Raw genomic sequence first — 121896 nt, 5'->3', positions numbered from 1 at the left:
GTATCTCAAGTTTGGGCTCGCAAGTCAAAGCATAAAAAGAACACACAAAAACAATTTAAATAAAATAAAAAAATAAATTATATATATATCGTCCGATTGACAGTTTTGTAACTCGAAGGCCAGGCCACTTGTATCTCAAGGCAGCACTGTATTTATTTAGATCAGACCTGACCTTGGCCTGAGGACAAAAGCAGCCAATAGGAGGATTGGTTGGAAAAAAAATTAAAATAAAATAAAATAAAAAGAAATCAGTGACTCGGCGACTCCTCGAAAGCCGAACCGCGAATATGCGGAGGTTGATTGTATGCCCAACACTGCGAATTACAATTGAATCAATTGAAAAAAAGATGACAAGAGGACGAGGTTTTGAAAATATACATCACATTTATTGGTCACCAGGAGTCCCTACTGCTGCCGACTGCCCTTCCAACGAATTGGACCACCGAGCAGGTAAGCGCTGCTACCAACAGAAACAAAGCTGATACACGCCACTGTGTTCTTCTCTACAAGGTAACACAACGTACAAAAAAGCAAGTCTTGGAAAGCAGTCCGAGTCGTCTCGGTTCGGTTAGTAAAAAAAAGCACTTCTTCTTTCCTCGAGTGAGTTTTCTGCCGCCTGGCTCGTTGGGCAGCCGGAGGAAGGAGGAGGCGGTGCGGGTGCGGGAGGCGGACGACGATCCCGCTCGTGCTCACGCCGCATCCTTTCCGAGAAGCATTCACGCTTCGCAGACCCCGGGAGTCAATGAGACGAGTGCTTTAAAAAAAAAAAAATCTCTCCTCGCACGGCACACGACAGCACAACACTAGCGCGATGTTGGACACGAAACTAAACGGGTGATGAGATGACACAACCCCCACCCGGACCTTTCCTCCTCCTCCTCCTCGTCGGGAACGCCGACCCGGCCGGGCAAGCGGCGGCGGCAGAGGGAATAAAAAAAGGAGCCGGGCGTGTCCTATCCCCCCAAATGGAAAAACATGACTGTGAGGCGGCCTCACCAGGATGCCGAAGGCACCAGCAGGACCAACAGCAACGCGGGCCACGCCAGTTTATCCTTGCACTCGCCGCTCTTTGCCCGTACACCTGACGGGAGGAAGAGGAGAGGGACAATTATCATTAAGATGCACTCAACAAATCAAGTACAATGAACACCCACCTATACATGTTTCGCCATTCAAATATAAAAAAATATTTTTTTTATGAAATAATACAACTCATTTTTTGGACACATGACTTGTTTTTGGAATTATATGACATCTTTTAAATTACATTTTAGAAATATAATAAAAATAAACTTTTGTGGTAAATGTAAAAATTTTTCAGAAATATAAAACTATTTCAGAACATGAATACATATTCAGGAAGAGGTTTTAAGATACAGTAACAAAATAAATTCCAAGGTTTTTATTTAAATTTTTATTTATTTTTGTTACATCTTTAAAGACAGCACAATTTCAAAACGTGTCAATTGGACCTGCAACATAACAAGAGGGTTAAAACTAGAAACCACGCTATTTTATTATATACTTCCTTTGAATTACACATCAGTAGTACTGTTACATTATTTTATTAATAGAAATATGTAAATATTTTGAATTCTTTTTTTTTTTTTTTTACCCAAAAAAAAAAACATTTGAAAAGAGGCCATAAAAAGAATAAAAGAACAAAATAGGGCCAGATTTTATCTCAAATTGTAAAATATATTTTATTTATTTACATTTTTATGTATTCATATATATATATATATATTTAAAGACAGCACTCTCAAGATTCAATGAAAGCTGCACTATATTTGCAACTGTATTGTGTGGCGCATTGTCCAAGTAATTCAGGGTGCAAACAGAACACTGAGACCGAGCGAACCGGCCATGAGGATAAACCATCTGCCGGCCATTTTCATCTGGCCGTCGTTACACTAGCAGCTTAATTGGCCGAGCGCATCGGTGAAGCTTTGTGTGTGTGGACGAGGTAATTAAAAGAGTATTAGCCAATGAAAACTTTGCTCACGCAACAGCTTTGACTGCTTAATTAGACCAAATAAGGTCAAGCTATGCTAAAATAAACAGCAGACGGGAAAGTAATGAAGTACAAATACTTCATTACTGAACGGTACTCAAGTCGATTTTTTTAGTTAACTAACCTTACTTGTTATTCTGATGACTTTTGACTTGTATTCCCTAAATTTGAAAACAGATATGTTCTTTATACTCCTTACTGTCAAAACAGGCTTGTTACTTTATTTCTCTTTCCCAAACTACATGGATGACAACACGATGAAAAAAAAAAAAAGAAGCCATAAATAGAGAGGATTGTTCTTGAAGTTTTCGGCAACAACACTGATTTGTGGTGAAGGTGTTGTGTCTTGCGCCAAACTAAAAACCCAAAATGGGTATTGTACAGTACATATTGGACATGAAATTGTCACTTTCATCCTGAAGTACATATTCGTCTGGCAGCTTACCAGATGAGGTGACGAGTCGTATTTGCGAGCTGACCGCCCCTTCCCCGCCCTCGCTGAGGACCCGCACCTCGATGACGTAGGTGCCGCCCTCCGGGAGGGTTAGCATGGTGGACGGGTTGATGGTGCGGGTCACCTGGTTGTGCCCTCGGCCCTCCTGCTTGAGTAACACCTGCACAGCAACCACCATCCTCTGATACAATTGTGACATATTACATAAATCTCAAACCCCTGCATGACTAAAGTACAACTGAAAATACGGCTTTATTGTAATTTTTCACACATCAAGCCCGCTTTGAGTGATATGTGGAGAAGGGCTCGCAAATGCGGCAATGAAGTTTTTCGAAAGTGCCCAAAAATGACTGAAAACCTTTTTTTTTTTTAAAATTTCAAATAGCCGTTCTGCGTGAAGAGGTATTTTATGTAACGACAGTCAACTTATAATAAAATAAAGACTTGCGAGAACAGATGTTTATTTTTGTAGATTTTTTATTTTGCTGAATTACTGTAGTGTGCTTTGTCTTAACATGCTACTCGCAAAAATGCCATGTGACCATATTTCACATATTTGCTAATTGTATGCTAAAAACCGACTCCTGTTACTCTGTCCTGCTTCTCAAATGAGGAGTTTCAGTACAATAAAACAATGACAAAAAAAATAAAGTTACCTAAGCTGGGCCAAGAGACATTTTGAGAAGTTCAATATGTGTAGTATTGGATTTAGAGTAATAAAAAAACAAAAAAGAAGAGATTTAAATGAATTTTGAGAGCTTTACAACAAGCAAATGCCACTGATATGGTGGAATGGCCCAGGTAATACTCTTTTGGTGTCATTGTCTCCCATTACCCCAAGATGGGACCGGCTCATTGCCGCAACTACGAGCATAATGATGAATTGGAGTTGTTCCTATTTGCTTCAACGCAAGCAAGCGGTAAAATTCTGCTTTACGCGGCACATAAAATGTTGGGGTACGTGGCTTTAAAACATTTGGACTGGACAACATAAGGAAAGTGGTTCCCATCCCCCTGCTTGGCCCGACTTGTGTTCGTTGCCTCCCTTGCAACAGCTTGGAGGTCACGAGCCAGAAGGAGGTTCTCGTGGGCTCTGAGCTGCCAAGCTTTGAAAGCCAGCCAGCTCTTCTCCTCCTCCACAGCCTCACTTTCTCTGTGTTGTTGAAGCATCAGTGAAGCTCTGGCCTCTATTTTTAAACTCGGAGTTTTGTATTTATGAAGTAAAAGGTGTAATATCATGTTCAAACCTAGCTGTTGTGTGCATTCCAGGCCAGCAGTTGGCAGTATAACTTGTCAGCGTTACTAGTTAGGAGCACTAATGGTGATGCAATTCTCAATTTTCACAGGCAAATGGAACAGGAGTTAGGACTCAGTCAAACTTATTATTATTATTTCATCAAATATTCTTTGTAATAAAATCAACCGATTAATTAAAACAGAAAAATACATAAAATGTTCATCCTATCATTATAAGTAATGCCCGTGTTTACTTATGTTGTGTTTTTTTTTTTGCCTACAGGAAGGCCAACTCCAGATAGATGAATTAACTGGCGATAATGACGACAATGATCTCTTCTCATTGTTTGTCTTTGTTGTCCTGCAAACGTGCATCCGAGATGTGAAGAATGAAATTTCAAATCCTGTATGCCCTGTACATATCTTACTACCCATTTTACGAAAAACTGCATGATCACCATGTATCCGATGACATCGGACTCGTTTTCCTTGGCCTTCACTGGGTCCCAGCTCAGAGACACGTTGTTGCCCTCTTGAATCCACAGCAGGTTGCCCGGAGGCTGCACAGGAGCTGATGAAGCACAAAAGGAAAACAATCAGCCTTGTAAATCAGAGGTACACAATATTATCTACATCACAGTTGTGAAATTACGGGCTTTCCTGGTCTTGGCCACGACAGTGGTACTGGCGGGTCCCTGTCCGATGCTGTTGAAGCCTTTGACGGTGACGACATACTGGCTGTTACCGTCCAAACCCCCCAAGACCAAGGAAGTCTCGTTCTTTGTTGTTTTCTGTTTCCAGCCCGAGTCCTCCTTCTCCGTCGCTTTCCAGTAGCTCACCTGGTCACGCAGAGCCACAGTTGTGTCCAGAGGGAGGAGGAAGTAAGTCTCAAGTCTTAACCTTCAAGTTTCAAGTAAGTGTTCAGTAAGTGTGGCAAAAATCAAGTCAAGTCCAGTCCCTACTAAGTTTCAAGCAAGTCGAGTCAAGTTATTACTTAAGCAAGTCATACAATCTTGCTCGGTCACAACATAAAATCCTAATCTGCGATTGAAATCTGACTCGGGTCAAAGTCACGTGACTTGGGTCCCCCACCATCTGATTGTGTGGTGTGTAGCCAATGTAGTGTCTGGTGGAGCGCACCTCGTATCCTTTGGGTATTCCAGGACCAGGGTTGGGCTGTCTCCACGTGACTCTTATCTGCGAAGCTGAAATTGCGTACGCTTTCACGTCAGACGGCGCCTCTCTGGGCTCTGCACGTGCATGCACAAACACAATTATTATTATTTTTTTGTTTTTACCTGTTTTTCTCCTAAAAACATGTCCAAAGACGCCAAATATGACCTCACCGCCCTCGGCAGAGTGGATGATGACGACCGGGCTGAAGGGCCCGTCGCCCTTGTTGTTGTACACGCCCACTTTCACCTCGAAGGGCGTCAGTGGCGGGAAGGTCTCGTCACGGTACTTGTACGTGGTCGAGTCGGCCGACGTCACCATCTTCTCCTTCCAGCCTCGGCTGCCGTTGGCGCGGAAGGCTACGATGTAGCCGAAACCCTCACCGTTTTGGAACTCCTCCGAAACCGGCTGGAATGTACACAGACAAACGTTTAGGGAGACCAAATGCTTTCTGGGTAATTGTGCAGACACTGCATAACATCGGTTCTGATATGTCATTATTTGGCCCGTTGCCCTATTTAATAATTTTTGTTAGCTTGTTTAGCTTTCTTGCTTCCTTACTAGGTGACATTTTTGACAGAGGCACTGACAGATGCATCTGATTTTCAAAATAAAACTTACACCATCTCGTGATCAATAAAATAGTTTGTGTTCAGTCTTTTAAGTAATGATAGTCACCAAACTTCCTGGTCACGTAAACCCAACCAATGAAATATAAAAATCAACTTCAGTCCCATGGGTCGTTATCCAAGTTTTTGCTAGATTAAAAAACAAATAACGAAATTATCAGTCACTTTATCATTTTTTTTTTGACTTTTAATTGCCAATTGAAACAGGAATGAATGAACGACACACAGATTGTGCAGTTTCACTTTTGGAACTGCCACAAACGAAACAAACTTTTCTCATCTGGAGCAATTTCCTCCATTTACGGTAATTCGCTGCCAGTGTTCATAAAGAAGCAGTCTGTCGTGAGGACTGGAAGGCAAGCGTGCGCGGCTCAGTGGCGCTCGTTACGGACATGTTTGTCTCCCGGCATTCCTGACAGGAGGAGATTTTTTTTTTAACCCCCCCCCCTCCCTCAGGCTGATGTCTGGTGTGGCTTCCCCTGAGACGTCTTTCGGCAACTCCATCCAATCAAACCGCAATTCATTCGAACAAAATTCAATTAATTAATGTGAGCCGCGTGGATTAAGGGCCTTGCTAAGTGCAATATATGGAAAATAGACACTGCCTTTCGCATTTAATGTAATGTGTTTTTATGATACTGCGTGAAAGCCAATATTAATATTAATCAAGACTGACTTTTACTCCCACGGATTCACATTTGCACTTGCTTTACACAATTTAAACTCAGCATCTCAGAAGGAAATATAACATGAAAACACTCCAAGTGACAAGTCTCGCAATGCCAAATGGGGCAATTGAACCTGGAACGCTTCGTCATGTGGACAGAAACCAGGTAGAGTTGCAAATTTCAGGCTTGTTAGGATCAGGAGGAAATAATTTTGGTAGACGTTAAGGTCGCCTTGTAGAATATTACTTGATTAAAAGTCTTAAAGCAGCTGACATTTTATGTACTTAAGACTCAAAAGTAATTTTCTCATATTAAAGTACTTGAGGCGGCACGGTGGACGACTGTTTAGAGCGTCAGCCTCACAGTTCTGAGGACCCTGGTTCAATTCCCGGCCCCGCCTCTGTGGAGTTTGCATGTTCTCCCCGTGCCTGCGTGGGTTTTCTCCGGGCACTCCGGTTTCCTCCCACATCCCAAAAACATGCATGAATTGGAGACTCTAAATTGCCCGTAGGTGTGGTGAATGTGAGTGCGAATGGTTGTTTGTTTCTATGTGCCCTGCGATTGGCTGGCAACCAGTTCAGGGTGTACCCCGCCTCCTGCCCGATGACAGCTAGGATAGGCTCCAGCACGCCCGCGACCCTAGTGAGGAGAAGCGGCTCAGAAAATGGATGGATGGATAAAGTACTTGAAGCAGAGTTTGCAGTTTTGTTAAAACTGTCAGTATAAACCTGACAGTAATTAGTACTTTAAGATACCACCGTAGGGAAGATGGCTAGGGGAAACTTTCAGAGTAAAAGTATACATTTTAGTTTGTAAAAGTGGAGGAATAAGATTGAAAATTGCCATTAATGTAAATAACGAAGTAAAGTACAGATACATGAAAATTCTACTTAAGTACAGTAAGAAAGTATTTGTACGCCGAAAACAAGTAGTTCAAGTAGGAAATTAAAAAAAATATATATCAATGAAAACTTGAAAACTTCCTACATCAGCAAAGAAAAAAAATATGCTGTTGATTTCATGTGCTTTGGCTAGTGAAACGCCTGGCCAAAATGAGCCATCTCCTCCCCGGAGGCGACGGTGCTGGATGGAGACGCACTGACCAATCACCGTGACCGTGCTCATTACAGGCATGATCGGCGCAGCTAAATGAGGTGTCATCAAAGTGGATCATTACAGGCCGGCCGTGCTGCTCGTTCAATATTAGCCTTTTCGGAGCAGCGTGAACAAACAGAAGCCATTTAGGACCCCGCTGTTGGGACGTAGGAGGGGGCACATGTGGACAGAGCGTGATAACTCAGCTCATGACAACAGGAGAGGCAAAAGTACTCACTCTTTCCTGTACTTAAACAGAAGTAGTAGTGTTTGTAGCTTCATGGGCTCTATGTATGACTATGGGGACTTCTGGGTTTAGGGGTGAAAGGAGATATATGTAATTTAGTAAATAATCACCTCAGAGAGGACTGCAAGTATAAAATTGGGTTTGAACTGATGGAATTGGAATTGTTAGTGGAAGAGGCAAACAAATATAAAACGATATCGGATAAAAACGGACCGTCAGGACTGAACAATGCGTCCAAAAATAGTTTCCATGTGTCACTTAAACTGTTGTTGAAAAAATCTGTTAGTTCCAGAATTGGCTGTTGTAGTTTAGTGGAGCTGAGGCGCAATAGGGGCAGAGAATGGGGCATACATATTTCCAGGTCACAGATATACAATATGCCTAGATCCAACCATCATGGATCAGATTTGGCACAGGTTGGTCAGTTTTGGCTTCAGATGATATAAATAACAAAGGTGCTCCGTTTTGTTTTTGAGTTTCAGAGAGGGAAGTGATAGGCCACCACACTTACATGCACAGTCATAAAACCTGTGTGCTGCAAGACAAAACACAAATGTTGGATTTGTCTTGGTTTTTACCAGTCGTGGCATAAACCATATATAAAAACAGAGACAAAAAAAGCAGAAGTACAGGCGTTTGTGGAAAAAAGACTATGTCTTTTTCACGTCGTGGGGTCTTCCGTGGAAGTTGAACAAAACAACCAGTGCCTTTTGACAACGGAAGGAGTAGAAAGTACGGATATTGGTATTCAGGTAAAGTACAGACACTTGAAAACTGTAAAGTAATGAGTATTTGGGCCGGGGGTGCAGATGCGTGATAACTCAGCTCATGACCAAACCCTAATGGGCTTGGTGACTGCGAGGCCATCCCTAATGGACGCCCCCGTGGAAAAGCAGCGGACTGTTTAGTCATTCATCCTGCTTTAACGGCGTCCGGCCGCCCGCCGCCGACCCCTCGGCAGATGATTGCAGAAGCTTTCCCGAATGCGCCTCGCCGGCAAAAAGGGCCACGTCTCCTTTAATAAGGACCTCCATCGATCACCTCGCACCCGCTGCTGATTTATTCCCAAACGTGTTGAGCAGCCACCGGAGGAAATAGCGCACATGCTGAAAACCGGTTAGGTTGCAAGAGAGAGGAGCTTGTCATATTTATGGATGACAGTAAGGCGAAGAGGAGAGACATCATCACATTCATATTTCTTATCACTCGCTCACATGAGTGAATACCTCCCCAAGGCCAATGGAAAACACCAATTGCGTCCAGTGCAGTAAATCGAGTCCTGAAAGGTGCTTCCTCGAGTAAAGGGAAGCAAAATATTAGAAACGTCTCTCAGCGTGACGCAGTGCATTGGCACAACCGCAATAGTAAAGATCCATCCATCCTCTAGTGCTTGTCCTCTAAGCCTGTAGCCATACAGAACTGAAAGAGAACATCCCGATACTCTGAGAAATAACCCTGTGTCGCCTTTGGAATGGCAGATTATTATTATTATTATTTTAAGGCAATTGTAAAAATGTGAGCCAAGATTGATGATGCTGATGGTCATCTGATGGTCATGGTCATCTGACCGGAGTGAGCAATACTGCGGCTACTGCTAACGCTAGTTCAACTATGTGAGAAGAGCGGACCAGAAGAGAGGAGGAAACATGGCTACTACGACTAACCCTGAAATTGCGGACCCTCCACGCTCACTCAGTTCAGCGGGAAGGTAACGTTCCGGTTAGCCGGTTGGGAACAGAGTTGAAAATCGGTTAATCGACAAGACCCAGACTAATTGCCGTAAGTGCTTAAAAAACCTTCCCTAATGTTAGTGCCCCTTCAAAGTCACTATTCTGAAATGGAAACTAGATAGTGTCTTTGAAGGTTTAATATTTATTTATGAAAAACAAATTGAAACATGGGCCAGAAATTGAGTTCTGAATAGAATCTTAACTTTGGTGGATTTGTTGCAGCACTCTCATCCTCATTAGGGTCACGGGTGAGCTGGAGCCAGTCTAAGCAGAGTTTGGTTTGGATACCAGCCAATCGCAGTGCTCATATAGAAAATAACAACAACATTCAAATTCACACCTATGAACTGGATGTGTTAGTACAGCCAACTTACCCAGTCAGAGACTGAGTACAAAGTGCCTAATGTGCTAAAATGTGTTGTGCCAGAGCAAGATTATATGAGTGTGATAAAGCTAGTATTCCTTGAGTAAAGTAAGAAAAACATTTCAAGCAGCTCTCAGTATGATGCAGTGCAGTTGCACAATCACAAAAGTGAGCTTCCATCCATCCATCTGTCCATTTTCGATAGCACTTACCCTCATTAGGGTCACAAATGAGCTGGAGCCTATCCTAGCTGACTTTGGTGCAAGAGGTTGGGGTGCTTTTCTAATCGTAATCAACAGAAGAGCACATTCTTTGCTACTGTATGTCTTATACAGTACAATACTGTAGGGTGCTATTTTACTTGATAAAAAACTGAGTTTTTGGGGATGTTTTATTGAGTGTCTGGTACAGATTGATGGCATTTCCATTCATTTCAATAATGAAAGTTGATCTGAGATGCAAGCGAAGTCAATGTGCAACTGTATTAATATTCTAATTGGACTCAAGCCAACAATATGTTACTCCGACCACGCCATTGACACCAGCAGGCATCCATCCCATCTGGACGGAGCTCACCCCTCCGTAAGGCGCCCGCCGCCCGCGGCCCTCGGTTCCGTGGTTCCACTTCTTCTCCCAGTGGCAGTTGGGCTGCCAGGCCATACTTAATAACGACGAGTTGATTCCACATCTGTTCACCTCTCCCCCTATGCCAAAGTGTCCTTCAAACCATCTTAATTGCAATTTTTTGGCCTCGTTCTCAGTCGCATAACCCCCCCCCCCCCCAGCCCCCAAAGCCCGACCCGTCTGCGGGCAGAGCCTGCGAACGGTTCACGGCAATTTCCCCTTCGCTTGCCGTGAGATTTATTAGCTTTAGCGGGAGATTGCAAACACATTAATACACACCGACGGGTTCATCCGGAGCGGTTCTGACCCGCCGTCTTCTTCCCCTTCTTCTTCTTCTGGGACCCAATTGCATATTCACTACATCTTCATCACTGTGACACGGGTCCCAGGTGGCCTGTGGGGACCGGCCTCATCGCCACATTTGTCATGTGACCCAGGTGAGACCCCCCATCCTCCCCTCCCCCATGTCTGAGACCCTCAATACTATATACTCAATATCTTCATCCTTTATAGGGCAAGGAACCAAAGAGTAAACTGGAGACAAAATGGACACTACACTATACTGTGATTTCTCCCAGCCAATCAACAAACAGAGGCAATGGTAATATTGACAAACGCAGATATTATGAAAGAAAAGTATGTTAAAGCTGATATGATATAACTATACCTATAGCATATACCTTCAACAACAAGAAAACACACATGCACACAGATGCATACACATACAATATAGCAACATTTTTATGACCACGTGAGAGACTGTTAGGTGTCTTTGGATCCCCTTGTTAATAGTAAACAAAATCCATCCATCCATCCATTTTCTGAGCCGCTTGTCCTCACTTGGGTCGCGGGAGTGCTGGAGCCTATCCCAGCTATCTTCGGGCAGGAGGCGGGGTACACTCTGAACTGGTTGCCAGCCAATCACAGGGCACACATAAACAAACAACCATTCGCACTCACATTCTCACCTATGGGCAATTTAGAGTCTTCATTCAACCTAGCACGCATGTTTTTGGGATGTGGGAGGAAACCGGAGTGCCCGGAGAAAACCCTCGCAGGCACGGGGAGAACATGCAAAGTCCACACAGGCGGGGCCGGGGATTGAACCCCCCGGTCCTCAGAACTGTGAGGCAGACGCTCTAACCAGTCGGGCAACAAAATCATTATTATAAAAACAATACAAACATTATTAAAGAAAAAAATACGTATTATATTAATTTGATTGCATTACATGTTTTATAATTCTCATACTTAAATTAGGGCCCTATGAAAGTTTTTTTTAATAAATTAAAGAGATGCTAGTCCTTACATGAAATGAGCCTGAGCTTGCTTAAATGTTTTTTTTAAACCTATATCAGACTATGAATGCAAATGAAATTAATGCAAGTAGAAATGAAATAAAAATAAGTCCTAATTCCAATAATAATTAAAATAAAAAGATCTTTGAACAGAAATTGTCATTATGATATCAATTGTCTTTAATTATCCTTATTTCCAATTATAATTATATTCATTTGAGAAAGAAAAAGACAAATGTCTACATTCTTTTCCACACTTCACAATTTGACGCCTTTATTACATTCTGTGTTGAGCGCTATGGCTCAACGTCCCCTGGCTCCAATGAGATAATCCTCTTTATCATGGACGGGCGCGTCTTATTACAGTAATCACTTCTACCTCTGCTCTGGTGGAAAACAATCATGCTTTAGCTGGCTGTGCTGCTCCCAGGGTTTGTTGGCTAAAAAAACAAAACAAAAAAAACAAAACAAAAAAAAACAATAATAAAAAAATAACAGAACAAATCCAGTCTTGACCCCCTGTACAAGATGTATAAGTAAAACAATATCTTTTGTCATTGACATTCATTGAATGTAACACATGAATAAAGTCACAGCTTCGAAATCTTTGTGAGAGCCTGAGCATATATCGAGTGCTTGTCCGTACTAATACTATAGTTTTTATTCCAAGCTAATTCATTATTGATTTTGTCCTGTAGGGAAGCAGCAGCTCAGACTATATCACTAAATCAGCAAATAAAATCACGCGCACTTGATAAAGTGTTTGTTTCAAATAAAAACGCCGCTTTGCATTCTGCCTAAATCGATGTCACATAAAAGTTCTCTGTGCTCAACATTACTTTGTTGCCTCTGCTGAGGCAGTTTTACATTCATTATCAAAGGTTTTGCTTGTGTGGTACATTGGAATGGCTAAAGCAGGGATGAGCAAAATGCCTGCGCCTTAATAATTACATTATCAAGAGTCCTGTAATATTTGGTGCATTAATTTAGCAATTTCCCCCCCTTTAAAATTGGTTAGTTAAAATAAATGTATTATTTTTTTAAATAAATTGATCACAGTGAATTGGTTCAATATTTGTAAACTAAAAATATTTACACATTGAACACCGCTAGATTTATTTGAAAGATAATTGTTTCATTGATGATTAATTAATAAAAAAATAATTACATTAGAAATTAATTAATTAATTAGAATTATATATATTACTGTATTACTAAATACAACTATTACATATTGAATATGTATTTATACATTTTGTATTCAGTTTACTCATTTATTTCGCTGGAGTCTCACATTAAAAGCCAAATAAAAAGCAAAATACTGTATGTATCCTGTGATGCACTCTGAACTGAAGTACAGTGAAGAACACGGTTATCTGGCGCCATGTTTTGCACAAGGCCATATATGTTTTGTGCGTCTTTATTTGCCCACTTCAGATGACCCCACAGGTGTTTGATGGAATTGGAAACAATTCCCTCCACTGTGACTGGGACTCCCTTTTAAGTTTGAGTTTGAATGTGATTGGTTAATTAAGAACACAGCCACTGTTCCATTTATAAGAGGGTGTGCACACTTGTGCAACCACAGCTGTTTAGTTTTATTTTGCCTCTCAAAACGATTGGCTTTTTTGCTCCCCAATCTAGTTGTACAGGTTATAGGATTTTGGAAAAAAAGTTTTGAAATGATGTCTCATTTATTTATTTTTTTGTAAATTACAAACCCTGGAATCTGAACATGGGTGTGTAGACTTTTTACATCAGTGTTTAATCTGGGAACTTGGTACGCATATACTGAAACATCTGAAAATGTGATCAGAAACATGTACTGTTACACCCCTACTTTCCTTTCTAACTGGTGAATAATGCATGAATCTTAATGTAAAAATGATGACATGTGTTGAAGGTGTGTTTGCATCTACGATGGTGTGCAGTCTGCCCCAGATCCAGATGAGGATGGTGGGGCCTTGGTGGAGGTCTGTGCTCCACTGAGTGTCATTCTATTTTTATTCGGCTCCATTTTTAGGCATAACCCCCTCTACCCTTGTCAAGTTTTCATCCCACGCTGAAAAACTTTCCTCTGAGTTTTAATTAGAGACCACTCTCGACGGTTGCAAGACGGACGCGATGTCGCTAATCGACTCGCCGGGACAGCAGGCGCAACAGAGTGTAAACGCTTGTGATTATTTTGTAAAATGTTCACAATTGTTCAACCATTTCGTTTGAGGCTTTGGAGGCAGCGACATCCATCAACCACGCTTGATCCCCCCCTCCCCCCACCCTCATTCTAGTGACAGGTATTCCCAGGTAAGACAAAGTGACAAATGCTAATGAATAGCCCCGTGTAGCGGCAGCCTGCGCGTGCTCATTATGTCACAGTCTTGGCTCTGGAATTCATGAGCATCTCACAATCATGCAGGCGCAGATCTGGGGGGTGCCATGGAATGAAACCCGCCCACCCCTTTGGACACATTCGTCGTGTGTGCATTTTTGTCACATTTTTTTCCTGTGTAGAATTATCCATCTTTGAGAGGCGGAACATTTGCCACAAGACACCAAGAAAGAATTTCACCTGAGCACACCAACAAGCAGGGCACAGTTTTTTTGTCTTGCAGGGTGTTGTCCGTGTACGGATCAAACAGTGACAAGAAGGACTGTCCGTAAAACCCAAAGCAGTTTAAACCAGTGGATGATTACAAGTACGGTCTGGTACACACACAAAGATTTTTCCACTTTTCCAAGATTTTTTTTATCTGCTACAGACCCCAAACATAAAGATAAACAATCCGGCATTCAACAGTTTTGGTCGTCATGTGTGTGGTGTGCTCCGAGAATCTCAACACAGCACATCACACACACAAAGATTCTGTTCAGACGCCAAACTCGAAATCTCGCGTGATCACACGTGATCTCACAAAGACGACGAAACACTTCCAGCTTGGCGCCGATGTTTCCCGAACGTTCCCGAAGGTTGCCGGAGCTAGGAGCCTTCAAAAATCGGTAGCTTTGGAAAGTACTGTCTGGGGAACCCACTTTTATACAAAAAAACACATCATGTTAGACATGTTTATTTTTATTTACAGTCGTCTCCTTTTCTTGAGTCATGGTGCTTATTGATTGGCTATATTCCGTTCCTCGTCACAATTCTCGGTGTCATGACTCTGGAGAAGTCAGCTCTCCCACACACACGTGAAGACTTTTGGTCATAAATATCGAACACGTTCATTATTTAAGATTGTCGGGCCCGACCTGTTTCGGACCCTAAAATCGTGACGAATCCACTTTTAACGCACATCAGACCTCAGGACAATCTTATAAGACTGAATGAAGATTGTCTGCCTTTTGACCTGCTTGGTTGGGAGGGGCAAAATCGGCACAAAAACAAGCCAATTGTCTTTATGTGCGTTCCGGGCCAAATTTAAATGTAGCAGAGTGAAGGTTGATTTTTTTGCCATGTTTAACTATCATATGACTCTGAAGTACTTAGAGGACCACCTTCAGCAGGTTATTCCTGACCAATCTTTATGAAAAGATGTTACCCATAATCCTTTATGGCGACGACATTTAAAGCAACAGGCCACTGACAAATTTACTGTCTCAACGCTAAGACGCTTGACAGTACAGAAGCAAAATAAAATAAAATCCCTATGCAGAAGTTACTGTTATGCTAAAAAACAAAAAACTTACGATGTTAATATTAGACTACATCATTGTAGTTATGTTCAAAGCCCATCATTTACGCTTCTTTGAAGCTGTCTGTCTTAAAGCCCCATTGGTAATGGTGAAATTTAAGGATTCCCCCCACCCCCGTTCGTACTATTAAAAAAAAAAAAAAAGATCGGGCTGGTGCGCCGCTTACCTCCCAGGAAATGACCAGTTCGTGCCTGCGGCCATTCCCGCCACTCACATTCACCGGCGCCACTGAGGGCACTGAAGAACACGAAAGGAAAGTTATCACATTACACACCCTGAGGGTACACTCCCAAAAAACTATATTGTGTATTTTATAAATAGCATTGGCTCGGAGGTACCTGCTTCTTTAGTTCGGACTCCTCTGGAAGGAGCGCTGGGATCTCCCGTCCCGATGGCGTTGCTGGCGACCACTCGGAACTCATACTCCACCCAGGGGTTGAGCTCGACCGCCATGGCCGACTCCAGCTCCCCAGTCACGGGCTCTGGGTCTGCAACGAGCAAAACTATTTCATCAGATTGAGAATTTAAAATGAGAAATCACACATTTGACTCCAAATCTTTGAGTTGGCAAAGGTGGTCCTAAAGTAGAAGTACAGATACATGTGTAAAAAAAAAAAGTTGCTAATGCTCCCTGGTTCATGTTCCTCCATGTTGTTGCTGTCCCTGTGTTTTCCATTTTAAAAAGGCCCCCAAGAAATTATTTGTACTTTGGTACTTCTTGCAAATGTTGACGATACACAGTGTAGCCATTGTTTCATATTTAATTCTGCTCTGTTCTCAACCAGCAAGACAGGACAAAAGAGAGCATAAAATATTTAGCTATGCATATTTTTCTAAACTGGGTGGTCACAACCTGCTTTCTGTCATTTGTCTGAAAAAGGCTTCCAAAGAGCATTTCAGTCCATCGTCGCCGACGTTTTACACGGAGATGAGCTCTTGTAATCCGGAGGGTTGAGAAACGCCTTTGCGACCGTATTTGCTAATCCTCAGTGACGCTACATGCTAACGAAGGCGTCATCAGGCGAAAGCTCTCATTATCATCACAACAAAGTCGAGCGCAAGAGAGCATCCCGGCAATACACTCACAATACATCCAGAGTATTTTTCGCACAATAAAGCTAATTTGCATAACTTTTTAACACCCGTCTACACTTTAATGCTAATTGATGCCTTTGGTGCCAAAGAACAGAAAATCAGCACTGATGCCAAATAAGCACGAGTCTCCTAATTGTGGCCAAAAAGGTTACTTGCAGTTACAAAGCATGACGAATAATACAGACCCCAATTATTTTTTGCTCCATTTCAACTTGTTACATTGGCTTCTGATAAGATGGTTTGAGAGTTGGACAGTTTTCTAGTTCAATTGAAATAATCTTGCCGATTGGACTCTGCATTGATTACCTGTTTTAACCGTTTGCCAGCCTAATGAAAAGGGGCTGCGGGCCTGCAGGTGGTAGGTACTGATCGGACTGTGGTCGTCCAGGCCACGGGTCCACGACAGGGTGGCTGTGGTCTCGGTAATCTCCTCCACAATCACCACACCGGGAGGCCCGGGAGGACCTAAAAGGGTGCGAGGAAGAGAAGATGAAATGATTATCATTTTTCTAGGTTCCTCACCATCGTGGTAGAAAACAGCATGCAACATGGCGACCCAGACCCGACAAGCAAAAATATCACTGGGGCGTTGCACGTTGCTCCTACTGGGGTGGAGTCATATACTCAACAGAGCTACAATATGAGTTCCATCCATCCGTGGTCTGTACTGCTTTTCTTCAACATATAAGAGGAAGGCAGAGTACTGCGAGAACATGCAAACTCCTCACAAGATGGCCAGAGGTGAGATCTGAACCCAGAACCTCAGAACTACGAGCCAGGCATGCTAACCACTAGACCATTGTGTTGCCTGCGTTTTTCTAGACGAGAGGACATTCACAGGAACTGGGCAGTGTTATTTTGGAAATATCCAAACAGAAGGCATTCACAAACAACATTAAGCTCTCGTCGGAATCAATTCGCAGCTGCTCCATATGAGAATAATGTCTTCGTGGAGGCCATTAGACAAACAAATTAGCATGAATAGCAGTAATCTTGTAATCTCCCTCAACCAAACAAACAAGCGAACAAAGCCAACTAAACTGCAAACACAATCAGAGCGCTGATCTGAGAGGAATTCTCTATTGTCGCCTTTTTGGGGGCGAGGTTTTAGGTGTCAGGACTCGCCGTGTTCTAATAAAAGCGAACATATGTTTGCCTCCGTCTTGTTTAGTGAACGTCGTCATTGCGGCAAGCGTGCAGACGCAAGGAAGGTATGTGTGTGTGTGTGTGTTTGTGTGTGGGAACAGCTGGCGTTCTCGCCAATGAAAGGCAATGTGCTGTGTCCCCATCAAGGTGTCTCGTAAGAAGGTTACCGTCAAAGAGGCACAGTGACAAAATGAGAACACACTTACAATGCGCTACGCTGCGGTTTGCAAACTAAACTGGAGAACAGAACATCAGTGGCATCATCACGCGGTCACAAACAGAATCGAAAAGGACATATAATATGCTACATTTACATTCTAATTCCTCATATGAAACTATTGTGACACCTAGACTCAGGAGTGCCCCAACTTAGACGTTTCTGGAGTTATGAGGCGTTGCTTGCTCAAAAAATTAAGATGTGAACGAGCTTAAGATACGCCACCGCTCAAATGAAGTGCAAAAAATTGGTTTGCATTAGTTGTAGGTGCAGCTAGTTAGTGATAGTGGGGTCTTTTGTCTACTACTGGAACACACAGTGTTGAATTTAGTGACTGATGGCTATTTGCCAGCGAGGTGTAGCTAGCAATCCGAGGCGAGTACTTGTTGGCGGGGGATCCGTTCAAAGCCCACAGCGTTGGATGTGTCTTTGAACAAACGTACAGCGTCGGTCCACCGGGAGTTGGTGGTTTGGTGTCAGTTCAATCTTTTTTTTTTTTACAAACCGGGAACTAGCGACGAGTCTGTAAAACCGTACATAGCAATACAAGAAGGAGTGAATTCCTGACCGATACAGTAGTCAAGTGGAAAACATGTTAGAGTGAAAAATAACCAATATATTGCCAATTTAGGAAAAGAGCAGACAGTTTCAACAAGCATGAATGGTTTTAACATGCCCATGTACATATATAACACTGTTGGTTTCTTTACAACACAGTTTGTTTCTTTACAAAGTGTGCTGTAATTATTATCCTTGTGGTATTTTAATTAAAGCATGTCACAGACATGTTATGAAAACACCTAGCAACTGTTTTAAATAGTGGGGGGAAAAAACAGTAGGGTTCTTGCTATGATATAAAATAATCCAGAAAATTTGACGAATAGGAAGAAACATAAATACAAAGATACCTGAAAAATCTCCTTCAGTACAGCAAGAAAGCATGAGGACTTTCTTCCTGCCCATGTCTGAAAATAAGTCGGTTTGTGTACAAGTTAGAAGAAGCCGGACACAGACACCAATCCTAAACGGTCCCTTCTCTTTGCGGCCTCGACAATATGGGGCAAATCAAATTAAGAGTGGGTCCAGTCATCCAGCAAACGCAAACCCAATTTACTTTGCGCTGGATGACAGGTCCTGTCAGCTCCGCTTAAGACCAACTTTGTGCACATGGGGGAAGCCGGCCTCTCACACTACAATATTTATAGACACGCTTCAATTAAAAATAAGCTGGATACATTCTTAGACGAGCTGCAATGATCTCATGGCAATATGGTAGCAGGGTTTTAAGATTGCAATGTTGGTAGGGAAGGCGTCCGGGGGACACAATAAAGAAAAAGTGAAAGTACAGTTGTGAAAAACAAGCCGTAAAGTCACCAGAATGAACAAACAAACATGACCAAAGAAGCAATTATGAGTGCCATATTTTTTTCATTTTTATTTTTTTATTTTGTCGTGGTAATATTTTTTCCTTCCAATTTTACAATTTTTAAAATAAATACGAAAACTATATTCTTGAAACATTTTCATATTATTCTTTAGAATTATGATTTTCAAATAATAAAAAAAAAAATCTTGTGTTTTTTCAATGTCGTGTTCCGATGCCATTCTCAGGATTTTCTTACTTTTTCCCATTCTTCTAGTAGCAGTAACACGATTTAAGGCTCCAATACTACCAACACAAACAAGCTCACCTCGAACAAGAAGTTCCGACTCTGCGCTCACGGTGTCGGCGCTGGTCTGGGCCCTGCAGCCGTACTTCCCAGCATGCTTCAGCAAAATGCTCCTAATCATCAAATCCACTGTGGACAACTGCTGCAAAAGCATACAAGTCAGACATGAGAAGGATCCGGAATGCGCTTGGAAGGAAACCGGGCAATTCCTTCGCATCTAGGAGCTCAAGCGGCTGGAAAAAAAAAAGATTCCTGTTAAATTAACCCGCTCGTTCCTGGGATTTTGCATGGTTTATTTTATTTTATTTCTTTTTTTGCTCTGGAAAATGAGAAATGAGAAGCGCCGTAGGCTGCAAACTCATGCGGGGTCCTCACACGGTTGCTTAGAATCGATTCCAATTAAAATTTCAGAGCGTGCCTCCACCGCCAACAGGGAGCTGCTGCTCAATGCGGCGGTGAGACGACGACGACGGCGACTTGTCAGGACAAATGCGACTTAAAACGTGGCTCCTGCTTTTCATGCTTTGCACCAGAGGTGGGAGTACGTTACATACTGTATGCGCGAGTCATAAGTCTCAAGTCTTCACTTTCAAGTTTCAAACAAGCCCCAAGGTGCTGTAGCAAAAAATCAAGCAAGTCAAATTGAGTCTTCACTAAACTTCAAGCAAGTCAAGTCATTATTGAGGGTTAAGAAAGTTATAAGTCAAGTCATACAGTCTTGCTCAGTCACAACATATATTTAAGCAGTACCACACAAGAGGGAGAGATGTTCTTCTGTACATCATCACGGCAGTGATTCGGTCATAGGCATGAGGTGGCAAGGTAATTATGATAGCAGCAAAAAGTGTTGTTAGCCGTGGAGTTGGGTGTTAGTGTGACATGCTAACTAGCCATAGCATCAGCATCGAAATTGACAAAAGAAATGAAACAAGTGAAGCTTGCCTGACTGTTTCAGAGAGAGAGAGAGAAAGTTGGACAATTCGTCCACTTCACGTTAAAAGTGGCGCCAAGCTATTACGTCATTTAGTGAGCGAGCGACGACGAGCTTAAGTTGCACCAAGTAGTCCGGAAATGCAAAATGAAGCCAACTGAAGACTGCGCGCTCGTTAGCCACATTAGCATGTTGGCCGAGTGTTCGCTCCTGTTTGTACACTTAATGTGTCATTATTAATATGCCATTTAATCACGTCGCCAGCCAATCACAGGGCACATAGAAACAAACCATTCACACTCACATTCACACCTACGGGCAATTTAGAGTCCTCAATCAACCTACCATACATGTCTTTGGGATGTGGGAGGGCGCCCGAAGAAAACCCACCCTAGGCATGGGGAGAACACGCAAGCTCCACACAGGTGGGGCCGGGACCTGAACCCCGGTCCCCAGAACCGTGAGGCAGATGTGCTAACCAGTCGGCCACCGTGCTGGGACAAATGGTACACTGTTTTGAAATTTCAGATTTTTAAATGTAAACAAGCAAGACGTCATGTAGTTCAGGATTGTCTCGTCAGTCCCAAGTCAAGCGGAGTCTTTCATGAGTTTTAACCTAGCAAGTCTCAAGTCTCAAAATTGACGACATGAGTCTGACTTGAGTCAAATCATGTGACTCGTCAAATAATGTGACTCGAGTCTCCCACCGTTGAATCACAACTTGATGAGTCTTGGCTCTGCTCAATAAATAATGTAAATTTAAAAAAAGACATAATAAGCGTTATGTGCAAAAAATGCAAAATATGATTTGAAATAAAATAAGTAATGAAAAAAGTTACTATGTGAGATAAAAAAATACAATTTTAAAATTAAACATTTAATGAAAATAACACCAATAAAAGACAGAGTATAATATAACAGCGATGGCAAACAAAAACGAATACAAATAAACAAATAATCAGAAAAACAATTATATGGTGTTACAATTCAAATACAATATAAAGAAAAATAGAAGAAAAATACTATTAATAAAATAACACAAATCAATGAAAAATAAAAACAACATGAATGAAAAATGGGAAAAAAGTTCATTTACATAATTATTTTTTTCATAGCCAAAAAATGAACATAAGCTTCTGCTTACTTTGGCTCGGACAGTCTGAATGTACTCGAAGTGGCCGCCGCCCTGCTGGAAGTTGATTGCCTTGTGGTTGAACAGCCACTGGAAGGTGACGTCCAGCGAGGTGTCGTGCACCGCCTTGCAACTCAGCACCACGCTCTCACCCACGGTCACCTCCACGCGACTCGGGCTGAGCTCCACACGCATGGCCTCTGCAAGCACAAAACTGCTGCACTGTCACCTCAGACGGAGCGCCCATCGTCTTCAGGTTGCTCGGCAGAGTTCGTGGGGCTCAATCTTAACTGCCCCAATGAAAGAAATTGGGTGGAACTTCTGTATTGCAATGCTCCAAAAGTCATACGATTAAGAACAGAGTGGATTTAGCTCTTTTTACGTTTGACGGTACATAGTGACTTTTTCAAAATAATACAAACTAGATTTCACAATTGAATTCTTATAACATTCCTCATTCCACATAACCTTTTCTCTAAAATTAGGACTTTATTCAAGATAAATAACAACTTTTTAAATAAAAACAGAAAAAAAGACAAATTACAAACAAACACAATGACCACTTTATTCTCAGTTGGATTTTGGATGTTTTTTTCATGATAAATTACAACTTTGTAAATAAAAGGTTGGAACCTTTTAATAAAAAAGAATATTGAGAAAATTGTCCAATTTGATTTTCTTTTCAAGATGAATTACAACTTTTTAAACAAGTTGCATATTTTTAACAGCAAAAAATAATTATGAATACATTTAACTTCATCTTCAGAATATTACAACTTTCTTTTCAAAATAGTCTGACATTTTCTATAAAATTAAGTTTTTTTTCTCATGATACATTACAATTTTGCAGTTTTTTAATGAAAAATAATAATGAAAATTAAAACAATTTATTTGTAAAACTTTACTAAAAACACAACTTTTATAGTAAATTCAGGTGACAATTTGACCCTGCAACAGAGACATTTGTGCAAAGAATAGTTTCTGAATATATACACAACTCCGAAACACTAACATACAAGAAGGATTATGATATAAATGTATATCTCTATATTTATTGTGCAGTTGGATCACTCTTGTGGACAGTGTTTTCCAACCGTTATTAAGCCGAGGCACATATTTTACATTAGGGAAATCTCATAACTAATGAAGATATCATAATTCACTCATAATTTACTGAATATGAAATACGGGCCTGTTTAGTTGAACATGAAGGTATTATTCTGTTGTATGAAAGGCAACAGGTTAATCGTACCTTCTGCCATCTAGTGGAGGATCATTTCATTGTTTTGCCTGTCACTATATTTCACTGGCATAGAAAAATGAACAAAGATACAGTATTTGGTTAATTGGTTAATTTCCTGCGCCACACCTGATGAACACTGGTCTAGATTATAAAATACATACAATATAAGGGAACAAAATGTGCCGGGGCACTGTCCACCCTGCCCCTAATGTGGCGGACCGTGACGGGACCCTGGGCATCGCTTACCTTTGACCCATAGCGTGGCTGTCATCTCGGCCCAGCCCAGGTGATTCTCCGCCCGACACACGTAGTCGCCTTCGTCCGCTTGGCTGGCATTGACGATCCTCAGAGTGTTGTTTCTCAACAGCATCAACCTGCCGCATAGCAACAGTTGTCAGCATCATGGGTGGCTAACAGTTCTAAAGATTGAATTGAAGTGTATTCTGCATAAAATGTTATATACAAATGAACTGTATTTAAAAATTGTACTGTACTGAATTAAAAAAAAAAAAAAAAAAAAAAAAAAAAGTTGTACCTGCTGTAACATTGTGCACAATGATTATTTCGCATACCACTAGAGGAAGCCTACAGTATGTACCACAACTGACAATCCCCGTTGGATGATTGTTTGGAAGAAAAGCAAATTTGCTACCTATGTCATCCTATGTTTGCTGTAACCTAAAATTGTTAGGGTTCTTGATGGCTTGTTCCATATAGGGGACCCCTAAAATGCTACATTTGCACCAGGAAACATACACTTGCAAAATTGGTGAGTCTTGGGGCATGTTGAGGCCCTCCAAATGGCAATTAATTCATCATATACTCGGCGGTAGATATCATCCAAAACAAATAACACGTCGTAGTCACTTTTCAAGGACGGTCGCCTGTGTACTCTAGGATGCAAACACTACTACAATGTTTGTGTATTTTTAGCATGATCTCCAACGGCGGCATGTGGACATTAAAGCCTTTCGTTGCAGATCAATGATCAATTTAAATATGTTAATGAGGCTGACCTGCAGGTAGCGCTGTGAGTCTGCTCGCATCTCCGGAAGGTTTAAAGCGCAGATTCTCGTCGAGAAAGAGATGACGCTAAGAACATTTTAGTTAGTAAGAAACAACTAAACAGAAAAGAAAAGATAAACGACGCTTTGACTTCAACCACAATTTGCTTTTGAAGTGGTGAACAAAAGCGGCGCATCCGCCGCCTGACTATCAATTTGGAGGGGGGGGGGGGGGTGATTCTTTTTAAAGAACACAATTGCCTTAATTCACGGCAGTTCTTTTCCAACAAATGTTTGGAGGAGCGTTCCACACACAAATCCGCCAGAGAAAGGCTGTCAAAAGCGAGTGGTGCATTTCATCGTCACATCCTCTGGGGAGAAAAAAACAAACAGGTGAACATGCCGGGACTCGTAAGTAGCTGCTGAAGGACGCGAGAAACGCAACACTTGCTGGAGACTGAAGATCTCCAGTCACCGGAATTGACCCCAGTCAGACTTAAAATAAGGGAGTTTGCACTTTTCAAAGAATCCATTTTTCTGGTACTACTGTCAGTTTGACCTGACAGTAGTACACGAGCCAACTCTTCTTTTTTTCCTTTCAGCTTGCTTGCCCCGTTAGTCGCCACAGCGTGTCATTCTTGGCTGGGCATAGGACTAGCCAACAGAGGCAACAAAAGAAGGCATTAGACAGATCCCGAAACAAAACAAGTGTCACGAGCCCATTATCCTCTTCGTGTGCTGTTTTTTTTTTTTTTTTTTTACGTTCAGTTTTTCAGTTGTCTGATGGAGGGCTTGGGCGGCGTTTGCTGTGCACACTGGTTTTCCAAGACTATTCTAGGGGTTCTCTTAATTGCTGGCCACGTTTTTGTTCCGGGTTTTTCTTTTATCGTTCACATCCCTCTACATGACATCAAACTTTGTTTTGAGACTTGAGGGGGAAAGGGATAATTGAAGTGAGGCTACATTAAAATCTTGCTAGCAGTTTTAGCATCGCAAACTTGCCCTTTAAGCTTCATGGTGGTTATGTGTTTAGTTGAGATTGGTTTGCGCCCTGCGATTGGCTGTCGACCAGTTCAGGGGTATACCCCGCCTCGCGCCCGAACATAGCTGGGATAAGCTCCAGCACGCCCGCGAACCTTGCTTGTGAGGATAAAGCGAAACGGAAGATGATGGCGATGAAGGTTTGGAACCATTTGAAAAACGATATGCTTGTGTTAGTACCGCTTACTAACGCAAGTGACTGATGTGCAAATACTGTACATGTTGTGACTGAGCAAGATTGTATGACTTAACTTTATGACTTGCTTAACCCAAGTAAGGGTCAACTTGCTTGGCATTTAGCAAGGCTCCACTTGACTTGTTTGACTTTTTCCACAGCAATTTGGGACTCGCTTGAAATTTGAAGGTTGGGACTTGAGACGTATTATTTGCACATTAATCCCACCTCTGGAAGACAACATCCAGTACTGCTTCAAAGCAGGAACGAGAGGCCTTTTTTCCCCCATCCCCGTCATCTATTTCAGGCTCATAAGGCGGCGATGCCATTCAAATTAATTAATATTGTTTGGCATTTAAATCTACCCGGCTCCCCCCTTCATCATGCGCGAAGCTGATTGAAATTGGCAAAGAGGAAGCCGGGAAGGCGTGACCGAATCCTGCCAAGTCCAATTCACGAGGCAATCTGCAGCCAGGAGACATTTTTAAAACGAGGGAATTAGGAAATTTCCCCCACAAGGACGTTGACGCACAGAGGACAAGACGGGGACCGGCGCCTGATCGGGACATGCAAATCGAGCCGAGCGCAGGATATTTAAAGCAAAGAATCACAGCATAGGCGTGACCTATTTGAAGGTAATGATGCTGCTACGTGATGAAAGTCTTATGTACATATCAAATACGGCATATGTGTCATTTGATTCCATGTCTCATTAAAGCCTGTTATATCGGCGAAACCCTATAAACGTGTCTAATCTCGTCGTTGTCATTTAGTGTTAGGGACAGAGCCCTGCCCAAATAGCGAAAATCCACAAGAAAATTGACAGGAAATAGGTGAGTTTTTCAGGTTCCGCCCATAAAACCATGAATAAGCGCAGTTGCGAATGATGAACTGCATATATGTGGTGGTTCACTGTAATTACATCATTGCTTGTACATTTGAAACATTTACATTGGGGGTAAAAAAAAATATTTTTGCCAAACTATAGATTTAATGTGTGCACAAAATGATCATTTGTCACCTCACACACACAAAACAAAATGGCCACAAAGTAAGTACAATGCATATAATTGTGCATACACAGAATACAAAGGAATAATATTGTGGTCCCCAATTTGGTACCGGGTCGCACCCCCACCGCCGTCTGTGAGACAGCACACCCTCCACCCCATCGAAGATTAGCATCCGATCGAGACCATCGCTCTACCTCCTCCCCCCCACCCAAAGATTGATTAGTTTCCGACTCTAGTGCAATAGAAAATTGATAGATGGATGCTTTTAGCAATGGTGGTACATTATTGCATGTGTTTAACATGTCTGCCTCATAGTCAAAAGGGTCCGGTTTGAATCTCTGCTTCTTTCTGTGTGGAAAGTTTCCTCCCACATTCCAAAAAGATGCCTGTTAGGTTCATAAGACTGTGAAATTGCCCATCGGTGTGAATGTGTGTGCAAACCTGTTTTGTGCAAACGGACTATTTTTGCAGCTTTACAAAACACATACCCATCACTGTTCGCAAAAAAAGGGATTAATACTTTGTGCTTAAGCAACAAAAGGCTTGAACATTAGCGGAAATCCATGTTAATTACACACCTTCATTATGTCAGGACAGCTGTCAATGGCAGATAAACGCTGACGCCTTTTCGATTCACCCAAGAAAAAGAACGACGGCCCTGCCATCCATAAACCTCTCGGCTCTACAAAGGCCAACGTCACAAAATCTTTGCCACAGTGTGTTCAGGTGCCGGGTCGGCAGGGTCGGCACCTGAACACCGCCTTTGTTTCCAGATAGGAATCACCATTATCACACGCTGGATCAGCACTGACCTTTTTAACATGCAGCCTATTGATTTTGTCCCAGAAGAGTGACGGCAGCACGTCGGATTCGTCCTCGGTCCGCAACAGCCGGACAACTTTAATGTCAACGCTATTCTCTGAAGCAGTGTTTTGCAAACTTTAGACACCAAATACCACCATGCTGAGCAACATGAAAATACAGTAGCGCATTAGGCCCAGTTGTTAAACAAAAATGAGGTAGAGCTTTTATTCCTAAAAAGTATGTTAAATATATGTTTGAACATTACCATATGTTACGATTACCAATTATGGAATTTTGTTAAAGCAAACAAACAACAGAATGATGCCAAAATCAAACGGTTGCTCTCGGGTGACTACATTTTCAATATTTTAGAGAACAATTTCCCACTTCCAAAACTCTCCACTTTATCTCAGGTCAGATAAGAGCGCGATCGCAGGTACAACTTTTCCAGCGGCTGCCACAGAAAAATAGATTTGCAGCTTTGACGAATGCCTCTGAGGCTTTATCGGGTTCAGACGAGCCTGAGTCATTAATCATCATTTTATAGGCCCGCACACTCCGCAAAGCCAAAAGCCATCCTTCAGCAAGCGGTGTCGAGTTCAAAGAACAGCCCAATTCCCTCTTCTGTGTTTTTTAGAGATGAAATATTTCTATTAAAATGACCGCATCAAAGGAACTTGGGCACGTTAGAGGTGAAACTCCCGAGGATTATGATCATTAAGCGAGGCGGAATCTTGGCCGCTAAACATAAGGGTCCCGACGCTGATGGATACACGATTCCGCAACATCGTTCACTTAGATTGACGGAGCCCGACGGATGCTCGTGGTGATGATGACGCCTCAAAGTGCACGAGAGCTCTGAATGCAACAGTGGGCTTCGAGAGGGAATGACGAGGAGAAGGAGCGTCTCGGAAGAACTTGCAAATACGTTTTGTTTCGCACTGACGCTTCATTGCAGTCACGCTGATAAAACCGGCACCCCTCCTAAGGCCCTCGCCGTAGGGAGAACGCTTTAAAAACTAACGATGAGAAAATATTGCGAGAGGCAGACTTTTCACAACTTCAGGAATATTTTCAACGCAGGGAAATAAAAATAGACTTTTATGCTTTTAAACATGCAAGTTTGGAACCCTCGGATGTTGGCATTAAAACAGTTGGTAAACAATTAACAATTGGTATATCCGCGTATGTGCTGTACAGCAGTAATGGGAAGTCACCAAGTACAAACACAGTGGAATTGAATTCATTCCTTGAACAAATTTATCACTATCCCTCTTGGAAGTTAATTGAAATTTCATTAATCTGCGAGAGCCCCATAACCTTTTTGTCATATGTTTTTAATCAAGAACAATGGCACTGTTCTGTAAAATATACAGTAAATATAAAAACATAATCAATCAATAAAAGAGAATGTCAAGAAATAAAGAGGTTTTATAGTGTGTGTTAATCCAAAAACTGTAGATTTGTGTGTTGGTGAATATTAGTGTCTACTCCATGCTTCTAGCGAGTATTTTCATTTTGAGTTTATGTGTTTGACTGTTTGACACATTCAAAAGTGCATCGGCGACTGTGTGTCTCCCCTCCCCCCGCCCCCAACTTCATTTGAACAGCTGCATATTTTGAAGCTTGCTTGTAAATACAATTTTGGCTCCCAAGTCAAAGCAAATAAAAACTACAATGTCTACTTTTTATTTTATTTTTCTAAGCTTGACGAATAATACCAATACAAAATATGGTGCAGGTGTTATTTTTTCCACTTGGGGTCGTCATCCTCACATTCTACTCTGTAGTATCTGTGACTTTGAATGTGTGGCTTTAAAAGGCAAGCCCTGGACTGTTGAGCGATGTAGGAGTCAGCGAATGGCGAATGAGGTTATACAGTTGGTTATTGTTGGCTCAGGACAGCGACTGTCTCTAAAATGGCTACCCGTTAGCTAGTCTGCATGATGAGTGCTTCTGGGCCAGTGTCATTTGTGGCCATACAGCTTGTGTATGAATCGGCTTGTTACATGTTTATTTTGTTATTGTTTGTTCAATATAGCGAGTGGAGATATTACAATTCATTCTAACTAGAAGTGGCAAACTATAATAAATTAGCTAACAGTGTTCTTAACCGTAGATGTGCAGTTGTAAAAATCTGGGAAACAACAAGACCACAAAAAGTAAACCGTGATATGGCGAGTGCCGACTGCATATCATATATGCAAATAAAGTAAGTAAAAACTATAAAGTGAAAAGAAGAAAACAACAAAAATGAGGCCATAATAAAAAAAAGGATGTTTTTTTTTTAAACTTTTAAAATATAAAAGGACAGTATGAAAGTTGAATGGATTTTGAATTGTCTAACATTAAATATCTGATGTCCTAATCAGATTACGCTCATTCTTAATACGAATACCACGAATTATTACAGAACAGATTGTACCGCTGTGACACTATGATGCATGCTAAGTAGTTATACAATTTCGTTAAACCCATAAATCTTTGTCCCCCATTACGAATTCATGCTCCCTCCAAATGTTTCCCAGTCAATCTTGCAAGCTCACAATGAAACATGAACAATTATGCCTTCTACCTTTTACTTGGCTGTATCTTCTTGTCTACTCGTTTCCACGTGATCCGCGGCTTGGGCGACGCCCTGGGTTTGCACTCGATGGACGCCTCCTTGCCCAGCGTGGCGATGACTCGCACCGGATTGGGCACAAAGGCGGGCGCCGACGCTGTGGTGAGGAAAAAGAAGACATGAAGCAGCAGATTATTTGGTTATTTTCTTGTAACCATGTAAACAATGCAGCATTATAAATAAATATTGTTCTCTTTGTACGGTAATTGTTCCACTGCTGTATACAAATGGTAAAAATAATTGAAAACAGTCTAAAGTGGAATATCCCTGAAATGTAAACAAAACAAAACAAATCTGGAAAAATTAAGCTTTAACCTCCTAAATCGCAAATAAAATAAATTACAGAAAAACTAAAGTTTCACTCAACTTAAGTGTTGCAAGACCATATATCAGAAGTTACACAACGTTAAGTAAACAGAATTATTATGTGGTTGCATCTTGGTGCCAAGCAACTACGTAGAACTGAGGGGAGGCGCTTCATTTAGTCAGGCCATAGCTTCGTCTAATGGAAAAAGGTGCTTTGCCGCCATGTTGTGCCCTCTAAAGACAATTACGTAGTGGCCGGCCGGCTGTTCGCCAACAGGCCGCTATGGGAACAGCAGGTGGCCAACATAAGGACTGTTCGGTCTAAAGACACAAAGGAGGCGCTGCAGGAGTGTTTGGATGTCACCGCCTGGTTTTACCTTTTTAAAAAGGGAGATTTTGTTTTAATTAAAAACAAACTTATCTACAAGTATCTATCTATCTGTCTGTCTCCAGGTACATCATCATAATTAGAAACAAAAAGAAGATTTATGCACACGAGAACAAGTTAAGGCGTAATTGTAAAGTAAGGCAGCATCATCTATCTGTATTACACATCAAGGCCATCTCTAGGCTGCAAGGGTTTGTCAGCCAGCATTATTTAAATGCTGAGTGATGCTTTCCAAGTGACATTACACACAATGACAATCCAATCCCATCCGTAGCTCAAGGCTGACCCGGCTCCCCGCCACACTCCAGCTTTCCGGGCGGGAGCGCGCTCGCCTCCGCCTATGTTTTAATCAACGTAAGATCGTGGCCGGCTGCTGGTCGCATCATCCACCACTCTCCACCAATCGGCCTCCCAGCGCAGGCTGATGTGGGCCGCAGTGCCAGGCCACGGCTGGCCTGCAGTGATGGCTCATCTGTGGGTTGTTATTAGCCACGTAATGAGTTTGTACCAGGGGCTTCACTGGCTCAGAAATATCATCAGTCCTCGTCAGGTCTTGTTAAAGTTTCATTCAAGTTTTAGTCGTCTTCTGCACAGAGTGACGCAACTCATATAGTAATTATATTATATATAATAAAGTAATTAACCTGTAGCAATGCCCTGAACATTTTTGATCCTCTGGGGAGGGGTTCTCCAACATTTTGGGTCCAGGGACCCCTTACACGGGAGATATTTTTCCGAGAACCCCCTCATAATCGACATTGGAAAAACTAGGATTACAAAACAGGGTAAAAATGTAATGTCATGAGGAAGATATTACTTCATATAAGCATAATTATTTGTCAGTAGCGGAAACTTCTGACTTGGCAAGATCGGTATGTGTGTACCTGGGATCAAAGAGTCAACATTTGGATGAAAAAAACCCAACAAAAAGGGGCCGTTGATTCTTCCAAATGCCACAGATTCCCCTTCAAAAAAGGGCATGCCACGCTGACAGTAAATCAAAGCGTCCCTCGGGGGAACGCGAAAGGGGAATGGGTGTCACCAGCTGTGTTCCAGTATAGAAGATGACAAGGAGAAAATGGCGCATCAGCACACAGCGCAGAGGACAGCCTGAGCGAAGCCTCGTGGCCGCGGCGTGCCATCCTGCCTTAATATCGCACGAGAACGCGTGTTGTGCTCATGTGGACGCTACATGAAAGTCACACAAAGCATTCACGGTGACCGTGATGTAGTCCTTCGCCTTTATGGAAAACCCCCATTAGACTTTTGTCTTCTATCAATGCCAATCTGTACCGACAAGCCATTGTTTTTCGGCAGGGGTGGCCAAATGTGTAAAAAAAAAAAAAAAAATCTGGTAAAAGTACCGGTGCTGATTCAAATCCCGTATTGAAGGAAAAGTAAAAAAGTATAGACTTTGAAATTGTTGATGGATTGTATTTGAATTTTTATTATTATTTTTTTTTAATCAGAGCATGAACGTCAAATAGACGAAAATACAAAATAGAAATGTGCAAATCCAGTTATTGCCCAAAAAATTTCCCTTTAAGTAAAACAATAATAAATTCAGTCTTTTTTAAAATAACACACCCTTGTTTCTGCATGGCTTCGCATAAATGAGTCACTTAGAAAACTTTGCTTCTGTGTGGGGATGCAGACTTTTTTGTGTGGTCATGTGACTGTCTGCCTCCGTTTGATTGATAAAATGGAGTCATGTGACAGCGCCTGAGGCAGAATTCTCTCTGACGAAACAAAACAAAAAGATTGTGTAAGCAATAATAGATAATCAGAAAAAAGAGGGGTGAGAGAGGCCATATATACAAAGGCGGAAAAACCATCGCTTAACAGAGGAGCGGGCTTACGACATCACCTGTCTCCCACTTACAATGCTGTCCTTTCATCCATTCCAAAGAAACTCAAAAACTCAACCCTTGACCGTTGGGTAACTCCACGACCCTGTAGCGGATACGCCATGAAAAGATGACACCCAGCACCCCAGTCTCCGGCGAGACGACCATGGAGTGGTGAGACGTAACTTCACATACAGACGCTAAATGAGTCAACAGCTATAGTCAACAGAAGCATGACACAGCCATTTGCTTTGGCATGTCGACGCTAAGTGAATTATCAGCACCCGGAGCTTCAAAGCGGAGACCAAGGATACCGAGTTCGCCCTAGGACGCTAAGTTAATTAACTTCCACCGCCAGCCAGCCCGGAGGATTTCACCAATAAACCCTGTTGACTACCACGCCACTTGGTCAGTAAAGCTGGGTCTTTGAATAGGCAACAACGACACCCACAGGCGACGAAACAGCCACTAGTTCACTGTATTGCTGCAAACTTGAATGCCTGATGTCGAATCTGTTGTCAACTGAACCAGATGAAACGTTTCACTCCACGCCACACAAATGCCACATTGAAAATAGTAGTGTTCTCAACAACCACATAACATTTGAAACATTCGTTTCAGGTATTAAAGAGGATGAGCGTGGGACAATGCAAAGTGGGAAAATGGTCTCGTTATCTTAAATCCAATCATCAATATTTTATTCCACTGGTTTTAAACCACGAAATAATACCAAAATGGGAAATTAACACTCAGAGGCGGTCCAACTCCCCTTTTGGTCCCGAAGGTGGTGGTAAAGAAAGGCGGGAGGGGGTAAACCACCACCTTTTGGCTGGCTTCGGCCATAAAAAGGCCGGCGCTATGCTCTCTGAGGAGCTCTTGTCTCACCCGACCAACTTGCCGACGACTTGCCGAGGCAGGACGCCCACCTCCACGTCCACCGTGCCGCATATTGATTTATAATGCTGTAATTTAAAATTACGATAAACCGGAAGTGACGCAGGCGTCGCTTCCAGCTCATTTTCCCCCCCTAAATTACTTAAAGTTGTATTTAACCCATATATGCTATAACCCTTTACAAAGGAATGGAATATCACTGAGGGATTTTCCACCCAACGACGGACAATGCCCTCTTGGCCAGGCGGCTTAACGGCTCTCACCCTTTTTTTGCATTCCAAAAGAATGATTCCATACGTCGTGTGGGACATGCCTCTAAATTGGAGCATAAATAGTGGAGTTTTCCACACAAACACTGGCTAGTGCGTCCTCACTAAGCCTTGTTGCATGAACTGAAGAACCCTGCTTGAATGAGAAGCGAAACGTCTTCTAAGACAAATGGAACGGTCCGGTTGTGATCCATTCAATGCCCTGAGAATGAAATGACCTGGATAAATGAGAATATTCACAGGCATGTTACTTCTTTATGGTTTTAGAACAGATTATTTGTATTGATATAATTTCCTACAGTGAGCATTATTCATAACGTAATTAACTCATTGTTCATCTTCAAAAAATGTTCATCAAAAATCATAATGTTCATGGCAATTAAACATAACTATCATGAGTACCCCCAAATGCCACTGGAATTAAAACGTTACCTAAAGTCTTAATGTGACACAAACAATTCATATTTTTAGGGGGAAAAAGTTATATTGTTATGAGGATGGAGTTGCACTTTAAAAAAAAAAAGAAGTAATTTTTGTAATTTTTACAAGAACAAATACTTATTTTGTCAGGATAGAACGTTGAATTTTCCAAGATTATGTTGTAGCATTATGATGAAGGGAAGAAAGTCATATTTTAACAAATTCATTCACTTTATTCTTGTAATATTACACCTTTTTATTTGTGTAATAATAAAATTTCTGTTCTAAAAAATGACTTTTTTTCATGCAGTAATGTTAGCTTTATGTGATGATACAACAGCTTTTAATTGGGCCATGGGTATTTGGTTGATTATTTTTGTTTTACTGGCGCGCCCGTCCCCATATTTCCAGTAGGTTAGCGCTTCTTCAAACAATGTTTGATTGGGTGGTGTTTTATTAATTTAGCAAAACATTATGGCTTGCCTGCTAGCCAACATCAGATTTTTTTGCAAGCTATCCATTTCAGCATAAGAAGAGCACGTCCTTGCCATTAATCCGAGCACACATGTGCACGTCAAGCTGAAAAGGGCGTCATAAAGCAAAGGCGCTTACCTAAAATCTTGAGCTCGGCGTTGGAGTAAATGGCGCCGTACTTATTCTCTGCCACACATTGGTACATTCCTGAGTCCACAGGCTGTAGCTTGTGAATGGAGAGCTCACCGTTCACAATCTCCATTCGACCCTGGAATGCGAGGAAGAAGAAGAAGAAGAAGAGGAGGAGGTTGTTTGATGATGATGATTCATGATGACGTTCAGCAACCTGAGGTATTTTTTCATCAAAAAGAAGAAGAGGCAAAGTGCTTGTACCTGGGATGTCAAGGGCAAACCGTTACGCAGCCAGCGATAGGTAGGCCGGGGCCTCCCGGTGGCCTTGCATTCCCACTGGAGCCTCTCCCCACTATCCAGCTGAGTGTCATTAATCACTCTCACCCATTGCGGCAGCGCTAAAAGAGTGAGAGAGAGTAAGAAAGAGAAAGAGGAAAAAGTAGAATTTCTTCTTTCTACATCTTTTTAGGGTGTTGACTTCTTGAGCTGACATTTTGCCCTCGTGTCTGATGTGGCTTTAAGCTCAAGATATCCTCAATCAGATATTCAGAGTCAATGAGTTTATTGCTATGATAAAGTTGTTACCAGTTGAAAGAGAACATTTTAGGAAAATCCTGAAAATAACATCACAAAAACAAAAAAAAACCCTTTGGGCCTGATATACTCAAGGTTTGCACGTGCAAACGTCATTGGTCACACAAACAGATGTGAATGTGTATGTTGCGATGACTACGGGTTGACGCATTATGAGGGATCTCAGTCATGCTCTAAGCAGGACACGCCCAGTTGCAATATGGATACACCCTACTGCTTCCAGGCAGGAGAAGAAGTATGTGACTTCAGTGTGGCAGCATTATTAGGAATCACACTAACCTTAACCCAGCCTAACCCAAACCTAGCCCTTACCCTAATACCCTACAACAAACTTGTTTTTATTTTGTACTAATGTGAACATATTTAAAATGTCATCTCGTTCCATCTGTATAGCCTGCCTTTCCTGTGATTCATGAGCCAATCATATCGCAGCGGGGGCGTGTCCTGCCTAGAACACGAGTGGGATATGTAATAACGTGTTGATAACACGATGGTAGTAATTTTGTCTCCTAAACATCTAATATTGGCTGTCCCTCTGATGAGCTCGGTTTTAATCCTATCCAACCTGGTCACTACTAAAGATAACCTGCTTAACTGTTGTCTCTTCAGTGCCACTGTCTCTAATTCATACATCATGGCTGCCCTCACCACTGTCTTATAAACCTCCACTACTCTTTCCCTATAATTTAATTGTGTGGCTCATCAATTTCCCACAACTCGGCACATCACCCTTGTTCTTAAGCAGCCAATTTGAGCGAATAGCAGGGCTCGTACATAGACAAACTCCTACTACCCAAATGAGCCCCAACCAAAACCTGGTGTCTTGGTTGGATGGACAATGCTAAGTTGACAAACATTTTTGCTTCGGCCATAAAACGCGGGCGGAGCATGGCGTTTGATGATCATTTCAAGGATTCGCTATTAAAAAAGCTGCTTGCTCTTTCATTTTCTTTGAATTAATTTACATTTCTTTCATTACTGTAGATTAGCCTTCCTCGTTTGTGCATTATTAACATAGCTGAGGAAAAAGTTTAATCCCCAAAAAAAAAAAAGGCCTTGAAACATTAAACTAAAAGAAGGAATGGGCGGGGTGGCGGTGGTTGCTCGGCTCTTGGTGGCTGATTAATATTCTTGCTCCCACGCAAGACGAACGATCCGACTCCAGCGAAAGGTCCTTGTAAATTTTATAATCTCATAAATATACGTTCACGTATTGAAAAATGCATCGAGCGGATAGACAGACTCCCAGATGAAAAGGAAAGTGTATAAAGCATGCAGTTGCGCAGTGAAAGTTGTGGTGAAAAACTCTGTCACGGGTAAAAAAAAAAAAAGATAAAAAAAAAGAAAACACAACTTCTACAGGAAAATGTATGCGGTGAATAAGCATTAAAATATTCCTTCAAAACCATCTACATATCCTCCTATTGGATACAATGACTAATGTACTGGAGCTTTCACTTGGATATGAAAGCCTTTTGATTTTATATGATAAACGACTGAGGTAGCTGAGGTCAAACACAACCACAGTACCAAATTATTAGATTTTAACAGTGGCTGGGAGTAACAAAGTACAAACACTTCATTACTGTAAATAAGGGGATATTTTTTTCAGGTATCGGTACTTCACGTGATTAGTTATTTTCTGATTACCTTTTACTTCTAATACCTAAGGTGTACATTTGAAATAGGATGGCTGTGGAATGGAGGAAAAGTGTACTAGCTCATGCAGGGAACAAGTTTTGATTGGGGCTTAATCAGAGTTTACTCCCACCTACTGAGTTTGATGGGCGAGAAAGACAGATACAATTATTTCATGATTCACAGGGGGACGGGTGTCTATTGAAAAAAAAAAAATAACAAAAAAATAAATAAATATTGAAATATATAAATATATAAATATTTAAAATAAAATGGAAAAAAAGTAATCAAATAAAAAAAAATCAAATAAATATTGAAATTAAATAGAAATAGAAATAAAGGAATAAATATTGAATTAATTAAAGACATTTTGAAATAAATAAATATTGAAATAATTAAATATTGGATGACACATTGAGTTATTTAACTCATTTATGTATTTATTAAATTTTGCCACTCTTGGTCCTCCATAGCCATTTATAGTCACCAAGTGAAATCATGATCCAACCATTTACTGCCGCTGACGAATATAGGTTTGTCAGTGTGTAGGCCTGCGAAAGGGTCTTGCCAAGCTTGTCTGTAAAATTCAAGCTTCTACATAACTGTAATGACTCCCAAATCCCTCTAGATGGCGGCGTTGCATCGCTTTGGATTTGACAACGGCACTGCTTTTGAGTACTAGATTCCGCGGTGACTTCAGGCTTGTGACTTCAGAAATGCCAACATGTTGGAAGTCGGACAAGGTTCGGCACCTCACACTTTAACAGAGTATGTATATGTATGGCGTAAACAGAGTATGTGTCACGGTAGGTAGTTGAAACGTTGTGTCGCGATTGCGCGAAAACATGACAAGATGAAAAGATGTTCATGGAGTGAATGACGACCGCCATGTAAAACGTTCACTGACGTTTGACTTGAGCCATGCGGTCAGTCAGCGTCACTCACGGTGCCTTTCTTAGTTGGATATCTGGCAAAAAAAATTATTATTTGGCCATCAAAGGCCCTTTCTCAGTCTTGTTTTTTGTTGTTTATAGTTTTAAGTATTTTGAAAGCAAAAAATAGCCTCAAAGTCACTGTTTACTCGGCTTTACTTTCTACTGGTTTTTTTTCTCTCCACTTTTTGGTCAGAAACCAACCCGTGTTCTACTGCTGATTACGAAAGAACGGAAAAGGCCACAAACAAACTTTTTTTTTTCTGGTGAAAGAAGAGAGCCTACTCTTTCTCTTGGTAGGCTTGGTGCTTACATTGTCATACAACAATACTTGGTGGGTCTTCAAAGATCAGTCAAAACAGCTCTAAAACAGCTGGCAATATGGGGAACTAAAAAGAATTTTACATTTTCACCAGGATAGACATGTTTGCCACAAGTAGTATGTTTTTGGCCATATTGAGTCCCCCAAAAGGCAATTAATTTGTTGAGAATAATGATAAAAAGAAAGAAGATTTCAAAGGAGACTTTGCTTTTCCAGGTGCTCTCGACGTAATTAGTGGAGTTCAATATAGTTAGTCCAAAGGGCATGTTTTTATGAAGCCATTGCTATTAATGCACTAGATTTGTACCTTTTCATTTCCACTAATGCAATTACGTGTTGCCTGGATACACCAAGTTACTATTGTTGTCTCATTCCGTGCATATACTGCGACTTCACTAACACACAATGTTGCTGTTTGATTGCTCTTTTATGGCCAGGAATGTCCAATACACAATGAAAGCCCAAACTATAAGATGACCTCAAGGAAATTACTTTTAGCCGCAACAAGCCGGGGCGCCTTTTCTCCTTGTGTTGTCAACTGAATCAAAGCGGCAGTGCAGGACCTTGGAAGCACGTCCCGCCAAGGCTGCGGCACTCCATTAAGTTGGCCTTGTGCGTATGGCAAAGGTGGAATGGGGTGCCATTCCTTTATGATCACAGGCAAAATAAGTAATGCAACATGGCAATGGCAGCATTTTCCAAAAGAAAAGTCTTAAAGGACACATACTGTGCATGTTTGCAGAACCGAAAACAGTTCCCTCATTTTACCAAATAATAGATCTGTTACATTCGTTGGTCAAACTACATGAAGGATAAAATAATGAAGCATTTAATATTAGCGCTTAAATGGTTAAAGGCTCTCTGTCACGAAAATAAGCTTCTGCTCACTCAGCCCCATCTACTGCGGGGTAACAGCTTTTGTTACCATGGCAACCAGGGACAGCGCAAGGACGGTTGGAACAAGGTGAGGGGTGCTGCTACTTGACCGAAGTGGGAAGAAAAAAAAGAATTCTAGACATTTTCACTCATGGAGGCAGCACTTAATCACCGAGCTGCTAAATTACATTGGTCGACTACTGTATCGTATCAACGAAAACACAGATAACCCCCCTTCCACATGTTCACCGCACATTTGAGTATGTGATGCTGCTTATCAAAAGCGCCATCAAAATACACAACAGATAAACACTTATCCTCCACTTTTAACACCATGGTTGGGTTGGTGGTGGTTGTGTCTCATGCAATTGAGCCACCTGCTCACCAAGTCCTCCTCCGGAGCTGCCCCAGAGTGTGAAGGAAACATTGTATTGTAGTATTTTCACTGGTGGAATTCCACGTGTCGATTAGTGTAGCGGATCTGTGTATGTGGCGTCCAGCAGACAAATACCCCATCCAGAGACCCAACTATTTGTGTACAAGTGATTAGGGAGTACATTTTACTGAATGTGATTTTTTATAATATTAGCATGTATGATCCTGAAATAATGATTGACTCTGTAATAGCTGTCTGTTTCCAAAAATGGTGTTTGTTCTCACTGAGTATCCATCCATCCATTTTCTGAGCCGCTTATCCTCACTAGGGTCACAGGCGCGCTGGAGCCTATCCCAGCTGTCATCGGGCAGGAGGCAGGGTACACCCTGAACTGGTTGCCAGCCAATCACAGGGCACATACAAACAGACAACCATTCGCACTCACAGTCATGCCTACGGGCAATTTAGAGTCTCCAATTAATGCATGTTTTTGGGATGTGGGAGGAAACCGGAGTGCCCGGAGAAAACCCACGCAGGCGCGGGGAGAACATGCAAACTCCACACAGTCGGGACCGGGGATTAAACCCGGGTCCTCAGAACTGTGAGGCTGACGCTCTAACCAGTCGGCCACCGTGCCGCTTCTCACTGAGTAGTTTTTGATTATTTTTTTTCAATTCATTAATTGAGTCAAATACAGGCTTAATTGAATCACACTATAATAATAAATATTTATTTATGTATAGATTTATTTTACATATACATTAAAATATTTCACTGCATTAAATAATTGGTTAATTAATTATAATTAAACTGAGTGTGAATACAAATATTCACACTCAGTGAATGAGTGTGATGAATTATATACTTTTTTCAAAAGTATTTTGGAAAATAATTGATCTCCTGATTTATTGTAAATATATGTATAATACAGTATAAATATTACAATTTTATTATTTGTATTCATTTTATTAAATAATTGGTTGATAATAATAATAAATAATAATACAATGAATAAGACCATTTAAAAATGAAAATGAATGATTTTATTTTAAAATAATAAATACAAACATTTTCTACACACACTATATAACTTTTTTTTGGTCCTCATCTACAAATAACCAGGCCCATCTGTACATTTTAAAAATCAAATGTGCCCCTTGAGCACAAAATTATGCCCACCCATGTTCTACAATCAAAGCAATAGCTAATTTGCTACAGTAGTTAACAATGTTTCCTTATCTATAATTACAGTCTTGACACTGGTCTTCTCTTGGCTTGTAGCTAAAAATAAATCCCACCACCAGCCAAGAAAATATTGTCGGCAATTGCACAGCGTTTCCTGTAAGCGCTCATGAAAAAGTTAATAGGGATTTATAGGCGTGCTCAGCCCAATTTTCCCGGGAATACACGATAGCCTTTGGCACCGTGATGATAACCAGGGTTCGTGTCATGTCTGGATTGAATGAAAAGGGCCACAGTTTGACATATGTGTGTCTTAGTGATTATTATTGACAGAGACAAATTAGAGCAAGATTGGCACAAATGCCAGTCACGTTTTTTTGGGTCAAGGATTTGTTAGACTGCAAAAACTGGGCTAAAAAAACAAAACAAAAAAGTAATGAAATGAGGAATATATTACTTTATTTAAGCAAAATTCTCTGCCAACAGAAGAGGAAAATTTGAATCGGCAAGATTTCTTAAACATAGCCCAAAAATAGTAATTAATTTGCATATTTCAACAGTTTTATTTCTGATCAATTCTATGAGAAGTGATTGACCAAATATTTCAGAAAATGCTAACTCATTGGCTGCTGTCTACTTACTGTAGACCTGCAGATGTCCCTTGAAAGCTGTCCCTCCCCTCAGGTTCTCAGCTTTGCACTCGTACGTCCCTGAGTCCTCCAGCTGGATGTTGGGGATCTCCAGGACGGCCTGGGACTTGCGGAGTCTGGCCTTTTTCGGTATGTTGCCGTTGATCTTTCTCCATGTAATTGTGGGCACCGGACTGTGAGGAGAAATTACAATATCTGTGCTGAGAACACAATTTTGCCCCCTTCCTTATTTCTGATTTGAAAGGTTTTTGTGTATTTATCACCCTTAAATATTTCAGATCAACAAACCAGAAAGATAACACAATTGAAATATAAAATGCAGTTTCGAAATGATAATGATTTTATTTAAAAAAAGCCAAATCTATCGGGCCCTATGTGATAAAGTAATTGGCCCCTAAACCTAATCAGTGGTTGTGCCACCCTTGGTAACGAAAATCAAATGTTTGCTGTAACTGGTGATAAGTCTTTTGCATCGCTGTGGAGGAATTTTGATCCACTCTTCTTCCCAGAATTGTTTACTTGCTCAATCATATTGCACGGTTTTTAAGCACGAACTCCACAGCATCTCAATTGGATTTAAGTCCGGACTTTAACCCAAGAGTGTTTGAGGGCACGAACTGATGGCTGCACGTTTGCGTGCAGGATTTTCTGGTCGACAGCAGAATTCATTGGTCTTATTAATCACCGCATGTCGTCCCGTAACTGAATCACCAAGCCAGACCTGACCATCAAAATGCCACTACCATGTTTGACTGTCGGCCTAACCCAACCTGTTTTTCTTTTTTTAATGTGTTATTTGCATATACTGGCCACTCATGCCAGAGTAGCATCTGGTCCATTTGCACACTGATTGAGGAGTATCTGTAACATTTGCACAACCAACATTGTCCCAGATGATCGCACTACTCGTCACTTTAAACCGCATAGACTCCTTGAAGTCTCAGCGCCCTTTGCACAATGGTCATTGCGCCGGACTATTGCAATATTAGTCGTTCGAACTGCTCTAAGTGCTAGAGGACTCTGCATCTTTTTGCACAATTGTTTTTTGTCAATGTCTTTATGTCCCCAAAGTCTTCTGTAAATTGACTGTCTGTTGTACTAGAGCGGCTCCAACTACCGGAGACAAATTCCTTGTGTGTTTTGGACATACTTGGCAAATAAAGATGATTCTGATTCTGATATTTATGCCAGATGTAACAGCCTGCATACCATCCAAAATCTTCAAGTTTTGTCTCATCAGTCTACAGAATATTTCTCCAATATTTCTCCAAAATCTTCTGAGATTATCAAGTTTATCAAATTATCTCTACCTCTTGGCAAATGCGAGCCAAGCCTTTGTCTTCTTTTTTAATCACAAATGGTTTTTGCCTTGAAACTCTGCCATGCATCCAATTTTGGCCCAATGGCTTTCTTATGATTGAGTCACGAACACTGACCATGACAGAGGCCAGCGCACCCTGCACTTTTTTCGATGTCGTTCTGGAGTACGCTCTAACCATTGCTTGCTGGAGTCCCAAAGCCTTAGTAATGGCTTTGTAAACTTTTCCAGACTGAGAGATTTCAATCACTTGCTTTCACATTTGTTCTTGAATTTCTTTGGATTGTGACATGATATGTTTCTTTGAGAGCTCTTGTAACCCATTTCATTTTGTCTGACAGGTAATATTCATGTTATTTCTTGGTTCAACAAGTTTGGCCTTGGATAAGGAAAGAGAAATTGAACTCAAATTTTCCTAAAACTGGTTAATCACGGATAACTCAGGTATTAATAAAGAGGAGAAATTACTATTTTGCATGGTGCCAAATAGGTATGGATATTTGTTCTCTTTAATAAATAAAATAATCGACAAACTGCATTTTGTATTTACTTGGCTTGTTTTTGTGAGCTATTAAATTCTGATCTGAAAGAGTTGAGTGTGAAAAATATGCCCAGAAAAATCCCTTTTTCACGGCACTGTACACAAATATATGATGAGTGCATTTTACAAGCTGTCACATTCAGATGTGTGTAACAACAACTGCTCGCCAATAAGTATCCAAGTGTTGGGTTTGTCCACTGAGTACCCGATAGGAAGCGAGTGATGGATGAGTCGACTATCTCAACGCGCACGCTGTCACTCGTGCTCTTGTATGACAACTGGATGTGACGGCTTCTCGAGCGGCAGAAATGCGACGACGCAGCAACCTCCAGCGAGCACATCAATCACTGAGCCGAGACGGAAATGTATCACATCCGTCAGTCTCAGAGTCTTTGCGGAATCACAAGGACATCAAACGTTTTAACCAGATAGTTTGTAGTGCTTTAATTTTCTATTGTCAATCAGGTCATCGAATACTTACTGATTTGGTTCAAAAAGGAATTGAGCATCAACACTCACCCACCTCGACCTTATACAGTATAACGTGATCCAATACAAAGAAGGGTTAGGGTGAGGTTTTGCAGGTTTTGGTTAGGGGGCTAGGCTTAGTGGTAGGGAGATAGTGTTTGGCTAGGGGTTATGATTAGAGAATGGGTTAAAGCGTTGGGGTCAATGTTGGCTTAGGGGCTTACGGTAAGTGCTAATGAGAACTCTAACCCTGTTTATTGGTAGCTTGTTAGGGTTAAGAGTTCTAGGGTTGGATTTGGGCAAAGGGTTAGGTTTGGGGTTTAGGATTAGGGTTACCGTTTAAGGGTTGGGGTTAATGTTAGGTTTAAGAAACAAGAGTGTTTGAGGTTGCTTTTGACGGTTAGGGTTAGGTGGCTTGAGTTAGGTTAGGATTTAGGATTAGAGGAATGGTCAGGGAATTGTGGTTAAATGAGGGGGCTAGGATTGGGTTGGGGTTTAGAATAAGAGGTAAGGTTAGGGAGTTGTGGTGAGGGTTGGTTAAGGGGTAAAGGTTGGAAATCAGGTTGGACAAGGTGCTTGGCGTAAGTGTTAGCCATACTCCTGACAGTGTTTGTTGGTAACCCTTTAAGGTTAGGGGTAAAAGTTTTGGTTTAGGATTACAGTTATGTTGGGTTTATGATTCAGTGGTAGGGATTAGGGGGTAGGGTTAGGGTTGGGTTAGTGGTTCAGTGTTAGGGTTAACACTAGAGTTGAGTTGTAAGCAATGTATAACGTTGAAATCAACTAACCTAACAAGCGTCTGCTAAAAACTGGACAAGAGTCCAGGATGGCACTAACATTGTGTTACATGCTCGAGATGACGTCGACTCCATGCCAGGCCACCAGTGAAGGATGGCTTTGATTCATTTCATTAAGATCCATGTATTGTCTAGACGGTATTTATTTATTTATTTTTTCCAGAAACATCCGTCTCTAACCCTCGAGAGCGCAGCTCGCTTTTATAACAAGCCACTCCACTCCTGCCCACTGCTTAACGCGAAGACCCTCGCCATTCTGGTGGCCCCCCCCCAAGGCTGAACGAGTAGCTGCCAGGATTTGTAGAGTTTGATTCCCCCTGGGGTCAGTTAAACTAAAAAGTGAGTGGGCCGCTGTATGGCAATTTGGGTGGAAGTATCCAAAACGTTTCAGGGCGTGAGTGGAAGGAAGTAGGGAGACGAAACTCTCTGAACCAACGCTACTTTCTCATGGAATGAAAGAAAGTGGTCTTTCAACTTTGATCCATCCATCAGTGCTACTGCGTATCCTGTTCAGAAACTGAAGTCTATCCCAGTTGACTGCAGACTACACCCTGGATTGGTCGGCAGTCAATTGTAGCACACATATAGACAGACAGAAAAAAATATTCACACTCACATTTATACCTACACAAAAATGTGTGATCCACAGTGGTTACTGCAATAACTTGAAACAGATGAGACTGGAATTTGGAGCGAAATGTGTGGCGCAGTGTCAGAGGGCTTGAAACATGGAACACTGGGTATCTTCAATCTGTGGGGGGTACCACCAAACCTCAAGACTATCACGGCATTCTTGTGCGTAATTTCCTGCTCATTATTAGAAAGTTGGGTTGTGTTCTGGGGCTGCTTTGATTCATCAAGTACAGGGTGTTTTGAGTCTATGTAGTGTACAATGAAATCTCAAGACTTTCTGCTGCTCAGTGTCAGAAAACGTGGAGAATGCTCGGTTTTGTTCTGAGGTTACTTCGCTACATCTAGCGCAGAGTGTCTTGAATCTATGTGGGGTGTGATGAAAGTGAAATACTATTTAGACGCTCTGAAGCAAACATTTCTAAAGTGGCTGAAAACGTGAAACATGGAGAAGGCTGGATTGCGTTCTGGGCTGTTTTGGCGCATCCGGAACAGGGTGTATTGAATCTATATTGTGCACGATGACATTCTGAGTGAAATGTGGTGTCCAAGGGGAAACATAGAGGACGGTCGCTTATGTTCCGGGGTTCACAGTTTCTTTTCTTGAACACAACGCGATGTCTTCATTAATCACGCCAATCATGTCCACGATCTCTGTGCTCTGGTTGCCACCCTCCATTGGGACCAACAGGAAAACCAAAGGCCATCCCTGACTTAATTCCCGGCGCTATTCTTAGGACCGGCACATCCTAAAGAGTCCACATTGATATGTCATCTGTCTCAACTAACTAGAAATGGCTTTCTGACGGAAAGTTAGCAAGCAGAATTGAGTTTATTGAAGAGAGCGCCAGGCCGAGCAGCTGTTCATCTACTTCCGTCTGAATTTTCAGTCCCTAGCGCAGCGATGTTTTGAAAGTAACTTGATGTAATGAGCCACGCTGATTGAAATCTAGGTAAACTGCGATGAGGTTTTCAGTGATTTATTTTAGATGAGAGACACTGGATGACAGACAGCCATGAATAATTCATGGTGACTAATTATCAACATAATGGAGTGTGTGATGCAAGATAATTTTTTCACAAAAGCAAATCACTTTTCTCGGGAGAAGATTGAAAATGCGCCACACCGTGTTTTTGTTTTATTGTTTGTTTAAATGTTGTAAAATTGACAATAAATCTCAGTTTCAGTCTTCAGGTCAGATGTCCGCCAAGACTTAAACATTTGTCGCCTGTGAAATCAAACAAACATCTGTCTCCAACGATTAAAAGTACCAGTTCAGGGTGTACCCCGCCTCTCGCCCAATGATATCTGGGATAGGCTCCAGCACGCCCGTGACCCTTGTGAGGATAAAGCGGAACAGAAAATGGATGGATGGATATAGATAGAGTAATTATTCAACCAAATTTAGATTTGAGTAGACTGGCGATGTGTTTTTAATCCATATTCTAAAATTACAGTTTTCCCCTCAAATATTCCACATTGTTATTGTAATTGTTTCTGCCTTTATTCATTCTTGTAAATTTTCATAAAACAATACTTTTTCCTCCTAACGACATTTTCTTTTCAATCAGTCTTGTAACATTGCAAATAACAATTGTATCCCTGTAATATATTACCTCTTCTGAAATCTAAAAATCCCAGTGGCAGGTTTTCATGGTGTTGAGGCAAAACGTTGGAGGACCCAAATGCAGAATTTACATGTTCGAGAAGGAATATGAAGACGTGTATAAACTTATCTGTTTGTACCCACTTTTCTCTATTTCATTGTTAGTATATCGATATTACTTGTCTGTGTCGATTCTCAGTCATCCAGGTCATGGTAATCGGCAATATAATTATCAATATTATTCAGGAATATCCATGTCTAGTATTACTAGCTGTACATAAAAAAAATCTAATTTGGAATAAAATTTTCACAATACCATATTTAAATACCCATATGTAGTTAAAATACCAATACTATTTTTCTCATAGTATTATGACATTAGCCACATAAAATTACAACTTTATTGATTCTTATTATGACTTTTTTTTCCAACCATGAAATGGCAACTTTTTATAGACTTTATTCTTGTAATCAGTTGATTTCATTCTCGTAGTATGATAGGTCTGGCCCTAATAAGCGTTTATTGATTTTCAAATAAAACCAAACATTCCTTGGCCCACACCAACGGAGCCGCCCTGGAGGAGGTAATAATAACTTTTAAGCATTTCCGATAGCTACTGTGACGCTAACTTTAGAAAGTGTGCTAAGTGCTTTTGGGATGCACTCTCTATGGACGGTCCCTCCTGGCAGACGACTATTACAATGTCATTTATTTTCCGTGCCGATATAACCTTGTCCCGCTCCTTTTCATTCATTCAACACAGAGCCAGGAAACACACACACATATACATTACGCCTTATTCCTAAGGGTGGATACGCCGACCAACTAACACACACACTTCTCCTCACTCTCTTAACATCCTGCCTGAAGAAGTCATGTAATGGAAGAAAGATGTTGAAAGAGGACAGGAAAACACTGGGAATATTAACTGAGCTGTGAAACACTGGGAATATTAACTAAACTGTGCTTTATTTATTATTATTTTTTTTTTAAATCATCCGCTGCAACAAATATCATCCACCGTTTAGTCATGTGACAAATATCCTTGTTTACTTACTTGCCCAGAGCGAAGCACTCCAGTCTGACAGTGACGCCCCTGGCAGCCAGCACGGCGGTCGGGAAGTGCACCTCAATTTTGGGCTCGTATTCACCCATGACACCTGGAAGTGGTTAAGGAACAGAAAGAGCGGATATTAAAGATATTGGCTATGTTATGAATCACCTCCCTCTACCCACTATATAATGTCCTATGTAGTGAGTTTACCATTTTGTACAGCTGTTCATATGTGTGTGTGTGTGTGTGTGTGTGTATATATATATATATATATATATATATATATATATATATATATATATATATATATGTATGTATGTATGTATGTATGTATATATATATATATATATGTATGAGTATATACCATTTCATAAAAAAACCTCCATCATTAGGTTTGTGGAAATTTTTTTCTCACTGGTACATATTAGATGTTTGCGTGGGTTGTCTTTGAGTAAAAACGTAATGGCTCGCCTGCTAGCGCACGTCAGCTGTACATGTCTGAATTTCTGCTATGTCTATTTTTGAATCAACTTAACTGTGGAGATATAAATTACGGCGAGCCATTCCATTCTCTTTGAAGTCATTTACCGTAAGTAACATCTTCTTTTCAACTGACATTCAAACTACGGTGGCAGTGAAGCAGGCTAAAAGAGGGTTCCACAACCTTGTGCCCGCTGGCCAATTAGCAGTGAAGTACATCGAAAAATGTTTGCTGCTAGATTTCTTTTTTTAAATCACACTTGCATTGGTGTAGATTTGGAAATGACAATATTTCAATAAACAGAACTGTTACTTTGGGCTTCAGGGGCTTTGCTGAAACTATGGTGGAAAATCCACCTCTGGAAGATAAAAACTAAATTCCTCGTTTGCCAACAACTGGGCATAAGACTGGCAAAGAGCAGCAGAATGCAGGAACCTCAGCGCGGAATTAGCAATATTTCTCCTCGACAGCTAAGTTATTCACCTCGTTTTTATTTTTAATCAATTGTACATTCCCCAAAAATAAAAACTTCAAACCAATAACATTAAGGGTGCGTTCAGAAATTCAATCTGACGCCCTAACTGTACTCTGAGAGTGCGAGTGTTCCGAGAGGCAGAGCGTGCTCTTTTTCGTTGAATTTACAAAGGAGGTCGTTCAAATCCCCTGTCAGCCCACAACCCTCGCGTCCCGCTTGAAGATCTTCCACGCTCGCCTCCTGCCGCTCTGTCTATCGCACTCTCGCAGAGCGTGGCACTCTGAATAACCGAAAAGCACATTCCAACAACGCTCTGAGCTTCCGAACGGTCCGGGGTGTAGCAGATCGTGCTCGGAGCGCATTTCCGAACGCACCCTAAGTCAGTTGAGAGTATTCATAGGCGATGCGGAATTAGCAACATTCTGCTCGACAGGTAGTGATTTTTCATTGATTGATTGATTACATTACCAAAAAACAAGACTTCAAACCAATCAAATTTGGTGTTATAGTAACAGCCCATTACGAATAACACGTTCTGCCAACGTAGCAGCCGTGGCTAACGTCAACTTGTTTACATTGGTAATGCTAGCTTAGTATTGCTAGCGCTGGTATTTTCACAATTTATCACAACTACACACTTTCATAATCGCATGCCTTTATGAATGGCCGTGTTTGAGGATCGTGCTTATGCACATTAGTGAGGGGCGTGGTTTTGGTCAGAGACTCAACATGGTGGAATAAGTGAGGCCACATTCAGCTCTTGCAAGCAGTTTTATCACTGCAAACTCCTCTTGAAGACAACTGGGAGCTGTCTTAAAATGTGAAAAAAAAGCATGATATTGCTCTCTCTCGCTTTCTTTATAGAGGTTGAAATCAAACCATTAAAAGAAGAAAATGTTGATTCTTGACTTTATATTATATCAATAACTGAAAAGATGTGCTTCACATGTTCTCCTTAAGTGCACCATCTGCCTTATCGTTCAACAATCCACTTCTACTTTTCACACTTGATTAAACGTGGGTGGCGACACCGTTCACACAGAACATAAAAGTGAATAATTGCATTTCCTTTTTATCTCCACAACGTCCTTTTGTGCCTGGTGTTTATTTAAAGAAGGTTAATAGTCGTCAGCACATGCTCTCCCTTTTTTTTGCCGGGGTAGCACATTAAGGCTGGGCCGACCGAGTAAGCCATGTTAAATGGGATTGAAGGAACACGCCATTAAGATGATGTACTAACACAATGTGGGAATGTAGGCCGTGATAGCCAATCCGCTCGACGATCCGCATTGCGAGGCGATAAGGTGCTATCAGTCCAGCTAAGTGGCGACATGACTAACGGCGCGCCTCCTCCACACACACAAGAGGACCAAGCTTCCTTTTTGTTTATTTGTCTCGCGGTTAAGGCAGCCATTAATATCCATTCACGATCATGCCACAGCTCGCGGCTACCAGCTAATTTGTATTTTTTTTTTAAATATATATTTTGTTCGACAGTTTTTATATAGTAACACGGCCAATAACATCTATTCGCAAATTCATTTTGTTTTTTTTTCTGCGAAGACTATCAACTATTATGAAACATCTTTCTGGTCTTTATGTAATACCCTAAGGTCCCACAAGATGGCACCAAATCCCAAGCTAATAAAAAAGGAGTCATTGGAGTCATCAAGAAGTACAGTATGTTAAAGTGATGCAGCTCCACTGTTCTAAGATCTTCGTATGTTTGGGAGGAGCTAAGTTTAGTCCAAGTTGCTAGCAGAAATTCTGCTTTTTGGGGAAAAAAAATTCACTCACCTGCGTCAAACGTTTAACTTTAACCTTTGCCTTTCTCTTCAGCTTTTGAGGTTGGAGATCTCACTATTGGCAAACAATATTTTCAGGTAAAATGCAACGAACGTCGCCCTACACTTTTGAGTTTGTTTAACTTCTTTGGCTTGCTGCAAACAATTCACCAGACGTTGGCGCAGCAAATCGCAGGCTTTTTGTCCTAAACTTTGGAATTTCCAGAGATGTCAGCTGCACCACATGCACCAAATGTTTGGCTTTTTCTTTGTCTTTTCACAGCCACACAATTAAGAATTCAATCAACTTTTTCAGTAAAAATGCAAATCTAAAGTCAAAATTAATTTTGAAGTTTGTTTGGTTATGTCTTCAGCTTTCCAGGTAAAAAAAAATCTCAATTCGCAAATTATATTTTTTAGGCGAAAAGCAACTATAAAGGCGGACAACGCTTTTGAGTTTTTTTTTTTTAAACTTTTCCTGAACACCCTGAACCGGTCGCCAGCCAATCGCAGGGCACATATAAACAAATAACCATTCACACCTAAGGGAAATTTAGAGTTGTCAGTCAACCTACCATGCATGTTTTTGGGATGTGGGAGGAAACCCGGAGTGCCCGGAGAAAAGCCACGCAAGCACGGGGAGAACATGCAAACTCCACACAGGCGGGGCCGGGATTTGAACCCCGGCCCTCAGAACTGTGGGGCGGATGCGCTAACTCGTGGTCCACCGTGCCGCCATTCATGATGATGATGATGATGATGATGATGATGATGATGATGATGATGATGATGATGATGATGATGATGATGATGATGATGATGATGATGATGATGTGTGTGTGTGTGTGTGTGTGTGCGTTCAATAAAATGTATCATCATTTTGTATTCTAATAACAGTGCCATCAAAAGTTAATTAAACAAAAGTTAAATGGGGTTTTTCTATGGTGAAGAATGACATTCGCTAGCAATGAAAAAGATTTTTATGTGTTGGAATATAATCAAACACATTCAAACAAGTGCAGGTAGTGTGAATTTTCGAGGCAATTCAATAAAAAGACACAAACCGGAAAACAGTTCTTGACACGTTGCAGGCGGTGCGTATATTGAACCTTTCTGAACACACCTTGTATATACAGGTATTTTCTCCTCCACATTCATTCACTTGCTATGTGTTTCATATTTTTTTCAAAGTATTTTTTTTTCAAAGTAAAATAGCACTTTATAATATTGTACTTTATAAAAACATACATAATACAATTAAATGGAATGGAAACAATTTAACAGTTTGTGTGTCATGATTCATTCATCGCGGCTCCAGTTGTGAGTGACTTGGCCAACGGGATGCAGTATAATACGAACATGCAGAAGAGTTACACAACTACTCTACGTGACTCAGTACGCTGCAGTAACATTAGTCGTTTTTCGCAGAGGATAAAGAATCTATGCCTGTGTGTATTGTTACATTGTCTATATCGTCATGTCATATGCGTTGTTTTGATAGCATAAAAGTCAAGCCAATGATACCAAGCTGTTTTTTTCCCCGTTGTGCCGAGTTAGCAAAATGTTATTGTATAGAATTGATATTCAAATTTAGTTTTTACTTGTGCACTGGAGTACATTTAAAAATCTGTAATTCTTTGCTTTTACTTAAGTACATGAGTTTTTATTTATTTTTATTTTTTTGATCATACACAAGTTACTGTAAGTACATGCAGGTGGCTAGGAAGGGCGTGTTACAAAGATAAGGTCTGTCAACACAGCCTGCTGGAGGCGGGCTGTGAGCTGACGATCAATGGCGTCCAGTGTGCCGTAATGCAATCCTGATGCTTGTTTTGATTAAGAACCTTGGTTACGGATGACAACCGTGAACTGGACACACACACAGACACACACACCACACTCCACACAGCAGCGCCGGAGCGTTTACTGTGTAATCACTTTTAGCGAGACACAGATTGCGGCGTGTGATTGGTCGCCACCCGTGACCAACGCACCAACATTTGGGCCCGTCTGTCGTGAGGTGTGCCAATGCAATTTTCACTACTTTAAAAGTGGGACGCACAATATGGCACCAGGCTGCATGAGGCCACCAAGGGGAATTGGGGGGCGGGGGTGTGCGGGTGGCGGGAGTGTGTGTGTGTGTTGGGGGGGGGGGGGGGTGCTTTGGCATAATGGAACCTTGACTGTGTCATGTTTCCTGCAGAAAGAAGCAAGACGGCTGCTGCAAAATGATGAAATTCCCTTACTGGCCAAACCATTAGGTCAGTGCTTCTCAAACTAGGGATCTGCAAGCCGTAACTTAAGGTTCTGCAAATGAATTTGCAATAAAATAATATGTTGGATAATTTTAAAAAGTGCATACATACATACATATTGGGACCGACATGGCAATAAAACAAACATAATAAACCAAATACTAGGTGTCACGTCGTGTTGCTACTTTTTTCCTTAGTTTATAGCAGCCTTGCTTAGATTCTAAATTGTTACTTTTCTTGTATTGTTTTTCACAGCTTCGCTGTGATTTTTGTTACTCTGGCTATAGACTGTTCTCATTCCTGCGTTGCAGTGACTATTTTCAAGGATCCCTCTCGAAAACTCAAATCTACTCTACATTTCTGCTTAACTTCTCTTGACTCTTGGGTAAAGAAAAATATAAATGCACCAATAAATTACAATATTCCGATCCCCAATTCAATACTGATTTGGCGAATCCTCTGAATCGACTGACCTCCTGGCCAGTGAGAGGCGCTCTGTGATTCGCGTTGTAAGGATTGAAGCCGCACTTCACCAAACAACAACAAAATGGCGGCTAAAGCAAGCAGCAGTATGTAGTGAGCGCCTTCTACTTTTAAATCTGACGTTTGGGGTCGTTTAGGGGTTCCCTGTAAATCCGGAACACAGGAAATAGACAAAAATAAGGTATTTTGCATGTTGTGCCAGGCAGAATTTAAATAGTACAATAACACGACAAACCACTTACACCGACACTGCTGTGCAACAACCCGTGGCTAAACCTCTTGACTCAAAACAGATCCAACTTGACAAATCATTTGTCTGCAAACCGTCGCCAAGCTCTGTCCACACACAGACGATAACAGAGACTCTTTTCTCTTTTTATCCTGACAGAATGTCTTTGTTCATAAGGACTATGACTTTTTTTTCTTGGAAAAAAAAAAATTCATAAAATTCATATTTCATACAATTACAACCTTTTGTCTCTAACAATTATTGTAAGATTTTGACTCTCCGCCAAAGTCTCCACTCCTGAGCCAGCGCTGTCAATATAACACGTGCGCACTCACAAGTAGGTCTTCTACATGGAGGCAACCAATCAGACGAAAGGGGGCGGTCGTAGCCAAATATGGACAAAGCGGATACAAAACTGGGTCAAACAGAAGTAGTTGTCAGAGGGGCCTTTTCTGGACATTTGTATCAGCCAACCAACCAACCAGCAACTGACCAACCAACCAAATAAACAACTAACGAAACAGCGAACCAATAAACCAACCAACCAACAAACAATCAACTTAACTAACCAAAGTGATTGACACTGTCAGAAAGTCATTCATCTAACATCAAGATGCAATGAGCATCGAGTATGACAGAATGTTTGTTGATGCTTTAATTACCACTTGTTTGTTGTTTCTTGTCAAAATCACAACTAGAAAAAAAGATAGACAGGATTGTCATTTGTGGGCACAGCACATTGGCAACAGGCCGCCAATTTACACTTGTGGATTAAACGTGGTTTTGTTCGTTCAGTGAGTTTGTTGCTTGGTTGGTTGGCTGGCTGGCCAGCTGTTTGTTAGTTGCTTTATTTCTAGCCAGTTTGTTAACTGTTTTACTGCTGGTTGGTTGGTTGGTTGGTTGATTAGACTTATGTTTGGTTTGTTGACTGCTTACTTTTGTTAGTTGAGTTGATTGTCGGTTGGTTGGTTTATTGTTTGCCGGGAGGTTGGATGTTTGACTGGTTAGTTATTTATTTGGTTGGTGGGTCAACGTTTTTTTTTTTTATCGGTTGCTGGGTGGTTAGCTGTTTGACTGGGTGGCTGGCTTGTTGATTGTTGTGTTTGGTGAGTTGACTTAAAAGCTAAGAATCACCCAAGCTTCAGGGGATCATTTTGTAAAAGGTTAAAGGATTCGACTTTTTGCTGGAGGCCATGTAATAATGTCATCATTTAATAATGTCATTGTGTAATAAAGATGCAAGATGATATGGTAGTCTGCTTCCAAGGCATGAAGGCCCTTTACCTCAATCACCGGGGACCGCGTCAAAACCTTGGCGTTGACGGGCTCCCGTGCGGCGGCGTGATGGACGTTCACACGGACCCGAGGCTTTAAGAGCCTGCAGGCGGAATATAACACACGCACACCGCTCACCCCCTGGAGGGGGCCCTATAAAAGAGCCACGAGCCGAGCCACGGACACAGCAGTTTGCCAGATGATTTCCCCCGTGACCAGTTCCACCAAGGCACACTTCTGCTGAGGAAGGCTCCGTCGCGCGAGCTTTACAACTCACTATCTGTTTACAGCAGAGATGGAGCTCGCAACAATGCCACCAAATGGGAGCCGTGGTTTGGATGAACCAACTGCTTTATTACTTATAACGCCAAATGCTAAACAATGCAATACTGTACTGTACGTCCAACCAGTGGGACGTGAGTGTGACTCGTGTGCTACATAGGCTAATGGCCCTTAAAAACCAATCAGAGGAAAGGGGGCGGTCTTAGCCAAATATGGACAAAGCGGATACAAAACTGGGTCAAACAGAAGTAGCTGTCAGAGGGGCCTTTTCTGGACACTCGTATGACAAAACCAAGGTGTTTTTTTCATTGAAATTGTGCACGTTAAAGAGTCGCTGTATGGAGGTCTAACTAGCCAAAATACGGGACCATGTATGCCCATTATAAAGAGCACTAGTTCTTAAATTTACAATTAAATATTGAATTGATGTTTTCAAATTAGACATAAATTTTTAATTTATCATATATTTTATAATCATTAAATAAATAATCATAATAAATGAAAATAATTAAAGAAATAACTAAAAAGACATGCTAAATAAGATAAAGATTTCTCACCGTCCGTCCTGAGCGTGAGCGGCGTGGGCGGGCTGAGCACGCGGGCGTTGGTAGCCGTGCTCTTGAGCAGGCAGATGTAGCTGCCCACGTCCGAGGGCTGCACCTTGGACACGTACAGGTTGCCCGTCATCTGCGAGATGAAGCGGCGGCTGTCCTCGGCCACGAAGGACGGGAACTCGTTGAACACCCAGCTGTAGATGATCTCTGCAGGAAGGTGGACAAAATATTAGGAACACCTTATTCCATATCCTGCAGCTATTTTATTACACTTAGAAATATGTCGGACTCTGCTGCTCCTTGTACATATAGCATACAAATATTTCACAATATTTTTACTCTTATTTATCCACTACATATTAAGTCTTGTCCTAAAGGCTTCCTTTTCTATTCGATTATGTGTTCTACATCATATTGAATGTTCAACATCCTAATAACCCGGTTAAAGGTTTCCACACCCACACTTTTACCAACAATGGCCTGCAGCGCGCTCTTTTTAGCATAATATATCGACAATTACATCCCTAAGCTTTACAGAGCCTCTAAAATATTAATTGCTAATCATATCAAAATGGCACTAATCTTACACATATAATGAATTTATGTATTTTTTTAATGGAAATGGCAACATTTTGTTGTTTTTAAGTGACACTTAAAAATTGCCCTCGTCATGTATAAAGGTTGTAAGATGGCTGAACAAATTATTGTATTGTTGCTATGCATGTACGATATTAATAAACCACTAAAAAGACAGTAATTGATTGCTAGTAAATAGACTTAAAGCGCAAGAGAACAGAAGGTGACTGAGCTACTAATACTTATAGCAGGCCTTCAGTAATTTGCTATGTGGCAAAGGACGTCTTTAGTATTACATTTTACGGTCTGTATCAGCATTACGCTGTTAAGTAAATGACTAAAAGTAAATGTCCCGTCGCAGATAAAGCCACAGACGCTGGTGCTTTAAACAAAACAAAAAAACAGCATCAGCTCTAAACGAGCCTTTAAATGTTAAAATGTATTTTTTTAACACAGGGATGTGTCTGAGACAAGAGCAGAATATAGTAGAATAGTTAAAAATAACTAAGTCATTCAAGGTACTCATATAACATAACATTCAAAAATAAAATAAATGAAGAACCATTTTTCCTTAAATTTAATAAAAAAATGAAAGATAATTACATGTATATAAACTTTTAAATACAATTAAATACTTTAAAAATGAATAATAATAATAATAATAATTCGGCCATATCGTCCCTCATAATAATTCTGTAACATAATTTTATTCTTAAAATTTCAACATGTTAACGTGTGTGACACAAGGGAAGAAGTAGAGCAAAAAAAAACAGTAAAATAAAATCAGTAAAAAAATGAGATGTGTGAAAATGTCACATTATTACAATAGATTAAATATAGGACTAGTGTAACACAAACAGACTGCATGAAAAACAACACCTGAATAAGTGTTAATGGTGACTAATAAAATGGATGGATGACACACAAGTAGGAGCCACTCACTCCAGAGCTGCGTTGCCGACTGCTTCGTGTCTCCGCTGCGCCATTCTATATTAACACATCTGTCACCACATGTGGGCGAAAAAAGATGAACCCGCGACAAATTAATCTACTCAACGTGGCCTCACAGTATTTGCATGTTATCTGTCACTGCTAGAGAGCGAGAGCCGCGCGTTGTCACTTCAAAGTGAAAAATATTTGAAAATGAATAAAGTGCTGTGTCAGTGTCGATCGCATCAGGAAACACTTGAACTCAATTCAGTGCTTCTAGCTTAACTAGATGGCGTTGCGGCTTTAACCTACTAAGCGGACTATTTGATAAAGGGATGGAGCGAGGGATTAGGCCATCGCACACACACACATACACATACATATACACACACTTATTTTTGCTTGGTTAGTAAATCTTCCTGCTGAAAGTGCAAAAAAAGTCTTGTTGCCGCCATAATGCAAGGTCATCCTACCATCTTCTCTGATCAATATCGGCGTAAATCTGACTGAAGCACACTGATTGGACTTTTTTTTAACCGCAATATTCGGTACACCTGCTTGATCGATATAGGGTTCTTGTTTAGACATACTGTAACAGTTGAGCTTCAGTGTACTTGGGGAAAGCGGAATTCCTGAATCCACCTACAATATTAGTGGTTATTGTAGAACCTACCTCCAGCTACTTTTTGACAAACTCACCTATTTGCATTTTTAGGCATTTTGAAACCCCTTAAGCTGGACCCAAGATGCCGCCAAAAGCCCTCTCTCATCGGAAAGTAGCAAAGTACAGTCACTTTGTGTCAAAGAACCATATTGAATTGATACATCTTGACTGATAGACAAGCTTTGAAAGTCTGGGAGGAGCCATGTTTAACCTGGGTTGTTAGTGAAAGCTATTGAGAGTCTTTGCTGCATACGCACATACACGTGCACCTTTGTTTCATTATTTTCAAAATCAAATCATCTGTCAGTCATTTATTTTGACTGGATTCCAAAGCATAGACAGAGGAGACCCGATAGGCTCGTGTTGACTGATCTTCATTGACATTCTGAAGCATGATACTGGAATAGACGCATCAGAGCTCCAGGCAGCCATGGAACATCGGAAACTGTGGCGCTCCATCATGGTTCCGAGACAACATTCGACTTAGTGGTAGTAGAAATGCGAAGTAAAAATCATACTAAATTCAAGTGAGAAAGCAAAATAAAATCTGTATTGATCCATCTAATTTGATATGAGACATGTATGCGCCTTCTGTGTTCATGAAGTGTGACTGTAACCAACCTGGTTAGACAGAATATCAGTGAGGGCGTCCTGCTGCTGCATTGTCTCCTGTTGCTAAGGTCTGACTGCGCTCAAAAGAAACAGCTCTGTTCAAATAAAAGGCTTGAATGGCGCGTTGACTTGTGATTGCAACAGACCGGTAGCAGTCGGTGGGCCATTTGGTACGGGGCTGCACAGAGAGACTGTACAAAACAACATTTTATTGATCGTCAGATTGCAAAAGAAGTTATTTTGGAAAATCAGGTACCTCCGTCTGTGCCTTTTTATGTCAAAACCGCGCTTCTCTCTCACAAGAAAACAAAAACAGTCCTCAAGCTAGCAAAAATAATTAAAAAGCAAGCTTCTTCTAGAAGGACAAAAAGGCCATATGATGAGACTGAAGAAGAGCCTATAACAGCCAAGAAAAAGAAAGCTGCATTTAAGAGACAGCGGTTTTACTTAAAATACGGGTTAATCACGACAGGTAGTTGTCAGGCAACACGCCCGCTTTGTGTAAAATGTGGCGACCATTTTTACTGGATCATGCAGTAGCCTACCCGGGTCGTTGTGACCGATGGATAAACTTATTTTGATGTGTACTGATAGTGCTCTGTGTATTGTGGGTGTTGGATTTATCTCACCCAACACCAATAAAAATGCACAAAAGGAATGAAGACGCTCTTTCTCATGAGGACGACAGTGGGGAAATACAGAGGATTTGAGGATTCTATTTCGTGATCCTGACAACAGACCCATCCGCAATTTGTATTGCTTTCTACGTCAGGAGGTGCTTTGTGCTCAAATGTGTGAGGTGATGTCTCTGGTCATTCGGGTGGTCAACTTTATTGTTGCCCAAGCTTTAATTGAGCGGCACTTTAAAACACTGCTGAATGGGGTAAGGGAATTATTATCCTGGTCTGCTTTTGGTTGTCAAGAGGGAGGGTGCTCAGCCATTTTGCGACTTGCCTAAAAAGTGAAAACAGGACTTTTCTTCAAATTAAAAATATCGAGCATCCTTGAGCTAGCGAACAATGATTGGCTCCTGAAGTTTTATTATATCGTGGACATGACTGAACATCTGAGCCAGCTCAATGTGAAAATGCAAGGCACTGGAAATACAGTCATCCCTTTAACGAGCATTATTTGCATTTGAAAACAAAGCCGGAACTCTTTATCGCGGTTATTGAAACGGCTTTACGTATGCATGTGAGCAGTCGTTCTCAGAGCTGAAAAATATCAAGACCGACCTAAGATCACGTTTAACGGATGAAAGCCTCGAGGCCTGCATGAAGCTTAACCTCACCACGTATCAATCAGACTACAAAGCCATCAGCGAAACCATGCCGCAGCAGAAGTCGCAGTCATGGTAAGAAATATTTTATTCATTATTGGTAAGCTTGAGTGTCCCGTCATTGAAAAAAAAAAGTAGAAATTCAGAGACTTATTATATTTTAGAATTGTTGGTCTTAGCCAAAAAGGTTCCAGACTCCTACTATACATGAAACCGGTCAGTGGTGAAAAAGGTTGGGACCCTGTTTTAGAAAACGTCATTACTTGGCCGTTCACTACTTTTCCCGCTGGATGATGTCTAACAAAGAGTGCTTCCAGAAGTGGGAACGGAGGCTGAAGAGCACTCGGCAAACGCTCCCACCGGTGCAGCGCAGCGGCGCATCGCGGCCGACGTATCCGAGTGAGTCATACTCACTCACAAGAGCGTACATTAGAGGACGGCTAAGGCCAGATATGCTTTTATACACCGAGCAACATTGCCTTTCACTGCTAATGATCCTGCAAATTGCCTCTCTAGGACATCGTGTTCTGGTGCACGCTCGGCTTGGCGGCTGCGAGGGAATCTGAGCGGTGGGAAGGAGAATTTGCACACGCGGACCGACAATCCCTTGCGATCAAAGTCAGTAAAGGCCTGATTGGTTTAGATTTAAGAATTATGATAGCATCATTTCCAGAAAATTTCTGGTAATATTCCACCGGAAGTTAAACTGGGGAATTTTGGAAAATTTGATGGTTATTTAATTGAAAGGTATTTAACGTATGGTATGTATTTCGGTAATTTATTTTCATAAGCAGACATTAATGCAAAAATCCTACAATTGCCTCATTCATTTAAAGCAGTTCCTCACATTGCAAGCCATTTTAGACAATTTTGCACAGAATACACTGAATATTGTGCTCTGTGACAAAATAAGTACCAAAACAACAAGTAGACTCTCTCCATACGCGATAAAAAAGTTTGATTCTAGCTTTTTCTGTTCTTTTGTAATCATCGGTAGAACATGGCTTGGTATCACCAAAACACTGGTTTCTGACCAATCAGTGGAGAAAAATACATGTTGGTGAAAAGACACGTGTCAAGCAAAGAAATAACTTGTGACGTCTCCTAACTATAAAACAACAAAAACAAGAAAAGGCTTTTGATGGCAAAATAAGAATTTATTTACAGATATCCAACTATGAAACGTGCCGTGAGCGACGCTGACTCACAGCATGGCTCGAGTTGAATGTCAGCGGCTCTTTTTGTTTTTACATGGCGTTCGTCATTCTCTCCATGAACTTCATCATCATTTTTTTCACAATCGCGACACACATACGCTAATCCTCCCACGAGACATTCTTTGTTTATACATGCATATACATACTCTGTTCAAGTGTAAGGTGCATAAACTTGTCCGACTTCCAACGTGTCATTATTTTTGTCTCATAATCGACGTGACACCCCCTAATCTTTATCTTCTACTCAATAGCTTTGCTGAGCTCAAATCCAAAGGGATGCAACGCAGTGGCTTAGATGTCTGAATTTCACAGACAAGCTGGACAAGACCCTCTTCCACCCCCACCCGTTAAGAAAAGAAAAACGTACTTGATGAATATAGTGTATACAATGGTGGCAGTATATGGTGGAATTCCAGTTGAGAATAAATATACAGTAACTTGACTTGGCTTGCTTGATTTTTGCAACAGTAGTCTTTGGATTTGCGAGAAACCTAAATGTTAAGACTTCACTTATTACTGACCCATATGTGATTTAGGAGTTTGTCAGTTACCACCGTACTAACTGATTTTTATTTGATTGTTTTGATATTCATGGCCTTGACGTGTTATTCATATCATATTTACTGTAATGTAATGTATTGTAAATTTTACAACTGCGTTAGCCTCGCTAAGTGATAGACCACGCAGCGTTCCGACTCCGTCGTAAACCGAGGGCCCCCGGCAGTGCAAATAAGATCTCACCTGGAGAATGAGGCGGCGACGTACACATGAGCACAACACCTTGCCCTTCACGCACCGAGACGCCACCTCTGGGCTTTGCGCTGAACGCGCCGATGTCTGCAATACACGAAGAACATCGTTAACAACAAGAGTGCAAAACGTGCTGATGTTAAAACAACCATTCACTGACAATTGATAGTCTTCGATTAACCTAACACGCATGTTATGGGAATGCGGGAGGAAGCTGGAGTATTCGGAGAAAACCCACGTAAGCACCATGAGAACATGCAAACTCCACAAAGGAAGGCCAGAGCCGAGATTCGAAACCCGATGCTCAGAAGTGTGAGGCACATGTGCTAACCACCCAGGGACTGTGCTGCCCACCAAATGTGAATTCTGTTCAAATGTGTCTTGATGTTTTTGTTGCTGATCGTTAACGGGATATGTCCGGCATTTTACTTTGGTGCATGTTATAATTGCTTGGCTTGGTAAAGGTTTGGATTCGCGGCGGCCGTGTTAATTTGGCTGTTTAAGAAATTCACATTTACACAAATCCAAATATTTTTAAAACAAAACATGATTTCTGTTAGGCGGCACAGTGGTTTCAATCCCCGGCCCCACCTGTGTGGAGTTTGCATGTTCTCCCCGTGCCTGCGTGGGTTTTCTCCAGGTAATCCAGTTTTCTCCCACATCCCAGCAACATGCATGCTCGGTTAATTGAAGACTCTAAAGGTCATATATCAATATCTCAGTGTTTTGTGTTATTTTCACTTTCACTTTTTTGGGAAAACAGTTGGATCCACACTATAACTAGAATCTTTTGGGGTTCTCAATAAGCCTGAAAACTCACCAATTTTGGCGAGCCCATGCACACCGGTGAAAATCTTATGAGTCCTGCACACGACCCCCCCCCCAAAACTCACTCAGTCGTGCCCCCTGTAAAGTTAAAAAATCAGGTCCAAACACTAGTTTGAATAATCCTTTCCTTTTTCATTGTATTTTTCTCTCAGCTATTACGTGTTAGTATGTTCAATAAAAACAAATCAACCAAGCAATCAATTGACACGAAATTGGGTGGCCATGTCTATCATGGACGAACGCATGAAGACGGAACCATGCAAGAAATTGAATAAGAAGTCGGCAATGTTGACAAATTCCAGGATTCGTACTTTGACAACCTTCCACTTGGGAATTCTCCAAAATGATCCCCAATCGGAAGCCGGTATCCTGGACCAGTCATTTCCAACCAGAGTGCTGTGAGAGATGATCTATTTCACTTTAGTCCAAAAATGATCCGAATCTTTGTCCATCTATCTATGCTAGTGACGCAGAGTGAACAATTAAATGCTCTTCCATTAGATTGCAGGGGGTACATAATTGACCTGTGAAATATTTGTTTAGTGGTGTGCCGTGAGACTTGATACAAAAAGGTGCGGAACCACCTTTCCAGACAGATGGGTGATGTTAAATTGCCACGCTTTTTTTTGCCTGCATGTTCTAATACGGGCAGAGCATGGCATGTGTTTAATGATCCTTTCGCGTATTCACCTTGAAAAATATTGACTACATATTCAAAGGCAGCTGCCAGTTTCAGTTATTTGTTAAAATGTGAAAATATGACTGACACCACAATTGCAAAACAATACAGCACATGATGAGGACATCGGTGTCGTATCAATGCGCTTGTCCTTGTGGTCATCCAACGCGTCAATGTGTCTCGGAATCAACTCAATGAAGGTCTTCTCCTCTCTCACTGATGGAAAACTCTTTACCTCCCATTGATTTCTTCATATTGGACTAAATTCCATGTTTGGCTTCTTGGTGCTCATCGGGCAAGTCGCCATCTCTGTCCTAGAGACGCTTGATCCCCCGTAATCATGCCTCATTTGCTCCATGCGACGAGTATCGATCGGAGGCGCTAACGACCGCTGCCGACAGTCGCCGCGGTCACGGTTGATTGACGGGCGGCTGTCAACTTTCCCCGTCTTGTAAACCCATGCATAAATCCTGAATTATTGCTCATCACGGCTTTAATGGACTAACTAGATGGCGATAAGAACCGAATGGGGTCATCTTTCATTCATAAAGGTTAGCGTGCATGCGCGAGTAAATAAAAATAAGCTTTCACGGTGTGATCAACAGTATATTATGTTGTACAAGCACAGTAATTACAAGTCTACAACACAACTGCTGCACTTGCAAGACCAGATGGGATGCACGTTGCTATAAATAGCCCTGTTGTGGAGACGGTCCGGTCCTAATTTAATGAATATTGAATGGACCAGAATGGGACCAAGTCTCCCACTGCTGAAGCATGATAATAGGTCCTTCCAAAGTAGAACCATTGTAACTAGGAATATCCAATCACCGGAATGGGATTTCCTGGAAAACATCTGCGGGTAATGCATTTTTCTTATTCAGGCCTCGTTTGTGTTAGACGCATTGTTAGGAGAATTAAAGGCCATTGGGACATTTACATAACAAACATAACATCAGGACAGGAATCCATCATAAGTCCAGTATTATGCCCATTTTCCAATTCAAAATAGTACAGTGAAAAACTATGAAAAACACATTGCATCAGCCCCAAGACGCGATAACAATCATTTCAAGTCGCTGTCATCCTAGAGAAGACTCCGAGTGGAAACTGTGAAGTGTACATGATGTGCTTCTCAATGAATTAGAAGACGGTAAAAAAAAGTTCATGTATTCAGTAGTTCACGTCAAAAAGTGAAACTCACACAGATTCATGAAACTTTTTTCTGAAGGCCTATTCCCATCATAAAAAAATCATTTTGATAGAAACAATCATAAGAAACTTTCTTTGATTGATAGGCTGGTGACCAGTGCAAGAAAGAAAATCAATGGATGTGTTTATTATGTAATCGTCAAGATTCTTGAGATGGCGAATTTGGGGTTTCCGTTAAAGGGAAGCAATAACGATAATTGCTTTTTTCACATTATACAAAATAAAATCATGAAATACTTCACGTGTAATGAACCTACTTTCAACATCTGAAATAGTAATAACAACAACAACAACAATAACAATAATACATTACATTGATATTTATTCCTTTAATGCTAAAAATGCAAAGGAATATTATTAAATATTAAATAATTTGTGCTTTTAAAGTTATAGACATATAATGACATTATTAGAATGGAATTTAAAAAATATTATTATTATCGTTGGCGTTTTAATTGCTGTTGCTGTTGTCCATCCATCCATTTTCTGTACCGCTTTATCCTCACAAGGGTCGCAGGCGTGCTGCAGCCTATCTTCGGGCGAGAGGGGGGGCACACCCTGAACTGGTCGCCAGCCAATCGCAGGGCACACATAAACAAACAACCATTCGCGCACACAATCACACCTACGGGCAATTTAGAGTCTTCAATCAACCTACCATGCATGTTTTTGGGATGTGGGAGGAAACCGGAGTGCCCGGAGAAAACCCACGCAGGCACGGGGAGAACATGCAAACTCCACACAGGCGGGGCCGGATTGAACCCTGGTCCTCAGAACTGTGAGGCACATGTGCTAACCAGTCGCTCACCGTGCCGCCGTTGTTGTTGTTATTATTGTTATTATTTAGCAAAAGTCACAAATGCATTAAGACATTTAAGTGGTACTTTTTTTTAAATTTGAGTTTCTTTTTTAATATGGAAGAAAATGGATGGATGAATGTTAATGAAATAGAATTAATATGTGAGATCCAGTGTGTGACACGATGTACTATGTATGTGAATCAGGCAAAAAAACCAAATCCCATTTTGTGTAGAACTAGTTTGCAGAAGGCGTTTGGGGCAACTGCAAACTAGTTACAGGCCAATCAATATTCATGACTTATTTTTTAAAATAATGCAGCAACTATGGCTTGGTCATTAAGGCGTCATCCGACATTACGAGTCAACATATGTCTGCATGAATGTTTAAAAACGCAGTGACGCAACCTGCAGCAAACAGCAGCAGGTGCTTGATGCTAATTAGTTTTAGCGGGCTTCAATCAGGAAGGATTAACGTAAGTGTCATTTCTGACTGATGGAACATTACTGAGTGGATCGTGGCTCCCACGGCTTCGATCTAATTACCGCTCGTAATTCTTTTTCTTTCAAAAGAATATCTTGAGAAACCAAGCTACCGGTATATTTTTCAATAAACACATAATGCAATTCATGTGGGTGTATTTGGCTATACTATTTGAGTCACGCATTTTATTACTCTACCGTGATCACCCGTTCAACGTTCCATACGCACCTGTGACAGGTGAAAATTTGCAATATTGAGAAAGCATATAAAACGTGGCCGATCTGGAGGAAGCTTGGCCGGTTGGCTCAAGATGTGGCGAGTCTGCAAGTGAGTGTCTGGGCGTGAGCTGTGGCTGTCAGCAGCTACTGCGTGAGTGTGCTCATTGTGTTTATGTGTTTTACTGTTCTCCCCGGCGTTTAATAAATGGCTAAAAAAATGCAACGGCGGCTGCAACTCTCCTTTTCTACATATGAGGGCATTACGGATTTCCGTTACATAGCGGGGGTTTCCTTGATAGACAAACAGATAAAAATATGCGATTTAGTGGTAACGCGATAGTTGAACCACGATACATACAGTAGGTGTGAAAACACAGTTTGTGTGTATATGCATATAGGGCCATGTGCGTAAGTCTTCTTTTTATGCGCTCGGCTTTCGCACTGTCCACGTGCGCCGATTCCCCCCGTAAGTGACTTCTAACACGCCCCCGTGCATACCAGGCGAATATGTGCGCAACCAATCATGAGGCCTTTCCTTTCCTTCCTACCTTCCACAGGGACTGGGGATGGAAAATAGCCACAAAGCTAGTACCGAGCATCTCTACCTCTTGAGTTTGTTTTCTGTACATGGTGCCTGATAAATAAACAAATTAACTCAACATTTTATTACATCAGACTGCTCGATACCTACACCCCAGAGATGGAGGGGCTGGCGGCGCACCTTCAAAGCAACAGCCCGAGTGGAAGCTCTAACAAAAATGGCTGTGAGTGGAACATCTATTGCAGGCGGCGTGACTGAAGCGTTCCCCGTGCCCTCCCGCTGCTCCGCTCCGCCGCCACTTGGCTAGTGAGTCGTCACTTGAGAGGTGTTGCGCAGCCTTTACCTGACCCAACAAAAATTCTGCCGGTTCGACTCGACCCGCCGTAACCCGCATCCGGGAGGGGAGGTGTTCCTTCCGAGGAGGTCACGCATGACCTACGATTCTCTTGCACGGCTGAAGAATTTGAAATGTACTCTACTAAGTGGGCTGCTGCTTTTTTTTTTTTTGCGCACACACCCTGGGGACTAACAGAAAATCCAACATAAATGTGAATAATCTGCTAATTGGAGGCTGTAGTTTATGTAGCACACAAAACCACACTATTTGAGGTTCACTTATCACATTTTCCGTTGAGCATATCCGCTATTCGCGGACAAACTCATTTATTCACATATTCTTTGCTCTTTCTGTAATGCCCAAAGATGCCATGAGATGGCGCCAAAACCCTTGCTAATAAGAAAGTAGTTATTGGTGTTAAGGAAGTATTCTTGAAGTGATACATCTTGACAGAACCTAAAATCTTTGTATGTTAGGGAGGAGCCAGGTTTAGCCTGGGTTGTTAGCGGATGTTACAGAGAGTCTTTCCACATTGGTATGTTTTCAAATCATCTGTAAGCCATTTATTTTTTAGGGTAATGTTGTAAAATGAGTGATGAGAACAAAGCAGCAGATGTCAACGGAAGGCCTTTATTGTTAAACAGCATCTTTATTCTTGGTGCGACGACAAAAACAATTCAAGTCTTGAGCACCTATTTCTGTTTCTTCAAGCCTCTTCCTGCAATTCAGCAGGGTAAGTTTTCACGAGAACGAGGCCGCACTTGTCAAATGGTGGTCTTTACTGTGAAACGGCACATTTATAACAAGTTATTGTACAAACAGTCTGTCCCCACATGAGGGGAAAAAACAGTCAATACAGTGCTTTGCATGCATTCCAGCAAAACGTGATGGCTTCATTCTAGCCGAGGAGCATTTCTGCAATGTGCACTTAAAAGTACTTTGGCCGATGAAAACCCCAAATGCTTTCTTGGCCTGAAGAAAAAAATGCCGTTTTAAGAAGAGACCTCACGTCCCCTTTTTTCCCCCTTCAGTGAACATAGTTCCAGGCTAATTGAACCATTTGTTTCCTTGCTCTCTGCTCCCGCAAGCAGAACACACCAGACTACGAACCTTCTTCCTCCCCATAAAATCGCCAATGAGACTATTACAGTCTTTGTTCGTAAAAACCAACAGTGTACTTTCTTCTTTTTTAGCTGGGCCGAGGCTGTGACATCGTTGTAGAGGCCTGCAAATTGCTGGTGGTGGAGCCAGGGGGGGTGGACGGGGTGGAGGGGTTGTCGGGGGGCTGCTTGTTTTGCCCCCATTTGCCACCACGATATGGCAATGGAGGGAACATCCCATTAACGTGGCAAGTCGATTTCATCCAACGAAGCCAGTGGGAGCACAACTATAAAGACATCGGAGCTAATGATCCAAGAGCTCCTGACTGCCCACCCCATTCGCTCCCATCCTGGTCACTGTTTTATACCACTTAAATTAAATGAATTCATCAATCATTGGAAAGTTTAAAGGCTACATTCCCTTTTTTTTTTTGACAGATTTAGCTGTAAATGCCCCATTTGATATGTATTCCCAGCTATCCATCTCCATTACAGTCAAGAGGTGGTGTACACACTGGACAGGATGCTGGTCAATTGCAGGGCACAAATAGGCAATTCACCTATGGATCCGATTGATGAGTTCACGATAATAACTGATTGACATGTAGACTGCTCAGTGACCAAAAATCCGACTGCTGAATTAATAATCACGATTGATTGACATGTTCAGTGACTGACAATCACATTGATGAAGGCTTAAATGTGTTAAAGTTTGGAATTAAAAAATGATGAATAAATACTTGACGGTTTCAAAAATTCTAGCCAGATGCTTTATAAGCTCTAAAAATAAAAAAACCTGTAGAAAGAATATCTCTCCATATCATAACATATCCAAAACATTAATTCTCCATAAAAATGAAAAACATACAAAAAAAGAAAAAGCTTTCCTCATCCAAATGTCTTTATGAGCTAACCCCTGCACCATTAAACCCACCGGGCTCTATTGTCATAGATGGTACATCTGCGGTTGAGTGCAAAAAATGACTTATCTCGCGTGTTTGCCATTTTGGCAGATAGATACAGGCGCAACGAGGCTACATTATCTGCCCGTGGAGGTCTCCTTGTAGTTCAGTTTTAACATACTTTGCATGCTTTGACTCGGACTCGAGCAAATAATTGTTTTCTTCTGCCAAGTCAGAGACTGTCAGTGCACTTATAAGCACGTCACATTGAAAGCGAATGAGAGAAACCACTTCGTTTGGACAGGACTGAAGTTGGCTGTGATCACGCCGACATCAGCGCGGACGTCCCTCTTTTAGATGCGCTGGAGTACGCTGGTCAACAAAATTACCAACGTCGGGTGTAACCCGCTTCCTCGCAGAGTTACGCCACGTGTCACGCCGGAATTTACGACAGGCACAAAAATAGAGCCCAGAGTGTATGATCGTAGAGGCCTGATGAGGGTTACATAAATGGCTGTCCATGGTAGCATATGAGAAAAACATTACAACTACTCACAAGCGAACTGTAAATGAGCATCGCGGCTCATAACGATGCCAAAGGTGTTCTCGGCGCGGCACTGGTACGTCCCGAAGTCGGTGCTTTCGCTGGCGTTGGCGATGATCAAGTTGCCTTTGATGAGCCTGTAGCGGAAGCCCGCTCGGGTGTCCACCTGTGTCCCGTTGATGTACCAGCTGTTAAGAAAGCACAAAGCAAGTAGTTTGGATGAAGCGTAGATTTGTGCGTTTCATTTGAGACAGTTTCAGCTAAATCTGCAGCGTGGGTACTGACAAGAATGAGGCATCAAATGTCAAGGGCGGAGGCGCAATTACCTGTACGTAGGTGGAGGGTTCCCTCGTGCCTCGCAGTGCATCACCACTTTGTTGTCGCCGCTGCCCAAAGGGAAAATCACATCGTTGGGCTCCTGGATGAAAATAGGCCCAAACTCTTCGCTCTCTACGCAAAAGACACAGGAGGGAGGGAGAGAAAGAAAACTATTGAGGATGATTGCCATTATCTCTACAGGAGGTCCACAATCTTCTAGCATTTGTTTACTTGAAATTGTTCCCGTGGCTCAAGCACATCTCTAAACCAACACTCTTATTAAAGCAATGGAAAGCTGATTTTACAGCCCAGAGGAGCATTTTGTTGTGGAAGGAATATCAACCCTGGGAAATGAATAAAGGTGTTCAAAATAAAATCTTAGCAATTAGCATCCTACTGTATTATTTGCGTGTCATTTGGACTCAAAGAAGGCCTAAATAATGTGTTTTTTTTCCCCCTCTAAACACACACCTGCGGACAAGAGGTAGTGAAGGTAGTGGTGGTGGTTGTGATAGCATCGGTGGTAGTAGTAATAGTAGTAGTATAAGTAGTAGTAGTAGCAGTGGTGGTAGCAGTGTTGGTGGTTGTGGTAAAAGTAGTGGTGGTGGTGGCAGTTGTAGCAGTGGTGATGGTGGCAGTAGTAGGAGTGGTGGTGTTGATGGTAGCAGTAATGACAGTGGTAACGTATTGTCATATTGCACGCAGCTCAAACAGTGGTGGAGGTAATGGCATTAAAAATATTATTAGCATTACCGGTATTATTATTATCATTAGTTGTAGTAGTAGTAGTGGTGGTGGTGGTGGTGGTAGCAGTGGTTGTAGTGATGATAATAGTAGTGATGAAGCTAGTAATGGTAGTAGTGAAGCCGGTAGTAGTAGTTGCGGTGTTTGTAGTGATAGTAGTAGTAGTAATAACAGTAGTAAAAGAAGTGGTGGTGGTCGTAGGTGTTGTAATAATGATGGTAATAGTACTAGTAGTAGGACGTAATGAAGGTAGTTATTGTTGTAGTGGTGGTGGTTCTGGTGGCAGTGTTCCAACAATTTTCCTGAAAATTCTAGGGAAGACTTGATTGGATGTCAAAGCAAATTCCTTGTTGCTTTTGTCAGATATCAAAATGAAAATGACTATGAAGCTGCAGTCAAAGTTTTAAGTGATCACTTTCCCCGTCGCCTCCCAACAATTAACCATTCTCGACTAATCTTCAAACTTTTTAACCAGGAAAGAATCCTGTTGTTTTGAACAACACCGAACTCAATATAAAAGGAGATAAATAACTGAGCTTAAAGCACAAAATAGCATGTATTCCTTCTCATTGGTCAACCAATTCCCAACTGATTACTTTGCTGGGCCGGGATGTCACATTATTGATTTGTACCGAAATCAAATGGAAGACACTTGAGGTATTCTGACGAATGTTATGCTGTGGTCCACCTTCACTCGCAAGCTCTCCTTCTTCGACTTGTTGTGTAGCTATGCGGTGAATGAATGCCACCGCGCCCCTTTAGTTCCCCCTCGAGATGCATAAAATGTTCAGTTTTCCCATTCCGAGCACAATTTTCATTCTGCATTAAAGCACGTACGCCGGAATAAGAGCATCCGGTGACGAAGCAGCCACTTGAGACGGCCGAGGGATTGTGTTTGCATTGAAAAACTGTCACAATTTTGGTTTGTTTTCTCCCCCTCCACTGATCTGTTTGCGGAATCAACAAAAACCAGACAAGGTTTTTTATTTGTCCGCCTGGAAAATCGTCGCTCGATCGCTCGTCCTGCAAATAGTCAGTGGCACAGTGACAGGTATTTACTGATGATAACAAACCCTTGAAGCAAGCACAGGGAATACAATAACATTCGCATCATCCTTAATCTCTTGCCTTTTTTGCTTCAAGGATTTTTATCTCAAATTAAAACTAACCAGACACATCAACACAAGCAAGTGAGATCCAATATAAGAGCTGTATCTAAAATTTCTTGAAAGAGATAATAATGCTCAGTTTTACTTGACGGTTTAATAAGGTTTAGAGGTGTTGTTGGTAGTAGTTGTGGTAGTAGTAGTAGTAGTATATGTAATATGTGGAGGTCCACTGTTTAAGAAAACCAAATGAACCCCACACGAGCAAGCACTTGGTGACGGAGGCAAGGGAAAAAAATTCCTCTCGGGAAGAAACCTTGTACCAAAAGAGAGAACAATGGGCACAACAACAGCTAGAAAAAAAAATATCTAAATCTTATGATAACAGTTTATTTGGGGTCAAATTTTGCAATGTTATGTAAATAAAGCCATGTTTTTTCATTAAAAAGTCATAATATTATGATATTACTGAAAATGACTTGAAAGTTATACAGTATTTTAACATGAATTTTAAAAATACAATTTGATTTTCGTATTATGCATAAAATTCTGGAAAAGACACAAAAACATACTGTATGACGTTTGCTCAAAAAAAAAAAAAATACAACTTTATTCATGCAGTCATGTCAGATTTACTCATTTGTCACAGTCATCAAGTTTTAAATTGGTGCAAAGTTAAGACAGAGAGGAGTAATTGCTCTGTTATGGGTTTTTTTTTAAACTGGAGTGCCAGTCCCTATATGTAGGTATGCACTTTTTTTGTCACAGCCATCTGTCACTCACACAGGGGAAAATCACCAGACGCTGTTAAAAGGTACACGACGGCGCGTCGAATAAAACACGAGCACGGAAAAAAAAAAAAAAAACACGATGAGAGGACATTATCAGCTACTTCCGTCTGCTTTTAGCCAGACACTTCACATTTCCGTTAATTAAGCACTCCAGACACAATGAATATAATGCAATTAATTCTGCATTAAAGGATCGATGTGTCATTATAGACGCTCTAAATGAATTACTACGGCAGACGGGGAGATTTATGATGGAGTGCTTCCGGCCAGGCTTGGACCGATCCTGACAAAGATATCCGTCAAATGGGCGGTTGTCGTGGTGACAAGCGGCGGCACTGAGAAGGCTGCAGGCCGAACGCGCCCGTGATGGATGAGTGGGATTCGCATACGGTTCCAAGCTTGGCGGCAAGCCCGTGAAAATGGAGCTATGATGAGGGCAACGGTGCCAACTTGGAGAGGTTGGGACGCAACGCAAGAATTTGCGTGTGACACTTTGGGTGTGAGTGTGTTCATTTGGTTTATTATATGTTTTACTGTTCTCCTGGCATCCAACAAATGGCTGAAAAGGGCATCGGCGACTGTGGCTCTCCTTGATGCCTAGGCAGTATGTCGAAGGGAGTTGAGGAGTTTCATTTAGACATAAGTAATGCTTTGGCACCACCACCTTTGGTACCACCAGGTCATTCAATGTCAAGAAAGTATGTTGAATTGAGTTACAGTTTCATTTGGATATAAGTAGTGCTTTGGCACCATCAGGTGGCATTTCGAGGTCGAGAAAATATGTTGAAGTGAGTTGAGGAGTTGCATTGCGTCATAAGTAGTGCCTTGGCATCATCAGGTGGCATCTCGATGTCAAAAAAGTATGTGGTCGACTGGTTAGAGCGTCTGCCTCACAGTTCTGAGGACTGGGCTTCAATCCCCGCCCCCGCCTGTGTGGCGTTTTCATGTTCTTCCCGTGCCTGCGTGGTATGTTGATTGAAGACTCTAAATTGCCCATAGGTGTGAATGTGAGTGTGTATGGTTGTTTGTTTATATGTGCCCTGGCAACCAGTTCAGGGTGTACCCCACCTCTCGCCCGAAGATAGCTGGGATAGGCTCCAGCCCGCCCGCGACCCTAGTGAGGAGAAGTGGCTCAGAAAATGGATGGATGTTTTCAACTCAAAAACAAAACTGAACTGTACTTAGGCATTCTTTTGCATACCAATTGAGGGAGCCAGTGGACCACACACACTGATTTACAAGTAGTGCTTTGCGGCCATCTTGTGGCATCTATAGGGAATTAAAAACCTTTTTTTGGGGGGGGTGTCAATTACTTGCTGATTTTACTGTAGGTGCCCCAACTTACAAGTTGTGTTACGAGTCATCTCCTGGGAATTTTTTTTTCTGCTTTGTGTTGGGAGCCAAAATTTGAAGTGCGAGTGAGCTTCAGAAATGCCGCCGCTAAATGGCAGCAGAGAACATCGGCCAGCATTCAACGTCTCAGAGAAAAGGGTTAAGTACCCGTTGACGATCCGTTTTCAGGGACACAAAATTTGATCAGCATCCACTGCCCCCCGATGATCTGTTTTTCGGGTCAGAAAAATTCGATCCGAAAATTCAAGTCAAGGTGCTACTGTATGTTGGTTGGTTGGTTTGTCTGTTTTCATCTCCTACCTTCACTTCTGTAGTCCTCCTGAGAGCCAAGGAGGCTGAGCGCCGGATGCGGGTGACTGGCGAAGACGGGCCAGTCGGGCGGCGGTGCCAGCCCGCCGTCGGGTTGCTGCCGGGGTCGTACATGGGAGTTGAGCAGCGACGACGAGCTGTCCGCTTTCATTCGTAGCACGGCGGCGTACGAGATGGGCCGCGCCGCCACCGCCCATGCCAAGTCTGAAGCAAGGAAAATAACAATGTTAATCCAGGCACATTTACAGGGGGAAAAAATATATTTTCTGAGCCGCTTCTCTTCACTAGGGTAGCGGGCGTGCTATAGCCTATCCCAGCTATCATCGGGCAGGAGGCGGGGTACACCCTGAACTGGTTGCCAGCCAATCGCAGGGCACATACAAACAAACAACCATTCGCACTCACAGTCACACCTACGGGCAATTCAGAGTTGTCAATTAACCTACCATGCATGTTTTTGGGATGTGGGAGGAAACCGGAGTGCCCGGAGAAAACCCATGCAGGCACGGGGAGAAAATGCAAACTCCACACAGGTGGGGCCGGGGATTGAACCCAGGTCCTCAGAACTGTGAGCCAGACGCTCTAACCAGTCATCCACCGTGCCGCCCATTGTAGAAATCAATTCATTTAATGCATTAGTGTTATCATTATTATATTTTTTAAATCCACGTACTGGCCGCCACGCCACTACGGGGGTCAGGGTGGGCGTGGAAATGGCCGATCGTCAAAGAGGATATAAATCAATGAGGTCCGCGGATACATTTAAGTTGCCAGTGATTTTTCACCATTTTCTACCACCGCTAACATTAAATGCTCCAGTCACAAATGGGTCGCTGAGACCTCTTCCGCTCTTCCAAGCCACTTTTTACGCTGCTTTAAAAAGGTCCCTTGCAATAACCTGCTTAGATTGGAGAGGATTGAAGCTGGCCGGCTGTGGTGAAACCCACACTGGCGCAGATGTCCCATTTTTAAATGCGCTGGTGTTACACCGTTCCACTAAAGTACCAAAACCAGGTCTAGCCCACCTCCTCGCAGATCAATCGTGCATGGGTGAGTTATCATCAGCTCATACTGTATTTAATCAGGTTGTCCTTTGCCACATCAGTGCCATGCAAATAAAATACGGCACTTTGATTGGCGGCAAATTAATTCTGCTGTGTTTACGCTCACCAGCCCAAACAGCCCCTTTTGTAAAAAACAACGGCTGTGTGCGAAATTACGGCAACCTGGTCTAACCCGCCCACTAACACCACGCACAGCGCCACATTTAAGCTAGCCAGGAAAATAGACCCCTTATGTCTAACACACACCATCTATTTCAGGAATAAAACATAATGGTGAGCAACATGTTTTACACCTTTAAACGCGACTTTCTTGACTGCAATGAAATTCAATCCCGAGTGGTAGTGTGCCAACATGATGTTTTTATCACTTTAAATATAACAAGGATAACAAATCACCGTCTGAACCCATCGTTTATAGCGCCTCGAAGAATAACTGAAAAGTCACAGATGGTGCTGATGAGCAGGAGAACACTGAACGCTTGGGGACAAATGCAAACGGCTCAGAGTCAGGGTGCAGTGACAGTTGTGTAAGGAGGTAGAGCCGGATGTGATTAGAACGCAACACAACCCAAGAAGAAATCTTACGACCCTCAGGGAGGCGGCAGCTAAGAACAAAACAGCAAACAGAGCATGTGATTACTGCCTTACATGCATTATACTGAAGAGATTACACAGAGACATAATCATTTTATTTCAACCATTAAATGTGACGTAGGGTAGCCATGGTAGAATAGAAGTGAAGAGACATTACGTATAATATGTATATGGTGGAATAACAGTCGTGCAAAAAAAATAAAAATCACAAGACGGCAAAGACAAAAATTGCAATTACTTTCTTTTAAGAAAGCAGCGATCAATTCAAAGACTTCCAAGATGGCAAAGACAAAAGGTGACTGTCCTTACTTTGTTTTCACAAAGACAAAGAAAAAAAACTCAAAAGGGTGATGACAAAAGCCAATAGCTCTTACTTTGGTTTTGTTAGGTTAATTCAAAACCACTCGCAAGACAATTAAGTCAAAAGCTGATCTTTGTTGCACTAAAATGACATGCAAAGACTCACAGGAAACCAAAGACAAGATAATATCAGATTTGCTTTGTTTTATTACGCTAATATGCAAAGATTTGCAACACAGAAAAAAAAAAAAGTTGATGGCCCTTTACTTTGATTTTCCAAGACTCCCAAGACAAAAGTCGTTCGGCCATTTGTTTTAATAAACTGACACCCAGAAGACAGCAAAGACAAGTTGATCACTTTGTTTTGGTAAATCAACAAACATTCACAATACAGTCAAAACAATATAGCAATTGTCCTTACATTGTTTTAATAAACCAACACCAAAGAATCCAGCAGACATGCTAATTGCCTTGACTTGCAAAGATCCAAATATGTTGTGCAGTAATATATTACATTGGAGGTGTATAGACATTAAATATGATATAGTGGAGCGATGGTATATTAGAGGTGTATAAACATGTCGTGTAAATTTTATTTAGCCAGAGTATTCCAGACCAACTACAAGGCGTTAAAATGGCATCACTTTGCTCATAAATCTACGCTTTGACATCTGCCACGGATTAAATTGCCGCTTATTGCACCAACAAGAGCGCTTGTATTGTGTTTCTGGAGAGACCAAGTAGGAAAAGGTCATTTGCTTTATTTACACCAGGAATGGCAGTCCGGGTTAAGGCTAAATCCTGACGAACACACCATACTAGAAAAAAGAACACCCTCTTTTGTTGGTCTATTAAAGCCCACATCCTCTTACTCTTGTGAAGACTCTTAACGTCGTCTGATAAAAGCGATAACCCTCGTCAAACCTGTCAATCCGTACCATTCAGAAGCTGTAACACACCGGATAAACGCTGAATACGTTTGGTGGCCATTGTTGAAGAGTGAAGGTCTTTACGACATCTTCTTGAACAATATAGGTCTGATTATCATTTGAACAATGGTGGGAAGTAGCAAAGTACAAGTACTCCATTACTGTAATTTTCCAGGTACTTGTACTTTTCTTGAGTTATTTTTCTTTTTACGTTTCCCTACGTTGGTAAACCATGGCTGTACTTTCTACTCCTGACTTTTTTAAAATGGGCTTTTTACTTTTTCTCCACTTGACAGGTGATGATGACACCACGTAAAAATAACAAAAATGAAGAGGTAAGGTCAAGTGCTTTTGTTTGATTGATTAATTGCAGTCACTTCGCAAGGTTACCAAAGCTATGATTTATAAAAACAGGTACTTCTACTTAAGTACAGCATATGAGTACTTTTGTAACCACTGGATATAAATCACATTAGCATACACCCTATAACGTCAGCATAAGCCAAACCATACCACACGGTCTTGAGGCGATGCATTTAGCATGCAGATTAGCCGCAAAGGTGAGCGGTGAGGCTAAAGCAAGATGGCACGTCGGGCAGACCCGAGGACAACATTGGTGGGAATGTCACACGGTGGCCTCAACTTGTGGCGGCTCCAGACTAGGGCGGAAAGAATTAATGGGAATCATGTACAGTAAGTACGTGAGACGCTCGCGGGGCCTCAGCAGATGAGAATGATTAGTCGATGGAGCGTGAGATTAATGAAGACCTTCACGGGGGAGATTCTATTGACTGAGGCTGATTAGGCTGGAGTACATTTATTCAGTGAAATATCCTCCATAGACTGGCCGGCCGTGAATCATTTTCATTTTCATCTCAGCTCCTTGGCTGTTGAAAGCTTGTTACTTGATCCTCACATTTGCGTAAAGGTTGGCCCAGTCACAAGTGACGGATCTTTATTTTATAGACAGGCTCACGAGGCCCACACAAGTCGGAATTTGGCATACAGGAAATGATAAATGGCAAGGCAATAGCCCATCAGGCTATCACCCTTACTCTGATGTACTCATCCAAAGAGGAAAGACCACATGACAGAAAATGCGAATGTCAATTGCTCGTATTTTGTTTTATTAAACCGACGACCAAAGAGTGACAAGACAACAACGCCGAAAGTCCATCGCCTTTACTTTGTCATAAAAAACCCACAACCTCATGCCACACAAAAGAAAATATGGAAGTAGATCTACGATACTAGTCAATCCCCCTTGTTTACAAACAGTGTAATTTATGCCTGGATCAGACTACAAGACAAATTTGGTGTTTCCTGTTCGTACTGTGTCAGACTACTGCTTTAGACATTTATTACGATATCACCATATCCCATCTTTTACGATCACTGGGCTTCATCTTGTCAAATCAAACACCGTCGGGGAGACGGGACCAGAAAACATGTCACCGGTCACTGCTACCAGATATACCCGTTACCATGGCGACAACAACGAAGATGTACAAAGACTCTAAAGCAGCAAATACAAATGTTTGATGACAACATTTTTATTTCATAAACCAACGTGCAAAAACTGCGAAGACAAAACACAATTGTACTTACTTCATTTAAATAATCCATTGAACAATGACTCGCCAAATGACAGATAAAAGTTGACCAACCTTACTTTGTTTTGATAAACTGTCTTGCAAAAGACTCAAGACAACGACGACAAAAGTTGATCGCTCCGACTTTGTTGTAATAGACTGACATGCAAAGAGTCATAAAACATTGAAGACCTTATTTCCTCCCTTACTTTCTTTTAATACACAGACAAGACCTGACCTTGCTTTCAACCGATTCACAAGAAGACAAAATCTGTTCACTCTTACTTTGTTCAGCGAGAACAAGAGAGACTGATTCTTCCCCGATATTTGGATTTCATTTTGAAAGACTTGGTATGTTTTAAGGTTTGAATGTAGAATTATTTTCCTGCACGTCATACAAACATTGCAGCACCTGCCGTAATATTCACTTCATGTCTGCAGCATTCTCTAATTGGCTGCAGGCTGTGTGGCTCATGAAAACACCATTTTAACAAGCACTGGCATCGGCACACAGACTCCACAAAAATGTCAAATTCCAAATCCAAAGCTGATTTTATGTCTTGGGCTCAAATTGTGAGTACAAGGGAGCTCCTGCCAGTTGGAGGAAGGCCACCACTCCCTAATGGTGCGACCAAAAATAGACCCCATCCAGTCAGGATGGTTAGGTGTTGAGAATAGTTTCTAATCCTCAGATAAAGATTCATACCCCGTGAAGATAACAATATATATGAAAGAGAAACTAAAAAGAAAATAGATCACCCTTGCTTTTTTTGCAATAATCCAGAGGTGTCAAACTCAAGGCCCGGCCACATCCAGCCTGCCACATCATTTTATGTGGCCTGCGAAAGCCATTAACGAAAATCGCAAAGATAAACGTCACCCACTCTCAATTTTGTTTTTAAGAAATTGACAAGCAAAGACTCATTAGACAGTGAAGACTGAAGTCGACCGCCCTTTGTGTTATAATAAACTGACAAGCAATGCCTCACAATACAGCGAAGACAAAAGTTGTCCACTCTCACTTGGTTCTAATAAACCAACAACCAAGACTCGAGAGGGGAAACTAAAGTCAACCACCCTTACTTTGGTTTAGGAAACCAAAAAGCAATTACCTACAAGACAGCTATGACAAGTCACCTGCCCTTATTTTTGTTTAGATTCAATTTAATTTTAAACTGACATGCAAACACTTACAAGACATCGACTACAAAAGTTGACCGCACTTTCTTTGGTTTAATAAACCAACAAGTAAAGCTTCACAAGACAGCGAAGTTAAAAGCTGGCCACCCTTACTTTGGCTCAATAAACCGACAACCAAAGACTCAAAAAGGTTGACAAAAGTTGACCACTGTCGCTTTAGTTGAACCAACAAGCAAGACTCGAGAGGGAAGACGAAAATCGACCACCCTTACTTTGGTGTAATAAAATGTGCAAAGTGTCACAAAACAACAAAGTCCTGATAACAATCACCCTTACTTTTGTTTTAATAAACCAATGGCCAAAGACACACAAGACAGCAAAGAGGAGTCTATTACCCTTACTTTGTTTTAAAAAATTAGAGCATGTCTAGTCACATCCAATAAAAAAAGAACAAATATACAAATGATAAAGGAAAAAGGCAATCTACAATGCAGCAATATTAATAATAATAACATGGTATTAGATTTCTTTCGTTTTTACACTTGCATCTGCAGTTAAGAGTCTATCACGGCAATATTCTCATTTCATTTATAGTACGTCCAAATCCATCAATTTTTCCAAACCATATTTGTGGCAAATGACACCTTCGCCCTTGGTCAAAGTAGCCTCATGCATCACCTATGCAGTGCAACGCATCTATATTCCCTGGAACCCACTTCTTTGAAATGGAGACACCGCCAAGGGACAGCTGAATTACAGTTCTACACTCAACACTGCGGTTCAATCAGCATCGGGCGGGAGCAGAGAGAAGAAAATGGCCCTGATGTCGCAGCCTCCTTGCCGGCCCACTTTTTAAACATGAGAGAGCCACGCTTCCCTCCCTTCCTTCCTCCCCCGCCGCCGCTGTGCGCTTATCTGTAGAAATGGAAAAAGGACCAGACAGCCGGGAGAGCGAAGTCAAACTATAATAAGGAACGGAAGCAACAGAGGCGCGGTTGTCCTCAAAAGTGGGCATCTTTTTGAATGTTCCGCGAGAACAATGGGGCAATAATCCAGTACATGAGACGTCATGTCAAAAGTATCACGACGCATAAAAGGCAGAATCACACCCCCGTGGGTGTCTAAGTGGCAAGCTGAAGCCTATCACGCCTTTGTGACAGCTGCCGGTGCTAAATTCAGCACAAAAGGCGCCGCTTTCCCATTTGCGACAGCATGGGTTCTCCAACTTTTGGGATCCAGGGACCTTTACCAGGGGAGGAATTTTTACAAGAACCCCCCCCCCCCCCCCCTAATGCCAATTAAACATGACTACCATGTGTACCCTTAAATGCCATAGGAACTCGGTAGTTGGGGCACTTTTAAATCAAGGTATTTTTGTATTTTTGAAAAAAATATGCTCCCCCCCAAAAAATAAAATAAATTAAAAAAAAACAAGGCTTAGGACAGACTAGCCTGAGGCATTGTTGCATGAACTGATGAAGCCTGCTGGGATGGGAAGCAAAACGTCTTCGAAGACAAACAGAAAAGTCCAGTTGCGATCGATTCAATGCCGAGAATGAAACGGCATGGTTTATGTTTGCTTTATTGGCATGTAGGCACCCATATGTACAGTAGGTATGCACAATAAGTTATTGCTAATTATTTTGCAGACAGCCAAGCTACAACTGCTTGGCCTGAAAGGGTCTGTCGAACCCAGTTTGAGAAAACTCTGCCCTGACGACAAGCTCTGATACTAGTCAAATAACATCGGATAACAAGTATTGTATCCATTAAGGCCTCAGAGCGGAGTCCTACCCCATGCAAACTGTTTGATTTGTCACAAATACACATTTTCTCAAACTGCAGTCTAACAGTGTGACAATAAGAAATAAAAACTACGACGAACCCAAACCCGATGCTGGTCTCACTCAAGTGAGTCGACAGGATCTTGAGGATAGCGAAAACATATCTGTGCAATCAATGTGACTTGACTCCCCTCTGAAAGGTTAGGATGAAGCTGTTAGCAATTTCTTTCATAAAATATAATATTTACCATTTCGGTACAATTTTATTGTTATGTATGTGAAAATGTTGGACTTTGAAAATGATTGTCTGGTTTTGCGATGAAATGACATCAAAGACCTCCTGAAAGACAAAGACAGATTATTTCCAAATTAGCCTATTAGTTGCTTAATTTATATGAACTAAGAATATCATAGGTAAAAACAATTCTATCTTTAAACCAGAAATCGTGAAACAAAAATACTTTTTTAATGTTTTAAAATTTCTTTAAAAAAATGCCATTTCAACTCCTGACAATTTGAAACTGACAAAAAAGGATCCATGGTTTCACTTTTCTTCACCCGCATACAGAACGGCAGAGTCCTGCGAAGCGACCGGCAGTGAGACCGATCAATGCGTCCCGGGGCAGTCACGTCTTTAATAACAAAAACATGCAAAAGTCAATCCGTTGACTTTAGTCTATTTCATTCTTTATCTATAGCAAGTTGTCAATCCTGCTACCTTTAAGCAAAAATCCTGTTGATTTTTCAAAAGTCAAACCAGTAAATGTACTTTCAGTCACAGATTGACCAATCTTTTTTTCTCTCTGCTCTGTCATAGCAAATCTTTGACTGATTTTTGAATGGTATTCAAGATTTTAGCTCGGGTCAATATTGATTCAGATGGCAAACGTTTCTTATCGGCACTCTTCCATAGAAAACAAAGCAAAGCTCCAGGTCAGAACAAAAATCCTGCTGATTTATTGACAATTTAATGATTTAAACACATATTACATTAAATCAGTTTTTTCTACTTTTTTTGCACGCACAAAAATTCTCAATGATGCCGAAATGAACTAACTTTGTATGTGTAGGTATTTGTTGGATCACCTACTGTATATTACAGTGCATGAGATTGCAATATCATACTACATAGCAAATAAACAGATATTAAGGGGTAGTCTACAGTATACTTTTTTTCTCGCTTTTTTTGGACCATGTACATTGGGGGATGATGGATGGATGGATTTCCAATAGAAATACTGTATGTAGTAGCATTTACTATTGGTTTTGAGGAGTGTAACTTACAGGTGACAAAAACCCCAAATTTACCATCTCGAGAATTCTAATTTCTTCATATGGTGAATTTTGAGTTTGGTTATACTTTACACCAGAAAAAAAAAATCACTTTCAATACCATGTAGAAAATGGGCAGAAATTGCCCTTATGGAAAGTATTTTCCTATGGGTTTAATGTATCTGTATAACATGAGTTTCACAATTCTTAAAATAGATTAACTTTTCTACCATGTTTACTGAGATGTGTCTGCATATACAAAAAGTTTCTGCGGGTACAAATTTCAAATATGCCCAAAACTTCCATCATGATGGAAAAAGATGCCACTCTGTGACCACTGTGGCTTCTATTTCAGGCAACGCCTCTCTTTGCCCTTCATATACATGTAAATGTGTACGCAATTTTCTTCTTAGCGCTCAAACGTACATACATAAACACTCCCCCCAACCTGTATTTGCATACGACACGTCGTCGCGGGAGAATCTCCGAGCCGAAAAAACGTCAACACGCGGCGCTTTCCTTCTCAAACAAGATTATTTGGCATGACGCCGGCGAGCCTCTCTCTTACCTGAAAGGCCACTGATGACAGAGAGGAGGAGAATTGGTTTCCATGGTGACCCCATACTTGTGGAGAAGGGTCCCTGCAGCTAGAAGGTCAGCAGCTCTGCTTATTCATTAAAGCTGCGCCTGCACGTAATCACACAGAAAACGACAACACGGTAAACAATATGCAACACTGCTTGTCATGAGCGGTTGTTCAAGGCAAAATATGGAAATGCACAAATGTACGTATTATTTACAAAGTAAATGTTCTGAGTCGGAATAAGATCTGAGAATGCCTTGATAATCTTGAGACGTCATCACATCCAGCACAGATTGAAGACACCATGTGCTGGACGCAGTAAAGTAGCCCCGTAACAAGAGTGAGTCTTCTCTGTGTTTCAAGCCTTCTGACACTTGGAAGAACATTTTGCTGAAGTATACCTTGACAGTTTGGAATTTTATTGTATGATGCAAAGATTCAAGAAACGGTATGCCGGATGCAACAAAGCACCCCCTTTTCCAAAGTGTAACTGAGCTTTTAAACTTTATGACACTGGGCAGCATATTTGACTCCAGAATGCCTTAATAGGCTTGATATTGCATCATACGCAGCACAGATTCAAAAAAATTACGTGCCGGATGCAAATCAGTCACTTAACATAACGGAACTTCCAACGCGTTTCAATCTTCCTGACATTGGGCAGCACATTTCGCTCCACAATGCCTTAAAAGTCTTGAAAATCCATTTTATCTATCATACAAATTAAAGAAAACCCTGTGCCGGATGCAGCAAAGCAGTGCAAGAAAATAAGCCTCCTCCAAGTTTGAAGATTTCTGACACTAGGCAGCTCATTTCATGCCAGAATATTTTTGGTAATAGGGATGCACAGTATATAGGGCATACGTGGTAGACAGTGTGAGTTTTGCCTCGTGTATGGATTTGGACTATATCGACCAATCGCGATAACGCTCGTTGATGATGTCATTGTATTGTATGTACAAGTAAATCTGATAATAGATTGTGTGAGATGTGTGACTTGAATGACGTTGAAAGTGAATCTCATTTTCTCCTTTATTGTACACTTTATGATGATATAAGAGAATTTAATGATATTATACAACATAACCCTTATATGTTCTATTGGTCAAATGCGGAAAATATTAAACAGCTGTTTGATTTTTTTGTTTGTGATTGTTTTTGGAATTGCAGATTGTATTTTTTAAGCTTAGAAAAGAAGACAATATAGAGTGTTTTTCATGTTTACGTTTTGTTGTACTTTGGTCCTGGTGCTGGATCACTTGATTGTTTGGTGTCTTATGGGCGTACAAATTGTATGCATTACAATACGAGAGTAAAATGTCATTCATTCATTCTTACCACTGCTCCTTTAAGTCCTTTAAGGGATTCAGTTTATACGATGATATACATTTTAGGCCATACCACCCAGCCCTACTTGGTAGTATTGCTATTTCAATGTACCCCGCACAGTCAAGCAAAACCCTGTGCCGAAGACAGCAAAGCGGCCCAATGCCATAAGTGTGCCTCCTCTGTGATTCAAGCTTTACATTACAGTATTCAGTTGAGCTCAGACCACCTCCAAGGCTTAGCTATCCTAAATATATGCACCTGACTCTCAAGGTCCTACTGGGTGCACATTAGGTGGGCCACTGCCCCACATTTGGCACAAATCAATAGCATCAAAATGTGTTACCAAAATGCAATGTCATGAAAATCAGCTATCAAAACAAACTTGTTGCCCTTTTGCACAAAAATAGCACACTATCCTTGTAAGAGGTAGAAGAGAGCGAGACAATTTTGCAATCACAACATGGGTACAGATCAAGTATTGTTTCCCGGACAGCGTTGACCTTTTTCGTCAATCATCTCTGTCACAGGCTGTGTTTATTTCTGATTAGGTCCAACCTGTACACTCTTTCTTGTGCTCTCTCGCTAGCATCTCTCCACCACTGTCCAGTGCAGCCTCTCTTCTCCCTTGCATCGTGATTGGGATCATTAAGACAACGCCGAGAGTTGAGGGAAGCATGTCCACATCCAGCAGGAGTCGTTCCGCATTTATCATTTATGGAAGCAGAGAGCTGGCCTCACCTCCTCGCCATCCCCTTCTCCTTTTCCTCCCACAGTGCCGCACTGCTCTACTTCTGCCTCTGATGCTCGGATAGCAATCACACAGATAGAGATAGTAGCCCTCGAATTATTTGTTGCAATTGTTTTTTTCCGCCCTGCTTCAGTTCGTACCTCGCTATATTGCACTGACTGGATGATTTATTATTGGTCACCGAGCGTGTGACGGTACACCAAAAGCTTGGGTACATACCTTGTTTTTAAGGATACAGTTGAGTACATACAGTATTGTGGAGTCAGGAAACAAATTGCTAAACAAAACTTTTCATTAGTGTAACAAAAGCACATTGGACACAATCAGTCAATCGATTATACTGTTTTATATATATACGCGAGCTATTTTGAAAGCCTGCTATATCACAGCTTGCTGTTAAAAGAGTTGTAAGGCAAATAGCTTAATTATGAACTGAATTATATTTACTCAATGGTCATTATGTAGACAAATGTGTCTATTCGAGCTCTAAATAGTTTTTTAGTGTATTTGCCTATGTCAAAAAAGTTGAATAAAAACAATGTATATTACTCACTGTGAAATCTGGAACTGTTAATTTGAACACAAAGCTTTTATGCTGTTGGATGAATGGCAACAGAGGGGTACACAGGTTTATTGTACCTTCTGTCTAAAAGTGGAAGTGCATTTTTTTGTTCTGCCTGTCACTGTATATCGCTGGCATAAATAGAGATTTGTACTAAATGAATAATAATTTTCAGACCAATTCAATTTAATTGCATAATTTCCTGTAGAACACCCGATGATATCTCGCGCGGCATACAACTGTGGAATCACTGCCTTGCCTAATATGTTCCGTACTGGAAAAATCTGAATTTCTGTATTGCTATAGCCCAAGTGACCACCAACACAATTTAAAAGTTGGAGCCTAATCCGGTTCCCCTTTCTCCAACTGCCCAAACAAATCTGCATGTAACCTTAATGATGTCATTTTTCAGAATCCAAATGACATCACGAGAAACCCAATGACGCGACCCACATCTGCAGGCATCAGCTTGTCACTCCTTTCCGATGCTCGACGTGCCATTCATTCGAAAAAATTGCTCTCGGTTTCATCCAATCGTGTCTCCAAAAACTGAAAGGAAAAGAGCCAAGGCCAAGGTGACGCTCTGTGGCTGTGTAATAAATCACAGCCAAGCCGACAACTGTTAGACTAGTTAGTGTGCCCGCCTGGCTCCTTGACGGTGGTGGAAGTTCAGCACTCACTGGCCATGAATAAAACACATAGTCACTCAACGCAGGATTGTCTACACGTTGACTCTTCCATAGTGTGTGAATGCTCAAAAGCAGCTTCTTCTTCTTTATCACTGTTTTATTTGATGTTTTCTGCCTCTATGTTTCCACAGCGACAGCCATGTTTGAAACCACTGACCCGTTTGGATAAAACGATAAAACTGAGCGAGAGAAACTTCAGAAGCACGGGGGCAAAAAAAAAAAAGTAAAAATCGCAATGATTTGTCTAATAGGCCTCGCAGCGAATAGGAAGAATAATATTCTTGCTTTGATGTGACCTCGTGAATTTTGAGAAATGACACCCTCGTGCTGACCAACACGTTTTTTTTTTTCTCATCGCAATGGACAGATCATGTGGTTATTAATGCAGACAGCTCTTTTTTTGTTTTTCAAGAAAAGCTTTTAATCACTCAGTCAGATTGAAGAAAATATTGTGCCAGATGCAGCAAAAGCAGCGCATAACATAAACGAGCCTCAGACACTGGGCAGCACATTTTGCTCCAACAGTGGCGCTTTTTCATATGTGCGATGTGTGTCACCGCACAGGGCGGCGTTTCTGAGTGGGGGTAGGTAAGTGAATTGTTCTTCTATTGGCATCACAAAATGTAAATCAGCATGTGTACGGTAACGTCACATCTGTTTGATTCTGAATTAATGTTGAAGTGAGAGGTTGATGATCAAAGCAAAACGACATCTTCGCTGCTCATGGTGAACGACCAGGAAGGTCATGGTCACATACAGTTTACTTGTACGATACGTCAGGAGCACTTTCAGCAACCTGAACATGACTCATTTGCCAAACTACAATGGTACTCGCGGTACACCTACCTGAAATGGTAACACTCACATTACTACTTAATGTTCATCAAACCCAGCACAGATTCAAAACTCCCTGTGACCGAACCAAGATCCCCCCAATATAACTGAGCCTTATCTTGTAAGGTTTTGCCAAGAAAAGCTGACCAGTCACTCAGTAGACCAGATTTGCACCAAATGGTGGGTCATTCAATGACAATGTGTGTACATAATTGTCTTTACAAACAAATAATAATGGTAGTTTTGGATCAGCACCAAATTGTACATCTTCATAGATACCCACTTTCTGAATATGCATGCATTTTGTCCTTAATAGTTTTCACTTTGCAACTAATAAAAAGGAACAACAATTTATTTTGATTTACTGGTTCTTATTGTCCTTTGCCCTGACTCTCCACAAAATCCTGTGATATTATTTAGTTATCCTCCTCAAACAAACAGCAACAAAAAGTGTTTACAATAATTGGCTGAGGTAATGAAAAATATCACATCCAATCTGAATAACATGACATTTAATCAGCAACGCATAAATATCTGCATTCACCCACGCTGCATCAGGGTGCATGAAGATGTCAGAGAATGGTGTTGTTGTTGTAAAATGTGTAAAGTCTCTCCCACAGAATAATTTAACATCTCCGGGTTTGTTTGTCTTGCCGATTATGCAAAGCTACGTCATGCGACATGAAATTCCAGGAGCAGATTTTGTTCCTGCTGCGAGCGGGATGCCGCTGAAACTACAAAATGGTCGAGTGTGGATATCCATTAAAAAAAAAAAAAGTCCATATGATCATTAAGCTGACTTTTGAGGCCCGCTCCCACGCGCAATTATCCCCGGCGCTCATCCCTGTCGCTAACGTCGGCTGTCTGGGCTCTCTCGCCGCCACTTTTTCACCCCTCGATGCTTTTAATTGTCCCGCTGACCTCAATCAAAAGACAATTACCAAGGGAGCATGGCGTAAGCAATTATATTCTCTGCCATGACGCCAGCAGATTACATGTGTGGCACGCTGAGCACCCAATCGTGTGCCTTGAAAGGTCACAAGACAGGTGAAGATGCTTCAAACGGACACTCGTATGTATATATATATATATATATATATATATATATATATATATATATATATATATATATATATATATATATATATATATATATGCCGGTTCGTCCTCCCTATTGGAGCGCAGTCCATTGACACGATATGTTGAAAAACACTCTCTCGGGGAAAGAATATCCAAATGGCGAGAGTTGCAATTTTCCCATCCAGGCGCAATTCCGTATGTCACATCTTGCCATTACCGCTGAAGTATTACAGGGCCATGGGAAAGTGTCCTTCCACAAATCATACAGCGTGGACGAGACTTAAAAGAACTCTCTTGCATCGCATCCATTTTGCCTTAAAATGTAAAAAGCGGCCATCTGTTTGTGCTTAGGGCGGAGGAAATAGTCTAACCACACCAAAACATTTATTCATGCTGTTTTTCTTCCTCGTGTCTGAGACTATATACTATGTCTAACAAGGACGCAGTCATATAAGATGTGCTGATGTGTCGTGTGTAACACTTAGAATGATTTCTCCATGCATTTGGAACACACAGGACATCATAAAAGGTGCACACTGTACAAATATAAGGCGCCTTGACAAATTGATGCAGTACAGTATACAGAACCTGTAGGCTTACTACCGGCCACCACATTAGGTACATCTGTCTCATGAGACTCAATCCAAAATCAAAAGATTATTACCTCCCCCAACCACGAAATGCTACGAGCGGCAGCCTTATAATGGAACTGGATAGGGAGAGAGAAAGATGGAGATGAATGGATGATTGGGTGGAGAAATATACATGGATGGATGGATGTAAATAGATGGACAGAGAAATAGATGGAAGATGGAGGGAAATAAACAGAAATGGAGAAATGAATAGATGGAGACAAAAAAATGGATGCATGAAGAGACATGGATGATAGAAATAGTTGGATGGCAAAGACAAATTAGATGACAGGGAGAAATAGTTGGATTGAGAAATGGATGGAGAGATATACTGTAGGTGGATATGGAGAATAAGACAGATAGAGAGAGATGGATGCATAGAGTTAAATAAGGAGCGATAGAAAGGAATCGCTACAGATAAAAAATCGGTAGATAAAGTGAGAGAAGAATAGCGGGATAGCGAGAACTAAACAGAGCGCTATATAGAGGGAGGGAGGGAGAGAAAGAGAGAGCGAGAAAAAGATAGTTGAGAAGAGCTATATATGTGTATATATAGAGAGAAAGAGATATAGAGTTGGGGGGATAGAGAGTAAGAGAGTGCGGTAGACTCATAGCTAGATAAAGAAATGGCGAGGGATATACTTTATAATAATAATAATAATAATAATAATAACAATAATAATAATAATAATAATACAGGCACGGTGGCCAACTGGTTAGAGCGTCAGCCTCACGGTTCTGAGGACACTGGTTCAATCCCCGGTTCCGCCTGTGTGGAGTTTGCATGTCCTCCCCGTGCCTGCGTGGGTTTTCTCCGGGCACTCCGGTTTCCTCCCACATCCCAAAAACATGCATTAATTGGAGACTCTAAATTGCCCGTAGGTGTGAATGTGAGTGCAAATGGTTGATGTTTGTATGTGCCCTGCGATTGGCTGGCAACCAGTTCAGGGTGTACCCCGCCTCCTGCCCGATGATAGCTGGGATAGGCTCCAGCACGCCCGCGACCCTAGTGAGGGGAAGCGGCTCAGAAAATGGATGGATGGATGGATAATAATACAGTACAGTAGAAGTGAAAACGTCAAATGTTTAAATATGTAAGGATGGTAATAAACATAAAATAGTATGTTTGTACAGTCAATTTTAGAGGTAATAAACTTCTTGATTATATCATAAACACGTAGCAGCTTCTCTAATATGCTGTTTACCTCATTTAGCCCTCCCCTTCATCTATTAAAAAAAACAATACCACCACTGTAAACTGAAAGCGCAATAATAAAACATAGCGGTGATGTCACACTAATGCAGAGTACAGGAAGCTTTTATCCAGCCCGTGTTGCATATGAACACATTTGCCTTATTATACAGGCACGTTACTCACGCTGTAATCAGCCTTTTGCAGAACCCATTAACAATCCAGTCGCAGCAGCTTAATGACGCTCTAAAGGCGGCAAAAAGAAGAAGAGGAGACTTTCTTCATTTGATGGCACAATCTTTTTGATTTAAAAACACTGAGGCAACATTGAAATTCATGTTTGGTTTCACACAGATATTGGACGCGAAGAGAAAAGCCAGACAGGACGCTAAATTGGAAATGCAAACTACTATCACATTTACATAAAAACACTATGATTGACATGAATTTGATTGTACTATATAATCATAATTAAAAAACTACAACTCCACATTATTGGATTGCCGCTCATGATTGGTAACTAGGTTGGGTGAAGAGCTGCCATTTTTAAATTACGGTCAGATTTTGATAAGCGACACATTCAAAATGCTTGGTGAAATTGTCAACGTGGGCTACAGTTGTGCCTTGACATACCATCCATCCATCCATTTTCTTCACTGCTTATCCTCACTCGGGTCGCGAGCTGCTGCAGCCTATCCCAGCCATCTTCGGGCGGGAGGCGGGGTACACCTGAACCGCTCGCCAGCCAATCGCAGGGCACATAGAAACAAACAACCATTCGCACTCACATTCACACCGACGGGCAATTTGGAGTCTTCAATCAATGTGTAATGTGATTAGTGGCTATGCCCCACAGGTAGGATGTGACCTCGACCTTGTCGCTCTTTCCTGTTTTTAGCGCCTTATATGTCACCAAGAACTCGATCAATCAATCAAAATCTCAACCGTGGTTGATTTTACTTCTCTCTTTTTACCTCTTTTTACGACTTCGTCATCTGTGGAGGTTGAAACAAAGTAAGGCTATATTTACAAAGGTGTAGAAAGTATAGCTATATCTTTTCAAATGTACGGAGTAAAAGTAAAAAGTAATCAGAAAAATACCCAAGCACCGATAACTGAAAAATGTTCTTAACTAATTCACTGTCATGGACGTTTACACTTGTCAACTGGAATCCAACCGTTTACGGCTTCCGACATTATATTTGTCAAGTACGCCAGCTTGTCTGAGAAATTCAGGTTTGTAAACCACTGTAATGACTGACAGATCCCTGAAAATGGCAACTGCATCGCTTTGGATTTGAGATCAGCACAGCTTGAGTAGAAGATGAAAATTAGGTGGTGAATCTCGGCCTGTCACATCGATTATGACGGAGAGCTATGCCAACATGTTGGAAGTCAAACAAGTTTAGGCACCTCACATTCAAACAGAGTATGAATATGTAGGGTTTATACAGAGTATGTGTCAATTCCATACTGGATCGGTCGTGGCCCGGGTTAACAACGTCCGCCACTGGCGCAGTCAACCTGCAGGGCGCCGGTGGATATTCAGCTACTGTGGATCAAAGTCAAAGAAGAAGAAGAGGTGGAAAGCGGGTTCTTCGGCAGAAAGAGAAGAGGAAAACACAGAGCCTAGAACTGAATGTGGGGACTTTGAATGTTGGGACTATGACAAGAAAATCTCGGGAGTTGGTTGAAATGATGATAAGGAGAAAGGTTGACATATTGTGTGTCCAGGAGACCAGGTGGAAAGGCAGTAAGCCTAGAAGTTTAGGGGCAGGGTTTAAATTATTTTACCATGGTGTAGATGGGAAGAGAAATGGAGTCAGGGTTATTTTAAAAGAAGAGTTGGCTAAAAATGTCTTGGAGGTGAAAAGAGTATCAGATCGAGTGATGAGGCTGAAATTTGAAATTAAGGGTGTTATGTGTAATGTGATTAGTGGCTATGCCCCACAGGTAGGACGCGACCTCGAGGTGAAAGAGAAATTCTGGAAGGAGCTAGATGATGTAGTTCTGAGCATCTCAGACAGAGAGAGAGTCGTAATTGGTGCAGATTGTAATGGACATGTTGGTGAAGGTAATAGGGGTGATGAAGAAGTGATGGGTAAGTACGGCATCCAGGAAAGGAACTTGGAGGGACAGATGGTGGTAGACTTTGCAACAAGGATGCAAATGGCTGTAGTGAACACTTTTTTCCAGAAGAGGCACGAACATCGGGTGACCTACAAGAGCGGAGGTAGAAGCACACAGGTGGATTACCTCTTGTGCAGACGATGTAATCTGAAGGAGGTTACCAACTGTAAGGTAGTGGTAGGGGAGAGTGTGGCTCGACAGCATAGGATGGTGGTGTGTAAGATGACTCTGGTGGTGGGGAGGAAAATTAGGAAGACAAAGGCAGAGAAGAGAACCATGAGGTGGAAGCTGAGACAGGACGAGTGTTGTGCAGCTTTTCGGGAATAGGTGATACAGGCTCTCGGTGGACGGGAGGAGCTTCCAGAAGACTGGACCACTGCAGCCAAGGTGATCAGAGAAGCAGGCAGGCGAGTACTTGGTGTATCTTCTGGCAGGAAAGGAGAGAAGGAGACTTGGTGGTGGAAACTCACAGTACAGGAAACCTTACAAGGAAAAAGGTTAGCTAAGAAGAAGTGGGACACTGAGAGGACCGAGGAGAGGCGAAAGGAATACGTTGAGATGCGACACAGGGCAAAGGTAGAGGTGGCAAAGGCAAAACAAGAGGCATATGATGACATGTATGGCAGGTCGGACACTAAAGAAGGAGAAAAGGATCTATACAGGCTGGCCAGACAGAGGGATAGAGATGGGAAGGATGTGCAGCAGGTTAAGGATAGAGATGGAAATATGTTGACTGGTGCCATAGTGTGCTTGCTAGATGGAAAGAATACTTGGAGGAGTTGATGAATGAGGAAAATGATAGAGAAGGGAGAGCAGAAGAGGCAAGTGTGGTGGACCAGGAAGTGGCAATGATTAGGAAGGGGGAAGTTAGAAAGGCATTAAAGAGAATGAAAAATGGAAGGGCAGTTGGTCCTGATGACATTCCTGTGGAGGTATGGAAGCATCTAGGAGAGGTGGCTGTGGAGTTTTTGACCAGCTTGTTCAATAGAATTCTAGCGGGTGAGAAGATGCCTGAGGAATGGAGGAAAAGCGTACTAGTGCCCATTTTTAAGAACCAAGGTGATGTGCAGACCTGTGGCAACTATCGAGGAATAAAGTTGATGAGCCACACAATGAAGTTATGGGAAAGAGTAGTGGAGGCTAGACTCAGGACAGAAGTGAGTATTTGCGAGCAACAGTATGGTTTCATGCCTAGAAAGAGTACCACAGATGCATTATTTGCCTTGAGGATGTTGATGGAAAAGTACAGAGAAGGTCAGAAGGAGCTACATTGTGTCTTTGTAGATCTAGAGAAAGCCTATGACAGAGTACCCAGAGAGGAACTGTGGTAATGCATGCGGAAGTCTGGAGTGGCAGAGAAGTATGTTAGAATAATACAGGACATGTACGAGGGCGGCAGAACAGCGGTGAGGTGTTCTGTAGGTGTGGCAGAAGAATTTAAGGTGGACGTGGGACTGCATCAGCTATCAGCCCTGAGCCCCTTCCTTTTTGCAGTGGTGATGGATAGGCTGACAGATGAGGTTAGACTGGAATCCCCATGGACCATGATGTTTGCAGATGACATTGTGATCTGCAGTGAAAGAAGGGAGCAGCTGGAAGAACAGTTAGAAAGATGGAGGCATGCACTGGAAAGAAGAGGAATGAAGATTAGCCGAAGTAAAACAGAATATATGTGCATGAATGAGAGGGGTGGTGGGGGAAGAATGAGGCTACAGGGAGAAGAGATAGCAAGGGTGGAGGACTTTAAATACTTGGGGTCAACCGTCCAGAGCAATGGTGAGTGTGGTCAGGAAGTGAAGAAACGGGTCCAAGCAGGTTGGAACGGGTGGAGGAAGGGGTCAGGTGTGTTATGTGACAGAAGAGTCTCTGCTCGGATGAAGGGCAAAGTTTATAAAACAGTGGTGAGGCCAGCCATGATGTATGGATTAGAGACTGTGGCACTGAAGAGACAACAGGAAGCAGAGATGTTGAGGTTTGCTCTTGGAGTGACCAGGTTGGATAAAATTAGAAATGAGCTCATCAGAGAGACAGCCAAGGTTCGATGTTTTGGAGACAAAGTTAGAGAGAGCAGACTTCAATGGTTTGGACACGTCCAGAGGAGAAATAGTGAGTATATTGGTAGAAGGGTGATGGGGATGGAGCTGCCAGGCAAGAGAGCTAGAGGAAGACCAAAGAGAAGGTTGATGGATGTCGTGAGGGAAGACATGATGGCAGTTGGTGTTCGAGAGGAGGATGCAGGAGATAGGCTTACATGGAAAAGGATGACGCGCTGTGGCGACCCCTAACGGGACAAGCCGAAAGGAAAAGAAGAAGAAGATCTCAGAGTATGTGTCATGGTAGGTATTTGAAAGTGGGTGTTGTGATCCTGAGAAAAGATTTTGGTGAATGAGGAACGCCATCGTAAAAAAGCCACAGACGTTTGACCCAAACCATGCAGTCAAGTCAGCGTCACTCAAGGTACGTACCATAGTTGTTTATCTGTAAATAAATTATTTTCCCATCCAAAGGACTATCTCAGTCTTGTTTTTGTTCTTTTATAGTTTTAAGGTGTCAAAACATCCATCCATCCATTTTCTGAGCCGCTTATCCTCACTAGGGTCGCGGGCATGCTGGAGCCTACCCCAGCTGTCATCGGGCAGGAGGCGGGGTACACCCTGAACTGGTTGCCAGCCAATCGCAGGGCACATACAAACAGACAACCATTCGCACTCACAGTCACACCTACGGGAAATTTAGAGTCTCCAATTTATGCATGTTTTTGGGATGTGGGAGGAAACCGGAGTGCCCGGAGAAAACCCACGCAGGCACGGGGAGAACATGCAAACTCCACACAGTCGGGGCCGGGGATTGAACCCGGGCCCTCAGAACTGTGAGGCTGACGCTCTAACCAGTTGGCCACCGTGCCTCCGGTGTCAAAACAATTAAAAATATTGTATATTATTAATTAAATATTAAAATATATATATATTTTTTTCACAAAAAGCTATCTTTCTCCGCTTTTTTGTAGGTTCGTTTTTATACACGTACTGTCACAGAACACAATATTCTGTGGATCTTGAAAGAACACACAAATTGCTCTAAAATGGCAGGCAATATGGAGAACTTAACTTTGAACTCTGCTGTAAATGATTTAAGTCGTACTTCATTCCATGTCACCACTGGCTCGAATTAAGGCGTTTCTCTGTCACAGTGTGAACCCACAGTGTGTTTAAATAAGAGCTGAAAAGCTGCAAGTGGTAATTCAAATACATCAAACATAAATGTGTACTTATTGCATGTACGACGAGACATCGAACGGGCAGCATGTAACATCTCGAGTTTAAGTACTTCCCCAGTGGTGGGCGAGCAGGCCCACAAAGGACCCAGCAGGAAATTGAGATTTAATGAGCTATGTGTTATGCGGCTATGTCTCAAGGCTCCTTGCTGGATGTCTAAACCTCGGGTCAGCCTAGTTAACACGGCCACGTGTGCAGAAAAGCGACGTCGTTCGCGGCGAGAATGCCTTGAGAGCGACTGCGTCGGCAACGGCGTTTAAGTACCCGTGGCGACGCAGCAGCCAAAGCTGCTCTTTGGGGCTCAGGATAGAATCAAACAATGGGAACTAGATGACATTATGAAGTATTAAGGAAAGGGAGATCAAGTCTAACTGCTTTAAACGCTTATGGTGCAAACTTTTTGGAGTCTTGTATATTGTGTGGACTGATGCCACACAATCTGTCATGTGGATGTGGACAGTTCATCTACCTTTTGTGGGCATGCTGATGAAACTTTGGACCATCTGCTTTTTTTTAATGTCAGAAAGCAGTTTTGTCCTATATTTCCATTTTTGTAAAAGTAGTTCATCTCCCTAACATTGTCACTTATTTAACCATTATTTAGTGATCAATGCATTCATTCATTTTTCTTCTTTAAATGTATAAAATATGCCCGACATGGTGTTTGAGCGTTAAGTACATCCACCTCACAGTTCTGAGGTTGGGCGTTCAAATCCGCACTTGCGCGGGGTTTCTTCGGGTACTTCTGCTTTCTCCCACATTCCAAAAACATGCACTCAAAAACTAAATTGTATTCAGGTATGAATATGACTGTTTGTTTATATGTGCCCTGTGATTGGCTGGAAAACAGACCCAAATCATGCATGTTATATTATTGTTTGACACAATGTCAACAGTTTAAATAAAGTTAAACAAAAGAACCATCTGTCCATGCTGCTTAGTACAAAATGGCTCAAGTCGGTCAATCTCAAAGATTAAATCAATAAGTGTGTTTTGCTTTTTTGGTTGGTTGCCACCAGTGATGAAAATAATGTGATGATGACAACAAACCCAAAATGTAACTTGTGCATCTCTGTCCTGGCTGCTCACTACAATCTGGTTAAAGTGAAATTTTTCAGACTCGACAAAGATTTAGAGCCACTTTCAAGCCACGGCATGGAATCAGGCTGATTTTCCTGAATTTATTTATTTTTTATTTTTTTTTGGGATCAAATTGGGGGAAAGAGAATGGCAACATGCAAGGTGTGAAACTCAAAGATAAGAGACAAAATGTCTCCGACTTCTAACGTCATCTGTCACTATAAAACCGACAAAGACGGGTAAGGTACGTTAACTTTTACAGTTTAGCTCACCGATAGCTGGTCAAACATGAACTACGCTTCATTGTCGGTTATGCGTTTAATTCACAAAACAATAAAGTTCGGGACCATTAAAATCTGTGAATATATGATTTTACTACAACAAAAATACATGACTTAATCCGAGTCATGACTTGATTTGCTTGATTTTTGCCACAGTAACCAGGGACATGCGTAAACTTTTCAAGTGTATGAGACTTAATCACACTTGTGCTACGTTATGTTGTTGCTAGTAAAAACATTTTGGGCAGAAAAAAGAAGCCCACGAGAGGCTGGTCGGATGTTCTGTAACTATTAGCTGTGACGCGTATTCCCCAATGCATTTCCATGCTGTCCAACAGCACACGCATGTTGCTGTTGGACATATATCGATCTAATTAACCATCATTTTATTTGAAGGCCATTGCCAGCGTCTGGATCCCGACGGGCCTTTGCACATCTTCTTTTCGTGTGTGTGTGTGTGTGTGTGAGAGAGAGAGAGAGAGAGAGAGAACGAGAGAGAGAGAGAGAGAAAGCGAGAGAGAAAGGCAGAGAGATTATACACTCGAGTCTGACCTGTGGCTTGTCACAAATTGATTTTTAGTGCATGCACAGAAAATGAAAACGATCGAAATGGAGAAGAGGGGAAATGAAACCCCACTTCAAGATTTGGGAGGGAAATTATTATTAGTGTTGTTATTGTTTTGCCCTGGCTCTTAAATTACAGCGATAATGTTTGACAGCACAGTCCCAAGAGAAAAACACTCTGATGAAGATTTGATTCAGTCAGAAGGTACCAATGGTGTGCACGTCATAAAACTAATATTCTCTTAAATGCTTCAACCACAAGTAAATAATAGCTAAGGAGGTCCAAACAAACTTTACAGGACCTCATGAGCGTGTGTGGCTTTTTCGCTCATACCAAAAAAAGGCTCAGCCTCAACAAGGGGGTGTTAAAGGAGACATGTTCTGCGTTCCCCACCATTTTTAACAGTTCCCGGGTGTCTTAGACTAGACGATTAATATGGCTAACCTGATGTTGTGTTATGGCATTTCCAGCTTGTGAAAATATCCTCTGGCTTGTTGGGATTACCACAGGAACAATCAGGTAACTTTTGCACAACTTGGCTAAACAGGGTAAACTGTCCTCGTTCTGGGGTCCGCCACAGCAGTGGGTTCTACATGGTGGGAATTTGTGGCAAAAAAAATCAAAAATAAATAACAGACCCTGTCCTGTACTGTGGAATAATTCCCTGCTCTCCTTTCACTTTGATAGTGTGTGCAGAGAAATTGTTCAAAATCCTTTTGAGCCTGGCTTTATCCTTTTACTGGTTCTCCCAAACCAAAGCTGGGCAATCAGAAATACAGTTGTGTCTTGATTTAGGAAATTCATTCATTGCGGGACGATGCTCATTCCATTCATTGAAATGAATGAAAATGCCATGAATCTGCTCCAGGCCTACATTGTGCTCCTTCTGGTGTGTGCTTTGGCCACTAGGGGCCAGTTATAATACAGACACACGTTAGAAAAAGTTTCACAACTGAGTCAGTAAGCTGCAATAATATGTCGTTTTTTCGCAAAGCATAAAGAATATATGCATGTGAGTATTGTTGAATTGCCTGTCTACATATACTGCTGCCCTATATGTGATCAAATACCGATTGCCTTAAGGGTTATAACACCACGACACCGAAACTATTTGTTAGCCCGTTTATGACATTTTGCATTGTTTGTCAACATTAGGCTCAGTGGACTTTCTTCAGGCTAAGCTATGTGGTTGTCTAAAACACACAACTGGGAGTGCCAATAAACAGCTTTAAGCCTCTTTTTTGAAGGAGTGTTCACCATCTGCTAAATTGCTTCTTCTTGTTCAGTGAATTAAGTTGAGTTTGTTGTAACCATCTAGCACTCGTATCTCACATTTTCATCGCAAGTCAAAGCAAAAATGGGCTGAGCGACGGCTCTTACATCAAGAAACCCTCAAGTTGGGTAACTCGTAAGTCAAGGTACCAATGTAGAAGACAATTGAAAATAATTAGCATGACGGCCTAATTTCATTCAGCCCACTTATCTGTTGCCGGAGCTGGCTTTGCCTCGTCAAAAAGCCAAAAACACGATTAGCGACCAGTCAACGACACACTTTGAGCGTCATTGTGGAGTAGTAAACTCGACAAGTTAACTAGTCGACTATTCTGAACAACCCCTAGTGGAAAGGCACTCTACGGACCAACCGTTTGGATACAAATTGTCCTTTTAGTTGTACTTATATTTAACTCATTCACTGCCATCCATCCCAGTTAACATGGATATTTGACTTGAAAAGGCATCCATAGCAGTGAAATTAAGTTTTATTGTTGAGGTTGAATATTTAAGCTTAGGCAGAGATGGTTCTCACGCGTCTGCAATACATCCCCCCCCAACAGATCATATCACACAGGGAAAGCTTGGAATAAAAGCATCATATAAAGCTGCTTTCTTTTCCCACATTTCCAGCACATTGCCTCAGTGCTCGTGTCTCATCTCCATGCCTAATGGAGCCTCGCATCGGTCTAATATCTGGAGGACACGTTGCTCGCAATAATGTGTCAGATTTGTTGGTGTACGCCTTTGCATTGGGCTAAATAAATGTACTTTTATGGATCACGTTCACGCTGTGTGCAGGGTTCATTGTCATCAGAATGACGCTGAGAGGTGGTGGTGGGTGTTATTAAATCACTCATCCCTCCACCAGAGGTCTGCCATTGCATATAAGAAATATATTCAAGGAATTATGCTCCCCGGCCGCCTCGGATGGAATAAATCCAGTGGCTGTCAGAGGGTGAGACGCCGCAGGAAGTGAGCTGAGGACAGCGAGTTGCTGAACCCAGGGATGCCATCAACTTGGACGGGAATTATAAACAAAAAGATGTTATTATTCGCTGCGGCGTCTGTTCCTAATGCACTGGAGGACCAAGATGGACTTTCAATGCCCTGGTGCAAGATTCTTCACGTCCATCTCACTGGAGGAACTCGGACTGCTATGTTGTTGCGACATGCAAGCAGCTGTCAGCATTGAGAGCGAGTGAGTGAACAAGTGAGTGAGTGACATGTTGACAGGACACATATACAAATGTATTCATTTAAACCTGTCCTCCTCACAAGAGGCATCAGTACAATAAAGCTGTCAAAATGAATTGATCAAACGCCAGCTACGGAGATGTACCATCTATTTTATCGACTTAATTATCTAAGAATGTATGTATGTATCTATCTATCTTGATATAGATCGACAGACAGACAGACATAGATAGACAGATATAAAAACAATAGATATGTAGATTTCAAAAAGTTTTTATTTTAACACTGTTTTGTGATGTCGTATAGACCTTAACTGATTTCTTACAACAACAACAATGCAACAGGAGCACTTAAAAGTATGGCATCGGACTTACACACTTATGGCAAAAGGGCTCAAATTGGCAAGGCAACTGGTGAGGTTATATTCTTCACGTCAACAGAGAATTTTATCTTTTTGAAATAAAAGAGGAGACCCTAAAACTTCTAATTTTGCCACGACACTGCATTGGAAAAAATACGCCGATCTCACACACGCTGAAGACCTTGACTTAAGAACCCTAACTTCTCAGCAGCGTGTATAAGTGTTTGCAAGATATTAAAAAACAATAGAGAAATAAGAAGTTTCTACTGAACTAAAACCACTGATGTTTGAAAAAAAAGATAACTGTACATAGTACTTCGGCCAACAGGATTCTTGTTCTGGCATAAAGCCATCAAATCGGAAAGAGTGAATGGTCTTGCATCCCTTAAAAGCCAAAAGAATGATTGATAGATGTAACATGGAACTATGACCTATCTACAGTTTCAAAACTTTAAGAAACTGAATAAACTTACAAGGGATCACTACCAACAGACCCCCAGTACTAAAAACATACTTTTCTAATATACAATAATTCACTTCTACACCTCTAATACCAATACCAGTGCAGTAAAGTGCAATACTAAAAAAAAAAATAATAATAATAATAAAAAAAATGTAAAGCAAGCATCTGGACGGCAGAATGTGCCAAGATGAACCTGCCGACAGAAGCGAGGATTCCGACATCACAGCTGGGCACTATAAAAAGTGCGCGCACACACACCAAATTCTGTCACGCACACACAAAGACACACATAAATGTGACACACCTGTCCCCCGAAGCAGTCAGCCAAAAGGAAAGTGCAGAAAGATGTAGTGACAAGTTCAACTAAAGTTTATGCATGTAACTTGCAAGTCATCCCTCAACTCACAGCTTTAATTTGTTTTATCTGATTTCCACACAAGTTATTGTTTATGACATCAAGGAATCACATTATTTGCACTTTACAATGTCAAGTTATCTGAGTCATTTCTGCTCATCTTTAGGGTTTGATCTATCAGTGAGGCTGCAGATTGCACCTTTAGACCCCGACTGCTCCAAAACCACCTTCATCTCTCTAATCTCTCTTCTACATGCTTAAAAAAAAAATACAAAAACAAAAAGTGTCAACATGCCATCCTTTTAAGATAAGACAATTTATTCTCACACAGAATCAGACAGGAACTGTCTTCTAGAACAAAAGCACTACCTTCAGGCTATTTTTTAAACCATCATCACCATGTTGGTCACTGACAAACTCGCTGCATTGATATGGAGCTGCTAGGTGGTTCAAACATACTGATAATAAATGGAGCTTAATTCACCCTTTCAGTTCCAAGTCCGCAAAGGCCCAATTTTGTCGTATACCACATACTATGGGCTATATACTCCTTTTTTGCTCGTAAGTCCGTTTTTAACGCACTTGGGCTTGGGTAGTATTCATCTAAGTGTATTCTACAGGCCAGACGTCTGACGCACCCTCCGCTTGTAACCTGGGAATGAGTATGCTAACACCAAAGAGGCCTTATTCATTGGCTTCTGAGGCTGGTTGTAAATCATGGTGCATGTAATTTTCCTGAGACTGTGACGCACCCTCCGCTTGTAACCTGGGAATGAGTATGCTAACACCAAAGAGGCCTTATTCATTGGCTTCTGAGGCTGGTTGTAAATCATGGTGCATGTAATTTTCCTGAGACTGAGAAGAAGAGTATGTTTATTTTTATTCTGTATGAAATAAATCCAATAAAAGTAATTAATTCCGAAACTGTGCTGATGATTAAATGCATGTTTGGAGGTCCCTCAATGAAAAAGGGGGTGTGCCTGCAGTTCTATTGATCAGTGGTGCCCAACTATACTCACTGACCGGGTGAGTCACTTTAACGTCAACATTTTCTGAAAACTGGCATAAAAGCAAATAAAAACAAATGATCGTTACACTATTACAATTACCGTAGTTGTTGTATTAGTGGGAGCCCTGTGCATTCAAAAAGCAAAGGCTTGTCTTGCCAGAACCATGTTTGAAGCAGAATCGCTTCTCGCAGTTGTAGGTGTAAATGCCGATATACTTCACCAATAAATATCATGACTAAAATACTGTAAGGGCCGACTTACACCACCTCTTTGAGCAGCTCAATGAAAAATAAAATAATGAAAAGTAAAAAGTTCAGTCTTGCTACATTAATTTCATAGCTTTCTGGAAAGGTTCACAACGTGTGGTGATGCACAGTAAGTTGTAACTGAATCCAAACTTCAAGTGCAATATGATGTCTAACCTTCACACTCCGCTGGACTTGCCACAGCTTCTGGAGCGCCTAAGAGAAAAAATGCTTTAGTCGACAAGAGAATGTGCGGAAAGTTTGATTTGACAGGGAGCGATCACATTTCAGGGTTGCTCCACCCAGAGTGCGTATCTGGCACAAGTGGAGTTTAAATGACAGACTTAAGTTGAAGGGAGAATCAGTGCAGGTATTGAAACACTATAAAATGAAGCGAATAGACTCTTGGTAATAAACACAATTTCATGCAGATAAATACAGTTCAGTTCTTCTGGTAGTGGTTGGGCCAGCAGAGAAGGATGTGCTGAGCCACCACTGCTTTAGATTGTTTTGAGGCACAAGAAGGGAATTTTCTGGCTAAGATGGGAATTTCAAATTATTATCTCTTCCTGCTACAGTATATTGTGAGGGTGTTTATAATAGTAGTAAAGTGTATTTAAATACTAAAGTACTTTGATATTGTCAATACAACAAACAACCTTCAACTTACTGCCGCAGCAACAAAGAAGTCATGTGAGTTTTTTTTCAGATGACTTGATGCGAGAGTTCACAGAGTGAAGACGGGACAAAGAGAAGCTGATGAAAGAAGGGCTTAATTAACGGTAATGAGGCTGCCCGACACATGGGCACACCCTAAGAGTCTCGTCGAAGCTTTGCGGATGAAAAAAAAATAACAGGAAAAAAAAGAAAAAGTACCAAGAGAGAGGCTGAAGCTGACTTATGACTTTGCGCTGCCGTGTCGCTCGCGTTAATTAAAGCAGCCCTCAACAGTCGCACACATTTGTAAGGAATTTCGTTTACACTTACAAGGGAGCTTTGGAAAAAGCAGATCACTACACATTACACGGGGGTCATGACTCCAACATAGCTCCAACTATGACTCCACTCAACTCTCAACTGAACTTTATTTATAGAGCACTTTTTAAAAAAAACAACCACTGCTGAAACATAGTGAATAAATAAAAATCGAACATAAAGCATAAAAACAATTAAACATAAAACAATTAAAAACAATAACAATGTTAAATACGATAAAAACAAATAAAACGTGTTATGTTACGTTGAACGCCAAGGTATAAAAGTGTGTTTAATAACAATCATCAACTTAGTTAAATAAGGCTTCAAAATCATGAAAAAAAATATGATTATTAGTGAAGGTAGTAGTAGTAGTAATTATATTCTTAACTGTACTCATTAATATGGAAGCACACTAGTCTTGCTAAGATGAAGAAAAAAAAAAAATCAGGGGCCCCTAAGGATGCTACATTTTTCAACTTTCCACGGGGGGCACCTGTGTAAGAGACATTGACTTCATGCTCCGCCCACATTAGATGGCGTAAGTAAAAACACTTGGCAATTTAGCGTCTCATCCCTATGTCTAGGATAACTACTTCCAACTGCAACTAAGGGGGAGAAATTCCCTAGGAGGAGTTTGTCAGAGTACCAGCCTTGGAAGATGCCTAAAATGACTGCTTCATAACAAAATGGCCAAATTCCTGTTCAATTTCATGCATGGGTCCTTCAGACGTTTTCGTGCGTCCTGTCAAGATAGTACATATAGAAGTTTATTGGTGAAACTGGTGTACAGGGCTATTGTTTTCTAAGCTTCCAGTCCCAATGTTTTGTGGGGGTCGTCTTCTTGGACCCCTATAATATAGTCCATTTTCACCAGAATTCTTGCAAAAATTGTTGCGTTTTGGGACATGTTGACAACCCAAAAAGGCAATTCACAATTTATAAGTGATTCAAAGAGGGCCTTTACACCGCCTGATGCTCGAGCCCAAACTCATTGGAGTGCAAAGCCTTGAGTAAGTGAAGTGTCTGCTCTAATTTGTTCTTTGGCAAGTCAGTGGACAATCTACAATGCTAACAGAAACTGATGGAACGCCTGACCCTATTACTTTGGTTGTTTTCTCCATTTTGGCCTTTAATTTGATTCTGTTCTGGATCTTTGCTCTTTCAGACAAGCCACTGCATCTTCCAAAAAGATAATAGCAGCCATCGGGCAAAGAACGGTTGTTTCTCAGGAAGTGAAAGTGCTAGAAGGGGTGGTGTTATTATGAAACTATAAAGCAAAGGGTGGACGGACTCAAGTTTCATAACTTGACTTAAGGCAGACGTAAGACGCCAATTTTATGACTTAGAACTTAGTTAGCTAAAACTCATGAAAGACAAAGTGAGTTCAGCTGAAAACTACATGACTTACATTTTTACATTTTATGAAATACTGTAGTCTACCACGATTGGTAAGATATGTTAAAGTCCTGTAAAGTAAAAACAAGAATTTCTTGTAAATTTGACACACCACACAGAAATGTTGGGACAAACCCAGGAAAATGTTAATGATTATTTAAAAAAAAAAGTCAAGTATATAAAATAATGCTTCAAAATCGTGAAAAATCAAGCTTTTGTCACCACTCTCAAAAGCTTTGGGCATGCCCGCTGAATACGTGAAACCATGCCCTGCTGAAAAATGTTGATAGTTTGTCCAGCACCTTTCTTATGCCAACACAACACACACTGTATATCCGCTTAAAGCCACCCAGTGGCTGGAATATATCCCTTCGGGTCCAAGACCAACTAAAATAACTTGAAAAAGGGCGTTTTGGGCATTTTCAACTCAAATTATCTTGCAAAAGGACGGCAAAGATTATAGAGAAAAAAGAATCATGGCATGGGACCTTTAAGTATGACTAGTATACAAATGTGACTTACTCCCACCTCTGCTATAAATGATCTAATGTAATTAGTAGCCCCTATTTTTGTCTCGGGGATGTCAACAGCAGCATTGCTTGTGGGATTGTCTGTACGAATCTGAGTCACTGGTGAAAGTGACATTAGGGGGAGGGTGCTGAACGTCAGGCAATCGTACCAATTACGATGTCAGATCAAACCTGGAGGGAACATTTCAGTCACAAAAGGGAAGGTTCATAGAGTAATAATGCTAATTAAAAAAGATATAATAATAATAATAATGGCAAGTCCGACAGGGATGTGTTATTGCTAATGTTTGCTTGAAAGGAGTCTTTAATCCAACAAATGCCTGTCGTCTCAAATCTGAGCAAAGATATTCTCTGTCACTGTGATTAAAGATGTAATTTACAACCACATTCAGTTATTAGTGTTCTGAGGTTACAACACAAAAATAGAGGTTCTCAAACGACACTGTTTTGGGTCTACGGACCACTTACAGGAAAGAGATTTTTCCAAGGACCCCTTCATATTCCCAATGGCAATTGAATAATTATAACTACTATACAGTATGTACAGTACCTCTAAATTCCATAGGATTTTTTAAAAATTGCCTATTTTCAAGAAAGACAAAGTTGTAATATTGCAATAATAAATCCATCTTTTTTTCACAAAAAATTATAATGTATGAGAATAAAGTCGTGTTTTTGAGAAACAAATAGTCGCAAACTTTACAAAAACAGAGACATATTTTGTTAGCATAGGCGTGTCTTTCAAAGATAAAGCACTGCTATTGTGAAATTACAGTCAAAGTTAATGGGAAGGAAGTCATATTTTATTTATATTTTAAGTGAATTAAAAAATACATTATTTTCATAAGATTTGCCTTTTGGTCTGGAAAAGACAACTTTATTCTCCTAAATTAAGAGGAAATACCTGCCTTTGGTTCTCAGAAAAAAAAATGGTACTTTTCTTCTGTAATAATACACATTTTGTCCAGAACCCAGTGTTTTTTTTCTCTGGGAGACAGTCCAAATGCGTCTTTGAGTATTAAAGGTTACTGACCCCTGCACTAGCGGTACGTAGGATCTCTTGTGGCACACAAAATATTCACTGAATTAAATACAAATACAATTTACAACACTTAAAACATGAAATACAATCAGACATAACCCAGTACAGTACATTTTTTACTTACATTTTTTTGTAGTGCATATTTTTTAACTTTCAAGTATTGTACAGTACATTTATGTACAGTTCAGATGTATTTAACTTTTAATTACAGTATTTGATAGTATTTTCTGTGGTGGAACTTGGTGTAAAAAGTTTAAGAACCACTGCCTTGGAGGTTCAGTGTGACAACTTATCACAGCGTTGCCATCATGTAAGCTGACGACAAGCTTCGGGGACGTGTTGGGTTGTTGGGTCAGGAGACTTTTATGTACGTTTCCACTCAGATTTGTCAGTGACAAGCAGACACCCCTGGGTGCCATTGTCTCGGCGAGACAGTTCCTTCAGTCAGATCTCTCGCTCTGTTTGCTGCAATACATTTTCTTTCACGTGGCCCAGGGGTTAGCCTTCATCGCGGGGTTGTCATATTCAATTAGCCAATGGACCCCCGTCAATATTTGTCTCATTTAAGCAGGCGGTAACATCACATCCGTCAACATGGAAGGATGCAAGGGCCACCTTTAATTTATTAAATGCTCTTAAACCAATCGACAAAGCAATTATTTATTGTTTTAATATACCCTAACCCCCATAAATTCACCTATTTTTTTTTAACCTATCCTCAGCTATTCGCTCAAAAACTCACCTGTTCATGTCTTTTGTCTTTTCTAACATGCACAAAGATGCCAAAGATGGCTCCAAAGCCATGTCCAAATATGAAAGTAGTGCAGTTGGTCCAAGCAAAACGTTGACGTGATGCATCCTCATCTAGAGACCAGCTTTGTATGTCAGGGAGGAGCTAAATTCAGCCTGTGTCTTTATGGAGAGTTTTAGGTCAGCTCTAATCTTCTGTATGTCTTCTGTAATGTTGTAAAATGACTTGGATTATGATATTAAAAGTTTTTTTGGTATCATAGTTTGTAAAATATTGACGGATTAAAAACTATTAATATAAGAAATTATTAACAATTTTAGGGAGTAATGCAGCCCTATGGTGGGCACAAGCCAGTGCAAACTGTAGGCCGGTCCCAAGCCCAGATAAATGCAGAGGGTTGCGTCAGGAAGGGGATCCGGCTTAAAACTTTGCCAAACAAATATGAGTGTTCATCCAAAGAATTCCATACCGGATCGGTCGTGGCCCGGGTTAACAACGTCCGCCACCGGCGCCGTCAACCTGCTGGGCACCGGTGGAAATTCAGGTACTGTGGGTCGAAGTCGAAGAAGAAGAAGAGGTGGAAAGCGGGTTCTTCGGCAGGAAGAGAAGAGGAAAGCACAGAGCATAGAACTGAATGTGGGGACTATGAATGTTAGGACTATGACAGGAAAATCTCGGGAGTTGGTTGACATGATGATTAGGAGAAAGGTTGATATATTGTTTGTCCAGGAGACCAGGTGGAAAGGCAGTAAGGCGAGAAGTTGAGGGGCAGGGTTTAAGTTATTTTACCATGGTGTAGATGGGAAGAGAAATTGAGTCAGGGTTATTTTAAAAGAAGAGTTGGCTAAGAATGTCTTGGAGGTGAAAAGAGTATCAGATCGAGTGATGAGGCTGAAACTTGAAATTGAGGTTGTTATGTATAATGTGATTAGTGGCTATGCCCCACAGGTAGGATGTGACCTAGAGGTGAAAGAGAAATTCTGGAAGGAGCTAGACGAAGTAGTTCTGAGCATCCCAGACAGAGAGAGTCGTGATTGGTGCAGATTGTAATGGACATGTTGGTGAAGGAAATAGGGGTGATGAAGAAGTGATGGGTAAGTACGGCATCAAGGAAAGGAACTTGGAGGGACAGATGGCGGTAGACTTTCCAAAAAGGATGCAAATGGCTGTAGTGAACACTTTTTTCCAGAAGAGGCACGAACATAGGGTGACCTACAAGAGCGGAGGTAGAAGCACGCAGGTGGATTACATTTTGTGCAGACGATGTAATCTGAAGGAGGTTACCGACTGTAAAGTCGTGGTAGGGGAGAGTGTGGCTAGACACCATAGGATGGTGGTGTGTAAGATGACTCTGGTGGTGAGGAGAAAGATTAGGAAGACAAAGGCAGAGCAGCATTGCTTGTGGGTGGAACCATGTGGTGGAAGCTGAGACAGGACGTGTGTTGTGCAGCTTTTCGGGAAGAGGTGAGACAGGCTCTCGGTGGACAGGAGCATCTTCCAGAAGACTGGACCACTGCAGCCAAGGTGATCAGAGAGGCAGGCAGGAGAGTACTTGGTGTATCTTCTGGCAGGAAAGAAGAGAAGGAGACTTGGTGGTGGAACCTCACATTACAGGAAATCATACAAGGAAAAAGGTTAGTGAAGAAGGAGCCGAGGCGAAAGGAATACATTGAGATGCGACATAGGGCAAAGGTAGAGGTGGCAAAGGCCAAACAAGAGGCATATGATGACATATATGCCAGGTTGGACACTAAAGAAGGAGAAAAGGATCTACACAGGCTGGGCAGTAAGAGGGATAGAGTTGGCAAGGATGTGCAGCAGGTTAGGGTGATTAAGGATAGAGATGGAAATATGTTGACTGGTGCCAGTAGTGCGCTAGATAAATGGAAAGAATACTTAGAGGAGTTGATGAATGAGGAAAATGAGAGCGAAGGGAGAGTAGAAGAGGCAAGTGTGGTGGGCCAGGAAGTGGCAATGATTAGTAAGGGGGAAGTTAGAAAGGCATTAAAGAGGATGAAAAATGGAAAGGGCAGTTGGTCCTGATGACATTCCTGTGGACTGTTGGAAGCATCTAGGAGGGGTGGCTGTGGAGTTTTTGACCAGCTTGTAGAATTCTAGCGCATGAGAAGATGCCTGAGGAATGGAGGAAAAGTGTGCTGGTGCCCATTTTTAAGAACAAGGGTGATGTGCAGAGCTGTGGGAACTATAGAGGAATAAAGTTGATGAGCCACACAATGAAGTTATGGAAAAGAGTAGTGGATGCTAGACTCAGGACAGAAGTGAGTATTTCAGAATCAGAATCAGAATCATCTTTATTTGCCAAGTATGTCCAAAACACACAAGGAATTTGTCTCCGGTAGTTGGAGCCGCTCTATTACAACAGACAGTCAATTTGCAGAACACTTTGGAGACATAAAGACATTGACAAAAAACAATTGTGCAAAAAGATGCAGAGTCCTCTAGCACTTAGAGCAGTTCGAATGACTAATATTGCAATAGTCCGGTGCATTGACCATTGTGCAAAGGGCGCTGAGACTTCAAGGAGTGTATGCGGTTTAAAGTGACGAGTAGTGCGATAATCTGGGACAATGTTGGTTGTGCAAATGTTACAGATACTCCTCAATCAGTGTGCAAATGGAGCAGATGCTACTCTGGCATGAGTGGCCAGTATTGGTCAACAACAGATATGCAAATAGTGCAGCGTGGCGAGACTACAACAGTGAGTGCACGAGTAATACATAATTGGCCCCACAGAAATGTGACAACGAACTCAAGTCAAAAAATTGCCAGCTTGTTGTAATGGAATTATAGGTTAGGTGTTTAAGAAGTTGATCGCAAGAGGGAAGAAGCTGTTGGAATGTCTACTAGTTCTAGTTTGCATTGATCGGTAGCGCCTACCTGAGGGAAGGAGCTGGAAGAGCTGGTGACCGGGGTGCGGAGGGTCTGAGAGGATTTTGCACGCCCTTGTCTTAGTTCTGGCAGCGTGCAAGTCCTCAAGGGTGGGTAGGGGGGTACCGACAATCCTTTCAGCAGTTTTGATTGTCCGTTGGAGTCGGAGTTTGCGAGCAACAGTATGGTTTAATGCCTAGAAAGAGTACCACAGATGCATTATTTGCCTTGAGGATGTTGATGGAAAAGTACAGAGAAGGTCAGACATTGTGTCTTTGTAGATCTAGAGAAATGACAGAGTACCCAGAGAGGAACTGTGGTACTGCAAGTCTGGAGTGGCAGAGAAGTATGTTAGAATAATACAGGACATGTAGCAGAACAGCGGTGAGGTGTGCTGTAGGTGTGACAGGCGAATTTAAGGTGGAGGTGGGACTGCATCAGGGATCAGCCCCGAGCCCCTTCCTGTTTGCAGTGATGATGGATAGGCTGACAGATGAGGTTAGACTGGAATCGCCATGGACCATGATGTTTGCAGATGACATTGTGATCTGCAGTGAAAGCAGGCAGCCGGTGGAGGAACAGTTAGAAAGATGGAGGCATGCAATGGAAAGCAGAGGAATGAAGATTAGCCGAAGTAAGACAGAATATATGTGCATGAATGAGAGGGGTGGTGGGGAAAGTGTGAGGCTACAGGGAGAAGAGATAGCAAGGGTGGCGCACTTGAAATACTTGGGGTCAACAGTTCAGAGCAATGGTGAGTGTGGTCAGGAAGTGAAGAAACGGGTCCAAGCAGGTTGGAACGGGTGGAGGAGGGTGTCAGGTGTGTTATGTGACAGAAGAGTCTCTGCAAGGATGAAGGGCAAAGTTTATAAAACAGTGGTGAGGCCAGCCATGATGTACGGATTAGAGACAGTGACACTGAAGAGATGACAGGAAGCAGAGCTGGAGGTGGCGGAAATGAACATGTTGAGGTTCGCTCTTGGAGTGACCAGGTTGGATAAAATTCGAAATGAGCTCATCAGAGGGACAGCCAAGGTTCGATGTTTTGGAGACAAAGTTAGAGAGAGCAGACTTCGATGGAGAAATAGAGAGTATTTTGGTAGAAGGATGATGAGGATCGAGCCGCCAGGCAAGAGAGCGAGAGGAAGACCAAAGAGAAGATTAATGGATGTCGTGAGGGAAGACATGAGGGCAGTTGGTGTTCCAGAGGAGGATGCAGGAGATAGGCTTAAAAGGAAAAGGATGACGCGCTGTGGTGACCCCTAAAGGGACAAGCCGAAAGGAAAAGAAGATTAACAATTTTAGGGAGTGCGCCAATTACTTGCAGTTCTTCAGATTTGTTTCGGAGTGGCCTCCGGCCCTATATCCATTCCACTAAATAGATCTGCCCCTGCACTGAGCTGTATTACAGCTTCACATTCAAAACCAAAAAAAGTGCAAGCTGTAGCAAGTTAAGAATGTTTAAAGGCTTTACTGAGGATCTTTAATAATGTGTTTTTTGTTCACAAATCAATCAAGCTCCTTCATCGGGAAAAAATCTAAAGCTTCTGAAACTGAATTATACTTATCCATCAAACATTATGAAGAGAAATGTTTGTCATAGATTTGTAAATAGTTTCTTTATGTGTTTGCATTACTAGAAAGTTCTTGTCAGAGGTAGTTGTCAGGGGCTTTGCACCTTAGGGGGATTTGGGTGTCACACTTTTTCGACTCCTCCACTTTTCATGCTGCCCATACCCTTTTGTTTAATAGCATTGCATTTCGGTTCAAATGTTATTTTTAGTATACAGTATGCTGTTCAAAATGGACATTGGACTTTAAGGCCAGACTTTGTACACCCCTGGCAAAAGCTGTTGGCTCGCCTTACCCCCAGACGTGAAGCTTAAAATATGAATCTGGACCCCCATTGCTGAAAATTAAATTAAACTGCAGCAGGGAATGATGGGAACTGATGGAGCACATTATCCATCTCTAGAAATTAAACGTGTTGACGCAGGACGCACGCGTCTCGATAGGTTGACACTGATAGGTTTAACACAAAGAAAGCCACCATATTATATACAATTGCACAATGTAATGGGATCCAATACAAACACCTTTCTTCATTTTGTAACATATAGTTATGTTGGTAACATTTAAACATTTTGGGTGTAATGTATTTCCCGCTGCCAGTAATTGGCAAGCGCAAAATGTTTATAATTGCCTATATTAATAGTATAAACCATAAATAAATCCAAAGACTATGATCCTAAAAGAGTTTAATATCATCTTAGACTCATTTTACAACATTACCCTTAAAAAATAAACGGTTTACAGATTAAATGATTTCCAAAAAAATGTACAAGCAAAAACATCCACATTAGGCCAAGATTCTCCACAACTCCCCGCTAATGACCCAAGTTAAACTATGCTCCTCCCCGACATACAAAGCTTGTTTCTCTGTCAAGATGTATCACGTCAATATATTTCCTTAACACTGCTGTACTACTTTCCTAACTAGACAGGGCTTTGGTAGCATCGTATGCCACTTTACAGTGTTTTAGAAAGAGCACAAAAAATGCAAATAGGTGATTTTTTTTTGTGGATTTCTAGGAATAGGTTCCACAGGATTTTTATTTATTTATTTTTTTTAAAGGCTGGATTTACACTGCATGGGAAAATCTGATTTTTTTTTTTATTTTGGCTCTTAATTGGCACATTTGGGATATGCATCATGACAGTGTAAAGACAATAAAACATATAGAATTAGATTTGATTTGGATTCAGGCTTCCAAATGTAGAGAAGATAGCAAATTCCGGATTTTCTGCCAATCTCAACACATAGATCAGATATCAAAGACTTTACAGGGACAGATTTTTTTCAAGGATCCCCTCATAATCCTAACGTCAATTAAATATAAATACATTGCATACCCCTAAATGCCATATGAATTAAAAAATAGTGCCGTATAGGATATCTGGCACTTGAAATGTAAGCCATATCATATCAGAATTTGGCACTTGAAACTGCAGTGTAAATACACCTAGTTACCAGGACGGTTAACAACGTGTTCAATATCGTGGTTGTTCCTGCATCCCACTGTGGGATATTTCGTCAGATGCGCAACAAAATAGCAAGCCTAAACATTCTACTGAGTCAGTACATTTTAATACACCTTATATTTTTCCAATCTTCACCCAAAATGAACAAATTCTTCAGACACTTCATCGGGTCCAGCGGGACCATCTAGTGACATGGGAGCTGCGACATACTGTAGAAGCAGCTCTCAGTATGATGTATTACTGCAAACTACAACCACAATAATAAACATGTGGTTGAGCTCTTTAGCCTTTTTTGCGTTGTGCCTCATTCTAGCTCATGTTTGGGACCAGCTCTCCAGGGTTCTTGGTTTCAAACCTTCCAGTGTTGAATCTTTTATTAAAATTGTTTTGGCGGGGTAAGGCTTGCACTTGTTAAACGTCTCTGAACTGGGCTGCATTATAGATGAAGAAAAGCCAAATGGCAGCAGCATGATGATGATTTCCTAATAACGCACACACACAATTTTTGTTTGTTTGTTTGTTTTGGCGTTGGTCATAGCTACCACCCCTTGACCGAATGATGGCTGGCATGGGCTAACGTCTCAAATAATAAGGAAAAAATGTCAAGTGAAGAAAAAGATCCCGCTCGTTTAAAAACAAGACAGTTTCTGTGCACAACGCCTAAAAAACACACAAGCTACAGTACACAAACAAGTCTAACTGCAAAGTCGAAGACATGAAATTGAATTTCATGTGTTACTTCAAAGAACACCTGCAAAAAAAAGACAAATCAACTGCAGTAGCTGCTCTTTTGTGTAATCACCTTCAACAATTGCACATCCAAGGCACTTTTATTGCGCATGCAATTGATTGGAAATGTGGATTTAATGACATAACTAGAAAATAATTGGTCGTGTGTCCAGTACTTTTCAACGCAATACACATCACACCATCACTCATTCCGCAAGTTCATTAACTCCAGACACTAGCAGCAAATCAAAAAACGCAACAATTAAAAATATCAACATGATAACGCGACCCGTTATTTATCTTTTTTTTTTTTGCATATTTCAGTGTTTAGCAACACGATAAACACGAGAGTCGATCATGTTTCCACTCACCGGAATAGCAGCGGTCCGGTCCGCCTCTCTTCGCCGGGCTCCTCGACTCCTTGAGCGGACCTGCGTCGCCGCTGCTATCGCTGTGGTCGCGTCCACCCACCCACCCACCGCCCGAGGGGAATCTCCAGAGAACTCCGAGAAGCTGCCCGGCGGGGGCCAACATCCACGTCCGAAGAAGAAGTAAAGTAAAGGTTCCGCTGGTGTGGTGGTTTCGGTTCAAGTCCGCTCGGCCGTCAGCCTCCGACGCTGCAGCCCGCTGGAGTCCCACTGCAGGACTGCATCCCGGCAGCTGACTGACTGACTGAGGGAGGAAGGAGGAGGTGGGAGGGAGGCAGGACGGTGGTCCTCCCCCCCCGGCGAACGACGAGGAGTGGCATGCCTCTCAACACCTCTGGCCACTCCTTGTCGGCACAGCAAGATGAAAGGATATGAATAGTTTCATGCAGCAATATTCAAGTGACATATGCATCCTCATTATGTTAGATGACTCTTGGAGGTAACATGTTTCCGAATGGGAACACAGCCTATATCAAGTGCAAGAGCAGCATTATTTCAGTTTTACAAGCAGTGTTGTGGTGGGTGGCTGTGTCACAACACAGCAGTCAACACTGAACTCAGACGTGGGAAGTGATAAACTACAAATACTTCGGATGTATTTAGAGGAGAAGTTTGGCGTTTTAAAACCCACCAGCGTTGCGATAAATGGTCACAGAGGAGAACGCTGTCCCGCTTCCATGAAACAGCAGCGCTAGCAATACTAAGCTACTGTTAGCACTGTAAACGAGCCAACGTTATCCACGGTTGCTACGCTGGAAGCATGACTTATTCTGAATGGAGTGTCACTATAATGCAACATTTATCAGTTTGAAGTTTTATTTTATTTTGTTATTTTATTTTTTTTACAATCAATTCAACATTTTGTAAAAAAGGTGATAAACCCACCTGTCGAGCAGAAATGTTGCTAATTGGGGGTCGCGTCTTGAATCCTCACAGCTGTCCCATCGCTCTGCTTCTGTTTACTGATCTTATGCCCAGTTGTTAACAAAGAGGGATGGGCATTTTTTCGTTTTCTTTTCCAGCGTTGAACATTCCAAAATAGTTCCAGCAAAGTTCCTGAAGCCCAAGCTAACAGGTCAGCCCAAGACTGCGGTGGTGTGACATGCTGTGAGTGCTCGCTAAATTATTGACACCTTGTCGGTCAAAACCCGCCCAAAAAAGCTGCAAGTACCCCTTTAGGTAGATTTTTAAGGCGGTTTAATGATTTATAGGCCAGTAGCAGAGATTTAAAGTCTATTCTAAAGCTGACTGGGAGCCAGTGTAGAGACTTTATAATTGGAATAATACAGTATGATGTTGTGACCTCTTTGTTCTGGTCAGAAGATAAGCTGCAACATTCTGAATAAGTTGCAGCTGATTAATGCTCTTTGGGTGGGGGAGTCCAGTCAGAAGACCATTACAATAGTCAAGCCTACTTGAGATAAAAGCATTTTTTTGTTCGTCAGTTCACATTATTAGCAAAGCTATGTCAACACTTTGAAAGCATAAAAGCCTGAGCCGATGCTAGTGGTTTAAAAAACAAAGTTGAATATTCCTTGTATTTTTCATCGTTTTAGTATTTTTACTTTATATTTGTGTATCTAATTTTAATATTTTAATATATGCAGTAATGTTTGTTTTAAATGAGTTAATCTGACAGCAGCATGGTGGACCTGTGCAAACGCCTCACAGTTTTGACGTTGGTGGTTAGAATCAGGGACTTCGGGCTTCCTGGGTGGAGTTTGGATGTTCTCCACGTGCTTGCTTGGGTTTTCTCCTGCTTCTTCCCACGTTACAAAAACATGCTTCCCAGGTTATTTGAAGTCTAAATTCTCCTTAGGTGTGAAGGGTTGTTTTTCTATATGAAGCCTTGCGTTTGAACGGTAATTTTTACCAACAGGGTTAAATATACTACTAAACTATACCAGTGTCAGTCAATATTGAACATTGTTGTGTTTGTAAAGACAGAACATTTGCTTGTGCAGTTTGCCATAAACACAATAAATCTACTGTATTATTTTATGCAAAATCTAAACTGCGTACGTAGCCATTTTTTTTTTATTTATTAAAGTCAAATGTGCCACATTATTCCATTATAAATGAAACATAGTTGCTCCACACATGCTCCGACCTTCAAATTATACTCTGCAGGCATAACGCATCATGTTTGTTTTCTGCTGTACTCTTAAAAAAAAAAAAAAAAAAACATTTTATTCCGAAATGAGTCACAACCTGGCGCTTAAAAGCGCCAGCTCCTCTGTTTTTACTCTCTCTTCTATATGGATTTGAGTGGATTTGCTAGTATTTGCTAACTGAGGGAACCATATTGGAATTAAGGTCTTTGGACACGTTGCCAAAACTCATTCTGTGAAATGTACCAGTGTCAATGAGATTTTTTTTTCAGTTGTTTTTAGTCATTAAACATACTAAACATACTGTGGAACCGCGATAGAACTTTGTACAGTACAAAATTATTGTTTTGTAAGTTTTTTTCATGGCCTAAAACACCCAGTACAGTACAAATTTAAAACATCTTTTTTCATTTTATCCAAACTTATCATGCCGGTGTGCTTTGTCAGAGTGACATTGTTGACGTCCAGTTCTAATCATAGGCGAGTCGCTTTCATGAGCCACAAGGAATTAGTGTGCTTCCTTGTTCCAATTCGTTGTCAAAGGCGTATGGCTTCCTACCAGTTCAGGGTGTACCTCGCCGCTCGTACAGAATTAGCTGAGATAGGCATCAGCACACCCGCGACCCTAGTGAGGATAAGCGGTACGGAAAATGGATGGATGTATGAATGTCAAGTGTAAGCGTTCAGCAGAATTACTCCAAAACCTACCTGAACAATTGGGTGGGGGGAGTTATTTATGCATTTTGGAGAGGGCGCTATTCATCAGAGTCTTACGAAATATTTCATGGCTGACAGGTGAGAGGTTCGTGCTTTTAACCTTCCTATTAGAATCCAACATATTCGGATACCATAATGTACGATGATATACAGTAATTGTGGGAGAGGGTAAAACTGGGCTAAGTAAGCTCGGTCAACCGGCTAAAAAAAGCATTAATGACCTTTGTACTAATCAGAGTTGGCAAAAATACTCACCGGCTGTACCTAAGTAGAAGTACAGATACTTGTGAAAATAACAAAATAAAGAAAACCTTGATTGATTGAACTTTAAATACTACAGTCACTCGCTGCCCTCTCAAAAGACATCGTATCATTCAATATTTGTGGAATGTTTTAACAAGATCCTGAAAAAAGAAAAGTTGCACAGCAGCATTCTGCCCTCTCTCCGCCCATCATTAACGCTTACAGACTGGCGCATATAGCTCTATTCTCTCTGTTTCTGGAATCACTTAACAAGCTCCCATTGCCTCCTCTCGTCTTTGAGTGTTTGACTGACATCATGGAGCTAACGGCCTATCTTTGTCCGCCATCATTAATTAAACACTGCCTGTGACTGAGTGCGCTTCCTATTGCAAAAATAATCAATTACAGCGTTCAGCTCTTATCAGTTGTTAGATGCCATCTTTTGAGAAGCAGTAATTGGGGGTCCTTTTTTACGGTACTGGTTGTCAGCACTGATATCCTTTAAGAGTTTTGCACGCAGTGGAGGAACACACCACAGTCTACATTGTTCTCCATGTCTTTGGCTTAGTAGTGAGGATGCGGCTTTAAGTCTTGCAGATGAAAATGTGTTCCGTTGGTGTTCTTCGCCAAAGCTCCAAGATTTAACCGTCGAGTCATCCTTTGAAATATTCTCAGTGGTACAAATATAACAGAGGAGTAAAAATAGATGAATCATTGGAGACTGGATGATAGGAGAATCCGAGACTTGAAATTTTGATTCCACCATGGTCTGTTTAAAAAATATTGCAGCCTTTTAGTTGGAAACTGAAGTTCCACTCCTAGTGGAGGGGTACAGGTTTTGCAAGGAAGACCATGAGGTTGGAGCTTGCGATAAGCAAATCGGGAGTAGCGTACGTATATAGTGATAGTGTATTGGACAGATTAGAGCCAAAAGCTCAAATCTTTGTTCCCACCCTCATAAACTCTGGAAAGTGATCCAAAGGAGAATGTTACAAACCTTCTCACAAAAGGTGTTCTCACCCATTCAGATGATAGGGTGGTTGTCCAGGCAGAATTCAGAGTAGACAATATTCCTCCACATCCATAGGGGTCAGTTGAGATAGCTTAAGTAAATTATTGGAATTCTACCTGCACCGAACCAGGTGAAGTTTTTGAGTTCTATTCTAGGTATACAAAGACCTAGGACCCGCTGGAGGGGCTCACAGGGGAGCCGGGAAACACTTTTAGAACTAGCTACAAATGTTTCCCATAATAAGTGTCCTGACTTACCTTTAGAGCTGATCCAGGAAGGCATACTCAACTGTTTGGAGGGTACACGGTAGACCTAGGACTCACTGGAGAGTCGATTTCTCAGAGCTAGTCTGGGAACACATGAATGGCCAAGAAGACAATGAGGTATGATGTTCCCTGCGTAGACTCCTGCCTTCTGGGCGATGTGCTCAAGGATAAAGTTGTTGATGCAATCATTTCCCACAGACTGCGTCTGGTTTCACCATTAGAAATGATCTTGAAAGGACTACAAGTAGAGCTGATGTTCCTTCACATTGAGCCAAATGATCACGATGCCCGCAGGAGTCAGATTTATTTTAATTAATTTTTTTTTAACCTGTCCTGCTTAGCTGCTTAGTCAGTCAGTTTAGTTGCCTTTTTATGCAGGAACTTTTTTTTTCTTTTTCTGTGCAACAGGAGACTTTGAGATACTCCCTCAGTGGTTGTTTGTATTAGGATATTTATTGGAGATCCAGTCCGACAGACTAAGGTTTGTGAGGGGACACAAAGGAAAACAAAGAACAGAGTAAAAACTGAAATAACAACAATAGCAGAATAACAGGGTATGTAATTACAAGAATGTTTCAAAAGAGTGGGGTTCTTATCTGTGGAAGAAAGCCCGATCCAGACAGTTGTCTGTGGTGGGTGTGTATGAAGTGCTTAAATACCTGTAAAGACATTATCGTGCAAATGAGAGGACATTGCAGGGAGTTAATGTAACCATAAGGGATGTGTCACTGCGCCTGAGAGTAGCCCCACATCCACCAACTAGATCCTAAATGCGTGTCTCCGGAGGTACATTAATGAATTAACATTGTTATACATGCATGTTAGTCATCTGGTGTCTCTGGTGTCAGCTGGTTGCTCACCCATCCGAGAGGGAAGCGTGGGCCAGGGTCCCTTCCCGTAGTCCATAGCCAAGAGTGTCTAACGCAGCGTCAGCCACCACACCAGCTGGAAAAAAAGGATGGGGTGGCTGAGAGTGGAGACAAAGATCGGTACCAAAAGGAGGTCGCCATGGTGCAGGGGGAGTGCCCAAATCCGCAACTGTGTTTGCCTCAGATAAGACTTATTTAGACTGCATCGCTAACATGATGCTTTGACCCTTGTCCACTGGCTGTAGTTCCTTAGAACCACTCTTGGTTGCTACTAACCTTTTTAGACCAACAACATCTAACATGCAGATGCTCTGTCACTGTAATTACAATTTGGTCCATGTCAGACTTACTCATATCCTCTTGCTCATTTTTTGGGGTTTTAGTTTGTGTCAGTATACAACTGCATTGCATAACATTGAGAACTGTTTCTCAAGAATATAATAAACAAAAAAGACTTCTGACCATAATTATAGATGTCCAGCGATGGTACTTTGCAGCTGATTCATATTTTTGCGACGGTAGGTCTGTCCAGCAAAGGTACAGATGAGATTATGGGGGCGTCATTAGACAAAGATAAACTGTAAACCTTCCCCAAAGCGCAAAACATAAAACACAACACGTCAGATTGACTTACCATCCCTGCACACGCTGCGGTACACAAAGGTCCGAGCGGTGTTTTCTTATTGCCGCTGACTCAAGCAATCACTTACTGGTTTTGGAGTGTTACTGTGTCACGATTATGACACGTCACGCAAATAACTAATGCGGGCAGATGAAGATCCACACAAAATAGTCTACATATAGCAGACATAAACAAAAACATAAATTATCTCAGCAAAGGAAGTAATGTTTTTGGTTGTGAACGTTTGTATGCACTTTCACACTGCCTACCCGGCAAGTTGCTGCATCAGAGGCGTAATGGCACTGCCAGTATTTATTTGCCTTTAAGACATAAATCACTCTAGCAGCACATGGCCGCGTCCGTTGAGAGCCTTCACACAGCTGTTGATATTTTCAGATATTTAGATGTGTGGTAAACACAAAGCACCGCTGCCTGTGAGTCTCGTGTGTTAAAAAATCAGAAGGCAGAAACTTAGTGGAAGGACTTCAACCTGTATCTTGCACACAAAACAGCCAGCTGAGAAACAGCCGTGAAAATTCCGGCTTAGGGAATGACTCGTGTAAATGGGGCTTAAGTCTGGTTTTGCCAAATTTGGCAATTCGTAACTGATTAGAAACGCTTTCACTATCGACAGGACAAAAGATCAACTGTTCAAAAGTACTTCAAACATTTTTCACTTTTTTGGGGAGTCATTGGTTGTGTTTTGCTTGCAATGTTTTTTTTCTCAGTTAATTTTCTCTTAAGTATGGTTCATTCCTTAAAATAGTCTACTAAAGATACTATACTAGATACAAGGTGATAGTCTGACCTACAAGCACCTTTTTAACAGGCCTAAATTCAGTACACGTCTCAATTGAGCATTATTTGTTTTGGCCTTGTTGTAGTTTACCACTAAGTGGCATATTGAAATATTAAAAGCAAACAAAGGTACACTAACTTCAGGCACAGCATCCATCACGTGCTGGGTTGTGAGAGTTCCTCCTTCCAACACGATCAGTCTCTCATGCAGTCTATAGCAGGTTGTTAGCTGTGAGACGACAGCAGCCACACGTAATTAAAGCGGTGTGCATTTTGTAGACAAGTTATAAATTAAAGCCTGACAAAAGAGTTGGCTGTTGAGTTGAGTATATCCTCTAAGGCCGAACACGATTCAGTCCTTTCAAGTGTGGAAAAGAAGTTAACCACCTTTAATAGTAAAATGTAAAAACTATACAGTAAACCTCTATTCAGGGGGAATAGGGAACGAGATTCGTGAAAAACCACAAGTAATTATGCCCCACCAAATGTGCATGATTGCCTATATTAATAGTTTAAACTGTCAAATATCACACACTATGATCCCAAATCACTATAATATAAACTGATCTTACATTTCCCTTGAAAATAAATATCTTACAGACGATTTGATTTGAAGAAAAAAAACACACCGGACATGCACGGGTATTTCAGCTTTGCAACCCGTAAAAATAGCAATTGTAAAGTAATAACAAGACCTACAATACGTTGTTTGTTAGCTTGTGATTTTTAATAGCCACTCAGCAGAGCAAAAATCATGGTTCTCCGGAACTTACAGCCTTGGCTAAACTTGGGTTCTCCCTGATATACAATGATCGTAGACCAGTCAAAATGTATCACTTCAAATACTTCCTTAACACAAATGATCTCTTTCCAATTCGCCAGGGCTTTCATGCCATCAAATATAAAAAGAGTATAAAATACAGAAAGAGCCCAAAAATACGCAAGAGGTGATTTATTTGTATTTTTTTTTTTTTTAGCAAATACCCAAGGATAGGCTCCACAGGGGAAAAAAAACACAAATAGGTAAATTTGTGAATAACGAACCACAAATAGTTGGGGGTTTATTAGAATTGAATGTGAGTCCACATAGGTTAATTTATGTAACATTTTGTGTTGTGTTCTTTTAACAGCCGTTGTTGAAGCTGCTCCTTCTTTTAGAATACCTCTCTTTGGGGAATAAACAAACACAAAAAGCCAGGAAAAGAAAACACACCAGTCTGCCATTTCATATTTGCTGAATTGTGGTCTCTTAAGGTTTGGCAGTTCAAAGTGTCTTCCTTCTCGTCAAGTTTTGTCAAATTGCAGATCATACAACAATTTTTCAGTAAACAAACAAAATGGCCATAAGGCATTTGGAAGATTCTAGACTTTATATGCTGAGAATGTTCTGATACATGCTTAAGATGCATGTCAATTAAAAAAAAAACTGAAAAAAAAAAAAGTACTGCACAGCATCAGCAAGTGTTCCTTACATAACCGTTCCACACGGACACTTTCCCACTGCCAGCAAACACAAATATCTTGGCATCCGCTACTGGCGACACATAAACAGAAAATCCCATGGGGAAGGCAAACCTCAACATTTAAGACATCATTCAAGCCAATCCCTCGGTCGGGGCGGGGGGGAGTTACCTGGAAAAAAAAAACTGGTCTAAACAGGATTAAATATCTCAAATCAAGGCGAAACTTACTTGGAAAGATTTTTTGTTCGTTTTTTTTGTTTGTTTATGGTTTAGTTCAACTAAATGTCTGGAATACGATGAAGAGTAGCAGGT

The 121896-nt window shown here is 41.5% G+C and overlaps 1 protein-coding gene across 5 annotated transcripts; it reads right to left on the bottom strand.

Moving 5' to 3' along the window:
- Positions 1–386: 386 nt before the first annotated feature.
- cntn5 (contactin 5) lies at positions 387–113697 on the bottom strand. 5 transcript variants are annotated; one of them, XM_061682299.1, is made up of 25 exons: positions 113427–113697; positions 109294–109480; positions 82385–82503; positions 73133–73345; positions 68847–68970; positions 68533–68708; positions 60870–60965; positions 54854–55057; positions 47036–47138; positions 40608–40789; positions 34308–34444; positions 34053–34182; positions 29269–29413; positions 22903–23030; positions 21426–21613; positions 19372–19492; positions 16624–16782; positions 15561–15710; positions 15389–15459; positions 5051–5285; positions 4845–4954; positions 4357–4543; positions 4163–4275; positions 2460–2628; positions 387–1081 (listed from the first exon to the last, which is right to left on the bottom strand). In XM_061682299.1, exons 3-25 carry the CDS (start codon positions 82437–82439, stop codon positions 993–995), a joined length of 3285 nt encoding a protein of 1094 aa, XP_061538283.1. In that variant the 5' UTR covers positions 82440–82503; positions 109294–109480; positions 113427–113697; the 3' UTR covers positions 387–992. The 5 variants fall into 5 exon arrangements, with proteins under 5 accessions (XP_061538283.1, XP_061538282.1, XP_061538286.1 ...); XM_061682298.1 differs by lacking the exon at positions 109294–109480; XM_061682302.1 differs by lacking the exon at positions 109294–109480 and having other exon boundaries at positions 19372–19489.
- Positions 113698–121896: the final 8199 nt, after the last annotated feature.

Source organism: Phycodurus eques, chromosome 7 (genome assembly GCF_024500275.1).
Source record: "Phycodurus eques isolate BA_2022a chromosome 7, UOR_Pequ_1.1, whole genome shotgun sequence".
Classification (NCBI taxonomy): domain Eukaryota; kingdom Metazoa; phylum Chordata; class Actinopteri; order Syngnathiformes; family Syngnathidae; genus Phycodurus; species Phycodurus eques.
The sequence above is the reverse complement of the archived record's forward strand: the minus strand, read 5'-3'. Positions and strand labels throughout refer to the sequence as shown.

Bases quoted from the DNA above. Each gene is read 5' to 3' on its own strand.
- cntn5 (XM_061682299.1), bottom strand. From the start codon at position 82,439: ATGGGGTCACCATGGAAACCAATTCTCCTCCTCTCTGTCATCAGTGGC. The intron at 68,971-73,132 runs GTAGGAGATGAA...TCTTTTGCGTAG, and splicing joins GGAGGACTACAGAAGTGAAG to AGAGCGAAGAGTTTGGGCCT. The intron at 15,711-16,623 runs GTAATCAATGCA...TGCTCGTTGCAG, and splicing joins CTGGCAAACGGTTAAAACAG to ACCCAGAGCCCGTGACTGGG.